The 143285-nt window shown below is 32.7% G+C and overlaps 16 protein-coding genes, 1 long non-coding RNA gene, 1 other non-coding gene and 1 pseudogene across 19 annotated transcripts; 9 read left to right on the top strand and 10 right to left on the bottom strand.

Annotated features, from left to right (window-relative positions):
• The first annotated feature begins 6240 nt into the window (after positions 1-6240).
• LOC130808752 (probable protein phosphatase 2C 14) lies at positions 6241-10427 on the top strand. Its single transcript, XM_057674234.1, has 5 exons — positions 6241-6854; positions 6954-7124; positions 8002-8172; positions 8269-8448; positions 9150-10427. The coding sequence occupies exons 1-5, from the start codon at positions 6513-6515 to the stop codon at positions 10044-10046; spliced, it is 1761 nt and encodes a 586-aa protein (XP_057530217.1). The 5' UTR covers positions 6241-6512; the 3' UTR covers positions 10047-10427.
• A 1227-nt stretch (positions 10428-11654) lies between these two features.
• On the top strand, positions 11655-13467 carry LOC130808753 (uncharacterized). The gene has a single exon (XM_057674235.1). The coding sequence runs from the start codon at positions 12061-12063 to the stop codon at positions 13015-13017; it is 957 nt and encodes a 318-aa protein (XP_057530218.1). The 5' UTR covers positions 11655-12060; the 3' UTR covers positions 13018-13467.
• A 2681-nt stretch (positions 13468-16148) lies between these two features.
• Positions 16149-20067, bottom strand: LOC130808900 (GDSL esterase/lipase At3g26430-like). Its single transcript, XM_057674446.1, has 5 exons — positions 19659-20067; positions 18289-18498; positions 17650-17819; positions 16621-16891; positions 16149-16495 (listed from the first exon to the last, which is right to left on the bottom strand). The coding sequence occupies exons 1-5, from the start codon at positions 19930-19932 to the stop codon at positions 16227-16229; spliced, it is 1194 nt and encodes a 397-aa protein (XP_057530429.1). The 5' UTR covers positions 19933-20067; the 3' UTR covers positions 16149-16226.
• A 2656-nt stretch (positions 20068-22723) lies between these two features.
• LOC130808795 (GDSL esterase/lipase At3g26430-like) lies at positions 22724-28434 on the bottom strand. The gene is made up of 5 exons (XM_057674300.1): positions 28027-28434; positions 25521-25730; positions 24745-24914; positions 23767-24037; positions 22724-23110 (listed from the first exon to the last, which is right to left on the bottom strand). Exons 1-5 carry the CDS (start codon positions 28271-28273, stop codon positions 22851-22853), a joined length of 1158 nt encoding a protein of 385 aa, XP_057530283.1. The 5' UTR covers positions 28274-28434; the 3' UTR covers positions 22724-22850.
• Positions 28435-29940: 1506 nt separating this feature from the next.
• LOC130807861 (glutathione S-transferase 2-like) lies at positions 29941-32841 on the top strand. The gene is made up of 2 exons (XM_057673234.1): positions 29941-30454; positions 31129-32841. The coding sequence occupies exons 1-2, from the start codon at positions 30131-30133 to the stop codon at positions 31474-31476; spliced, it is 672 nt and encodes a 223-aa protein (XP_057529217.1). The 5' UTR covers positions 29941-30130; the 3' UTR covers positions 31477-32841.
• TRNAR-ACG (transfer RNA arginine (anticodon ACG)) lies at positions 32360-32432 on the top strand. Its single transcript has one exon. It is a non-coding gene; the product is annotated as a tRNA-Arg (tRNA).
• On the bottom strand, positions 32513-37269 carry LOC130808589 (GDSL esterase/lipase At3g26430-like; annotated as a pseudogene).
• Positions 37270-50957: 13688 nt separating this feature from the next.
• Positions 50958-53471, top strand: LOC130808588 (putative disease resistance protein RGA3). The gene has a single exon (XM_057674043.1). The coding sequence runs from the start codon at positions 50958-50960 to the stop codon at positions 53469-53471; it is 2514 nt and encodes an 837-aa protein (XP_057530026.1).
• Positions 53472-56762: 3291 nt separating this feature from the next.
• LOC130808218 (uncharacterized) lies at positions 56763-58831 on the bottom strand. 2 transcript variants are annotated; one of them, XM_057673694.1, is made up of 4 exons: positions 58650-58831; positions 58263-58516; positions 57375-57593; positions 56763-57148 (listed from the first exon to the last, which is right to left on the bottom strand). In XM_057673694.1, the coding sequence occupies exons 2-4, from the start codon at positions 58329-58331 to the stop codon at positions 57137-57139; spliced, it is 300 nt and encodes a 99-aa protein (XP_057529677.1). In that variant the 5' UTR covers positions 58332-58516; positions 58650-58831; the 3' UTR covers positions 56763-57136. The 2 variants fall into 2 exon arrangements, with proteins under 2 accessions (XP_057529677.1, XP_057529676.1); XM_057673693.1 differs by having other exon boundaries at positions 58263-58831.
• A 988-nt stretch (positions 58832-59819) lies between these two features.
• Positions 59820-68956, bottom strand: LOC130808217 (probable tocopherol O-methyltransferase, chloroplastic). Its single transcript, XM_057673691.1, has 6 exons — positions 68500-68956; positions 67297-67469; positions 66103-66207; positions 63815-64018; positions 60388-60490; positions 59820-60161 (listed from the first exon to the last, which is right to left on the bottom strand). Exons 1-6 carry the CDS (start codon positions 68753-68755, stop codon positions 60058-60060), a joined length of 945 nt encoding a protein of 314 aa, XP_057529674.1. The 5' UTR covers positions 68756-68956; the 3' UTR covers positions 59820-60057.
• Positions 68957-83323: 14367 nt separating this feature from the next.
• On the bottom strand, positions 83324-86357 carry LOC130809006 (uncharacterized). The gene is made up of 4 exons (XR_009040760.1): positions 85464-86357; positions 85233-85382; positions 84377-84450; positions 83324-83955 (listed from the first exon to the last, which is right to left on the bottom strand). It is a non-coding gene; the product is annotated as an uncharacterized LOC130809006 (long non-coding RNA).
• Positions 86358-90761: 4404 nt separating this feature from the next.
• LOC130807899 (wall-associated receptor kinase-like 10) lies at positions 90762-95167 on the top strand. Its single transcript, XM_057673293.1, has 4 exons — positions 90762-91355; positions 92536-92727; positions 93096-93140; positions 93674-95167. Exons 1-4 carry the CDS (start codon positions 90830-90832, stop codon positions 94885-94887), a joined length of 1977 nt encoding a protein of 658 aa, XP_057529276.1. The 5' UTR covers positions 90762-90829; the 3' UTR covers positions 94888-95167.
• A 153-nt stretch (positions 95168-95320) lies between these two features.
• LOC130807900 (eukaryotic translation initiation factor 4B2-like) lies at positions 95321-101872 on the bottom strand. The gene is made up of 3 exons (XM_057673294.1): positions 100586-101872; positions 97871-98386; positions 95321-95663 (listed from the first exon to the last, which is right to left on the bottom strand). Exons 1-3 carry the CDS (start codon positions 101626-101628, stop codon positions 95645-95647), a joined length of 1578 nt encoding a protein of 525 aa, XP_057529277.1. The 5' UTR covers positions 101629-101872; the 3' UTR covers positions 95321-95644.
• A 4598-nt stretch (positions 101873-106470) lies between these two features.
• Positions 106471-109765, bottom strand: LOC130808845 (sufE-like protein 2, chloroplastic). The gene is made up of 3 exons (XM_057674363.1): positions 109042-109765; positions 107849-108047; positions 106471-106779 (listed from the first exon to the last, which is right to left on the bottom strand). Exons 1-3 carry the CDS (start codon positions 109588-109590, stop codon positions 106760-106762), a joined length of 768 nt encoding a protein of 255 aa, XP_057530346.1. The 5' UTR covers positions 109591-109765; the 3' UTR covers positions 106471-106759.
• A 918-nt stretch (positions 109766-110683) lies between these two features.
• LOC130808834 (uncharacterized) lies at positions 110684-113014 on the top strand. The gene has a single exon (XM_057674348.1). It carries the CDS (start codon positions 111178-111180, stop codon positions 112372-112374), a length of 1197 nt encoding a protein of 398 aa, XP_057530331.1. The 5' UTR covers positions 110684-111177; the 3' UTR covers positions 112375-113014.
• A 28-nt stretch (positions 113015-113042) lies between these two features.
• Positions 113043-118472, bottom strand: LOC130808586 (uncharacterized). Its single transcript, XM_057674042.1, has 8 exons — positions 118377-118472; positions 117993-118274; positions 117796-117948; positions 117190-117254; positions 116655-117048; positions 115330-115418; positions 114863-114951; positions 113043-114780 (listed from the first exon to the last, which is right to left on the bottom strand). Exons 1-8 carry the CDS (start codon positions 118470-118472, stop codon positions 114719-114721), a joined length of 1230 nt encoding a protein of 409 aa, XP_057530025.1. The 3' UTR covers positions 113043-114718.
• Positions 118473-121535: 3063 nt separating this feature from the next.
• Positions 121536-126819, top strand: LOC130808715 (uncharacterized). The gene is made up of 2 exons (XM_057674181.1): positions 121536-122471; positions 126544-126819. Exon 1 carries the CDS (start codon positions 121644-121646, stop codon positions 122451-122453), a length of 810 nt encoding a protein of 269 aa, XP_057530164.1. The 5' UTR covers positions 121536-121643; the 3' UTR covers positions 122454-122471; positions 126544-126819.
• Positions 126820-127818: 999 nt separating this feature from the next.
• On the top strand, positions 127819-137421 carry LOC130808684 (coilin-like). Its single transcript, XM_057674139.1, has 13 exons — positions 127819-128293; positions 129218-129282; positions 129397-129669; positions 130804-130965; positions 131830-131890; positions 132659-132730; positions 132831-133002; positions 134009-134262; positions 134675-134938; positions 135391-135462; positions 135547-135714; positions 136267-136432; positions 136569-137421. The coding sequence occupies exons 1-13, from the start codon at positions 128096-128098 to the stop codon at positions 136742-136744; spliced, it is 2103 nt and encodes a 700-aa protein (XP_057530122.1). The 5' UTR covers positions 127819-128095; the 3' UTR covers positions 136745-137421.
• Positions 137422-138291: 870 nt separating this feature from the next.
• On the bottom strand, positions 138292-142773 carry LOC130808136 (protein-tyrosine-phosphatase MKP1-like). The gene is made up of 2 exons (XM_057673594.1): positions 139902-142773; positions 138292-138566 (listed from the first exon to the last, which is right to left on the bottom strand). The coding sequence occupies exons 1-2, from the start codon at positions 142012-142014 to the stop codon at positions 138559-138561; spliced, it is 2121 nt and encodes a 706-aa protein (XP_057529577.1). The 5' UTR covers positions 142015-142773; the 3' UTR covers positions 138292-138558.
• Between the last annotated feature and the right edge of the window lie 512 nt (positions 142774-143285).

Raw genomic sequence — 143285 nt, 5'->3', positions numbered from 1 at the left:
ATGTATCTATCACTAAAAATTTACACTATTAAATCATTTTCATTATCATAAAGTAGCTTTATTAACCAAACAAACCATTAATTTGATGGTAAATTATTTATCATTAATAAATAAATAATTATATTTATTATTGATGAGTTGAATTACATTACTCCTCAATATCATGTAGTAATCCTCAATATCATGTAGTAATTGGTATTTTATATATACTTTCTTCTGTCTGAAATACTCGCTACATTACCATTTTTTACACTATTTATCGTTTAAGATAATTTTATATATTTCAACTAATGTGTAAGAAAAAAATAGTCAAGTATGATCTTGTTTGAACCGTCTATTCGCATACTTTCATAATATTAACTATTTATAATTTTTAAACTTGTATAGTTCAATATATAAATTATTAAAATAATGTATTAAATTGAATATAATGTCAAATATAACAAATAGAGTAGATAAGAGGAAATAGTTAAACTCGTGGTGCACGGAAATATATAGGGTTCTTTTAAGACTTGTTTAGGGCTCTTAACAAACAGCGATGCTAGTATGGTACACCTTTTTAATGTACTTAAGCTTTGAAAATTAAAGTCATTAAATATGTAGACCAATGTCTATGCCATTAGGGCTGCACACGGTCCGGTTTGGTCTGGTTTGACAGAAAAATTAGACCAGACCAGAAATTCCGGTCTGGAAATTTTTCAGACCAGACCAGACCAGTCAAAAGACCAGATCGGACCAGACCAGACCGTTCTAAAACGGTCCGGTCCGGTCTGGTCTACGATTTTTTTTTTTGTATTTTTTTAATTGAGTGAGGATAGTTTCTTGCATTTTAACATTCAGAAGTTCAACAACATATCAACAACATTCAACATTCAACATAATTAACAATTTAACATTCAGAATTTCATTTAACATTCAGAATTCCAAATTCCAATCAAACCCTAAAACTGATAAATTCCAATCAAACAATTTAACATTACGAGATTCATTCAACATTCAACTGAAAATTAAGCAATTACACATGTTTTTTTAAGAGATTCATTCAACATTACGAGATTCATTCACCAGATACTTGGCATTTTGACCAGTAAAACAGAAGGCTTTCCCCATGGCTTTCCCAGTAAAACAATCGGTTAAAGAGCTTAAAAAAACCATAAAAAATCAAAAAATCAACCAATATACTTACATTACGAGATTCTACACTTGATTCCGTGGTGAATGCTGAGATTGGAGAATGAAGATTGGAGAAAGAGCGTCGAAGCGTCGAAGAAGCACACAAGCACTGTCGATTGTCGATGGGTTGAAGGCGAGGAGGCGATTATCAAAGAAGAACAGGAGCACGGAAGCACAGAAGCCTCGAAGAAGGAATGAGAGAGGAGGCAAGGATTCAACTTACCGGAGAGAAGGCGAGGAAGAGAGGAGATTAGGAGAATGTCGCGATTTGAAATGGAAATGGAGATTAGAGGCAGCCAGCAGGAGTTCATGAGTAGTTGCCCTAATCCCCTAAAATTTGATTTTATTACGGGTTTTCGGTCCGGTTTGGTTTGAAAATTTTAAAACCGGGACCGGACCGTAAACCGTTTAAAAAAAACAAAACCGGACCAGACCATTTAGACCGTAGACCAAACCAAATATTTAAATTACGGTTTGGTTTACGGTTTAGACCAAACCGTGTTCAGCCCTATATGCCATTAGAATAATCGTCAAAAGTTAAAAAAAATTTTGTGATTAAAAAAATAATAATTAATTTAAAAGGTCTTTTGATTGACTGATTACTCCTATTAATTTTTGGCTTATTAGTTAATTTAATAGCAAAAAAATTATTTGATGAATGAATTTTAGCTTATTAGCTCATTTTTTCTAATAACATCAACAGTATTTTATATAGAGGCTCTAAAATTCGGTGAATCTGCCTAAATTTTGTGTAACTACACTATGTATCAATCTATTCCAAGTTAATCACAGGTTGACATCTCAACGATATTTACGCATGGGCCTTTATATGTTGTAGGCTCGTAGAGAAATAGAGAAATTCCAAGTCAAATCCCCACATATAAATAATTGAAAGTGTTGAACATTTAGAGTATATAAGCCTAGATTTGTATATACTACATACTTAATATAGTAGTGGGACTTAAATAAACATATTATAAGTCCAAATTAAATGCCTCAAAGAATTTGATGAATCATTACTTTGATTCATAAGTTTTGTTTGATGAATCATTACTTTGATTCATAATTTTTGTTTGATGAATCATTACTTTGATTCATAAGTTTTGTTTGATGAATCATTACTTTGATTCATAAGTTTTGTTTGGTGAAACATTACTTTGTTTCATAAGCTTTGCTTGGTGAAACATTACTTTGTTTCATAAGCTTTGCTTGGTGAAAAAGCTTTGTTTGGTCAAACACTTTTGTTTCAAAATGAGGTATTGTTTGATGCATAACTCTATAAATAGAGGTTGCATGCCAAGGGACATTCTATCCCAATTTCATATGATTTATGATTTCTCTCTTAAGAATACTCTTATTCTTGTTCTTCCTTTCATGAGATAATATTGAGAGAGTAATTAATTGTTAATATCATCAAAGTTCATAATTCACTACAACACTTGTATTTACTATTGCAATTTCCTTGTGCTAGGATTTTGTTGTATAGATTGTATCTCATTGTAAATTTCATTTATCATCCCAAGCACCTTTGTGGGAGAAATATCACAATAGGAAAGTGTATGAACGCCTTCTACTCATATCAAGTTTCCGAGCGACTTCTTTGATTGTCGCAACCTTATCTTCATGGTGTTCATTTGGTGATTTACAAAGCAAGGAGTTCCATTGCCATCCACACAAGGAAAATACAAATCGGTTTGTTTTATTTGTATTTGCATTATATTTCCAATAGAAAGACAATCTTATTAATGTTTAGAGTTTATGATTATATCTTAATCTAGCTCTCAATAAATGGATTCACTCACAATTAGATTTCTAAGAAAATTTAGAAAATCCTCAAATTTCTCTTTGTAAAACCTTCCAAGAGTGCATTACCTACAATCTCTATGATACAATGACTTATTATGAATATTTAAATTAGGAACAATATTATAACAATAATAGGTAGAATTTCATAGAAACTCAAAATTAGAATAGAGAATCCGTTTGACCTGATTGAGTCAACTTTAGTCAAGTTTTCTGACCTTTTTATCTTAAATTTTAATCTTAACATATCAATAAACACGGCTATACTACTCATCATTAAACATTACAAGACACATTTATATTGAGTTATGAATCATATCATACAATAATACATATATTTAAAATTGAAATATATGTCTTCAAAATAATTTAAACAAACTCTCCCTTGATTCAAACCATCGAATTTCTTGACTTCATCAATTAACTAATAAGATCAAAATCCTATAAATACAAATTAAATGAAGGATAATATATGTAATGCATCATTAAAATTGACTTTTATTAGCTAAATAATAATAATAATAATAATAATAATAATAATAATAATAATAATAATAATAATAATAATAATAATAATAATAATATAATAATAATAATAATAATAATAATATTATTATTATTATTATTATTATTATTATTATTATTATTATTATTATTATTATTAATATTAGGCAAGACAAAAAAACTCAAAAAGTTGTGTAAGCATGATTTTTTTGTTTGATTTATTTTGATTTATGTAGCTAATTTTATATCGTTAAGATTAAGATTAAGATTAAAGTTTTGACATCTTTATATAATAACAGCTAGTCTTTTGAGAGACGTATATTAAGCTCAGCCCATTAAAAATTAATGCCTACTTATCGTATTTTTAATGCCTACTTACATTATCCTTAATGCTTAATCACCATATCCCTAAAGCCTACTTTCAATATCTTAAATGTCTACTTACGTCATCTTTAATGCCTACTTATAATATTTTAAAAACTATATAATAGACCGACCTAATTAGAGATAACCTCTTGAAAAGACCGTCTCTTATAAGAATTTGAGATATAATTATTGTTAGTACTTAGTCGTATATGTTTATTGAGGGTTGGCAAAGGTTCCGAGCTAGGAAGGTATAAGTTTGGGACAAATGTTGAAAGATAAACAAAATTATACAAAACAATTGATTTGATCTAGAAATTAGGCATACTTCCAAATTTCAAAGCTATATATAAAAGCAATTATCCATCAACTAGTTAGGTAGTAAATTTGGTCACTATGTATAAATATTTGGTGGAAATGCATTAATTTATCACTTTGAGTTTGCTTTCTTTAATTATTTTTTAAGAGTATTTTTATGAAATAGGGTAAACTTTAAGGGATGAAAACTCTTAAGGGACAAATAAATTAAAGAGAAAATTATTAAAAACTATTTAATCTATAGCACTTTTTACAAAAAACTACCTAATTTAATATTTTTTTGTAAAAACTACCTTAAATGACATAAAAGTTTGCAAAAGACTACCAGATGACGGAAACCATTAGTTGACCGTCAAATAAGACGTTGACTTTGCATGTGATAGGCATGTGACAGAGATTAAACTCACTAAAGTAACAATTTCATTTGTTCTAACCTACAAAAAATTAAATTGACAAAAGGAGGGCATTATTTTCCTAAACTATAAATAAAATTATCCATGAACAAACCCAAAATTAAAATCTCGAATTCCTTCTATGATGAACTTAGCTTTGAAGGAGGAGCAAACATCACATTGTCGTCTATGATGAACTTTATCATCAGAACTACTAATACTTCTTCCATTAGCAGTAGAAGAAGAAGCAGCATCATGGCTAAATCACCTTAAACCTCCATAGTTCAAATCATAATAATTATTTATTGAATTTAAACTTAAAGAATTTTTCCAATCTCTCTCTTCCACTTCCACCATTTCCGTATAATTAGAATTACTTCTACGAAACACCACATTAGAATCAACTTCACCAGTAGAATCATTTCTTACTGAAGAGAAAATGAATTTATCAGTTGGGATTGGGATTTGATGATGATTTTGATCATTGTGTTCCAGATAGATTGTAATTTGATGAGATAATTTATAAAAATTAGGGTTGATTGCAATTGAGATTGTACCCCAATCTGTTTCTGTTAAGCCATTCAAGAATTTCACTCAGAAAAGAGTAGACAAATATCTTTGTCAATCAAACAAGAAAATATCTTAATTTAATTTGGGGAATAATTAGGGTTCTTAGGGATTGAAAGGGTAAAGGAAAAAAATTAGGGTTCTTGTGATTTCAAGGGGAAAGAGGAAATAATTGGAAAAAATCGTGTTTTCAAACAGAAGAAATCAATGTCTTAAGTAAATCACGTGAGACACGTGCTGATTAACTAACGGTTTCCGTCATCTGGTAGTTTTTTGCAAACGTTTGTGTCATTTAAGGTAGCTTTTTGCAAAAAAAATTAGATTAGGTAGATTTTTGCAGAAGGTACTATAGATTAGGTAGTTTTTAATAATTTTTCCTAAAATAAACGACACATAGACCATTCAAGTGTTATATAAAAGTGCAATTAACAAAACAAGGAGCCAATGCTTTAGTCTTATTTGTTACAATTTACATGACCCTTCTTAGATTAAGTTTCACTATATGGACTAGTCTAAGATTAAAATTTTTGTATTGTAAAACGATTTATACTCAATAAAAAAAAATAAATTTATACTTTATTATCATCATCGTGTAATCAGTGTATCTCGTTCATAGGAAACTATGATCAGTGTTTGGGGAAAAAAGGAAAGCGACAATCCATACTCAAAGAAAAACGCAGTCAAAGAGTCCTTCGACTCGAAAAATATCCTCAGAAAGAGGAGTTTCTGCAACGAAAAGAACTAATGAAATTAAATGATATCTTATACAGTTTTAGCAAAAAGTCTAAAACTAAAAAGAAGTTCTTAATTAAAGAGATATCAATCATACGTTACAAACAAATTTCATATTACTGATTAATCAAATATGTTCAATAAACCCGCCTACTATCACATGATTAACTAATCTCCTCCCAAATTACGAATCAAAAAAGCGAACTTGAACGAATCACAAATCCAAAAAACTTATTAACTGGCGAATCATATTGCGCTGAACCAGCCAATGACTAATCACCATGTTGGATTTGGAATGAGCCATGGATGTCTAAGTTTGATAATTTCCCTTCAACGAAAAAAAAAAGGTTTGATAAATTTCCAATTCCCACCATATAACATTCAAATCATTGACTATTTACTCCATTAATAGTAGTAATAACACACACATCCTTAGACCCTAATTTAGGCTCTCAACGGCTCGAGGCACAATAGTAGCCGTACGATCATCCTTTATTTCTGGTTTGACGTTCTCTTTTATTCCACAATCAAAATTCTAAACCCCTCCTTTGACCCATTATTATATTTTAACCCAATTTTCTTGTAGCCGTTAGAAATTTATGACTTGAGTCTTCTTCAATAAAATTCCCCTTACTTTTACAAGAACACCACCAAATCACCATGACTTGCAATAAAGAAATTTTTTCCACAAATTCTGATCATCCAATTGAATTGGGAATTTATAGTACGGTTTTAAAATCATGTAATTTACAATCTTTTGAAGAAAAACCTGGTCTCTCTTTGTCTTTGAAGCGTAAAAGACCCCCTAAAATTCAGATCCCAAATGTATTACAAGAAATTTCTATTGAAACCCAGTTGAAATTTGGGTGTTCTCCGGTTAAAAATGATAGCATTTGTTGTTTTGAAGATTTGGGTGTTGGGGTTTATTCAATCAAAGGCAAGAAAAAGTTTATGGAAGACACCCATAAGATTGTTTCTTCTGTAAATGGAAATTCCAAGAAGGTAGTAAAAAATGCACTCTAACTGTTTGTTAAAATACTTACCTTTTTTGCTTTCTGGTAGTGGTTTTTTTAAGTAGTTAACTTTGTTGAAATTTTTCAGGGTTTTTTTGGAGTTTATGATGGACATGGAGGAAGAAAAGCAGCAGCGTTTGTAGCAGATAATTTACATAAGAATGTACTGGATATGCTTGATAACTCAGTTGGGAAAATGGCTAAGGAGGAAGCAGTAAAAGCAGCTTATTTTAAAACAGATAAGGAATTCTTAGGACAGGTATTTTCTAAGCACAAATTTCTTGAATGAATGATTAATATGTCAGATGTTACTCAATATGTTTGGTGTCACGTGATTTGCTAAAATCCCAACGAGTGGTTGGTTTTGGGCTAATTTAAGGCTATTTTGTGTGACTTGCAATAATGAAATGTTGTTGGTAAATTGCGACTTCAAAAGGCTAATTAGCTAGCGATTTAGCTTAAATGCTTTGTATATAGTTCTATATCACTACCATCAGTTTAACTGTCAACCTGCTTATCAGATGTGGTAAACCATTTTAAGCGCCTTACATCTAAAATTTATTTATTTTCCCTATAGCAATGAGAAAGCAATGATATATGAAGTAATTAACAAAGCTGGAGTCTCGGGGATACATTTTCATTATCTAGTAAGGTTATGCTGTAGTTTTAGGTGTCATAGAAGTATAATATAGCTACAAGTTAAGCACCTGTATCATCCCTGATACAAGGACATATGGGATATGGAACGGGTATCAAGTGAAGTATTTGTGCCACATAGCCGCTAAAACATATTGGCGAAACACCTGTTTAATACCTGCACCTCAGCACCTGTAAGGCTGTAATATCTATAACCAATTACAACACACTATTAAGTTAAGTACCTGTATCATCCCTGATACGGGGACATATTGGATTTGGAATGGGTATCAAGTGAAGTATTTGTGCTGCATAGATGCTAAAACACATTGGTGAAATACCCATTTAATAACTGCACCTGTATTATCTATAATTAGTTGTACATAATTCTTATTGTAGGACAAAGGGACTAGTTTATTTCTTGAGAAACTTAGGTTGGCGTCTTCTTAACATTGCTACTTTACTCCTATGAAACAATTTTCTTCTGTTTGTCTTTTCAGGACGTAGGCAGTGGTGCCTGTTGTGTTACAGTTCTGATTGAAGGGACTGAAATGGTTGTTTCAAATTTGGGAGATTGTAGAGCTGTCCTTTGTAGAGGTGGAGTGGCAGAGCCTCTAACGAAGGACCACAGAGCCGAGATGGAGGAAGAGCGGAAAAGAATTGAGGATAAGGTATAAATATAAAACTGTCATTAGTAATGGCTGTATGTTATTTTCCGTTGAATGAAAGAGAAGAAGCATTAATGTCTTTATTTGTTTACTTTATAGGGAGGATATGTAGAGTTCCATAAGGGAGCTTGGAGAGTTCATGGGATACTATCAGTTTCGAGAAGTATTGGAGATTCTCATCTAAAAGAATGGATAGTATCAGAGCCCGATACAACAATCCTTGATTTGACTCCGGACATGGATTTTCTTATCTTGGCTTCTGATGGACTGTGGGACGAGGTAAGAAATTTGTAGCACATCTTCATTCATGTGATTGTTGATATTATGTATTTTCTTGAATAATTTGATTAAGTTCATGCTTTGATCTATGTGCAACACAATTTACTAGGGCCTTCTTTGGCCAACGGGTTTGCTGCATCATGCAGTTGCCCCGATTATGAAGTCCCTGAATCAGAATTGGCTCTGTACTTGGGCTTTGATAAGATTTTGATACACTTCTTACATTCGGTGTAAATACCTTAGTTTGATGACTTTAGTGATGAACATTTGCATCTGGAAGTAAGCCAACTAGAATCAACTTGACGTCGTTTGGTTGGGGTTGGTCGAAGTTAATTTTTGGGTACGAAATGTTCAGTTGTACAAATTTATAGCAGGGCTCAAAGTTTTTGCTTCTCTTTTAGTGGGTTGGTTTGAGTTTAGGCAAGTTTCAGTTATTTTTGAATGAATTCTTTACCCCTTAAATATTTACAATCAATCTAAGCGAACTCTTACTTCTATCAGTTTTTGTCATGTAAAGCTGAAAGATATCAACCTACTCCTTTCCAGTCCGACTGTGATTGTGCATTCATCCTCTAACTTCTGATGGATCAATATCCATTTATTGACTTGAGATCATGCCACTTTTGAACCTTAGAATGGGATCATATGTTGAGTGTTAGAAGTTAGAACAAGCATTAATTCAATTTTGCAATTATATATAGGTCGGAAACCAAGAGGCCATTGACATTGTTCGACAGTCCCGTATAATTGAGAAGAAACCTGAACTTCCATTGAGTGATTTAGAGAATAAAAACCAGAGGAGCCTAAAAGAGAATGATGAGGAATATGCTTGTGTGAGCACAAGCTCCTCTCCAAAGGTCAAAAGAGTTTGCCTTATGAAGCAGAAAAACATGAAGACAGATATTACTTGCACAGGGAAGGGCGGTTTTTCTGACATTGACAGCGAAAATGAGAGCCCTCCTGCAAAGTTACGAAGAACTTCATTGTTTGCGCACAAGAGCACGATAATACATTCTCCGAGGATAGTAAATGAGAGATTGATTTCAGAGGGCGTTGTAGATGCTTGTACAATGAAGGAAAGTGTTTCCGACTTTGAGAGCCCGCCTGCAAAGTTAAGAACTGCGTTTTTTGTGCATAAGAACTCGATTATACAGTCTCCGACATTAGTGAATAAGAAGCCAATTTCAGAGGGCCTTGTAGATGCTTGCTCAATGAAAGACAGTCTAGACTTTGAGAGCCCTCCTGCTAAGTTAAGAACAACGTTCTTGGTGCACAAGAACTCGATTATACAGTCTCCGAAAATAGTGAATAAGAGACCCTTTTCAGAGGGACTTGTAGATGCTTCCGCAGTAAAGGACAGTCTTTCGGACTTTGAGAGCCAAAATGAGAGTCCGGCTGCAAAGTTAAGAAGGACTTCATTGTTCGCGCACAAGAGCATGAATCTTCAGTCTCCTAGAACAGAGAATAAGAGACCGATTTCAGAGGGTCTTTTAGGTTCTTGCAGAAAGCTAGCTAATCTTGCTGTAAGTAGAGGCAGTATGGATGATATTACTGTCATGTTAGTTGATCTAAAGCATTTCAAGTCTGGGAAAACCTAAACATGTTTTATTTTGTACCATGTAAGATTGAATTGGAATCTAGAAGTTTCTATTTTGTGGATAGGTAAATCGAATCTAGAAGTTTCTATTTTGTAGATAAGTAAATCATACTTTAAGCAGGAAAGCTCTTGACTCAAGTTTTGTTATTGAAACCATCAGTCATATGATCTTTGCAGCAACATCTTGCCGCAGCTTTTAATTATGATCTTCATATAACCAACTTAGCACTTTGCCCTACTCGGACTTGCCTCGCTGAATGTATCTAGTAACGATTGGATCGGTAATGTTCGGGCGGGTGAATTGTGGGTTGGATCGCTTTCGGTTATGTGACTCTTGGATTGGGTCTTTTTTGATTGGATCTTTCAGGTTTGGGACGATTTTCTTAAACAAATGTGGACTCAAAATATAAAAATTAATCAGAAATATAGTAGGTCTAGTATGAAATTAATGATGTATAACTGAAAAGAATGACGTGAAACTAAAAACGAGTCAAAATGACCAAGTTTGAGTTTTGATCGGATATGAACTATGTTTTTCACGTATTTTTGGGTTGGGTTATTTTCTGATTACATGCCAAAAGTTTTGAGTTATGAGTTGCTAATTTTTGATCAGATCAAATTTTAACCGTTCTAATCATAATACTAAACTAATTACTCGACAAGTATCCCTCACATGTGTCAATCTCATAACCCTTTGATTTGAAACATTACAAGATGTATGAAAATATCAATTGATACTTTAATTCCACTTTTTTATACACCAAAAGTGACGCAAATAAAGCTATAATAACTCAAACACCATACTATATTTTTTCAATCCTATCTAATTTTTTTAATGAGACTACTTAAGCGTAACTTAAGAAATCTCTTTGAGATATAAACACTACGAACAAAATCATGAGTTAATTTAGTGGTTGAGAGTTTTCTTTTCTACCCTTTTACAAGAGGTTTAATTCTTTATTTTTCTCTTACTTGTAGCTGTAGTGGTTCTCTAATCTTAGTCTAAAATTGAAAAAAAAACAATACAACCTTACTCAAGGATCAAATTAGACAAATCTTTCACTAGTTTGATATCCAACCAACTCACAACTTTCTTGACATAAACTAGCTAGATGAGAAATTGAAAGTTACAAGATTAGATCAAGTTATGTTCATGATGTATGATCCCTATAAATATTTTGCTCCATTGTCAAAGAACTGTTTGCGTTCATCAAAAGTTAGACAAGATCCCTCATTTAGATAAACAAAACACCCTTTTACATAAATCTATTTTCCTAATAAAAGAATAAAAGAAAAATCAAGAAAGCTAAAGCCAACTTTGTTAAATCAAAGAAGGCCATATGATAACTATTGAATTATTAAAACTTGGTCTATTGCCCCCACATCACATGTTATTTTGCCTAAAACCTCTCCCACCTCTCCTTTCTTTTCCCCTGCTTTTTTGGGGTTTGTACATAGACATTGCAAACTTTACATCTCGGTTAAAAAGGAAATGTTTCCTTCTCTCCTTACATGAAAAGGGTTAATTATAAAGTTACTTTTAAAGGTTGATGAAACCATGAAATCCATTTATTTAAACCCAAAAAGAATATATGCTCTCATTCAATGGATTAGAGAGAATGGATTAGAGAGAAGTAAAAAAAAAATTAATTTCTTTTGTTATATTTACTATGAAATTAAATTTATAAATATAAGGTTCATCAGACTTTATCAATTAAGGTAGCTGATATTTACGTTAATTATTTATTATGTTTATAAGTTGGGCCAAAATCGGGTGGACTACTTAAAATCCTATTCATCTCATAACAATGAGGCCAAGATCATATCCTTTTGGCACCATTCAAGACAACATCTTGCTGGTAAGATTGATTAGCCTTACTATTTGTTCCCCCCTTATCTTCTACTTCTATATATAATCATCATAATTATATTCCTACTATATATTCAATTCATTCAAATTTTGTTTGTAAACCTAAATGATCACTTTGGTTATTTTTCTTGTATGACCAAAAATTATGCATGAGCCTATTAGTGTCCCAACATGCTTTTCCACCGGAGAAAAACTTCCAATTCCAACGGCTACCACAATCACTACTTTAACACGATCAGGCTCTGGTGCCAACTCACCCCAAAGCCTGATCATGTCAGTATACCGAACCAATATAGCTAGCCAACTTCGGCTAGTCACCATAGCATGGTGCAAAAACCTTCTCCTCCACGGACTATCCGTGTCCCTGGACGGATCAGAAGGTCAAGACCATTACCATTGCAAGGTTGAACTTAAACCATGGTACTTTTGGAGGAAGCAAGGGAGTAAACAATTTATGGTGGATGGAAAATACATAAATATTGTTTGGGATCTTAAAACAGCAAAATTTAATGGGGAAGTTGAACCACAATCAGATTATTATGTTGCAATTGTTTGTGATGATGAAGTTGTTCTTGTGATTGGTGATATGAAAAAAGATGCATTTAGAAGAACTGGGTGTAGACCTTCTCTTATGGATCCTGTTTTAGTTTCAAGAAAAGAACATGTTTTTGGTAAGAAAAAGTTTTCTACAAAGGTTAAATTTCATGAAAAAGGAAAATGTCATGAAATATCGGTTGAATGTAATAATAGTAATTATAAAGGTGATTATTTTGAAGGGATTAGTGATAAGAATAGTCCTGAAATGGAAATTAAGATTGATGGAGAATTGGGTACTCAAGTTAAGCATCTTCAATGGAAGTTTAGAGGTAATGGATTGATTGATGTTAAGGAGACTAAACTTGAAGTTTATTGGGATGTTCATGATTGGATATTCGGGTCGGGTCCAAGACATGCTATGTTCTTATTCAAGTTGTCATCGTCATCACCATCATCATCATATTCAGTATCACCATCATCATATTCATCACCATTGCATCGTGATGATTGGGGTGATGAATCACCAGAATTTAGCTTATTTTTGTATGCTTGGAAAGTTGAATGATGATTAGTATTTCAAGCATGTGTAAGGTGTAACTCAGTTAAGATGCCTTAAATATGAATTTACGTTGATTTATATCATTTCTAATTTATTTAATGACTATTTTTAAGGTCCCAAATTATAAAAAATGAAAAAAAAAATTAAAAAATTATATTATATAATTGCTCCTTTTGCTTGTTTATGATCATATGATGATCACATCATTATATCATTATATGATCTTATAAGAATTTGAATGGAAAGAAGAAGAGAGGAACAAGAGTTGGTCATATCACATGGGAAGAGAGGAGCCCACATTAAGGAAGCTTGCGTTTGGAACAGTTGGAAAATTATGGCATTGAATTAATGTAAGGAGTAAAGACAATACAGATTGATCATTGATGGGATGTACAGTTATTTGCATTGTGTCCTATATTATTCCATATCATAACAAGTTTTAATGCAAAAAACCATTACTTTTTTTCTGTATAAAATAAAAAAAAAAAAAATGAAAAACGAGATGCTAGAACAAAAACACTGAAAATTTTAAGTAAATTTGATAGAGCGTAACTCATCAATACTAAACTGATTTGGTAATCTAGAGCTTATAAATAGATGTCAATTAGTTTAGTCATATGATAGTAACGAAACTATAAGGTGTTTGTGAACTCGTTGATAATTATTTAAGATTAGCTAATTTTATCAGGTGGTTTGACTAGTTGATTTGAACACATATTGAAAATCCATCATCATCATACCTAGTGTATCTCGTCTATAGAAAATTGTGAGTAGGTCTGTGGAGGGAAGGAAGGCGGCAACTCATACCCATAAAGAAGAGTGCAACCAAAGAGTCCCTCAACTCTAAAAAGATCATAAGTAGATCCTGCAGCGAAAAAACTGTGTGGGGCTGATGCTAACTCCACAAACCTCTAACTTATCAGACAAGCGTAACTCTTAAACATTAAATAAAGATCAGATAAAATTACTTTATAATAATGAACTATTTTAACTGCTTATTTATTAGTTAAAAGAATAATAAGAAATTACAAACATGTGAAAGTTAATGGGGAAAGGGTACAACACTACATAATTCATGAGAGTAATGGGGGACAATATTCGAGAAAAGAGGTCAAATCTGGTCAATCAAACACGAGACTCCATTAACATAAAAATAAATTAAAGTTACCAACCTTTGTAAAGCTATGCTTATCGATATGTTATACTTGCATTTTCTATTTGATGATCTCCTAAAGAATGTTTTTGAAAATAAAAAAATAAACTTTTTAAATTATAAAAATATTATTTTATTAAATAATAATGTTAACATAGAAAAAATAAAAAATATAATTATTAAAAAATATATAAAATAAAATTAGTGAAAAATAAATATAAGAACCACAGATATTTAAAAATGTTCAAATAAAGTCTGTGAAAAGTATGTCAAAAACTACGATATAAATAAAAAATTCTTAAAAAGAACAATAAATAAAACTACTTAAAATGTAAAATAATATATTAAATGGGAACAAAGGGAGTAATAATTAATGGAAAAGATAACGATAAGACCTAAGGCTAAATAATTAGAATAATTAAGTTCCCATTATATTATATATATATTGATATTTGATAAGCTATTCTCATAAAAGTGGACCGTGGTTGGGACTTGGGACTTGGACTAAACAAAAGTTTGTTTTTTAAGATCGGCCATATCTTTTGAGGGTAATATCACAATTATCCTGTATGAATGTGATAATTACTTCTTTGTTGTTGGTCTTGATTATTTTTGATTATTTTGCTTGATTTAGCTGATTTCATATATTAGATTATAATTTACATAAATAATAAAAGTTTATTAAGTTGAAAATTTGTTTCAAAAATTTTTATTTAACTATTGCGTATCGATATCAGGTAAGGATATTATATTACAGGTTGTATTGGTTACAGAGAGAATCAATTAAGTAACTAGCTACTTAGTACTAGTTGATTCAAATGCAAATCTATGTTCATTTTAATTTGGAATATTAACAATGCATATTAGATCAGATCAGATCAGATTAATTTATAACGGATTTTATACAAATAATTGGGTTTTGGTTAACCCAATTTTAAGTTCAATCTCACATTGATTGCAATTTGGTTATGAACCCAAACAAATTCAAGCTACTAGAATTACGAGTTACATCAGTTTGAAGTTGTGTCAATTTCAAATTTTACACTATGATTTAATTTGTAAGTTGGATGCATGTTCACATAAAAAGTATTTTTTTTAAAGTCTAAACAATTTATAAATTTCTATATATATTAAACTGAGAAATAGAGTAATACAATTTCAATTATTTAAAAATTGACTATATAAGTCTCAATGGAAAAAAACAAGCAAGATTATCTAAGAGATTATTTTATACAATAGCATGAGCATGCTAAATGTTATAGTCACACAAGACCATGCATATGCATGCAAGTTGCACATATACATGGAAGATCATACCAAACTCTTGCCTTACATTTAATTTTACTTGATACATTGTATTTTGTTGGTACATTTAAAACTATATATAAAAAATTATTTGAAGGTATGATAAGGAAAACTAATTCATAATTATTGTTGATAAAAATCAACTGGAACTAGCTAAATGCAATATTAAATTCACAATCGGACACAATAAAAATTGTTTACAAATATACTACTCTCTCCGCTGCTTTTTGTTTGCCTATTCTAAATTTTTTCACTTTATGATAGAGAAATTTAAATTTAATTTTTAAAGTATATATTCAAGACAAATACATTTATGTGGGATCTTGTTAGATTCGTTTTGATAATATAATTTTTATAATTTTTTATTATGCATACTATGAGATACCGAGACTCAAAATTTACGTTGAAAAACGTGAAAAAATAAAGTGGACAAACAAAAAGGAACGGATAAAATATTATTTTAATAAAATAATTTTGGCGGTTTTACCCATTGAAATGAGGCTTAAAAATCAATTAAAAAGTCATTTGTTAAAAATCAATTTTATTTGATTATAAAAATCAGTTAATTACAATAAATCTAGCTTGTTGACAATTCATCAGTTGAGCAAGTTTATATAATATTTTTGGTACAAGATAAGTTGAGGGAATAAAAGGGTTAAGGATGAAGAGAACAATAAAGTTGAACACAAGTTTTTTTATTTCTAAAAAAAATAAGAGTAATAAATACTTTAATTGAAATAAGATGTAATTATCAAATTCATACATATTTATTGGGACAAGCCATTTCCAAAGAATTTGGTGGGTCTAAATAAGAAGAATTTTTAATAATTTGATGAAATATCCACTTATTAGCAGCTTCAGTATAATGAATGCCATCCCAAATTAGACGCAAGGATGGATTATTGCAGGATTTGGCAACCAAAATTTCTTTGCCATCCAAAATCTCAGTGCTTCCACATCTCATTGTGTTGTTGAAATTGTATTTTCCTCCAATTCCACAACATGCTACAAGACTTTCTTCAAAACCTGCATTTTTAATTTTATGTCAAAATTAATCCTAATTAAAACAAAAATATTGTAGGATTATTAATTTAATATCTTGTTTTATACGTGGTAGTAATTTAGTATAAGAATATGTATTGATGGCTTACCCAATTTTTTGGCTTGGGTAATTAGAGTGTACTTAAGAGTGTAAATGTCAACAAATGTAATTGTGGCCATAGGCAAATCCTTCCTCAATTGAAGTACAGCCTCTTTGAGCTTAATGTTGTAGTACTTAGAAACCTCATTTAATGGGCTTGCACATCCAAACTCATCAATTTGGGCCGCCGTAAGAACAAAGCGGTCTAGCATATACGGTAGGCAGCCCAGTGGACCGGTGTTATGGATCCAGAATGATCTTCCTCCTTGTGTATACACACCCTAGATAAACACCGAAGCCAAAGGCAAAAATAAATCACAAATTCTCATATAAAAGGGACTTACGGCGAGATAATTTCTATTGAGTTGATCCAATTTACACTTTTATCTTAAACTAATCACTTATAACTTAAAGTGATCACTTACGATCTTAAAGTGACTAATTATAACTGCAACACCCCGCCCCATCGGACTGCCGGTGACTACGCGTGGAGACTGAAGATTAGTCCCACAAACCAACACAAGTCTTTTCAGTGCACTTTGGCCTCACTCGTGCGCACCCAGGAAAATTTCCAGGAGGTCACCCATCCTAAGATTGTGGAGTTTTTATTGAATATGCTCCTTAGAAAAGAAGATGCACCTTGTTGATATGAGTAATCTATCAATCCTTCATGCACCTTGTTGATATGAGTAATCTATCAATCCTTTTTAAAGTTAAATCTGAGATATCACAATAACCTTAAAGTGATTAGTTAGAGAAATAAGTTAATTGAGAGTCTATCTTATGGTAAGACAGTTTTATACAATACGAGTAAGTTTTTCAAGTTTAAAAAATGTAGATTTATTAATAATCATTGAAGAATGAAAAATATATTTTTAAGATTTTGTGTGCTTTATAGGGTTATTGATGGAAAATTATTAAGCCATGCATGACTTATTGTATCATGTAAAAAATTTCTATGAAGTCAAGCGCAAGTAATTCCAATTGAGAATTGAGCTCTAATTATCACATTATATTTTAAATAATTTAATATTATTACCTTGACAACTTGGGAGAAGTGATGAATAACATCAGGGATGTATGCTTTGACTTGGTCAGAGGTCATGTTAAGTTTGTAGCCAGCAGTAAGATCATTTTGACCAATATCAAAGGTGTATATGGCGCGACCAAAGTATTCCTCTTTGGGTAATAGCCCCTCAAAGATACCACCTACATCATCATTTCATTTAAATAAATTATTTTCAATTTAATAATCAACAAATAAAGTGATAATATTTCATTTTTATGTACATAATAACATCTTTTGGGTGCAATGTACTAAAAATTGACATTTAAAAAAAAAAAAAGATAAAATCACTTTAAAATGTCCTTATTTTACATCTCCTAATTCTCTTGATTTAGTGCATGAAATAATAAAAAAGGAAATAATTTCATGAATTCTAGGATCTCAAATGGATCATATGTGTAATATATGTTAGGGGCATAATACGTATACGCACACAATTTCGTGTCTACAAGGTGTATATAAATCACGAGTCACGACTCTTAGTTCATAGATCTCATTATTCTAATTATATACCTAGCGACTATAAACATTAATTTTATGTACATGATACATATATCTGACCTCAAACTTTATAAATAAAAAATACGAAAGATGTAATTTGTTATTAAGTACCTCGTTTACGGACTACTTGGGATCTTTTGTGAAAGTCAGAGTATTCAGCAAATTGAACGTCCAAAGAGATAGGGCTATATCCACTTTGAGACTTTGTTGTGTTTTGAGGTCTCACCGTAGAACCTGCTGTTGCGAAATTGGCTCCATGACTATAATTTGACCCAACTGAATCCAGATACGCACTCAAATATTGTAATCCTAATTTTTCAGCTGAAAAAAAAAAAGATATGTAACAAATATTATTTTGATTGAAGTTTTATTTTTTTGAGGTCGATAGTAGAAATCTTGGTACAACTATAACATTTTGGTCGTTATGATATAGGCGAATCAATGTGTAATGTGGTTGCTTATTTATTATTCAAGCTTAGATCTTGTTTAAATCTCTTGATTGAAATTAATTTTTACTTATTATAACTAATTTATAAAAATTAAAACTGATTTATATATATTATAATTAATAATAATTAAATTTTACTAATAGAAATCAATTTTTACTAATTTAAATTGATTTTTAGTTATTAGATCAAACTAATTTTTATCAATTAAAACTGATTTTATTAATTGGAATTAATTCTTACTAACTAAAATGATGTTTACTTATGGTAAAATGAACTAAATCTAAAATTATTTTTGCAAAGAACCATGTTATATAGATAAAGTGGAGTATTTTATTAAGTCTTGTATGTTTAGTTCACCCGTGGAACTAGACATCAATTTTATGGATTAAATTGACATACACATTTTAGTCCCAATCCCCAAAGTTAGCTCTTACAATTTCAGCCAATGATACCAATCGTTTAGCTTTTTAAGTCAACAAACAACATAACTAGCTAGCACTTGTTGAAAAAAAAGTTCTAATTATTGTTCTTATAATTTTTTTTTTATTTATATAACAAATTTTGGTCAAAAATAACCTTTTTAATTCTCGTTTTAACATTTTGATAATACTTATTGTTCCCATGTCACTAACTTTATTTTTACATTGTTATATTGCTTACGGTCATTACATATTTCTCAATAACTAAATAAAACCATTTTTTAATTAGTAGTAGTCTATGTATTTTTCAATTATTTTCTTTTAATATTTTTTTAATATTTATGATTTAAATATTTTTTCATAAATTTATTATTTAATAAAATAATATATCAAATATTTAAAAAATTCTATTTTTCTTATTCTTAGTTACTGTGAACATCATTTCCATAACGAAGGAGTACAATTTCTTAATGTTACCAGTTACCACAAACAAGTGTAACAGTGCCTATATCAAAACCCAAACTCCACTTCGGTTGTGAGATTAATAGAAACATAGAAAACTTTAAATAGAAATAATCGCAATTTGATAAAGACTAATGAGACAAAAGTTTACCTAAGAAATCAATAATGAGACGGCCGTCACAGTAACGGCCAGCAGGAGCACCAAAGAAGGTAACACCATTAGGAGGTGGGGCCTGCCCATACACCGCTGATAGTCCGCCGGTGTCCGAATTGGAATCCCCGAAGTTGAAAATTGCTGGAAAATGGCATTGATTATGGTTTCTATTATTAGTGGGTCTGGGTGTTATTCCTACTGTAAACCCTAAATCAGCGGTTAATAATACCAAAATTACACAACTAACCAAATTAGTAAACCCAGATCTCATTTTCTGATTTCTCTGATCTCTTTTGAGTATTTGTTTTTACTAATTACTAAATTGTATGTTTTTCAATTGTGAATGAACTGTAGGTGAGGAAAGAAGGTGGATATTTGAATGAAATGAGTTCAGTGTGGGGTACAGCTTTTATCGTCATTTTATTGAATTTTTAAGAGAAATTTCAGGTGTAGTATATAGTTTTCATGAAATGTCAGTATCTTTATAAGATTTTCCACATGATAGCATCTAATTTATGCACTATTTAACTGCCGTAACATTTTTCGTTAAATTCTTGTTAATTTCTGTTTAATTTATTATTTTGCAAGATTTTTCTACATGGTAGCATCCAATTTTTGCTCTCAAATGTTTAATTTACAATTTTAACGTTTAATTCACCGATTAATTTATCACCCCTTAAATGTTATTTCAATTTTATTTTCATTCAAATTATTGGCATTATAAAATTCAAAAGGTGAATTACAAACACTAATAAATAATTCAAAAGGCGCATTTTATAAGCTCAAAAGATGCATTCCAAGCACTAATACATATCTACGTAATCGTTACAACATTTAAGGGCGCTGATAAATTAGTCGGTGAATTAAACATTAAAATGGTGAATTAAATATTTGAGAGCAAAAACTGCATGCTACCATGCGAAAAAATCTTACAAAATCATGAGTAAACGGAAATTAACAAGAATTTAACGGAAAATGCTACGGCAGTTAAATAGTGTATAAACTAGATGCTCCTATGTAGAAAAATCTTACAAACCGACGTTTTATAAAAACTGGATGCTACCATGTAGGATTTCTCAATTTTTAATTATGTTATGTAAAATGAATTGAAGCATATAGAATTAATTAATTCAAACCTACTTTTACCAAAATTTTAAAATTTTTTTAATACCTTCACATGATGCATACGAGAATTCAGCTGATCACCTTGCAAATCTCGCTGCTAAATGTTCTAAATACCTTTTAATATTGAGCTCTCTATGTTAAGAAATAACTTGTTGTAGATCGCCTAATTTTATAACCACAAATTGTTAAATTAAATGATTTTATCAACCTACCATTTATTTGTATATAAATAAATTAAAATGGTGGAATAAATTATATTGTTAAACACCACGTTAATATTAATTGATTATCTTTGAAGATTGCTTAAGGGTGTTAGAGTATGTAGCATTGGTCGAATGTTTTTGATCGAGGTTGAAGATTCACATTTGAACACAACACAGGCCCACTTAGATGCCTGTCATAGGTGGAAATTTAAAATGATTAAGACAAATTATCAACAAAATAAACCAAATAAGATAAGTTTTAACTTATTTTCAAAAGTAAGCGTGAAATTCCCAAATTTATGGTTTGGGGCTGTTCACCGTTAATAACTGCGAACAGCTTTGATTTTTTTTGACCTGTTCATGGTGGAAGCTGCTGTGCGTATTTGTAGAGCTAACTGTTCGCAGTTATTAACTGCGAACAAGTCAAAGTTGTTCGTAGTTACTATGTTGTGTTTTTTTTGATCTGTTCGTAGTTATTAACTGCGAATAACCCCAAACCAGAGCTTTAAAATTTCACGCTTACTTTTGAAAATAAGTTAAAATTTATCTTATATGATTCATTTTGTTGATAATTTGTCTTAATCATTTTAAATTTTCCCATACGTGCGTGCTGCTGATGGATAGTCTTACGCAGAATGCACTCAAGTGGACCATATTGGAAGTGTGATCCCATAAAATGAAATGGCCCAATATTTTAACTTTTGAGCTTTCGAAACTTGTGGTCAAGTTCATAGACTACTAAAGTGGATATCTCTAAGACTCTACTTAGACATACACAAATGACCTCATTAGCCATGCTAACATGTATGGTGAGGCCATAACACAAAGGTTAAAACATAATTCTATTTAGAAGTTCATTAATTCTTCACTACAACTGTCTAACCATGAGAAGACTAAATTGGATCAGTCTAAATTATTAAAAAAAAACTGCTTTTTGTACAAGTCTGAATTTAAATTTCATTGTTTTTTTTGTTTTTTACTAATAGGTGTTTTGTATAGACTTGTCTCACGGTGAGACAGTCTCATATAAGACTTGCCATTAAAAGTTTATTTCAGAATAGAATCAATTTTGTGTAATATTATGACTAAAAAATTATTATAATAACAATGTCAAAGTCTTAATTTTAAAATAGAAAAATTACCTAATATAATCCAACCTTCATGATTTTCCTACAATAATATCACCTATTGATTAAATATATATAATTCCAACTTCATTAGGTATTTTCCTAGAGCAAACTTGGGTAACCAAATAATCTATTATAGTAAGTTTTAATTTTTTTTTAAAAAAAGAGATAAATTAAAAGAAATGCCAAAAAAATGTTAAAAACTTTTTTAGAATTTTTTATGTAAATCTTCTAATTTTTCTAACTTTATAATAATTTTTAGTTTAGTTCATCCGGATACTTAAGTTTACTCTTGGAAAATATTCCATAAAATTGAGATTATTCATGGTTAATTAATAGTTGAGATTATTATAGGAAAATCATAAAAAAAGTTGGATTATTCTAGGTAATTTTTTCGTTAAAATATTAGATTCATCTGATTAGTCTTCGTGGCCAATTGGCTGATAATAAGAGATTATCTTTATGAAATGTTAAAAGTTCAGACGACACAGAGCATATAAATCGTTCATTTTTAACTGAAATAAACAAAGGGTATTTAACTCTAAGATCAAGCTAATTAAGCTACTTAATGGTAAAAGTCTGCCCTAAAAATAGTAATAATACCCAATAGAGAATAGAGAGTAACTTATTTGAAAGAGGTCTTTAAAGCCAAACACAAGTAACTGTTATTTCATTGAAGCTCACCATACATTAATTAACTGAGCTTGAGAAATAAAATGTAAAGATATGATAAATCAATGCTTATGACAAGCTAATTTCAAGGGAGTGGGAGGATCCGAATAAGAACCATCGACGATCCGATCAAAGACCCATTTGTTGGCAGCCTCAGTGTAATGAACGCCATCCCAGTTGATAACAATAGAAGGATCTTTACATGCTTTTGCCACTAATATTTGTTTGCCTTTCACTGTTTTCTTTCCTCCACACCCAACGTGCTCGTTATAATTGTACTTTCCTCCATGCCCACAACAAGCTCTTAATGGATACTCAAAACCTTTTGCAAATTACAATTTCAATATAAATTATATAAATGTACTCTTAATAAAATATAAATAGCCTTGAGGCAACATCACTTATGATGTAAATATTTAGTAAATCTTATTATTAGTGCGTAGGATAATATTGATTATCTTATTATTGTGATATATCTTCTATATTTATACTTTGTACTATAAAGATAGTGTATCCAAGTAATACAATTAAGCTTTTCAACCATTCAACTCTTCTAACTCTAATGTATTTATATATGATTGATGCGACAAGTCATGACGACTTAGTACATGATCTTATAATTGAAATATTAAGCATACTATTCATTTTGATATGAATAACTGTTATTTTATCTAGAACTCCTAATAAATCAAGAATAACAACAAGAATGACAATATCGCTTTGAATATTAACGTCTTATTCACAAGTTCTTGTATAAGATGGTTTTACAGTAAAATGTGTCTTATACATAGGTTAAATAGTCCAATAATATAAATTATATGAAGTCATCTCACTAAACGACAGTCTTTCACGAGGATAAACTCTATCTTATTTGTATTCAAATTGTAGTCCACCTCAAAACACAAGAAGTTAAAACAATACCAAAGTAAAAGATAAAGATAAAGGAAAAGAGATGAAAAAGAAAGGGAGTAGACGTACCGTATTTTGTTGCATGGTGAATAAGGTCGTACTTAACAGAATAGACATCCACATAAGTAAAGCTTGCATGGGGAAGCTTTTTTCTAAGGTGGCCTACAACATCCTTTAACTTTCGGTTGAAGTATTGGGCCACTTCGTTAATTGGGCTTGCACATCCTACATGGTCCACTTCGCTTGCCTTTACTGGCACACGCTCCAATACGTATGCCAAGCATCCTAATGGTCCTGTATTATGAATCCAAAAATACCTCCCTCCTTGATCATATATGCTCTGTACAATTTTAAACATTTCTTTTCATTCTCATGCTAATTAAAATGAGCTCCTCTGTATGAGTTCGTCTCGCTGTGAGACGAGTCTAACAAAAAGCCCATTATACTAAAAGTTTCAATCATTTGGCTACTTAACTCAAATATGAGGCAGAGGCACATTTCACTGTAAGACCCTCTCATACAAGAATTTGTGAATTAATATTTATAAAATTGAACAAATTGTCAATTAATGCTTAAAATAATATCTATGTACTTCTAAGAAGTATAAAAACAAGTAAAAAAAAATGGATAAAGTATATTAATACTATATACAAATATACAATATTAGAATAATTCAGCGGTGAAATAAGAAAAAAGTCAGTAAAAGTACAAAATTCTAATATAAAAATATAAACAAAATTGTTATAGACATATATCAACTTATATTTTAACTATTTGTCATTCTTTAACATGAAATTGAATTTATATTGATAATTATAGCTTTTTAATTTTATATGAACAATAAAAAAAAATATTTAAAAAAAATCGCAATAAATAAATAGATATAGCAATTACTATCCGTCTTATTAAAATTACTATAATAATTTTTGTACGTTAGATTTTTAGAGCCAATTGATCTTTTATAGATGTGAGAACTTTTGTTGTAAATAATTGCTATCTAATGGGAGGAATGATTATATAATTACAAAAGCATAATAATGAACTTACCATGATGACAGTAGAAAACTGATCAAGTACATCTGGAATGTAAGCTTTAACTTCATCACCAGATTTATTCAGAAAATATCCGGACGTTAGATCGTTTTGACCAATATCGAACGTATACAGAGCCTTGGAGAAATATTCTCCCTTTGGTAACAGTTGCTTGAACACATTCCCTATACCAAATTAAAATTACATTATAATTATAAATTAGTCTCATTATTGGAAATTTTTCATACATTGTACCATTCTAATTTATGACATTTATGGGTGTGACTCATAATTTTTAATTTGATCATCACATGACATCTTAAAATAAGTGTCAACTACTAACTATTTTCGTTTTACTTTATGAATTAATATACCTAAAATAAGTGGTAGACCTATCTTAGGAATTAGGATATGATAAATCTGCGGCCCTACCAATATTCTAAAAAATCCAATTGTAAAATTTATAAAAACGTTATTAATTTATAGGAGTATTACTATAAATACTAAAAAAAGTTATGGGTCTACCACTATTTGAAAGGCGATGCTTACTATGAAGTATAAGATAGCTTTTTTACAAAATTTTATTTTATGATTTTTTTGGAATAAATATTATAAAATATAAATACTTTGTGAAAATTTTCCTATGAAGTTTAAAATAAACATTTCGGTTATCATTATTGTGACTATATCTGGCCTACAAAAATCTCGTAAAATTTAATTAAGCGTTACACGTAAAAACAATGTGATTATACAAAAAAAACATAAAAATAAAGAAAGTGAATTTAATTAACCTTTTTGACGAAAGGTTTGGGTACGACGATGAAAATCATTGAATTGATACCATTGAACGTTCAAAGAAATAGGACTAAACCCACTTTGATGAAGTGTGGTGTTTTGAGGTCTAATGCACGACCCTGCGGTCGCGAAATTTGCACCATGGCTGAAGTTTGATCCCACGGCATCAAGGTATGCACTCAAATATGGAAGTCCCGAGCTTTGTGCTTCACAACATTGAAATTATAATTAGATTAAACATTTTTTATATTATATGCTAAATGATAGGTCGTGTACATGTATATATGAGTATACTACTACACAATTCTCGTGTACCTTTAAAAACTACTCTTCTATATGGTTTCCGTAAGATTGCTACTAGATTGCGCAACGCAAATAATAAATTGATAGTTTAGTTATTAAGAGAATAAGACAAAATTATAAATTGTGTGAATGATATAAAAACATAAAAAAGTATTATTAATTTGAAAAGTAATGGGATAATTATCATGAAAGAAAATATTAACAAATGTAGAATGAATAACAAACAAACTACGCAAGACTCTGCATGTCAGGAATATTCCGCTTGAACTACCAAAGGATGTGGAAGGAGAATAAAATATTGGAAAAATTATTCTGAATAATTTTATTTATTGTCCATCTGTTGTGAATAATTTTTATTATTAATTATTTTTAAATAATTTAATTTTTATATATTATTTGCTGACAGCACTATTTTTCACATTTTAACCGGCTATTGTAGCTACCTATTAACCGTAACGCTTACTTCTTCTTTCCCCTTATGCTTCTTCGTTGGTGTTACCCTACTCTTTTTTGGTGATAGATACCTATCATATCTAGTTAAAATGTGGAAAGGAATGCTGTCAGCAAATAATATTTAAAGGTTAAATTATTTAGAAATAATCAATAATAAAAATTATTCGCAACAGATTGACAATAAATAAAATTATTCTTAATAAATTTTCCTAAAATAAATGAGACTCTTTTCAAAAAGTGGAGTAAATAATTGTACGATAAAAATATGCTTCTTGAATCATGGTAAACGAGTTCAAGATGACAAGTAAAAGTGGGTCACACTCTACTAGGCTAAGTACATGCTTAGTATTATCTTTGGAAAGTACTCGTCCGCTCGTATGCTTTGAATTTCTATATGTACTATTAATATGATACTATCCACTTTGAATGGAGCATATTGTCCGTATGAATTTGTTTTTGCTACTTTTTCAAAATATCTTATATCAATTTGAAGTCTGAGTTGTTTAAAATAGACTTAAAATTTATCCGATTTTATAATTGAATTTAATTTGATTCGACTTCATAAATAATTTAAAATAATTATGAAAAAAATATGGATACAAAATTCAATTTCAAATCAACCCGAACACCTAACCCGAAATCAATCCATAACCCGTATAAATAACTCTAAAGTAGGTAGCAATTTATCCAACCATATTACAAATCAAGTATTGTAACTAAAAAATAGTTGATGAGTGTGAAATTTAATTTAAAAATAACTTTTGTTTAGAAACTAGCTTTAACTTGGTGAGATATACTTTTATTGAAAAAAATACAATTAAAACATGTAGTATATTCTTTTTAGAGAACGAAGTAAACATGTGAAAATTTAGTTGGACCGGAAAAATAATTAGTTATCAATCCTATATCAAGGATTTTTTTCAATGTGGAATAAGAAAGACAATTTTGTTTTGAAAGGGGGAAAAGACAAATAAAATAAGAAAGGTACAATAAAAATAATGAAAATATTTTTTAATTCTCATATAATATTCTAATCAGATTCATAGTCATTAATTTTATATTCCGCACAAGTTATAATTAGTCATTTACTCTACTGTTTTGGTTTAAAATGTATCCAAAATATTTTAGTTTTAAATAAAAAAATAATCTTTTTTGAAAATACAGATACTTGTTCGGTTGTTGTTCCATCAAGTTCACATTTACTATTCCATAGGATGGTTGCGACAATAATCAGTAATCAGTAGAATATTAAAAATATCATTTTTTTTTTGAGAGACGTCTACCACGTCATGTTCATTAAAGTCTAATATTTAATTTTACTCTATACTTTTCTTTATGGACTGACCAATTGTCAATTAGAGCTATTCCTCATAAGATTTGTGTAAAATTATAAAAGGTAAGAAAATAGTATCATTTAAATAAGGATAAAGATAATACTCCCTAGTGACTTCAATGACTCGACTCTATCTTGCTCAAATGTTATTTTCTGATATGATATACTAATTTTTCTTAATTTACTAATTTAAATATAATTAAAATATAAATTAAAATATAATTATAATTTTTTTAAATATAATTAAATAAAATTATATTTAAGTCGTTTTAATATATTTTTTAAATATCAACTTTAAAGTATATTTTTGAATAAAGCATCATTAAAATGTTTAATATTAAAATAATAAATTAATAAATATATAAAATTAAATGAGACATTTAATTAAAACAGAAAGAGAAAGAAAAAGTTACCAATAAAATCAATGACAAGGCGGCCATCACAGTATCTACCAGCAGGAGTATGGAAAAAGGTCATGCCACTAGGCGGGCCCGCTTGCCCAAACGCCGCAGACAAGCCGCCCGTATCGGAGTTTGAGTCACCAAAGTTAAATATGGCCGGAAAGTCACATTGTTGCTTGTTTTCCATTGTTATATCCTCACTGGAACTCGAAGATATCAATGTTAGGAATAGAAATACTATAAAGTTAGTAAACGCCATTGTTGTTTAGGATTTAGGAACCTAATTACAAAATATGGAAGAGAAAAAGAGTGAGAAATGGAGAGGGAAGAGAATGTGTGTTAGTGGGAGTGTGGGTGAGACTGAGAGTAGGTGATTTATAAGATTATATCATGATCTTGGGAGTGATATCTAATCACAAATTATGGTATGAGAAAATATCGCTGTATCGTATCATATCATATCATACATACATATTGATAAAAATGTTGAAAAATAACAAATGTCATTCTCAGGCATCCTTGACAAATGAGATTATTTTAATAGATAATAGTAGTTTATATTCTATGTGTCTAATCTAAAATTTAAAACATTTAATTAAATGAAAAAGTAATGTATTCGATAAATAATTTTTTAAAAAATCAATGTTATTTAATTTTTGCTTTAATAATTATGTATTCATAAATTTAATCATGATAATATATAATTGCATTAATTTTTTAAAATTATATATTTGTATATTACATACTAATAAATTTGTATATTGCACTAATTTTATACTAGTTGTGACTACATAATTAACTAATAAATGATCAAATTAAAGCAAAATAAATTTAAACTAAAATAAAATAATAATTCTAATCCTTTATTTATAACCTCTATGCAATCTGACACAATAAACATATCTGGAGCACTCTTAATTTTTTCTCCATAAGTGGCACCAAACACCTATTTATATCCCTATAAAGTTTTACTCATTTCCTTAAATTTTAGCATGGGTTTTATTTTACATCTGTTTTTTTATTGTCGTCTTTCATCCCAACTATTTTTTTCTTCCATTCACGTGTATTTTGTAGTATTTTCTAACTATAAAATTATTATTTTAACTGTAAAAAGGTGTAATTCTATTGGAGCAGAAGATAGTATAGTAATGGATACATAATACATCAATGTACTCCTATTAATGAACAATTGAAATCTGTAGGCTAAAAAAAAAATTAATTAAATAAACTAAGAATCAAACTTATTTCAAAAGTAAGCGTGAAATTCTCAAACCTGAGGTTTGGGGCTGTTCGCAGTTAGTAACTGCAAACAGGTCAAAATAGACAAAATAGTTGTTCGCATTTACTAACTGCGAACAGCAAAAAAAAAAAAAAATTTTTCTTTTAGGTCAAATAGTTGTTCGCAGTTAGTAAGTGCGAACAACTATTTTGTCTTTTTTGACCTGTTCGCAGTTACTAACTGCGAACAGCCCCAAACCTCAGGTTTGAAAATTTCACGCTTACTTTTAGAATAAATTTGATTCTTAATTTATTTTATTATTATTTTTTTTTTTCACTTATGTTTTTCAAATTTTCCCTATTAATCATAATGAGTTAACAACCAATATAGTTACACTTTAGAATTTAATTTTGGCCACATGATTGAGAAGATCAATATAAAACCCAAAGGTTTTACAAAGGCCCATTTGTAAATAAGTGTATGAAGAATAATTGTTCAAAGGCCCATTCTTGTTATTGCTATAGGCTATAGCCCATGTTAATATATATATATATATATATACATTGAATTAAGAAAAAATAGTATTACAACCTTCTAGAGTTATATTGACTTACTTTAAATCAAATCATGATCACATGGTGTATAAAGTCGGCCACATTCATCAACACATTCATAATACCAACTTATCAATTACCCCATGATAGTAATTGCTTACATCACTTATTTAGGAATTCATTGTGTGAACACCAAATACATTTGACTAGTCCAATATAACCATCAATAGAGTCAAACAAAGTTGGCTTAAACGAAAATAATATAAATAACACATCAACCCTTTTCATTTCTCATAAATTTGAACCCTTAATTACACTTTAACACACATAAACATACATAACAATGGCAAGCTTAACAGAAACACAAGAGAAGCCAAAGATAAAGATCTATTCATGGTGGAGGAGTTCGGCATCGGCTCGAGTTCTTATAACCCTCCATTTGAAAGGGCTTGATTATGAATACAAAGAGATTAATATACTTAAAGGTGATCAGTTTACACCTGAGTTCAAGAAGATTAGTCCAAGAAGCTTTGTGCCTGTTTTAGTTGATGGTGATGTTGTTATAACTGAATCAACTGCTATCATACAATATTTGGAAGAAAGGTATCCTCAACCTTCTATTTTGCCCCCACAAGGTGAATTTCAAAAGAGAGCACTCCATTATCAGGTCCATCATCTTACTCTCTACTCTTTATTTATATTATATACTCACTTTATTAGTAGTATCAAATTGCAGCTTCAATTTGTTTGTTCATATTTATATATTTGTCATTTTAACAAAATGTATTTTACAAACTAGTTGAGTGTTTTAAAGTAAAAAATGCCCTTAAAATTTAGATTTTTTAAATATTAATACAAAATTGAAATTTTCACAATAAAATCACGCAAACTTTGAATTTTTAATAGTAAATTTTCCAATTTATTATTAATTAATTAAATCTTATAAAAATTATGCTTTCTACTTGGTTTTGAGTTTATAAAATACCCGCATCCTCTTTATGAAAGTTTTTGAAACTTTCCTTTGTTTCGACTTTCCTATTTTTGTGCCCAATAAATATTAAGAGTGAATAGATGTAAGTCATTGTCTACTAGTCTTTCATAAAGAAATTTTTTTCATTTATTCTGTCTCAAAATTTTTATTTTTTCTGCCGCTTAATGTGTTGTTTTGATGATTGATAAATAGCCAAAGCTAGTTAAATATATGACTATTGAAAAAATTATATATACTATAAGAGATATGTAATTTTACGATTCAAAAAAATATAATTTTTTATTTTATAAGTATTAGTTTCTCGTATTTTTATGATCAACAAATTATTAATATTTAATAAAATTGAGCAGGTTGCAAGCATGATCAACGCAAGTATGCAACCATTCATAAACATACAAGTATTGAAATACATTGAAGAAAAAGTTGGGGCTGAAGAAAGAATACCGTGGGCTCATATCTATTTTAAGAAAGGTTTTTCAGCATTGGAAAATCTACTAAAAGAACATTCTGGAAAGTATGCAATTGGGGATGAAGTTGGCATGGCAGATGTTTTCTTAGCACCTGAAATTGATGGTGCTGTTAAATTATTTAATCTCGACATGAACGAATTTCCTTTATTGAAGAAATTGAGTGATGACACGTATCATCAGTCTAAGCCATTCCTGGATGCTGTCATTCAGTCACAGCCTGATGCTTGATAACAACATTATATGTAGTTATATACTTTCTCCGGTTTTAAATACTCCTAATATTTATTTCATCAATAATATTTTTGGGTTTTAATTTGTTGATTTTGTAATGTATGATGTGGTTTTCTTGATTAGTCAAGGGATTTCATCTTATTTTTGTTTGAAAGTGTGTACAAGTTTGTACTATTTGGATTTACTGAGTGTATTATTCCCTTTTTATTGAAATTTGTTATGGTAATAAAATGTATTAATAAATGATGTTTCTTGGTGATTAATCTAATATGTCCCTCAACTTTACCGGCAAACTGATGCAAATGGTGATCATATTAATACATCTTTCAATTCATAGAAAATGTTTTATTTTTTTAGGTCACTTTACTGTAATTATCTCAATTTTAATTTAAATAATAATTTTTGATAAATGAAATTTTTTTAAAAAAGTGATAACAAACGAAAAGAGAGAATGAATTGTATTGATGAAATTGAAAGAGATCTAAAATATATGAATGTAATTAAAAGAAAGTGGTGGACCATTATTCTAGTGCTAAATTAAGTGAGATAAACTAAAATAGAAAATAATGCAAATTCAATGGAACGAAGGAAATATATGTAAACTTAATAGGGCCGGCCCCAAACAAGTGCAAAATGTGCCTACGCCTAGGGCCTCCCAAAAAATATTAGTTTTCAACTAGTGCTAAGGTTTAAACTTTTCTATATATACAATAATTTAGGAGCCCACAAATAATCGGGTCAGCCCTATATAAACAATTTTTGCGGTGTCCCGTCTTAATTTGTAGATGTAGGCATTTGTTAGTCTTTTTTGAAATGAAATACACAAGAAACATTTATATATAAATTTTACCATAGGTAAATATCAACAAACAGTTAATGTGACTCCATGGCCCAATGGATAAGGCGCTGGTCTACGGAACCAGAGATTCTGGGTTCGATCCCCAGTGGAGTCGTTTATTTTTATAAACTCAGATTTTCATTATTTTAATCTCCGATTCAAGCTGACTAAATGACTTGGGCAAGGTAAAAAAAGTGAGCAAAGAATTCAGATAACATTTGTATTCTAATAGTGCAAAACCAAGTTCAGGTCATTTTTCAATACAAAATTGGAAAAAACTTGAGACTTTGTACATAATCTATCAAGGGGAATAGGAGGATCCGAGAAAGAACCATCCAAAACCTGGTTTGCAACCCAATGATTGGCAGCTTCTGTGTAACGTAGACTGTCCCAACTTATGTATTCCCTTGGATTACTGCATGGAGTTGCATAAACTGCAGTTTTGTTCACTCTCTCTATGTTCCAACAATGCAATCGAGAACAGTTAGCATGCTTACAGCAGTAACCTAGTGGATCAACAAAACCTGCAATAATCACCATTCCCAGGATGAAATTTGGTCACATGTAAATGTTTTGATAAATTTGGGCTTATAAGCAAGACTCACACAAAAAGAGAGTTGACTGCACACACAACCAATGAAGTTCCATCCTAAAACCAATTGCTTTGAGAGGAGTAGCCGATCAAGTATATATGTTAGTCCACCTCTCTCTAATTCTTCGAGGTGGGGTCACATAGGGGTTATTTTCCTGCATGTTTTATGGAAAGAGGTTTGGTTTTGTTAGTGGGAGTCTTACCATATTCCATTGATCTACTAATTAGAGAGTATTTTGGTTGAGTAATGTCGACATATACGAGGAGGGAAGAGTGGAGTTGAGTTCGCAGCTCAGAAATCTTATTCTTGAGCTGCTGCTTGAGCTCTTTAGCTACTTCGTTGTATAATTTCACGCAAGCAGCTTCATCCACATTTTCAGGCTTGGGTGGAAGTTTGATCAGTAAATAAGGCAAGCAACCGATAGGGCCGGTATTGTGTATCCAAAATGTCCTTGCTCCTTGGTCATGGAGTTTCTGAAAGAATGAAGAGCAAGCAAGAGTAAGTTTTACATCCTTAAGAACATACAAATGATAGAATTAAAGTGTACACTCCTTTAATCAGACAAATAAACAACCAAAAATTACAAAACATTTAAAAGATAGAGCCAAACTGCAAGAATTTATCCATTTTTGGGTATCAGATTGATGATATATAGTCAAATCTGAAACAGCCTCGTTGTTATAATAAAGGCACGGTTGCATACATTTGACCGCCTCATACCCTACCCAGGTGAGAGCCAATTGTAAGTCATACATGATATAAGAGGCAGGTGCCAAAGAGGTGGATCTGGAGCTTAGGATTTGGGTGAAGCATTGGGTATTGAACCTTGGGTGTATGAGCAAAACATGAATAAGCAAGTGCTCGAACGAGCAACTCACTCCCTTTTTCCTCCTTTTGCCCAAGTCCCTTGCCTATGTATATGGGCTTTGTATTTGATGTAAACTAAGCCTAAACACTTGGTGCTTCAATTGGCCTCCTAGCTTTGTATTCTCTCTCTTTTACCATTCTCTTCCATGCTATTTTGTAATCTCCATTGTAATCCCTTGACTCTTCATAAGTGAGTATCTAAGCTCTATCCTTAGAATTTTGATTTATACAAAACACTATTCCTAATGGAGATTGTAGCTAATCAGTGAATCTCAAACTACAATATTCGTCACTTCCGCTCCTTGGCTTCAATCATAAATTCATAACACATTAATATCGAGGTTTTGATTCTGATCACATCCAATTCCCAATGAGCTTAAAACGTTTTCCAAGCATCTCCTATTTTCGTCTTACTTTCTCCTCTCAACTGACTAATTTATTTTTGACTCATAGCAAACTATTATGATAATACTTTGATACCCTCCATATCATAACATTACAGAACCATTCACTAGAAGCTAAATATCTCATCTAAAATTGCTATCAGAGGTTCAAATTTGTCAATGCATGAGGGATACAACTTATCATAACCAATACCATCTCAGTTGCAAAAGGAATAAATTGATTCTGGATTGCTGTTCATTTAAGTCTTAATTTGGTTAACGAATATAACCAATTGATAACATTGTAAAATTCTTCATCTTTAAAATTTTGTACAGGCACCATATTCCCTTTGAAAAATATACAAGTGCACCATTTCTTTCTATGGACATCTCTTTGGTGCGTAGAACGACAATACAACCACATGAAAACCACACTCTCTGCTTGAGCAAAACAATAATTGGCCATAAAGTATATGATGAAAATTAATGAAATTATGCATTTCTAACTTGGAGATACCTAAATTGCCATAATTGCCAAAAAAATTACCTTGATTGCGAGTGCAAACTGATTCATAAGCTCAGGAATAGATTTACGGGCTTCAACTTCTCCCATACTTGTTAAAGCATGGTAAATGTCATTTTGCCCTATATCAAATGAATATAAGGCCTGTGAGAAGTCTTCACGTTGGGAACAGATCTTTAACATTATCTGCGAACCAAAAGACATAAAATTGATGCATGATCAGAGTCAGAGATTAAAGCTTTGATGAACTTCTTTTGTCTAGAAGACATCTTCATATATTTCAATACAACCTTGTGCATATAACCCACTAGTTCGCTCTTTCAAATCATCAAACTGCAAAAGCTGTACATCAAGGGAAAGAGGATTCAGATCACTTCCATACAGATTCCCATCAACATGCTGAATTGTCCCGCTAGCAGAAAAGTCTGCTCCATGCTGAAAGTTTGCTTCAATTGCATTCAAGTATGCACTCAAATATGGTAATCCTAGTCTTTCAGCTGCAAGAATTATTTTTAAGGCAACGTTAGGAGAAAGGATCGGATGGATCATCAATAAATGAACAGAAAAGACGGTCATTTAAGTGCAAGTGCTTTCAGTTTCGTTGACATGTGTATGAAGCAAGAGTAGCAAAGAAGTTAATTCTTTATTGTTGTGCATTTTCCTATTTCCTTCCCATTCTTTCATGTTGAATGTGACTCATAAACTCCATGGTTATGGTAGTAACGAAGTGCTAATGTAATGAGGTACAACAGTATTTCTACATTGCTATAACATCATCACTTCAACAAAAAAACAGAAATTTCTTGAACTCTGAATACTAGAAGATCAGTGCAAAAATTCCAAGCCTAATGCACGACAGTTTAAAGGAAAACATATTCTCAATGCTAAGAACAAGAACAAGTTAAGCACAAACTCACCAATAAAATCAATGATTAGCCAATCATCACAATATCTTCCATAAGGTTTACCAAAAAAGGTGATACCATTTGGATAAGGGACACGACCAATCACTGCACAGTATCAGAATTGGAGTCACCAAAGTTGAAAATGGCAGATATTTGACAATCTTTGGATAATTCACTAGCCCTTTTGCTTTGAGATCCAAGAGATGCAACTAATATAAAACCAATAATTAAGCCAGCCCCAATTGCAACTACTCAAAGACGGTTGTTAAATCCCAAAGAAGTGATAATATTTCTATTGATACTAATAGAGTTCAACCAAATCATGGTCACATCAACCTCTTACCTCTTTCAAGCATTCACCAAACAAGTAATACTCATTTAAGTCCTATTACAATCCCCCCAAAGAACAATTTTTTTCAGCTCATTCACAACAGCTGAACTACTAAACTTTCATCACAGCAAAGCCTTTCCTCTACCAGGCATTTCATTAAACATGTAATAGTGTAATACTCAATATAGTTTAGTAATCCTTGTGACAGGGCTCACTACAGAAAGCAATTATTCCCGTTCCTTTTTGCTTGTATGAATTCTCTAGTCTACTCCACATAAAAAATTCCCAATAATCAACACTTTTCTTCGGCTATTGCTACCAAGTGTCAATCGGAAACTTGAAAAGAACTTTTTTGTTATTGCTAACAAGGGTAACCTTGATACATTCGACCCCACCTAGGTGGAAGACACTAATGATATTGAAGTAATGCCTTAACGGAATGTTCTTGTATCTACAATGGTAAAAATAACAATAATCCCATCACATTAAGCTCTTTTGTCTTTCAGGCATTTCATCAAACATGTTCTGCTCAACGAAATTTTCATTATATAGGAGTAGCATTTTGTTTCGGTAGTTTCTACCATAAAACAGAATGAAATTAAATTAAGGATATGCCCAATTTTAGTAATTAAACCCTAAAAGCTGAGATCTTTTTGAATTATTTCTGCAATAGAAGTTAAAATATTGTAGCTATAATTTTACAGGTGCATATGTCCATTTCATTGATCAATTCCCAGAAGGCCAAAAGAAGAATAGATTTCAAAGAACATACCTTAGACCTAGAAATCACAAAGTGAAATCTATCAGAATTTACGGATGTTATAGCTGATGAAAGTGATCTTTATCGAGATTTAAGATGCGATCTGGGCTTCATATATTTTATGTTAGAAAGTAGAAATAAATGTAGTAGGCAAGATGTCAATTCCATCAGCAATTATTTCAACACCAGAATTAAACCTAAAGCAATCAATAATGCCATGGTTCACTCACTCTATGAAATAGAGTATTATAGTGATTAGAAATATCCAATCGGCTTGATCTGATCTAATAATTTGAAGCTTTAATAGGATAAGTTTGTATGAAACCGTCTCACTGTGACACGTGATCATATAAGCAGTATAAAATGTTAAACGATTGTAATTTTAGAGACAAAATTAATGAAATTAAAAAGATAACCAACAATACAAATTCCCGTCTCACAATAAAAGAATTTGATCAAATTTTGGTTAATATATAAATTTTTGGGTTGGGTACCCACCCCATCTAGACAGAATCTGATACCTCAAGTTCTAAACTAGTTTAAGCCGAGTCAGATTGTGGGTCATATATTATGTCTTATTAATTACCCATTTGATATAAATAAGTTTTTCTTAATAGTTATTTTGTTATAATGAAAGTTGTAAAAAAGTCTACATGGCAGAATAATACTTGATGTTGTTTTTATATTTTGTATTTTTAAGTATTTTATGCCTTAGATAAGTCTTATATGCCATTAACCCATTATGTATATATCTTATAAATTATAATTATAATAATGCAATTTATTGTCTTGTGAGTTTTAATTCTAATGCCATTATATGGTGAAGACCTATTATGTAATCACAATTTGGATAGGTCAGTTCTCTTAAAGACTCTTCTTCTGTTTGAAGTACTTGAATATGTGATGTTAAGATCGCATATGCAAGCTTTATTTTAATAATTTTTAATATTTATAATCTTCACTTTCCTTCTATCAAATTTATTATTTAATAAAATAATATATTTATTATTTAAAATATTTTATATTTTAAAATTTTTGAATATTTCTTGTAAGAATAACTTTAAAAAACAAAAAAAAAATATCTTTAAAGATTAATGCATAATATAATATAATTAATAACTTAGACTAAGTTTATGCAAGACTAACTCTATTATGATAGATGATTGCAAGAATATTAATGTCCCCTAATGCTTACCCCAATAACAAATGAGAAATTCATACCCTAATTTCTACATTCAATATTATAAATATAAAGTAAATCACGCATAACTACTTTTATTAATTATTGTGCTAAATATCAAACTTAATTAATATCGTAAAAAGGAAGGGAGGAGTACACTTCTAGTTATTAAACCACCATAAAATAAAAATAGGGTTTTGATAAGCAAATTATTATTCAGGCTTTCGACAAGTAATAATTGCAAATTTGATTAGATCCTGCTTGTATCCATTAATCATCAATGGCATTGCAAATGCTCCTTTAATTGTTTTCCATCCTGTAAAATCAACATATTCTCATTTAATAAATTTAGAATAAAGAACATGATTAAATAATGTGCACTACTAAGTGTCCTCTGTCTAAGTGTACTTCAGTTTTTTTTTTTTTTTTTTTTTTTTTTTTTTTGAGTTATATTTCAGTATTTATTTGTTTTGTAGAGGTATATTTGTGAATGTTTTCTAGTAGTAAATAGTAAATGTAGCTAATATCACCTCTCCCAATGATGATGCATTGGAATGAATTTTATGAAAAAAATGAAATAATTGAAGTTGCACAAGCATGACTGCATGGCCAATAAGGTAGCCAATTGATTTTTCAACCAAATTATACTAGTTTCTATTTCCATTACCACCATTTCTTACCAGCTACCAAATGGGTTGTTAAGGTTAAAATTAAATATTCATTCTTTAATTCATAGAAATTCGAAAATTTTTATTTTTCAATTTTTGGCTTTTTGGTCAATCTATATAAAAAGTATCAATATAAAATCATCTCTAACAAGTTTTTGTGAAAAAAAATAATTGCTAGGAAGACTTAATTTTTTAACCTTTCGTATGACCTCGCCGCTGATTAAACACAAAATAAAATAAATATAAATTTAAAGTTTACTCTTGACTTAAGGAAACGCTTTTGATATAAAGTAGTTATTATAAAATAGCAAGAAAAGACGGATAAATCACAGACGTATGCATTAGGTAATAGGCTAAAAAACAATTAAAAGAAATGTACTCTTATAAGAACTCCTTAAAATTGGTTCTTAATAATTCAAAAAGATCGAGGTAATAACAAAAATAATAAATGATGGATAAATTAATAGTGAGATAATATTTAGAATGAGAAATTTTAATCGAACTTTTTTCAAATATAAATTAATTTATAAAATTATAAGAGAAATAAATTTTAAAGCGAAGTAATTATAAAAATAAGTGTTTTCAAGCAAATTGTGTTACGTAACAATTTTTCTTTTAAGTGGAATAGTTGTCTGTTCATTTAAGTATTGAAATTGTAGTATTATGTTGAACCCAAGTCTAATTCGTTGTTTAATATAGTTACGATATCGCATAAGAAAAAATTATTGTGTTGAATAAAAATTTTATCAGGGTAAATAGAATTTAAAAATCCTATTCTCTTTGAAAAATTATATATGAACTGATACCAAATTAAAAGGAAACTATTTTGAAGGCTACCTAATTTTGGAATTTGTATTTTGTATGAGATTTATCACCCACAATGCGAATGAGTACGTAGTAGTACCTTTAAGAAACACAAAAAAAAAAAAAAAAAAAAAAGTTTTTGTTATGCAGTAACTAATAAAATATAACTGATGGATGCTTAGGCATTTGGTTATACGCAAAAGAAATTATTTTATCCAAGCAGGAAAAGTTACAAAAATTTGTATACAATAGACATAATGTATGAAGACTAAACAAAACACCACCACTAGCCAACCACCCATACCCTGATGTAATAAGTGGCTCTCTTTTAGACGGAGTTTGGAGGTTTAGATGTATAAAACTTTATCCTTGTTTGTATTTGTTGGACCTCTTGAGTTTTGATGATGACTACACTTTATTTAAACGAACATGTTTTTAGAGATTGTGTGCAGGTCGATATCCGGTCGTGATAATGATCGTTGATAGTACCTATGCCTTAGCTTATGGAAACGTACATGTCAAAAGGTTTCAATTGATGTTAGGAGAAGTATATCGCTTGGGATGTAAAATGGAGACAGCAGATCTACTGTTCCCAAGTTGGATGTTCTAGCTAAACTGAAGTCTGGAGACAGCACACTGTTCCTGAGCTGAAGGTTGACTACGTTGACTAAAAATTCTGGTTATCATATTTTAATTATTATTTTTAGTTAATGTATTTTAAATTAAATTGTTGCAGTAAAAATTTATTTAAGATAATTGGCAAATCGTTTTTATTGAATAAAATGGATTCACGTTTTAATTCTTTAAGATCCTTTATTTTAGGATCTATTTTTAATAAATCTTGGATTTGTTAAAAATAGAATTAACTAACTTTGAATTGGTCTTAGCAAATCTTTTCAGCCGGTCTTTATTCCTAAAAAATAGCAAGCAATCATTCCCACTAAGATTAACCGTTTTCTAAATATAGCATGAAGTTCCAGCCATTAATTTGGGGAACAGGAATTACTACTGAAGAAACTGCTACTTTAGGGAACAGCGGTTATTAAGGGAACAGCGGTTATTGTTTTTGTACACGTGTGATTTGACTTAATCAAATCTTATGGAAATAACCGTGTGTTTGCTTAATCCACATTACTCCCATGATCTCTTGATAGTGGGATGATGGATTGGATTATTCCACTTTCTTAGGAATATTATTTTCTATAAATTGCAAGATAATTCCGGTTTTTAAAGTGAAGAGATGTAATCCAACGTTTTGTGCTTAAGTATTTTTCATACGTTTTTGTTGGATTTTACAAGAAATATTTTGTTCTTAAAGTTGCCAATTAATTTATAATATTTTCTTGATGCAACTCTTTTAATTTATTTTAGAGAATTTATATCCTTTTTGTAAGGGTTTTTGAGAGTTTATGTAATTAGACTCGGGTGAGTCTAAGGGGGAAATTAGATAGCTTTGAGTGAAGCTAGAGAGGATTAGCTTGTAGAGAAGCTAAGGTTGTTGCTTGGAGTAAAGCAATTAGAGAGAAGAGGAGTCGGCCTAGGTGTTACGCTTCGAGTGAAGCAAGGTGTTTATTGTGATTGTAACTAATTGCCTTAAACATAGTGGAGTTTTTGAAAATCCCAAGTGGTCGTGGTTTTTCCTTTTGTTTAGGCCCAAAAGGTTTCCACGTAAAATCGTGTGTCTCTCTTATTATTTTGCTCTTAGTTTAAGCTTTATTTATTTTGAATAATTCCGCAAAAACAGGGCACAATCGCTTAAACTTGCAACAACAACAATTCACCCCCCCTCTTGTTGCTGTTCCCGTTCCTAATTGAATCAACAATTGGTATCAGAGCCCTGTTCCCAGAAGATCAGGAAACCCTGAGGGCAGATTCTGGTGTTCCCGAAAAATGTCAATTATGAACGAGCGAATGGAAGAAGGGTATTCAACTCAAAGACCGCCAATGTTCGATGGAAAATTCTATACATATTGGAAAAATAGGATGGAGATCTTTATCAAAGCGGAAAATTATCAAGTTTGGAGAGTCATAGAAATCGGAGATTTTGAGGTAACCACTACTAACTCCAACAATGAAATTGTCCCCAAACCTATAACCGAATATGAAAAAGAAGATTTTCAGAAAATGGAATTAAATGCTCTTGCTATAAAATTACTTCATTGTGGTCTTGGACCAAACGAGCATAATAGAATTATGGGGTGCAAATCCGCTAAGCAAATTTGGGACCTGCTTGCTGTTACCCATGAGGGAACAAGTGAAGTAAAACGGTCCAAAATTGATTTGTTAATGTCTAAATACGAGAGATTTGTTATGGAGCCCAGAGAAAGTATCCAAGAGATGTTCACTAGGTTCACCAACATAACAAACGAGCTTGTCTCTCTTGGAAGAATAATTCCCACTGATGAACAAGTAAGGAAGATTCTTAGGAGCCTTCCTCAAGATGAGCGCTGGAGGGCCAAGGTTACTGCTATACAAGAGTCCAAAGATTTTACAAAGTTTAATCTAGAGGAGCTGGCTGGTTCCCTAATGACGCATGAATTGCATTTGGGAACAGCAGACAGTTCCAGGAACAAGGAACTGGCTCTGGCAGCGGGGGAACAGGACGAATCAGAATGTGATGAGGAAGAGGCTGCTTTGTTGGTACGAAAATTCAAGAAGTTCTTCAGGAACAGCAGGTATGCAAATCAAAGAAACAACAAAGAAAGAAGAACAAAAAATCTTGAATGCCACAAATGTGGAAGTACCGAGCACTTCATCAAGGATTGCCCAACATGGAAAAATGAAAAGGGCAAGGGAAAGACAAGAGATTCAAGAAGACCGTTGAACAAAGAGAATTTTAACAAAACGGACTTTCGTAGGGCCATGATTGCTGCATGGGGAGAAACTGAAAGTGAGAATGAAACTATTGTTCCCGAAGAAGAGGAGACAGCTAACCTATGTCTCATGGCTACGCATAAAGGCAAGGAGAAGCAGGTAAATATTTCTAATCCATTTTCTGACCATTCATTTAATCTAAGTAAAAATGAATTAAAAGAGTTGTTAAAAGAGGCACAAGTTAAAATTGAAAATTGCAATGATAAGTGTCTCAAGTTAGAAAAGGAACTTAAAGTAAGCAAAGACCATGTCTCATACATAAACACCTTTAGACATGATGTCCAAAACAGATTTTTCGGTTTGTTGGACCAAAATATAATCCTAAAGGAAAATATGGAGAGACTTAAGAAGGAAAATGTTATTCTTAATATTGAGCTATCACAATACAAATTATTAGGCTTAAATAAAGAATTGATAAATGCATCTACTAAGGATTTGTGCAATGATTTTCAACATTTAGAGTTGAATCCGGAATCCAACCGTAACAACAATAATAATCTTGAATTAAATTCAAGAGAAAAAGGGAAAATCAAAATAACTCCCAAATGGATTCTAGATGCTAAAAGTAAGAGATCAAAAGGCCTAAATTATTTTAAGAATAACAAAAGTAAGAAAGCTTACGTTGATCTTCCTAGAGACAGGTACTGTACCTTCTGTGGTAAAGCTGGCCATCTGAAGGAACAGTGCACCAAAAGGGAACAGTATACTGTCTCTAACAGAAACTATGTCGATAACATTCAAATTGATAAATATGATTCATGTAAGATCGACAAGGAACCCAAGAAAGTCTGGGTTCCTATAATTAACAATTAATTATCTTACAGGTCCAAGTGAGGGGGAACAGCTCATGGTATCTCGACAGTGGGTGTTCCAAGCATATGACGGGTGACAAATCTAAATTTCTCTCACTTGAAGCCTATGATGGGGGAACAGTAACCTTCGGTGACAATATGAAGGGTGAGATAATCGCCAAAGGAAAGGTTGGAAGGTCATGTTCCCACGCCATTGATAATGTATTTTTAGTCGAGAATTTGAAACACAACTTACTCAGCATTTCTCAATTTTGTGATAAGGGTAACTCTGTAAACTTTACTTCTGAAAAGTGCATTATTTCTAGGAACGACACAGGAGACATCATTCTTGAGGGAAACAGAAAAGGGAACACTTATATAGTGGACCTGGACACTGTTCCCAGAAACAGTCTAACGTGTCTAAGTGTTATAGAAGACGACCCACTTCTTTGGCATAAGCGTCTAGGTCATGCTAGTTATTCATTGATTAATTCATTAAGATCTAAAGACCTAGTTAGAGGACTACCATCTATAAAATTCCTTAAAGAGGAAATATGTGATCCTTGTGCCAAAGGAAAACAAGTAAGGTCATCTTTTAAACCAAAGAATGTTGTGACCACCTCAAAAACGCTTGAATTATTACACATGGATTTGTGTGGACCTATGAGAATACAAAGCCGTAGTGGCAAGAGATATGTGTTTGTTATTATTGATGATTATAGTAGATTTACATGGACTTTATTTCTAGTTAGTAAAGATGAAGCCTTTAATGAGTTTGTTTCTTTTGCTAACAAAATACAAAAATCTACCAACAATCAAATTGTTCACATAAGGTCAGATCATGGTAAAGAATTTGAAAATTCAAGCTTTATGAGTTATTGCAATGAACATGGAATAAGTCACAATTTTTCCGCCCCTAGAACACCACAACAAAATGGTGTTGTAGAAAGGAAAAATAGAACTTTAGAAGAAATGGCTAGAACTATGTTAATTGCTAGTGGTTTACCTAGAAATTTTTGGGCCGAGGCTGTTAATACTGCATGTTATATTTTAAATAGAGTATTGATAAGACCAATCACTTCTAAGACACCCTATGAACTGTTTAAAGGTGTTAAACCAAATATTGCCTATTTTCGTGTGTTTGGATGCAAATGTTTTGTACATGTTAATGGAAAACGGAATATAGGTAAATTTGATGAAAGAAGTGATGAAGCAGTATTTCTTGGCTACTCATCTCAAAGTAAGGCATATAGAGTCTATAACAAAAGAACAATGAGTGTGGAAGAATCCGTTCACATAATTTTCGATGAAACTAACTTTTTGTCAAGTGAACAGGATACAAATAATTTTAAGATAGGTCTTGCAAATCTAGAAGAAGATGATGAAGAATTGAAAGTGCATGATCAAGAAACAGCTGGTGAACAGCCGGTTCCAGCAGAAGCAGAAAGTACTGATCAAGTTCAGGAACTGCCAGAACATCAGGAACAGCAGACTGTTCCCAATCCAGCTGTTCCCACAGATGAGCAGAACAATCCAGTAGCTGAACAGAATGTTAATCAAGCTGATGAACCAGAACATGCTACTGTTCCCACAAGAGATTTTATGCCAAAACCTTGGAGATATCAAAAATACCATCCTCTTGATTTGATTGTAAGTGACTTAAATAAAGGAACACAAACTAGATCTCAAATGAGAAACTTTTGTGCACATTTTGCGTTCCTATCATCACTTGAACCCAAAAATCACGAAGAAGCTCTAAAGGATTCCGAATGGGTTGTAGCCATGCAAGATGAATTGAACGAATTTGAAAGGAACAAGGTATGGCATTTAGAACCCAAACCGAAACACAAGAAGGTAATTGGTTTGAAATGGGTATTTCGGAACAAACTAGATGAGCATGGAATAATTGTAAGAAACAAAGCAAGGCTCGTGGTCAAAGGGTACAATCAACAAGAAGGTATTGATTATACTGAGACATTTGCTCCAGTAGCAAGGTTAGAAGCTATTAGAATTTTAATTTCTTTTGCTGCATTTATGAACTTTAAATTATATCAAATGGATGTGAAATGTGCTTTCTTGAATGGTTTTCTTGATGAAGAAGTTTTTGTTGAACAACCACCTGGCTTTGAGAATACCTCGTGTCTTGATCATGTTTATAAGCTTGATAAAGCTCTTTATGGGTTGAAACAAGCTCCTAGGCAATGGTATGAAAGACTATCAAAGTTTTTGATTCAAAATGACTTTATTAGAGGTAAAATTGATAAAACCTTATTCTTTAAGAATAAAGGTTCCAATATATTAGTTGTTCAAATATATGTTGATGATATTATTTTTGGTGCCACAAATGAATTGCTATGTAAAGAATTTGCTAACCTTATGAGCACTGAATTTGAAATGAGCATGATGGGAGAATTAAATTTCTTTCTTGGTTTGCAAATTAAACAAACTGCTAATGGTATCTTTATTCATCAACAAAAATATATAAAAGAACTTCTTAAGAAATATGGCATGAATAACGCTAAAACCAACCATACACCCATGGCTACTAATGTAAGATTAGATGAAGATACAAATGGAACAAATATTGACCAAACTATGTATAGAGGCATGATTGGATCTTTATTATATCTAACTGCTAGTAGACCCGATATTTCATTTAGTGTTGGTCTATGTGCGAGATTTCAATCTAACCCTAAAGAATCACATCTAACTGCAGTGAAACGTATTTTGAGATATCTAAAGGGAACAGATGATTTATCATTATTTTATCCTAAAAGTGATGTCTTTGATTTGAAAGGCTTTAGTGATGCAGATTATGCAGAAGATCTTGTTAATAGAAAAAGCACGTCAGGTATGGTACAATTTCTTGGCTCATGTTTAGTTTCATGGAGTTCCAAGAAACAAAACACTGTTGCATTATCAACCGCTGAAGCTGAGTACGTAGCAGCAGCAGCTTGCTGTTCCCAAATGATATGGATAAAGCAGCAGCTAAGAGACTTTGGTATTAAGTATGCATGTGTTCCTATTTATTGCGATAATACCAGTGCCATATGCATATCCAAAGATCCAGTGCATCACTCACGAGTAAAGCACATTCATATTAGGCATCATTTTCTTAAGGATAATGTTGAAAATAAAAATATTATTGTTAAGCATGTAAACACTAACGAGCAAATAGCAGATATCATGACCAAACCGCTTCCAAGGGAACAGCATGAGAAAATGAGATTGGAACTTGGCATGATCAAGCTGCATTAAAGGAAGTGTCATATATGATTCCTAGAGACAAAATGAAAATTGAAAATGATCAATCAACCACAATAATCTTGATTGAAAAATCAATTATCGAAAGGATCAGGTACGCATTTTTTAAAGGTATATACTTTGAATGTTCTTATGATTGCATGATTATTTTGATCAAACGGTAGTAGCATAATCATTTTCTTATTATAAATAATAAAAAACAAAAAATTATATATAAATTTTTTTTCCAGCAATTTTTTTTGGAAGTAGGAGTTGAATCTCAACATACTCCATTTTCACAATTCAAAATCAATTGTCTTGATTTGATAACTGCCTCTAGCACGTCACTTCATCAGGTATAATTACTCCCACTCGTCCCATCTTTCATTTCATCTTCACTAACCTTTCCCTTTCACTCAACCCTAAACCGTCATTCCTTCCACTTCCCTTTCACTCCGTCATTTTCCTTTGCTTTTCTCTCTAAAAACTTCAATGAAAACCAAGAATATGAAACCAAAAATGAAGCAACCTGTCCCTCTTCGAGTTATCTACCCACCTTCTCTCACTCACAAACCTAAGTCTTCATCAAAGGAACCAGAGGACACCCCTATGTCTCCGCAAACAAGTGGTAAAAGAACAAGAGAATCCAAGAAACCTTCAACCCACTCTACCAAGAAAATGAAGGTAACGCATTACTCAAATGCTGAAGAACTTTCTAAAGAAATGTCTGTAGGATTTGGTCTAGACAAAGAATGGTACGAATCTACAACCTTTCCTAAATTCCATGAAATTTTACAAACTCAAAAATGGGAATCACTTATGAGCGTATATAGCTGCAACCCCATTTACCCTGACATTATGCATGAGTTTATTTCTAATTTTGCTGTTCATGATGGAGTTTGTTCTAGTTCAATCAAAGATATTGATATTGAATTTGATAGTCTGACTTTAGGAGAGTGGTTAGGTGTCCCTGCTACTGGTTTTGATGTTTATCATGTTGGGTCTAAGATTGCGTTTTCTGGAAGAGATGAAAAAGATGTTTGGAGATGCTTGGGGGTTAGGCAAAAAAGGGGGAAAGTAAGTCACAATGTCCTGTCTCCTTTACATAAGTTGCTGTACAACATTGCTAGAAGGTTTATCTTGCCACGAAACTCAAAACGTAGTGAGGTAAGTCTTCGAGATGCAACCCTGATATACTGTATGGTGAACAACATAAAGATTAATTTTCCTTCCTTGATGATTTCTCATTTAAATGATTGTATAGCCAAACGTTGTATGGTTGGCTATGGTGGTTTGTTGTCATGGATTTTCTCAAAGTTTGGTGTTCCACTGGGTGATTATAGTTTTCCTATGGGTCCCAGCAATATGATAGGTGCAAAATGTTTGAGTAATTTGCGCCTTAAATTAAATGAGGAAGGGATTCTTGAAAATATTGTGGAACAGATTGAGATTGATTCTGATAATGAGGAACGGGAGGAAGAGGGGAAGGAAAAGGAGGAACAGGAGGAAGAGGAAGAGAAGGAAGAGAAGGAACAGGAGAAAAAGGAAGAAGAGGAGAAGGAGGAACAGGAGAAAGAAGGGGATGGAGTTAAGGAACAGGAGGTTGTTCCTTCTGAGGAAGAAGACCAGGGGTTGGAATCTAAGGTTTCTCTTGAAGAAGACTCTAGGGCTGAACCCAATAGTTTTCCCTCATCAAAGCCAACCACTCCACCAACTCATCATTTCACTCCACCACCACCTTCACCAACACCAAGATCACCATCACCATCATTTCACAAACACAGCTTTGATCAGGCAACCGTTCCTACTGCTCCCTTATATTCCATTCTTCTCAAGCTTGATGATTTGCAGGATCGCTTCTTCAAATTTCAAGATGAGATCCGTGTTTCCCTAGCCTCTTTAGCTGACCAGATGACTCAGATGGAGGCTCGTCTTGGCGCTAAATTGGATACAGTTGAGGTGCAAACGGAATATGTTGATGAAGATGCTCCTGCTTCATAGTTTCCCTTTTATTATTTTCATTACTGCTGTCTCTGTCTTTAAACAATTTCTTTCTTTTGGTACCAGCTGGGGTACACCTCTTAAACATTGTTAACTTTGTTAAACCTTTTTACATATGCTACTAACTGTTAGGTTTGGTTAATCTTTGCTTATCATGCTTGCATTCATTGTTATTGCTTTTTAATTTGTGCATCCTTATTCTCTCTTTGACTATAACTATATGTTTAGTGCTGTGGTTTGATTGCTTATCTTCTTTTTGAATGATGTCAAAAGGGGGAATATTTGGCACAAACTTAAATAATGCTTGAGTATGCTTAGTCTGATATACATTTATTCTGTTGAACATTAGGAACTGTGGCTATGCTCTGATATTCATGCTCTGATGCTCTGATGATTAATAAGTTTAGCTCAGTTTAGCTCTGATATACATACCGAGATACATACTTTGATTGTTATGATTTATATGCTCTGATGATTACTTGAATGCTATGATAAAAGTTCTCACAGTGCTTTAAGTTTTGTTTGGTAAGTTTTGTTTTGTTTTAGTTCTATTTGAAATCTTAAGTTATAAACTACTTCCGATGTTTTGATTATGCTTAAGTTATTTTAAATATTTCTAATTAATAGAGTAATTTGTTTTTAATGTATGCTTGGTAAATTATATTGTAACGATTTAATTTACTAAGTAATGTAGAGTTGTTTTAATCTCGAACATGCTCTTCAATATTGGTTTTACTCTATTTTGTTTTTAAGTTTGTTTGAAAAGTTTGTCATCATCAAAAAGGGGGAATTTGTTGGACCTCTTGAGTTTTGATGATGACTACACTTTATTTAAACGAACATGTTTTTAGAGATTGTGTGCAGGTCGATATCCGGTCGTGATAATGATCGTTGATAGTACCTATGCCTTAGCTTATGGAAACGTACATGTCAAAAGGTTTCAATTGATGTTAGGAGAAGTATATCGCTTGGGATGTAAAATGGAGACAGCAGATCTACTGTTCCCAAGTTGGATGTTCTAGCTAAACTGAAGTCTGGAGACAGCACACTGTTCCTGAGCTGAAGGTTGACTACGTTGACTAAAAATTCTGGTTATCATATTTTAATTATTATTTTTAGTTAATGTATTTTAAATTAAATTGTTGCAGTAAAAATTTATTTAAGATAATTGGCAAATCGTTTTTATTGAATAAAATGGATTCACGTTTTAATTCTTTAAGATCCTTTATTTTAGGATCTATTTTTAATAAATCTTGGATTTGTTAAAAATAGAATTAACTAACTTTGAATTGGTCTTAGCAAATCTTTTCAGCCGGTCTTTATTCCTAAAAAATAGCAAGCAATCATTCCCACTAAGATTAACCGTTTTCTAAATATAGCATGAAGTTCCAGCCATTAATTTGGGGAACAGGAATTACTACTGAAGAAACTGCTACTTTAGGGAACAGCGGTTATTAAGGGAACAGCGGTTATTGTTTTTGTACACGTGTGATTTGACTTAATCAAATCTTATGGAAATAACCGTGTGTTTGCTTAATCCACATTACTCCCATGATCTCTTGATAGTGGGATGATGGATTGGATTATTCCACTTTCTTAGGAATATTATTTTCTATAAATTGCAAGATAATTCCGGTTTTTAAAGTGAAGAGATGTAATCCAACGTTTTGTGCTTAAGTATTTTTCATACGTTTTTGTTGGATTTTACAAGAAATATTTTGTTCTTAAAGTTGCCAATTAATTTATAATATTTTCTTGATGCAACTCTTTTAATTTATTTTAGAGAATTTATATCCTTTTTGTAAGGGTTTTTGAGAGTTTATGTAATTAGACTCGGGTGAGTCTAAGGGGGAAATTAGATAGCTTTGAGTGAAGCTAGAGAGGATTAGCTTGTAGAGAAGCTAAGGTTGTTGCTTGGAGTAAAGCAATTAGAGAGAAGAGGAGTCGGCCTAGGTGTTACGCTTCGAGTGAAGCAAGGTGTTTATTGTGATTGTAACTAATTGCCTTAAACATAGTGGAGTTTTTGAAAATCCCAAGTGGTCGTGGTTTTTCCTTTTGTTTAGGCCCAAAAGGTTTCCACGTAAAATCGTGTGTCTCTCTTATTATTTTGCTCTTAGTTTAAGCTTTATTTATTTTGAATAATTCCGCAAAAACAGGGCACAATCGCTTAAACTTGCAACAACAACAATTCACCCCCCCTCTTGTTGCTGTTCCCGTTCCTAATTGAATCAACAGTATTTGATAAGAGTATATAATTTTAATATCATCTTAAACTTTTATTTTAGTTGGTTCTTTGACATAGTGTCATCTTTTCAAGGAAAACATATATATTTAGCGTCATATATGAGAAGGGTATGTGTTACCTCCACACTTCTAGCCTAAAGAGCTCTCGCCTAACGGGATGTGTTAGAGTCTATAACATACAAATTGAGGTTTCAAACATTAGCATACGGTTTTGGTTAAGATGGTTCCGTGACTGACCTTTGGCAACCTTCAAGAGTTCGATGGTTGTCTATAAATAGATTACTGCACCATTGAATGGCACCTCAGGCTAGTTATTCTACAGAAAATTCTCCCTAAACTGTTTCTGTTTTGGTACATGAGATGCATTAGCCACTCCATTCTAATGATATGTTAAAATCTATATGTTTATATAAACCTAAAAAGCCCTATTTTTGCTCACTGATTCTAGCCTTTGATCTTCTTGTTCCACAGAAATGGCTGAAGCAATCATAATGCCTGTAGCAAAAGTCATTCTAGGAAAGATTGTTTCCTTAATTGGTGATCATGTTCATGAAGAGATCAAAGCTGTTAAGTCGGCTAAGTCTGATCTTAGAGTCATGGTTGACAAAGTTGAAGCAATTTGTGCGGTGCTACAAGATGCAGAGGAGAGGCAATTTGGTAACCGGGCTATAAAACTTTGGCTTCGAGATCTCAAGAGAATCGTTTATGATATTGATGACCTCTTGGATGAAGTCACCTTTGATGCTTTGCAACGTCGTGTAAACAAAGGTCATTTAGGCCGTCAGCTCAGGTACTATCTTTCCTCGTCAAATCCCTTCATCTCTCGTTATCATTTAAGTAATAAAATTAGAGATCTTCGACATGATCTAGAGAACATCGTGGCTAAGAAAACCGAATTTGGTTTAACTGAGCGCCCAATCGAGTACCCAATTGATGAAAACAAGCATACTTTGGATGGAAGTTCCTTTGTGTATAAGCCTGATGTTATTGGAAGAGAAAAAGATAGGCAGGACGTATTGGACAGATTGATATCACTCAGTGATGCTAATAGACCTTATGTGCTGCCTATAGTTGGGATGGGAGGAATAGGGAAAACAGCATTGGCTAAAGTAGTGTATAAAGATGTCCATCATTTTGATCTTAAACTCTGGGCAAGAGTCTCGGACACATTTCTCATACCTAAGATCTTAAAGGACATATTACTTGATAGTGGTATTGACAATATACCCAATCATGATATGAATGTGTTGGTGAAAAAACTCCAAAGTTTGTTGGATGGAAAAAAATACTTTCTCGTGTTGGATGATGTTTGGGTAGAAGATATTGCGATTTGGATGGAGTTAAAGAACATTTTGGCAGTTGGGAAACCCGGGAGTGTAATTTTGATCACCACAAGAATCCCCAATGTCGCATTATGTATTGGAAATTTGGAGCCATATAACTTAAATAGGCTTTCAGACGAGGACTGTTGGTCCGTTTTCAAGCGATTGGCTTTCAAAGAAGGCGAGGAAGGAAAATATCCGGTTCTAGAGGATATTGGCTTGTCTATCGTTCAAAAATGTTGTGGCATCCCACTTGTTGTTAAGTGTTTGGCAAGTATTTTACGATGTGAGAGGAATGATCAACGATGGCTACAAATCAATAACATGGATAGTTTCACCGAGTTAGATCAGCAATATGATAAAGTGTTGCAACTTTTGAAGCTGAGCTATGATAAACTTCCTTCCCATCTAAAACCATGTTTTGCTTACATGTCCTTATTTGTGAAGAATATTATTCTTACTGATGATGCTGTATTTAACATGTGGACAGCACTTGGGCTATTGCCAGTTAGAAACAGAGAAGAAGATATTGATCATTGGAGATACTCTTTCATTCAAGAACTGGTGTCAAAGTCTGTTCTTCAAGAATCAATAGTTCATTTTAATGGAGTTTCTATCCAGTGTCAATTGCATGATCTTTTTCATGATGTAGCTAAGAAGATTTTGGGTGAAGAATTGGTTGTCGTTACTCATGAAAAGATGGAAGTTTCTGAATTCGGCAGGCATATAATTTGGGAATACGAGGGTGCAAGTGCTAGTGCTACTGGTAATGAATTAAAAGACATGGAATTTCCTAAGGAGCTCCTTAAACTCAAGCATGCAAGAACATTTCGATTTGGTTATGCAATGCGCGCCCATCTTAAACAGTCATTTGTTGAAGCGATAATCTCCAATTTCTGCTGCTTACGCATCTTAGATCTTGGTGACATTTGGTTTGAGGAGTTGCCTGAGACAATCGGAAACTTGAAGCATCTTAGATATCTTGATTTGTCAAATAATTGTATTATTAGATCGCTTCCAAATGCAATATGCAAGTTGTTAAACTTACAGACATTTTGTATTAGTGGATGCAGGCAATTAGAGGGGTTACCTAAAGACTTCCACCATTTACAAAGCTTAAAAAAGATCGAGTTGACAACATGCGAGCTGAGCTTAGTTCACAACAAGCTGATGGCATTGACTTCACTTCAACAATTGTGTCTCTTCGGGTGTCCAAAACTGGTATCTTTATGGGAAAATAGTGATGTCGGGAACCTCACTTCACTCCGACACTTATTTATCAAACACTGTCATAAATTGGCTCGTCTTCCAAACAATTTCAAGTTCTTAAATGGACTTCAGACACTAGGATTAGTTTATTGTGAAGAGTTGGATATGGAGGAGGAAGAGAGCTTAAAAGGCCTTCAAAACCTACAATTATTGATGATCCGAGGGATTCCCAAACTGAAAATTCTACCGCGTGGTTTACTGTCAGTTGCTGCTTCTCTTCAACATCTCGTAATAAGAGACTGTGAAGGGTTGGTGGATCTTCCAGATTGGTTGCATTGCATGACTTCACTACGTTCGATTACAATCGAAAGTTGTCGTAATCTCTCGGGTTTGCCCAACACATTTTGCCATCTCAAGTTACTACAAAAGCTTACTATCAACAACAGTCCACTCTGAAAACGATCGCCAAATACTTACGATGTTAAGAACAAACAACAATGAGCAAAATTAAGTTTGACAAAGTAACAAACAAGGACACAAAGATTTAAGGAGGTTCACCCAATGATGGCTACGTCCTCCGTGGTGTGTAGTTTATGTTTATATTATATCAAATGAATACAAACAACACTTCAATATGAAGAATTACAATTGAGATAGAGATAACAACAATAGGCTATGTGTTTGGCTTAAGGATTGTGTTTGATGTGTTTTGCATACTTGAAGTGTGGGTATGAGAGCCCTATTTATAGTGCTAGGTACTTGAAGATGAATGGCTCACATAAATACATAGTTAATTTAGGGTAATGAATACTATGAAATAACTCTAAGAACTTGAAAAGGCATTATCTCAAGAGTCACACACATGAGACTCTTCACCTTAATCTTCATTAACACCAATAATTCCCATGAATACTCTTCACCTTATTACACCCTTTTGGATTCCACAACTCAAGAGTCACACACATGAATGCAACCCTTTAATGTGCACTCAAGTCACACATTAGTATAGTATCATTTATAATCACATTAGTATACTACCATTCATAACACACTCCTATCAAAAACTTGTTCTCACACAACTGCCGAGAACTACTATTTGATAAAACATGTCCAAAAAATCCAGATCGATGGCATCTGCTTGGTTAAATAAGATGTAGTTTTGTCCAATGAATTGAAGGCTTAGGGTAGGATCCTTTCCTAGGAAGGTACTCTGTCTTAGCTCTGAGCTAGTCAGCTGCATTTATCATTCTTTTTTGTTATTATTATATAATGTACACCAAATAAAATTAAAGCATGTACAATACTCCTTCCAATTCAATATTATTTTCTCATTTGGATATTACACTATTCGTCAATCACTTTTAATTTATATTATATTCATCATCATTATCAACATCTCCATCATACCCAGTGTATTCCACTCATAGAAAACTATGGTCAGAGTCTAGGAAGGGAAGAAAGACGGCAGCTCATACCCATGGAAGAGAGTGCGGTCAAAGAGTTCTTCGGCTCGAGAAGGGTTTTCCAAGAGAGAGAAACCTGCAACATCAGTAATCTCCTATTACCAATTTTTTTTAGGATAAAACCTCACCAAACTTGTGTGCAATTAACTATCCTTTTTTGCAAGTCTAATAGTGCAGGTGCTTTCAGTTTCGTTGACATGTGTATGAAGCAAGAGTAGCAAAGAAGTTAATTCTTTATTGTTGTGCATTTTCCTATTTCCTTCCCATTCTTTCATGTTGAATGTGACTCATAAACTCCATGGTTATGGTAGTAACGAAGTGCTAATGTACTGAGGTACAACAGTATTTCTACATTGCTATAAGATCATCACTTCAACCAAAAAACAGAAATTTCTTGAACTCTGAATACTAGTAGATCAGTGCAAAAATTCCAAGCCTAATGCACGACAGTTTAAAGGAAAACATATTCTCAATGCTAAGAACAAGAACAAGTTAAGCACCAACTCACCAATAAAATCAATGATTAGTCGATCATCACAATATCTTCCATAAGGTTTACCAAAAAAGGTGATACCATTTGGATAAGGGACACGACCAATCACTGCACAGTATCAGAATTGGAGTCACCAAAGTTGAAAATGGCAGATATTTGACAATCTTTGGATAATTCACTAGCCCTTTTGCTTTGAGATCCAAGAGATGCAACTAATATAAAACCAATAATTAAGCCAGCCCCAATTGCAACTACTCAAAGACGGTTGTTAAATCCCAAAGAAGTGATGATATTTCTTATTGATACTAATTACTAATAGAGTTCAACCAAATCATGGTCACATCAACCTCTTTCCTCTTTCAAGCATTCACCCAACAAGTAATACTCATTTAAGTCCTATTACAAAACCCCCAAAGAACAATTTTCTTCAGCTCATTCACAACAGCTGAACTACTAAACTTTCATCACAGCAAAGCCTTTCCTCTACCAGGCATTTCATTAGACATGTAATAGTGTAATACTCAATATAGTTTAGTAATCCTTGTGACAGGGCTCAATTCTCACCACCTACCACCTACAGAAAGCAATTATTCCCATTCCTTTTTGCTTGTATGAATTCTCTAGTCTACTCCACATACAAAATTCCCAATAATCAACACTTTTCTTCGGCTATTGCTACCAAGTGTCAATCGGAAACTTGAAAAAAACTATTTTGTTATTACTAACAAAGGTAACGTTAGATATATTCGACCCCACCTAGGTGGAAGACACTAATGATATTGAAGTAATGCCTTAACGGAATGTTGTTGTATCTACAATGGTAAAAATAACTATAATCTCATCACATTAAGCTCTTTTGTCTTTCAGGCATTTCATCAAACATGTTCTGCTCAACGAAATTTTCATTATATAGGAGTAGCATTTTGTTTCAGTAGCTTCTACCATAAAACAGAATGAAATTAAATTAAGGATATGCCCAATTTAGTAATTAAACCCTAAAAGCTGAGATCTTTTTGAATTATTTCTCCATATTGCAGCTATAATCTCTTTTAAGAATGAAATTAAATTAAGGATATGCCCAATTTAGTGATTATTTCTCCTCAAGTCCATTTTAGTGATCTATACCCAAAAGGCCAAAAGAAGAATAGATTTCAAAGAACATACCTCAGACCTAGAAATCACAAAGTGAAATCTATCAGAATTGTACGGATGGTATAATTCAGGCTAATGTACAAAATTTTTATTTAGGTCTTTTTCATAGTAAATATATTTAATTTTATTAGTTAACTTAACATATTTTTTTTATTAATTTTTTCATATACAGGAGAGAGGAAAGGGAAGAATATGTATAGTCGATCACCCCACACAGCCTTAAAAATCTCCTGTCATATGAAATGATGTATTATAGTGATTAAAAATATCTAATCCGCTTGATCAGATTTGATAATTTGAAGCTTTAACATGTCAAATGTTGGTTAAAATATAAATTTTTGGGTTGCGTACCCAACCCCCATCTTAAATAGGATTTGGTACCTCAAGCTCTCAACCAACTTGATTCAGGTTATGGGTCATATAATAAATCTTAAGTAGGATTTGGTACCTATTTGATATGAAGTTTTTTTTTTTTTTTTTTTTTTGTGTTAAAATGAAAGTTGTAAAAAAATCTGTCACAAGAATACTTAATGTTGTTTTATTTTGTATTTTGAAGTATTTTATGCCATAGATAAGTCTTATATGCCAATATGTATGTAAATTATAATAATGCAATTTATTGTCTTGTGAATTTTAATTATAATGCCATTGTGTGGTTAAGACCTATTTTGTAATTACAATGCAATACATAGTCTTGTGAGTTTTAATTATTAGTACTAAAAAGTTTGGATAGATCGTTCTTTTAAAGACACAGCACGCAGCTCTTCAAGTTACACTATTGAATTTAATAGTGATATTTTAAACACTTATATTGTCTACAATACAAATATTATTATCAAAATTTCGCCTAGTCTTGGTCAATCCCTTTATTGTATGAGCAGACTATCGTTCTGAATAGTCATTCTGAGCAATGATACTAATTCTATCACATCGCTTCTTGCGAAATTCAAGAGCAGGAGGCACCTCATTTTTCATGATTATGTCATTTTGGATCCGAAAACTCTTCTATCTTTTCATATTTTAACCTGCAAAGCATAAATGACAACATATAAATAAATAATGAACAAATGGGACATGGATACATTCAAATTGATGATTAATTATACACAGTAAGTTAATTGCCCCAGAGTATAAACTATGAAATCCTGTATGGAAGGTAACTATAACTTTAAACTTGAAACTAAGGTTCAGTGGGAATTATCACGTGTTTATAGGAAATCAAAGGAAATGCCAAAGACACAAAAGGCATACCATTCTAGAGAAGACCTTCTTTCCTTGCTCATCACCCTTGTCATCCACGTCTTTGCTGAGAGCCGCAAGAAGCACCTTCCAGAACTCAACAAACTCATTTCCTTTCCTTTTATTGTTCTGCAGTATATCATTGGCAAGATACAAAAGTTGGATCTTTCGGGCCGTCTCAGAACTTTGGAACTGTTTATTCCATGTTGTGATGATCACTTCTGCTTCGCTCTGATGAAATATACACCAGTGTGACAAAGCTATGTAGGAGTTACGGTAATCCACATTCATAATGTCTAGCAAATGCAATAGAGAAATCTATTGATCCAGCAAAAAAACTTTCAATACCACTATGCGTATAAGGACGGCTTTCATAAAAATACGCTAGAAGATAAAATTAATAGCATACCTTAACTTAACAATCACGCATGTAAACTACAAAAGTGCATTCCCATAAAATTATCTTCGTGAAAAAAACTTGTAATACATGTTTCAGAAATTCAATAAATCAAAGAATTCATTCACTTCAGCACGAGTCACTTGGTTAACATAAAGCCATAGAAAGGAACCATGCACCCGAAAGACAAACAAAAATCTCAAGAACATAGCTCGAGATGAAGGGGAAGAAGATATAGCAGGGAGTTTCAAGGCATACAACTAAACAAATAAATACAACAAAAAAAAAAAGATAAGATAATGAAACAAAATTGCCAATTCCCAATTCAAATTCACCATTTCTGAGTTCCATGGAGTGGAGATGCTTAAACGAGAACAAAATAATTGAAAGAAAAACGTACCTAAAGGTAAGCGAAGAACAGTCGATGAACAACACATAATAAAGTTCAAATAAAGAGTCTAGTTCAAATGTATGAGAAAAATTGAAGATTGACGTCAACTTACATAAGTTGTCAATGAGAAAACGACTGACCCATCGTCCAAGAGAAACGTTGAATTCGTAGAAGGCGACATGAGCAGCAGTAAGAAGAAATCAGGCTTGTTCGTTGAATGGAAGGATCGAGTCGCTGAAGAACAGTGAGATTAAGGACTTTTGTGCTTTGTTGATCCAAACTGAGACATCTTTCGAAAAAACCCCTAGATTTAAGCTGTAATGGAGAAATCGGGTTTGTTCGCTCAACCCTAATTTTCATCTGAAACTATATTGAAAACGAAAACTGATGTAAATGAAAACTGAATCAGAAGTTGTAAATTCAGATGAAAACGAAAACTAATGTGGGTTCATAACCATCAAAAACAAGTTTTAAATACGGATGAAAACGAAAATAAAACCTGAAATAACAATTAGGATAAGTAACTTTAATTTGATCAGAATGAGAATAGAGGATTTCGCAAGGAAACATGCAGGTTATTTTGAAGCTTGAAGAACAGATTAGGTGAGGTTGGAAAGTTCAGTAATGAACTATAGAAAAAAAAAAAAAAAACAAAGAGGATATTCTAAAGCGTGAAGAAGCACAACGGGAAAAATAGAGTGAACAGTACTTTCACTGTTCATCATGAATAGGTACTCATTTTATAGTTAGAGGATATTGTGTTTAAATTACTTGAATATGTAATGTTAAGATCGTATATACTTTGTTTATTTCAATATTTTTTAATACTTTATTTATAATTTTTATTTTCTATCAAATTTATTATTTAATAAAATAATTTATCTATCATCTAAAATATTTTACTACCTCCTATTCAGCTGAATTGTCCCATTTTTTTTTTGGCACTATTCACTTATCACTCTTAATTTGTATTTTACTCTTAATCTATAAGTTAAAACATAGTCATATGGGATCTTGTTTGATTCGTCTCAATACAAGGATTATTAATATCAACTTTTTATAATTTTTAATTAAGCATAATTTGAGATATTAAGAGTTAAAATGTTGCCTCGACAAGTGTGAAAAGTCAAATGGGACAGTTCAGCTGAATAGGAGGGAGTATTTTTTTAAATTCCTTTCAACATTTCATATAAGAATAACTTTAAAAAAACAGAAAGAGTACTAATACACAATATAATAATTTAGAGGAAAATTTGCAAAGAAACACTTTATAAAATCAGTTTTTGTAAAAAAACACCTTTTAAAATTTTTTTTATAAAAAAACACCTTTTAAGAGACTTTTTATTAAAAAAACACCTTAAATTAATTTTCGGTGACTTTTGTCAACTTTCAGGCGTTGACTATGCCATTTGTCAACTTTCTGACGTTGACTTTTGAGCTCAAATGGCATAGTCAACGTCTGAAAGTTGACAAAAGTAACCAAAAACTGATTTAAGGTGTTTTTTTAATAAAAAGTCTCTTGTTTTTTTAAAAAAAAATTTTTAAAGGTGTTTTTTTTTTTTTAAAAAAATTGGTTTTATAAGATGTTTCTTTGCAAATTTTTCTAATTTAGACTAAGTTAATTTATACATGACTTACTCTATTATGATAGATGATTGCGAGAATATTAATAGTCCCCTAATGCTTAATCCAATAACAAATGAGAAATTAATACATCACATACCAAATTCATACCCTAATTTCTACATCCAATGTAAAATGTGAAGTAAAACACAGCATAAATACTTTTATTAATTATCTTGCTAAATATCAAACTTAATTAATATTGTAAAAAGGGAGGGATGGAGTAGTACACTACTAGTTATTAAACCGCCATAATATAATATAGGGTTCCGATAAGCTAATTATTATCCAGGCTTTCGACAACTAATAATTACAAATTTGATTAGATCCTGCTTGTACCCTTTAATCATCAATGGCATTGCAAATGCTCCTTTAATTGTTTTCCATCCTGTAAAATTAACATAATCCTATTTAATAAATTGAGAATAAAGAATTAAATAATGTGCACTATTCTAAGTGTATTTCTGTATTTATTTGTTTAGTAAAAGTATATTTGTGAATATTTTTAGTAGTAAATATAGCAAATTATATTTATTTGTTTAGCAAACGTATATTTGTGAATATTTTTAGTAGCAAATTAAAAAGTATAGGTGAAATAATTTTTTTCACCATACCGCTGCAAAGTAGTGAAGTCAGGCCCTTCCAAGTCAAGGCTGAGCGTATAACTGCTGGCCAAAATGGGGCAACATATTTGGTCCAATCTTCACACTTTATCTCCTGCAATTAAATGACTAAAGGGATTAAGGGATTAATTCTCATAAAAGATTAATTTTTCCTATTTTTTGTGCGCAAGAAATTCTCCAACCTTATCCAATATCAAAATAATAGTTTGATATAACTAATCCATTTGGCCCTAATGCTTATTGACTTTAAGACTGATTTTAAATCGATAGAATTCATTTCGGTTAAAAATTAACGATTTAGTACTTCCTCCTTTACTTCTTTATTTGCATCGAAACGCATTTTCGAGCAGTCTAATATGTTTGTCAGATTATTTGTATCTAGAATTATACATAATTAAAAATTATAAAAATTTTTGTTGTGTCAAGCTCCAAATCTCACCATGATGGAGGTGAGTTTAAGCACCTCGTAGCATACTCTTTGGCTTGCACGTTTGAGAATGAAGTTGTGAGTGCAAAGAAGTATGAGAGCATATGTTTTGGGTCAATCAATGAAGTAATGGATGAAGATGAATTGGAGTGCTTTAATGAAGGGAAGGCTCGAAGATCGGGAGGGTTTGAAGACCGCTCGACCAGTCGAGCCAAGATGCAGCACCAATCTAGTGAGCATTGGACAGCCGCTCTACCCGAGCGACATGCTGCACCCGAATTCGTCAGTTTTTGTTTTTGTGTCGATTTTGTTTGGGCTTTAAGCCCTTTTGTTCAATGTTTCTCTAATATGTTTTATGGCTATATAAGGAGTCTTAGATCATCTTTAGGGTATTGGAGAGGCACATACAAGAGTGAAAGCTAGGGTTTACACCATAAGAGTTCTTCCGCTTTGTATATTCATGTTTGTGTGAGATTAAGTTTAAAGGTTCAATCTTTACCTTGAGAGAGTGTTCTCAAGGGCTGTGTGTGGTGAGTCATTAATGTATTGTTGAGTATATTAATGATAAGATACTTGTTTTGAGGGGGAGGTATCCTTAGATACCTCATATATCTTGTGTTTTGTGTTCTCCATTGTTGTGCTATGTTTTTGTTGTTTTTTCTTTGCATTTGTTTTTGTGCTTGTTGTTCACCATTGCCATAGCCCATTCACAACAATTGGTATCAGAGCTTTAGGTTAGATTTGTGGGTTGTTTGGTGGGTGAAAATTAGGGTCCTTGGTAGAGAAACAAGATGGGTGATGGTGCAAAATTTCATATTCCATTGTGATGGAAAATCGAATTTTTCGGTATGGAGGAGAATTGTAGAAGACTTGTTGGTGCAACGGTGTTGATGATGCTCTTGAAAAAAGCAAGCCCACAACAATGGATGAAGGAAAGTGGGTGGCCATGAAGAAGAAGGCGATGATCACTATTAGGCTTGCCATAGCACCCGAAATCAAGTACAACTACTTGATGGAGATCGATCCCGGTGTGTTGTTGGAGAAACTTCAATTGGTGTATGCTTCGAAGTCTCTTACCAACAAGTTATGTTTGAGATGGGAGTTGTATCAACTCATAAAGGAGGATGATACAAGTATACAAGATCATATCAACACATTTAATCAATTAGCGTGCCAATTGTTGAATGTCGATGAGAAGCTTTTCGATGAGGAGAAAGCCCTACTATTCTTGGCTTCACTTCCTAAAAGCTATAAGAATATAGTTCAAACGTTGCTCCTTGGGAGGGAATCTATAACACTAGATCAAGCATTGGTGGTGTTGAGGGAGAATGATAGGTTTATGGAGAGACATAATGAGAAAGACAAGAAGGGGAGTAGTGAGGCACTATATGGTGAGGGTTCAAGAGAGAGAGTAAAAGATAAGGGTTATCAAGTAAGGGGGAAGTCTCAAGGGAGAAATGACTATAATAACAAGGAGATGAAGGAAGACCTCAAGAAGATGAAAGACTTGAGTGTTGGGAGAAGAGATGGTGAAAGTAGCGGAGATGCTGCTCTAGGCTTTGTTGATGATGACTATGATGGCGCGCTTTTAGGTGATAGGGGAGTGACTTGTAGTAAGGTATGGTGATCAACTCCGAATGCTCATTCCATATATGTTGTGAGAAAGAGAAATTTGCTAAGCTTAGTTATGTGGAAGGTGGAAGGTATTGGTGAGATTGTGATTGTGACACATGATGGTGTCAAGAGGAAGCTAGGTGATGTGAGGTATGTTCTTAAGCTTGAGAGGAACCTCATTTCACTTGGTAGATTGGAGTCTAAGGGATGCACCTTCAAAGCTAGTGATGGGTTGTTGAAGGTCATTAAGGGGAGCATGGTGCTCATGAGAGGTAGGAGGAGTCAAAGCAACTTGTATGTGTTGCAAGTTGATGGTGGTTTCCTAGGCCGCAATGATGGTTGCAAGTCACCCAAGAAGGTGACATTTGATAATGATGAGAGATTTGGGCTTGAGGGGGAGATTGTTGTGTCAAGCTCCAAATCTCACCATGATGGAGGTAAATTCGATCACCTCATAGCATACTCTTTAGCTTGCACGTTTGAGAATGAAGTAGTGAGTGCAAGGAAGTATGAAAGCATATGTTTTGGGTCAATCAATAAATTGATAGATGAAGATGAATTGGAGTGCTTTAATGAAGGGAAGGCTCGAAAATCGGAAGGGTTTGAAGACTGCTCGATCAGCCGAGCAAGAGTGGCTCGATCGAGCCAAGAAGCAGCACCAATCCAGTGAGCACTGGACAACCGCTCGACCAGGCGAGCAAAGCTTCTTGACTCGAGTGACATGTAGCACCCGAATTCGTCAGTTCTTGTTTTTGTCCCGGTTTTGTTTGCGCTTTAAGCCCTTTTGTCCTAGGTTTCTCTAATATGTTTTATGGCTATATAAGGAATCTTAGAGCATCTTTAGGGTATTGGAGAGGCACATACAAGAGTGAAAGCTAGGGTTTACATCATAAGAGTTCTTCCTCTTTGTATATGCATGTTTGTGTGAGATTGAGTTTACAGGTTCAATCTTTACCTTGAGAGAGTGTTTTCAAGAGCTGTGTGAGGTGAGTTATTAATGTATTGTTGAGTATATTAATGATAAAATACTTGTTTTGAGGGAGAGTTATCCTTAGATATCTCATATATCTTGTGTTTTGTGTTTTCCATTGTTGTGCTCTGTTTTTGTTGTTTTTTCTTTGCATTTATTTTTGTGCTTATTCTACACCATTGTCATAGCCCATTCACAACAATTTGATATTATGAAAATATACGACAAGACGAATAAAACAAGATTTCAAATGACTATATTTTTTCTCGTATAATAGCTAAAATATGTAAATTACCATAAAATGATGAATAGTAAAAAAGTTGGTTTTGGTGTGTGAAAAAAAAAGGAGGAATTAACATATTAACCCATTTAGAAAGTAGAAAATAGTAGTAGTATGAAGTACGTACGTGGAGTTGAAGGGATTGAAGCAAATTGACATAATCGTTAGCAGAACACCAAGCTGGAAGATAATAAGCATCACATATTTTATCCAACAATTTTATTTCATCAGCTTTCAACGACTTTTCTGATTCAGAAAGGTTTCGATGACACCATGTTACTATTATTATCGTTGCACCTGGAGCAGCTACTCGGGCTAATTCTCTGACAAACTGAAATATATATAAAACAAATGAATTAAATATATATAATTCAATCAATTAAAAAATGGAAATTTGTAAAGAAATAACTTTTAAAATTCTTTTTTGTAAAGAAACATCTTTTATAATTATTTTTGTAAAAAAACGCCTTTTAGAGATTTTTTTTTAAAAAAAACACTTTAAATCAGTTTCTGGTGACTTTGTCAACTTTCCGGCATTGACTATGCCATTTGTCAATTTTCCGGCGTTGACTTTTGTTTTTATTTTTATTTTTATTTTTATTATTAATATTATTTTTTAAAAATTTTTATTTTTATTATTATTTAAAAAAAATAAAAAATTAATAAATAATAATAATAATAATAATAATAATAATAATAATAATAATAAAAATAAAAACATAAATAAAAAAATAATTATTTTTTTATTTTTCCTTTTGTTTTTATTTTTATTTTATTTTTAATTTTTATTATTATTTTATTTTTGTTTTTATCATTATTATTATTATTATTATTATTATTATTATTATTATTATTATTATTAATTTTTTTAAAATTTTTTTTTAAAATAATAATAAAAATTAAAATAAAAAAAAATTTAATATTAATAATAAAAATAAATAAATAAAAACAAAATAAAAAAAAAATTTTAAAAAAATTAATAATAATAATAAAAATAAAAAGTATAAAAATATAAAATAACAATAATAATAATAATAATAATAATAAATAATAATAATAATAATAATAATAATAATAATAATAATAATAATAATAAAAAAATTAAAATTAAAATAATAATAATAATAATAATAATTAAAAATAAAATAAAAATTAAAACAAAAGGAAAAATAAAAAAATAATAATAATAATTTATTTTTTTTAAATTTTAAAAAAAATTATTATTTTTTTTATTTTTGTTTTTATTATTATTATTATTATTATTATTATTTTTTTTTTTTTTTTAAAATTTTGTTAAATAATAATAAAAATAAAAATTTTTAAAAAAATAAAATTAAAAATAAAAATAAAAATAAAAATAAAAGTCAACGCCGGAAAGTTGACAAATGGCATAGTCAACGCCGGAAAGTTGACAAAAGTCACCGGAAACTGATTTAAGGTGTTTTTTTTAAAAAAAGTCTCTTAAAAGGTGTTTTTTTACAAAAAAAAAAAAAATTATAAAAGGTGTTTCTTTACAAAAAAAAAAGGTTTTAAAAGGTGTTTCTTTACAAATTTCCCTTAAAAAAATGCCAAAAATTTATAGTCCCTATATTTTCATTTGTTTTTCATATTCACTTTTTTTTTTATCCCAATGCAAGTTTAAATTTCAAATAATTCTAAGAATAATGTACAAAGAAACATCTTATAAAATCAGTTTTTTTTTAAAAGAACACCTTTTAAAATTTTTTTTGGTAAAAAAAATCTTTTAAGAGACTTTTTATTAAAAAAACACCTTAAATCAGTTTTCGGTAACTTTTGTTAACTTTCAAGCGTTGACTATGCCATTTGTCAACTTTCAGACGTTGACTTTTGAGCTCAAATGGCATAGTCAACGCCTGAAAGTAGAAAAAAGTCACCGAAAACTGATTTAAGGTGTTTTTTTATAAAAAGTCTCTTAAAAGGTGTTTATTTACAAAAAAAATTTTAAAAGGTGTTTTTTTACAAAAGACTGATTTTATAAAGTGTTTCTTTGCAAATTTTTCTAATTCTAATTGTGAGTATCTAACAATTTTAAAAAGTTGATATTTAAGAATATATATATATATTAAGACAAATTTATCAAAATTACATATGGATATGTTTTTTCATATTGGTCAATGAAAATATAGTCAAAATTTAACAATGAAATTCGTAATAAATTTTATTTTACAAAAACATATAAAAATGGTTAAAGAGTGTTTGGCAAAACTGACGATTTGTTTTGGCGTAGGCTGATCCCATTGCATTAATTAAATCATTCAATAATTTTATTATCAAATTAATTATCCTACAAAAATTATTCAAAATTTACCATTGAAATCCTTAGGTTAATTAATTTTATTTTTTTGGGTAAGACTCTAATTAAGCTAATAATGACAAAGATAAGAAATGTTAAACCTTGCTTTTGTCAGGCATGTGTTCACCACTCTCCATTGACCAAACAAAATCAAATTGTCCGTCCTCAAATGGTTGCTCCAACGCATCTGCTACTTGAAAGAATGCCTGCCAGTTGTCATTCATATCTTCATATACATTTGATAATCTTAATAAACAAACTTAAAACAACAAATAATTGCTTAAAGACATAGCCTTATAATGACACTCTTGTCAATCTCATAATAATATTAATTAATGCTTTTGTGTTGCGTATAATCATTAGTTTTAAAATTAAAATTAAGGTCAAAATAATTATTATTTAAATTTGTTTTATTGGAATTACTACATTAAAACTCAAAATTATTTACTTGTATCAATTTACGAGAAAGTTAGAGATAAGAGTATATAATATGTGTGTCTTGAACCTTAGCCATCATTTTTAATTAACTTTTACTTGACTTAATCAATGATCTCTTCACATGATATTTAACCCAAAATGACAAAACATCACGAATTAATCCAAATCTCATTTATTCTTAATTAAATTCAAATTTATTCATAGATAAAAATTAAAAAGTCTATATTGCCTCCAACCATTAAACGTAGACTATAAATACATTTATATAACATATTATATGTTATAATCTCAGAATATAATCTTATAAAGCATTCTATTTGTAAGTTTATGTAGGTTGTTGAGATAGTATTTTGAATGGCCAAATAAAGTTTGGTTTAAACCGCAAATTAAATTGGACTAAATTATAATTTTAGTATTTGGTCTGGTCTACGGTCTAAACGGTCTGGTATGGTTTTTTTTCAAAAAATTTACGGGTTACAGTCTGGTCCCGGTTTTTTATTTTTCAGACTAGACCAGATCGCAAACCGTACTAAGACCAAAAATCATTATTGAAAAAAAAAAATAAGTTGCTACGCAAATATTTCGAGATGTAGTTATTTTGATATAGTAATATATACTTCAATAATGTTAATGCAATCAACTAATTACAAATTATATATTTGGTGATTTAGGTGCGAAATATTCGTACAAATACATATATAAATTTGGCCAAAAATATAAAAATAAAAAACCGTAAAACAAAGCGTACCAGACCGTTGTAGAACGATTTGGTCCGGTCCGGCTTGAAAATTTTCTTGACCGAAAAATTTAATTTGGTCTAATTTTAATATCACAACAGATCAAATCGGACCGTGTACCTTATCAGCTAATCCCTGAGCAGCAGCCAAAGCTTGAGCTCTTTGAGCCTGTATAGGACTTAAGGTGATACCTTGGCATGTAGCCCCATACTTCTTGGCTATATATCTAGAGCTTCCCCCTATTCCACAACCTACGTCTACCACCTTTTTTGGCTCTCTAATACTCGGATCATCTGCAACATCATTATTGACTTTGAGATAAGACTTTGAGATAAGATATTAAGAAGTCCGCATGTCAATAACTAATTGATTTCATGAATGAAGTACTCCAGTTTCAATGGAAAATTCGAGTTCTTCTATTTGTTAGTTCTACAAGGAACGATACTTTATATTATAAATTTTGAATAAAATTAATTTTGTTTATTTTCATTTTAATAATTTAATAATATTTATAGTATTCATATATTTTCTATTAATTCCATCTTAGTATTTTTATATTGCTTATTATATCTCTACAAGTTTTTCACTAATTTTATAAAAAAATATTTACATTTTATCCACTAGCATTCTTTTAATACTTAATTTTTAACATTTATGGTCCTTATTTTTCCTCCATCAAATTAATTACTTTCTTTGTTTACTAATGTTCATTCTATTTAGACTATTTTATTTTAGAGAGAGAAATTAAATTAAGATTTTTAAGACATATACAGATAATAAAATATATCCACGTGACATCTCGTTAGGTTCGTCTTAATATATACCTTTTTATTATATATTTTTTATAATTTTTTATAATGCGTATTTAGAGATATTAAGGTTTTACTTAAAAAATTTGTAAAAAGTAAACAAGAAGAAAAAAAAGAACCAAAAAGAACAAAAAGAGTATTTAATAAAATAATAAATTCATCATCTATAAAATTCTATTTTTCTTAATTTTGGGATCATATTTTTGTCAAACGACTTTAATATTAAGTTTGAAATTATTGACTTATACTTCAAAATATTTCACAATTTTTGTTGAGATGTGCTCTAAACTTTTAACAAATTATTTTCTATTTAATTTACTTTTTTCCATTTTAATTATTTTCAATTAGTACAAAATAACAGTTACTCAAATTTCATGAACAACAAATAACTTTTTATTCATCATACACCTGCATGCATGTATATAAACCATTTTTAAAAATCATTTTAATTATTTTATCATAGTATTAAAAAAAAAAATTAATGACGAGCACATGTGCATATGTAGTTATGTACCAGGAATGCCAGCGAAGCGGAGGGCTTCTTCAATCATGCGAATCTGGGCGGAGCGGTGATGGGTAAGAGAAGCAGATGAAGAAGGATCATAAAAGCCATGATGCATATGATCTCCCCATATATCTTCCCAAATCCCTGAAGATGTGTCGTAAAACTCAGCTATTCCTTGTTTCAATTCTTCCCTTGTTCTTTTTGTTCCTGCACGTGTCATTTTCGAGTTCTCTACTCCCCCAACTGATGCCAATGCCGTCGCCATTGATATTAAGAATTATGATGATGTGGAATTTATGTTTTTGATGAGAAAAGGAGGGCGATGTAATAAGTAATATAGTGTGAAGATAATAAGGTTATTCCCCCCTGGGCCATGCGGGCGGGCCTAGATGAAACTTATTAAGGCCGCCGGTGCCTTCTGGAATTTTATGGATCATAAATTAAGTTGAAAAGAAATAGATTCTCTATAGAGATATAAGTTAAACTTTTTTGAAATCAACAAGTCGAGACCATTTCATCGTGAGATGAGCCCATATAAGCAGTTTAAGTAATACTCCCTCCTATTCAGCTGAACTGTCCCATTTGACTTTTCACACTTGTCGAGGCAACATTTTAACTCTTAATATCTCAAATTATGCTTAATTAAAAATTATAAAAAGTTGATATTAATAATCCTTGTATTGAGACAAATCAAACAAGATCCCATATGACTATGTTTTAACTTATAGATTAAGAGTAAAATACAAATTAAGAGTGATAAGTGAATAGTGCCAAAAAAAAATGGGACAATTCAGCTGAATAGGAGGTAGTATTATTTAAAAAAAAGCCTAATTAAGTAAGTTAAAGACAATTTTTTTGTTCAGTTTTTTTAAAAATAAATATTGAGCTAGCTCATATTAAACCGTCTCACAATAAGACGGTATTAATAAATAAATTGTGTTTTGCAATAGTAAATAAGTTTTTAATTTTTATTTGGTAAATTGAGTAATGAATTTGATAAAATTTTATAGGTGTAGAGGACCCATGAGAAGGATGACCCCTAAAATTAAATTAACTATATTAGTTTTGCTTCAGTTAAATCCAACTAATAAATTAAGTTCTAAAGTTTAAATTTACATCTAAAAAATACATAATAAGTGAAGATATTAGGTTAAAATAAAAGTATAATTTTACAAAAGGTATTTTATAATCTATATAACAATATTATTGAATTGAAATATTAAGCGCTATTATAACTGATCTAACCCTACACAGATTAATGCCAACCATATTTGGGTATGAAAAAACCCTAATTATGACAAGGCCAATGGAGTTCACATATATAAGTCGTCCTTGCTTGTCTCTCCACTCCAAAAGACAAACGTACCGCGTAATAAATTAATAATACTATAATAAATAATACTACGAATATTATAAAAATACGACTAATGTTAAGCAAATAAACTAATTTTTAATGACTTGGACTTGAAATATATTTCTCAAAGAGATGATCTTTTCAGATGCGTATTTATATATATGGTTCACAAGAAAGGTTACTCTAATAATTTGGTGGTTAGACTGTTCTGTGTTTTCTTTCTTCCAAGTTCTGAGATTTATCTAAGTCTTGCATAACATGCAGAAAGTTTCATACCAACTTGATTATAATTTTTTTTTCGACCCGATAGGCGGTGGCATCTCGTCGCAATATGCTACCAAATACCAATCAGTTACCGCTTGCGTATTCGCAAATAGCGAACTGCTCTGTTCGGATGGTATACCTCATGTTAAGGCAAGGTGGTCATTTGTCTAGGGGTCTAAAGTTAGAAAGAGCCTAAAATTAGAAAATATTAGTTAATTAATAGAAATATACACTTAAAAATTTACAATTTATAAGTAGTTCTTTTATCATTAAAAATTATATGACACGTTTACATTTTTAATACTAATTATAATATATATATATATATATATATATATATATATATATATATATATATATATATATATATATAAAAGGTCTGTCTTTGTTATTTTTCCAATATCTGTTCAGTTCAGAATCGACTATTCATAGGGAGAGTACATTTTTTTCAGTTTTCCTAGGGCCCATACAATGTCAGGAATGACACTGATACCTCACATCGAACAATTAAACATAGTGTGAATACTTTATAAGTTATTAAAGTCCTTCTTCTCATAACCATATAATTTTGGAATGGTATATAAATTTTAGGTCTGTCAAACAGATCAGGTTGGGTCGGGTTCGGGTTCGAGTTATATATAAACAAGTCAGAAAACCTTTGACCCAAAACTAACCCATTTAGTTAATTGGGTTGAAAATCACAACCTTGACCCGACCTGCAACAGATCAGGTCGACCTGATTTCAACCCACTTAACCCGTTTATAATCTTTTTGTTTTGGTTTTCAGGTTTTTAATGTTGATTAAATCTAATTTTGTAGGCTTTAATTTTAACTTTATATTTTTTGTTGTTTATTTTGTATTTACAATGAAAATTAAGAAAATATTAAATGAAATAAGTTTAGCTTATAATTATTGATTTAACTCGAAATTAACACATTTAAAAAAATGGGTTATACAGGTGTTTTTCAGGTTTAAAATTTTGACCTGAACCTATCCATTTAATAAACAGATCAAGTCGGATAAACCCATTTAATTAATTGGATTAAAAGTCTCAACTAAAACACACTTATTTTGAGTTAGGATTCAAATTGAATTAGCAGGTCGGATTAACTTTTGACATTTATAATATAAATTTCATTGGTTTATAAAATGTATGCGTGTCATGTATCTTGCTACGGAGGCATTAACAGCTACCAAATATTGCGTGTATTCTATAATTTGTTTTATATTTATTGCAATTCCATTTATTATCACATGCAAACAGCCTTGGAAATTATAATATGCTCGCAGTACCATTTGGCACTACATATTAACAATACCAAATGATATTGGGACACTTTGTCCCCTTAAATGACACTTGACATTGAGAGCAGTAATAATGTCTCTGTAAACATGCACCGATGTAATATTATATTCATTATATATATATATATATATATATAAAAGAGAATTAAAACAATGTGAGAGACTTGAGAGTAATAATCTACTTCAATGCTTTTCTTTTTATTATATTTAACAACGTAAGAGCACTTTGACTAGTAGTGATTGTTGCCGTATGCTATAAATTGCTAATTCCAACCAATGTTATACTCCCTCCGATCTTTTAATTTAGTCCCATTTCCTTATTTGGCAAAACCTTTGAATTAGTCCCATTTCTATTTTTGGCAATCCTTTTTTACTTAAATACCCTTAGTTCACACAAGTAATTACGAATATACCCCCATATACCTTACTTACCCAACTACCCTTCACTACTTATCCTTCACTACTTACCCTTTACTATTTACCCTTTTTAATGGACCCCACACAACCCTTAATATCCGTGCCCAACCTATATGGGACTATATTGAAAGATCGGAGGGAGTATTATATCTCTTTCTTATAATAATTATTTTTTATATTCTTTATTTTTTATGTCCTAATTAATCAATTTTCTATAACTTATACTTGAATATGGTTTTTATTTTTTATTTTCGTTCGCACAATTTTCTTTTAATATTATTTATATAATTTACTATTTTATCTTTTTGTTCAACAAATCAACTATTCAGTATTCAAATACATAAGTAAAAAAAAAAGCAAATGTAATCAAACACAAAGACAAAATAATTATAATTGAAAGCCTCCATTAGAAAATAAAATATCTACCAAATGATCAAACATTATATCTCACAAGTCACATCACCATTAATCAGAGTTACTCAGAAGAAAAGTCTACCTTGTACTAAGTTTTAAATACAGTAAATTATAAAAAACTATCTCATTTTTATACTTCATTTTGTAAAAAACTACCTTATGTAAAAAATTTAAAAAAAATTACCTTATATAATACAATTCTTTGCAAAACACTACCTTATAACCTAGGTTACACTAAAACGGACACGGACACGGACACGACACGGGTACGGGAAAACGCCAACTTAAAAATGGCGGACACGGGGACACGAAAATGGTAATATAATAAATATATCAAATCAAAGATAATTTTACAATCTTTCATTTGATATTTTGTAAATAAACACTTTAAAAACATAAAAATCACATAAAATACAAATAAGTACCAAATAAACAACATGAGTATTTAAAATAAGTCATACAAATTCAAAAAAAATTTAAAAATTTAAAAATCAAATTACAAACACATTAAAAAACCACAATTAAGAATTGAACTCTTAAGAAAAAATCACATTAAATTTTTTTTTTTTTTAAAACGTGTCCTTCACTCTTGCCGTGTCCCTTACGTGTCCTAGTCGTGTCCGCGTGTTCGAAAAAATATTAAAATATTGGACACTTCATTTGGCGTGTCGGACACGGATTTTCGCGTATCCGTCGCGTGTCCGTGTCCGACACGTGACACGTCTGCCAATTGGTGTGTCCGTGTATCAGAGCTTATAACGATTTTTGGCCTTTGACCGTTAAGTATAACCGTTAAGTATAACCATTGACCCTCACGTGACAGTCTCGTGAGTTGCAGTACAAACCTTCCTTTCCTTGTTTCTCTAAGATTTGCGTACAACAATGGCGGCTCATCTCTCTGTTTGCCTCATGAATCGGATTCTTGAAGGCGAAACGATGCTCTCGGGTTTTGTGAAGCCTTGAAACTATCCCTTTCTTCTTCCTTTGTCATTTTCGGTCCAATACACAGCCACAAAATCCGACCGATACCACTAATAGTCCTGCCAATCCATGAAGACAAAATCTGGCATTTCTTCTTGATTCTAAACATTTCTTATGTAAGGTAGATGATGATCTGCAACAATCATCCCTTTTAAAGATGAACACACCCAAGGAAAAGAAAGAACAAAAACGACTGCCAAATTAAAACCAACAGAGTGAAATGAAAACTAAATTAAACCCAAATGAACCCCATTAAAATCAACAGAGTGAAATGAAACCCAAATAAATCAACGAAAACCATGAAATGCAATGGAAACCAGCAGAGTGCTAACTGCAAAATAGAAAATGAAAAAAAAATCACATTTGGAGCTAAGATCAAATTAAAATGAACCCCATTCAGTCATAAGTCACAAAGTTACATAATTAATCCCCTAAATCATAAACCCTAATTAGAATCGGATAGTTGAAAATTACTTTCTCAAATACAAAAAAAGGTGGTTTACTAGTAAATGAATTGGACCGAAAATGACAAAGGAAGAAGAAAGGGATAGTTTCAAGGCTTTACAAGACCCGAGAGCATCGTTTCGCCTTCAAGAATCCGATTCATGAGGCAAAGAGAGAGATGAGCTGCTTATTGTTGTACTGCAAATCTTAGAGAAACAAGGAAACGAAGGTTTGTACTGCAAATCACGTGACTGTCACGTGAGGGTCAACGGTTATACTTAACAGTCAAAGGCCAAAAATCGTTATAAGGTAGTGTTTTGCAAAGAATTGTACTCCCTCCGATCTTTCAATATAGTCCCATATAGGTTGGGCACGGATATTAAGGGTTGTGTGGGGTCCATTAAAAAGGGTAAATAGTAAAGGGTAAGTAGTGAAGGATAAGTAGTGAAGGGTAGTTGGGTAAGTAAGGTATATGGGGGTATATTCGTAATTACTTGTGTGAACTAAGGGTATTTAAGTAAAAAAGGATTGCCAAAAATAGAAATGGGACTAATTCAAAGGTTTTGCCAAATAAGGAAATGGGACTAAATTAAAAGATCGGAGGGAGTATTATATAAGGTAGTTTTTTGCAAAACTTTTTACATAAGGTAGTTTTTTACAAAATTAGATATAGATTAGTTAATTTTTTATAATTTACTCTTTAAATAATGTCTTTTTAAGTGCATGATGTTTATAAACCCTACTAATAAGAAAAAATTTAATAATATATAAAATGTAAATAAAGTAAGGTAAAATAAAAAATTATATAATTATTTTTCTCATATAAAGATAACAATACAAATATTGTGAAACATTATCATCACATTACAAATATTGTGAAGTATAATATAAAAATATTATAAATAATTTGAAATGGAAAAGTAAAAAAATCTGAGTTATCATCTTCTCGGACAACATTTAAAACATTGCATTGTGATTTGTGAATAAAGAACAAATTTCTATCATGGATGGTAGCGTAGGCCCTAGTCTACATGTGCAGTGTGCAGTGTGCAGTGTGCAGTGTGCGGTGTGCCGTATGCCGTGTGAAGTATGCTTTAATAATCCCAATTCTTATATATTGTCATCCCTTTCATTTTATCGCAACCTCCTGAATAAATTACCAATTTGCCTTTGAATTTTGAAAAAATTACGATTTTTCCATTGAACATAAAATTTTCTATATATATCACACTCCCACTAAAATTATTCTCACCAAAACTAAAAATCAACTTACAAAAGCTAATTTTTGGAGCAAAAATTAAGTTCAATCCGCAAATTATTAATCGAGTAAGTTATTTTTAATTTAATTAGTTACAAAAATAAAATTAAAAAAAAAACTATGAATCGTCCAGATCTGGGCGATTCATTATAATTTTTTTTTTCCGTATGTTTTGGAATAATTATTATAAATTTTGAAGTATGTTATTATTGTTATTGTTATAATTGTTGTTAATGTTATTATTATTAATTTTATTATTATTATTGTGATTGTTTTTTTTTTATTATTAAATATATGTTTATGTTTTGTTTTATAAATTATTAATGTAAATTTATATGTTGTAATCGCTATTTATTTTTTTTTAGTAAGTTTTATATACTGTTTTTTAATATAATAGTTATTAATAATTAATGATATTGAAAAATATATATATATATGAATCGCCCAGATTTGGGCGACTCGAGCCCGGTTCAGTCGCCTAATTTTAGGCGACTAAACCGGGATCCAGTCGCCCAGATTTGGGCGATTCATTATAATTTTTTTTTTCCGTATGTTTTGGAATAATTATTATAAATTTTGAAGTATGTTAATATTGTTATTGTGATAGTTAATAATAATTTAATTTATTGAAATTTAAAAAAAATAAAAAATAGGTGATTATTATTTTTTATTTTTTTTTTAATTTTGATTGTTAAATTTTTTGTTGTTAAATTATTATTTATGTTTGAATTATTAATTTATTATTTGGTTTTTTTTGTTTTTTTTTCCATTTTTAATTTTTGATTATTATTTTGTTTAGAAATATTATTATTTTTAATATTTAATAAAACTGTAAAAAATTGTAGAAAATGGCTGGTAATCAAGGAAAATGAAAGGGTTTTTTTTAGACAATTTGAAATATAAATAATATGAATTAAGTACATCAATGACTACAATAATAATAATAATAATAATAATGACAGCAACAATAACAACAACAACAACAACAACAACAACAATAATAATAATAATAATAATAATAATAATAATAATAATAATAATAATAATAATAATAAAATAAATAAATAACGAAAAGTCAAATTAAAACTAAAACAACAACAACAATAATAATAATAATAATTAAAAAAAGATGAATACGTAAATTAAAATTTAAAAAAAAAAATACATAACAATCGCACAAAATGGGGCGACTGAACCATGGTTCAGTCGCAGAAAATTGGGCGACTGGACCTAGGATCAGTCGCCCAGTTTTGTGCGACTGAACCATGGTCCAATCGCCCAGTTTTGTGCAATTGAACCATGGTTCAATCGCCCACTTTTGTGCGATTTATTTATTTTTTTAAAAAATTTCCAACGATTCCAATCGAAAATTTTACGTACCGCATCCGACTCATAGTCGCTTTCGTTAGCCATATTTAACCAATTACGGGTTACAACTTCTTTAACAGTTTTTAGAGAGATAGTACCAGTTTTTAGAGAGATAGTACCGTGTTTGAATTCGTACTTCATACGCATCTCAGAATTCGATATATATAGACAAATCTTCCGCATTAAATTCTTAATAGTGTTATTAAGCGTGATTTACATTTATTAATTAAGTTTTAAGTCCAGTGGCAAATTTGTAATTTTTTAAACTCCAGGGGCAAATACGTAATTTTGAGGAGGGGGGGGGGGGGGGGGGGGGAGGGGTGGCGATACAATGAAAAGGGGTGGCGAATTTTAGTAACACCCTTAATAATTTATTCGTAAATGTATTCTTTCTTATACTCTCTCCGAACCAATTTAGTTGTCCCATTTTCTTATTTGGCAAAGTCTTTTTAATTGTCCCATTTATATTTTTATCAATCTTTTTTACCTAAATATTTTTAGTTCACACAAGTAATTACGAATATACCCCCATATACCTTACTTACCCAACTACTCTTCACTACTTACCCTTCACTACTTATCCTTTACTACTTACCCTTTTTAATGGATCTCACACCATCCTTAATAACCGTGTCCACGCAAATGAAACATCTAAATTGGTTCGGAGGGAGTATTATCATATATATCATAATATAACTTATTAAGTTATTCTATTTATCTCTATTTTTTCATACACTTTATATATTATCAATTGTTGCACTTTGTCATTATTTAAGAAAAGTAATAGTATTTTACGATCAATCAATCAATTTCTTGATACTTATATCAAGCAAAAAACAATACTCCATAAATAGTAGTAAGTCTATAATATTCCACTAAAATCGAGTATAATTTATTTTTTCACATCAAAACATGTAATTATTCCACTAAAGCACACGGTCCGGCTAACTTACATTATTCCATTAAATTATTCACTCACCCACATTTCTTAATCCTTGTGTCAAATCCCCGGAGGAGTAATCTCAAAGGGTAAAGAAGTATACGCTTATTAAAGACCCATGTCAAAATAGTATGCATTTTATCGGGCAATTTCATAGTGATTGACTTTTAAAGTCAAACTATCACAATAATGAATCTCAACCGTTGATTTCTATAACATAAAATATAAGCTATTTGTTTCTTGTTACTAATTAAAAACTATTAATAGAATGCAATAAAATATTTAAAGATATTAGATAGCTTTTAAAAATAATTTTTTTCACATTAATTAATAATTATTTTATTTAATCGTCAATAATATCAAACTTAATAATTAAATTTCAATTTTATTATAGCTTAATTTGTTAAAGTAGTTGGTTTTAAAGCAGAATCACCCCATTCTTTAGTTCACGTATCACCACATATGTCACCATCAATCGCTACTAGAGATGTGTTGAAACTATCAGTGATCAATCAAGGATTCAATAGGATACAATCTTGAAACAATCTTCTTATATATAAAATCTCCTAATACCTGAGGAAAGGAAAGTATATATACAAGAAGGAAAACAAAATTAACAACTTCCTGTTAAGAGTTAGTTACATGTCTAACTAACTTTGTGCTTCTTATTGGTGTACATGGATTGATTAGACACCTAGTTTGGATATCAAATCTTGGAACTTGGATGAAGGAAGGGCTTTGGTAAGAATGTCTGGCAATTGTTGATGAGTAGGGAGATAAGACAGCTGAATGAGCCCTTCAAGGAACCTTGTCCCTAGTGATGAAATGGCAATCGATCTGTATATATTTTGTTTGTTCATGAAAAACGGGGTTTTTAATAACGTGGAGTATTGACTGATTATCACAAAATAATGTCACAGGTTGAAGATTAGTGAGGCCAAAATCATGAAGAAGCCTGATGAGCCAGGTCACTTCAGCAGAAGCAGAAGCCATAGCCCTGTACTCAGCTTCTGAGCTGGAACGAGAAATAGTTGATTGCTTCTTGGACTTCCAGCTAATAGGGGAATTACCTAACATAATAAGATAACCAGTAATAGACTTCCTGGTGTCCACACAAGAAGCCCAATCTGAGTCAGAAAAGGCCTGAAGATTGAGCTTAGTAGAACCCTGGAGAACAATGCCTTGGCTAGCAGTAGAAGACACATAAGAAAGAGTATGTTTGAGGGCAGTCAGGTGATGATCAGTAGGTCGCTGCATGAATTGGCTGAGGGTTTGCACAGAGTAAGACAAATCAGGCCTTGTATGTGTAAGGAAGTTGAGCTTGCCAACAAGACTTCTATACATTGTGGGATCAGGTAAAGGAACCCCTTGAAAAGCAGAAAGGTTGAGTTGAGAGGGCAAAGGAGTGAGCACAGGCTTAAGATCAGTGAAAGCACTATCATGGAGTAATTCTTTAGTAAATTTTTCTTAAGTGAGAATGATGCCTTTATCACTAAAACTGGCTTCCATGCCAAGAAAAAAATGTAGAGAACCAAGATCCTTGATGCTTAAAGTAGTGTGGAGATGAGTTTTGAGAGCCTCAATGATGGTAGGATTAGTGCCAGTAATCAAAATGTCATCAACATATACAACAAGAAGAATAATATTAGGACCAGATCTTTGTATGAAAAGAGAATAATCAGATTTAGACTGAGTAGAATTCTGTGCAATAAGGGTAGTAACCAACTTAGCAAACCATTGGTGTGATGCCTGTTTCAAACCATAAAGAGATTTTTGTAATTTACACACTTTGTTGGCTGGAACAGTAAGGCCCTTAGGGACTTTCATGTATGCCTCTTCATGTAAATCACCATGAAAAAAGGCATTGTTAACATCCAACTGATAAATGGGCCAATGATGATGTGCAGCCACAGCAAGTAAACATCTAATAGTGGTGATCTTTACAACAGGAGAAAAGGTCTCCTCAAAATCTATACCATACTTTTGAGTGAAACCCTTGGCAACAAGTCTAGCTTTATGTCTTTCTAAAGTGCCATCAGCTCTCAATTTAGCTTTAAAAACCCATTTACATCTAATAGGTTTTTTTTGGGGAGGAAGGTCCACAAGGGTCCAGGTGTGATTAGATGCAAAGGCTTGAAATTCCTTGTGCATAGCTGCAACCCAATGAGGAGAGGAGGCAGCTTTAGCATAAGATTTGGGTTCAACATATTGTTGATGTTGGTGAGATATGTTTTTGTGGATGCAGAAAGAGCAGGTGAAGAAACAATGTTACTCCAGTGGATGGAGGTAACATGATTGCAGTGATAAACTTGGAGGTGGGAAGGTGGTTTAATGGTTCTTTAGGACCTTCAAAGGGAAGGGACAACAGAAGGGGAAGGAGTAGGTGGTGCAAAATGGAGAGTAGGAAGATCAGAAGATAAGGGGGACATAAGAGAGTTAGGAGTAAAGGTGGTAGAAAAAGGGAGGTTAGGCTCAGGAATATCTATAAGGCAAGGATCAGAGGTGGAATGTGGAAGAAAAAATTGAAAAGGAGGGGTAGAAGAAGAGGAGGTAGAAAGATAATGATAAGGAAAATGTTTTTCAAAGAACACAACGCCCCTAGAGACAGTAACAGACTTGGTTTCAAGATTAAGAACTTTGTAACCCTTGTGTTGTGGAGAATAACCTATGAAAACATGAGGTGTAGCTCTTGGAGAAAATTTATGGCGCCCTTGTTTGAGGGTGGAAACATAAACTAAGCAACCATAAGTTTTAAGGATAGAGTAATCAGCGACTTTGTGATAGAGAAGTTCATAGGGAGTACAACCATTGAGAGTTGGAGTAGGAGTTCTATTGATAAGAAAAGTGGCACATTGCAAGCAGTCTCCCCAAAAGGATTTAGGTAGTTGAGATTGGAAGGATAGGGCTCTGGCTATTTCTAAAAGATGACGATGTTTGTGTTCCACAATCTCATTTTGTTAGGGGGTATCTCAACAACTAGTTTGAAGGAAAATCCCATGTTGTCTGTAGAAGAGGAGAGCATTGCCCTCAGTGAGCTCTTTGGCATTGTCACTCCTGATGGACTTAACTTTGCTATAAAACTGGTTTTCAACAAGAAAAACGAATTGTTTGAAGAGAGAAGGGAATTCACTCTTGTGTTTAATGAGGTATGTCCAAGTAAATCTGGTGTGATCATCAACTAGGGTCATAAAGCCAATGTGAGACTGTCTGGTGGGAAACTTGTAAGGCCCCCAAATATCAATGTGGATAAGGTCAAGAGGATGAGAATTGTGAGTAACACTATGTGAAAAGTGTAACCTAGTTTGCTTGGCCACAGGACAAATAGTGCAAAAATAATTAGAATCAATCAATAAAGAGGGAAACAATCTTTTCATTAAATGCATAGGCATATGCCCTAGGCGAAGATGCCACAATTTTGAAGTACAATCTTTCTTAATATGATGTGTGATATTACAGCTATCAATTTTGTGAGAAGGAGTACAATCTTGTGAAACAAGAGCAGGCACAATCTTTTTGCTCGAGAAATGCACTCTTGCATCAGTTTGATAAAGACCATGAGTGCTCCTACCAAGAAGCCATGGAGTTGTGGTCAAGTTGGCCTGAATAAAACAACCAGTAGAAGTAAATAAAATGTGACATGATAAATTTTGGCATAGCTTATTAACAGAAACCAAATTGAAGTGAAACTCAAGGACATATAGCACTTCTCTTAAGGTAATACCATTACTAAGGCAGACTGTGCCAATGCATTGAACATGAACCTTTCTCCCATCTGGTATGGTAATAATATGATCTTGAGCATGCATTGGAGTATAGGAATGAAAGAGATTGAGATCATAGGTGATGTGGTCTGAAGCATCACTATCAAGAATCCAAGAAGAAGTTTTGTTAGCAGCAAAAGAAGATGTACCTACAAAAAGGGCATTGGTAATAAGAGGATCAGAGGAACATGAGGCTTCTTTTCTGAAGAAGAGTCAGGAGATGTTTGTATTGACTGGTGGTGAGTTTGGTAGGAACAAGGGCATTAGTATCAGGGTCAGAATCACCGTTGCAACATAAGCTGAACCGGTATTAGGTCTTCTCCATGTATTAGGTTTGAATGAAGGTGGGTAGCCATGAATCTTCCAAAAACGTTTAACACTATGACCATAGGCCTTGCAGTGGTCACAAAAGTAGGAGCCAGAACGCTTGTTGCCAGACATTTTTGGTTTATCTGGTCTAGTACCAAGAACAGAAGGCTTAGGTCTTTCAAAGGAAGCTTTTCTATCAACATTGAATGCAAGAGACTCATGATGAGAGTCATTTAGTTTACTGAGATGTTGATGTATGTGCTCCTGATCAAGGATTTGGTATGCTTGAGCAATAGTGGGTAACTCAGGCATCATCAAAATACTGCTACGCACTTGGGTGTACTTTGAATCAAGTTTCATCAAGAATTGGGTTAAACGTTGGTTTTATTGAAGTTTATAAAACTTCTGAGTAAGGTTATAGGAGCATTCATCACAAGAACAAGAAGGAAGGGGATTGAGATGATCTAGTTCATCCCAAAGGGATTTGATCTTAGTGTAAAATTCAGCAATGGACATATCAGGATCATGGGTTAATTGACTAAGCTCCTCTTGCAAAGAATACAATTGAGCATTAGAGGAACGTCCATACCTTTCATGGAGTTCGTCCCAAATCTCTTTTGCAGTTTTATGCCATTGAACGCTCTTGGTTATGTTGGGTTCAAGAGAAGACAAAAACCAACCGATGATGACATTATTAACACGTTTCCATGCAGCCAAATCAGAGGAATCTTTGGCGGGTTTAGGAGTCCTGCCATCAACAAAGGTGATTTTAATCTTGGTAGATAAAGCAAGAATGATAGCACGTCGCCAATCACTGTAACCAGAGCCATTAAACACATAGGTAACAATCTTGTGACCAACATTTGAAGGGTGAAGGTAATAGATGCTTGCGGGATTACTGGTAGGTTCAAGGGTGAGAGAGGAAGTTACAATAGAAGATGGAGTAGAAGATTGCGCCATGGAAGAAGAGCAGCGGAGGCAGAAGGCAAGAAGGAAAAATCAATTATCTGATACCATGTTGAAACTATCAGTGATCAATCAAGAATTCAATAGGATACAATCTTGAAACAATCTTCTTATATATAAAATCTCCTAGTACCTGAGGAAAGGAGAGTACATTTACAAGAAGGAAAACAAAATTAACAACTTCCTGTTAAGAGTTAGTTACATGTCTAACTAACTTTGTCCTTCTTATTGGTGTACATGGATTGATTAGACACAAATTGATGACGTGGAGTAGTGAACCCTAAAGGTCTAAATCCGACCAACCCTAATTGAAAGGTCTGAATTCACCTATTTTTGAACCCTTAAGGTCTAGGTCGGATGGGTCCAGAGATGCACTTTTGAGATATAGATCCGACCCATAGACCATTTTATGTTTACTTTTAAAATAAATTATATAAAAACTACTATGTGTATTTGTTTGTTTAATTTGAAACTTTGTTGATTTATATAATTTGAAATGCGATTGTTGCATTTATGTTTTGAAAATCGAAAAATTTAGTAAATATTTCGTTTTACAAATATAAACATTGTAAAACTTCGTATATATGATCTCAGCAATTTAGCATAAAGTAACGTACCAATGACATGAGAATTATGATAGTTACCTCATTTCACAGTGACAATACTACTAAAGAAATTAATTAATGGACAGCAACATTTGATTGTAATTTACTGCTTTTTTTTAATTATGTGTTAAGGAATCAATTCAACTAAAAATTTAAGTTGATGGTTGAGGACCCAAGATATGTTATATACTCTAACACGCCCCCTCACACGAGAGCCCTTTGGGCTAGAAGTGTGGATGCAGCACAGGCTCTTCTCATACCTAGTGCTAAATATTCCACTTAAATGAAGGGTGGTTGAGATTCAAACCCGTTACCTCTTTTCACGTTGGCTCTAATACCATGTTAAGAAACCAATCATCAACTCAACCAAAAGCATAGTTTCTTAACATTATGATATGATAAATATGATTAAATATAAGCATTATATAGATCCCAAACAAATAAAACAAAACAATTAAATCTTCTTGGTCATATATATATTAAAGCCCACTTGCACACCGTATGTCTCTATCACTTAGTTAACCCCATAAAATTATATGGATAATATTAAAAATGACAGAAGATGAGAAAAAATAATAATTAAAAAACAGTGTGACGACTAAATAAAATTAAAATTATGATAATCTCTTAGATACTAATACTATCAGATACACACAAAACACCTACATATTTGCGACACTCATAGTGCATGTTGATGACGGTGGTAAGGGTATTGGAGTGTTTCAGATGGAGGTTTTTGTAACAACCCGATTTACCGTTGACTGAGAAAACAAGGTCATCACGGGGTTCATTTCCCAAAGAACTTAAATCGTACTTTCAAACTTGAGCAAATGAGTCACCGGCTCTTTAACATAACTAACTCAACTAAATCTCAAACCAAACATCTAACTAAAACACAAAGTAATCATATAATTCACTTTAAGTCCACTACAACTAACATAACCATGTCTAATATACATTTATCAAAAACCTAATACAATACTACACTTCTCACTTAATCAGCTCAATATAAGATCTCTGTAACTCTAATCATTACCGCTAACCCATCATTCCCGACCGATTTCGATCTGCAAACAAACTAAAAGATGAAAACAACAGGGGGTCAGGTTTAACTGAATGAGAAGTAACAATCCAAACAACAAACACAATAATTCAAAACATAGGTTTAAAAGCAACATCAGTTTCCTAGATCTATATGCGCACAGGGAGTCTAGTTTGAGAGGTGCCCCATAGCTATAAGGCTATGTCGCTCTCGGGTGAAGCTAGTCAATATCTAAATGACAACTCGCCTCAAAAACAGGGAGTAGGGAACAATGTTCCTCAACTCCGTCAATGACCAGCTTGCAAGCCCAATCCATTGACCATATCATAATATCAACATAAGCTGTCACAACAACATTTATCTCAAAAATTTTCAATTTCAAAAGGGCTTTTGTAAACAATTTATTTTCAAGAAATGTAATCTGGCCAGACCCCTTTAAGAAACTGTTAATACTCACCGATAACGTTGCTTCAAGAAGTTGAGACCGGTTCACTGCAGTCGACTAAAAGGGCTTATCGACGTAATCGTATCCTGAAGAATGACAAAATCGCAACATCACCAAAGAGCGTTTGAAACTTAGTACTAATATATAACTTATTACATCTCCTCCTAAGACTATAGATCAAACCAAAAGTCTACTCTAGCAAATCTATTAATGAATGATGCACGTTCTAACTCAAACCTCTAATATGTCATCAAGATATTATAATCGTGATCTAAGCTAGTTTATACTCTTTTAAAGATTACTCATCCCTATAATTCTCTTTGTATTACCAATTAAACACAATATGTATAATTAAACCCAAAATCAAGAATATCCGAAAGAATCTATTAATCTCATCAAGAATATCAAACCATCTAATCAATATAAATAAGTATTCTATGCCACAATCAATGATTTTCCAAAGTACCTCCCAATTCATACAAGACCTTTAAATCATCCATAATCCTACAAATGATAAACACTTTTTTTCAATTTTCTTAATTTCTAAGTTCATACTTTTCATACTAATCATCAAGATCCACCAACTCAATTCAACATCCATAATTTCTCTATATAAGGTCATCAAACATAAAAGTAGCCATTCAAACCCACAAGCATCCAATATTCCAATAAAAACTACTTGCTAAAAAAAACTTAATTTGGCCAAAGATAACTAAAACAAGCATAATACAAATCTTGGCTTAATACTTGCCCTTTGATTGAAATTTCCTGGAAGAGTAAGCAAATGAATAACATACTAAAGAAAGGAAGGATTATATGTATAAATAAATCTAGGTAATTACGTAGGGTTGACTGGCTAAGCCATTACCTCAATTAATCATCAAAGAAGTGTCGAGGCAGGGGCTGTGCTGAGCACTTTCTTGACAGCAACACCCAAATTAGAGAAGGAAGGGGAAAGAAAGACCACTACCAACTTGTTTCTTGAAAATCAAGTCATTGAGATGGTCATGGCTTGATTCTTGAAAGAGAAAAAAATCAGAACGAATAAGGAGGAGAACGGATCAAAACAATAACACATAGAAATTAAGAGGATTCGAACCTTGATTTTACACCATCAATCGAAAGGAAATCCATTGATTTGTTCTATGAAACGAAGGCAAGCAAGGAAGATTTGCGGTGTCTCTTGCGAAAACCAAATGTAAAAGATGACTAAGGCTTGCTTTGCCCTATTATGCGGAAAAAAAAAAAGAAAGGGTTTATGCCCTAAATTTTGAAATTTCTGGAGGAAGAAGAGATTAGTTATACTGATTCGTGATGATTGAAGTGTAGCTTTGCCCTCATTAGATGCAGCTGGTTCAAATGGATATAGGGAAGAAGATGAATGTCTGATTTTCTTTCTTGTGTTCCATCGAATGAGAGGGAAAGAAGAAGGGGTTTTGAGTATCTTTAATCAAATTAAAAGAAAAAAAAAGAAATGACGGAAGAAATTAGATTGAGAATGTTTATGTCATGAGTATTTAAGGTTATACTTGTACTAATAATTCTCTTAAACTCATTCGTCTTAAATTATTAATTTCTTGAGTGTTACAGTTTTGGTTCGCGACTAGGTTTTTTTGTTGTGTTTAGTGATGGAAAACAAAAGTAGTGGTGCTAGGATTCGCGGTGGTAGGAAGAAGGGAGTTTTACAAGAAAGGGGTCGCATGGTAGGGGGTTTTCAGGGGAGAGAGGGCGGCTAGAAAGGTGTGGTAGTGTTTGGTGGTCGGTAGTAGTCACTATGCTGGTAGAGGAGGGTGGGTGACTATGTTTGTGATGGTGCTGATAGGTTATTTTTTTAAGTTTTTATCTTTATTTTTTAATTAAAAATAAACTGATTAGAGTATGACATGTGGTAAATCTGAATTTTTTTTCTTGGAAACAACCTGAAATTGAAGGTGGAGAAATTTGAAAATGGGGAGCAAATGTTGTTTTCAAAAATAATCAATAGATTAGGTTTCCAAAAGGAATACTCCCCTAATAATAGGATTTTTAAAGTACTAAACAAGCTATTTTTGGCTTACAATTAGTGTGGCACTTTAATTATTTCTTGATTAATCTATTACGGTCTACATATATGTTATATTGATTACTAGCTTAAGCTAAAAAAATAAATTTAAACTAGAAAGAATAGGTCTTAAAATATATAAAACATATCTTTATAAATCACTAGTGTACAAAATTTATGACTTGAATAATCAACCACACAACTAGTCAACATGTATCTTTCTTAGTGGTCATGGTCAGATCCCGTAAAACACAATTAGATTACTACCAGATAAAAATATATATCTCATACTCCGATGTAATAAGGTCGTAAATCAACCCATTAATCACGTAATATCGAATTTTATTATCTTATTATTAAAGGTTGATTTAAGATGTATCTATTTATATTCAATTCATTTTTTTGAAATAAAGATTCATAATCAACTTGAATCAAGCTGATTTTAACTTACTAATTAGCATATAATTGACAATTTAAATATACGTAATAACTAACTTTAGTGATATAACCTAAAAGGATAAGTTTTATCAAACTATCAACCAGATATTAGATCACCGCTACGATATGGATCATATTATTGGACTTTTATAAGGGATCACAGTAAGTGAATAGGAGTAGCGAAAATGCGAATGCTTCGATGGATGAGCGACATGCCTTGATGAAAGATAGAATTCAAATCGATGATATAAGAAAGGATTAGGAGTCGCAAATGTTGAAGCAAAAAATAAAAGAGAATAATTTAATATAGTTTTGGATTGTGCAAAGACAGTGTATTAGCGAACTGATAATTAAGTAAGATCAAATTTGAAACTCGAGGGACTTATAAAGAGTATAAATAAGATCATAGATGACTTGGAGACTGGCTGGAGTGGAAAGGGATAAGAAGGATATATTTAGACTTACTCATTGAAATAGTTGAAAATCGAAATGAATTGAAAAGAAAAATCCATTCGGATGACCGCGGAAAAGGATTCTCCATATTAATTGATTCACGTAGCTAACCCAATATATTGGGATTAAGACTTTTGTATCATTTATATTGTAACAAAGTAAATAAGAAAAATTTTAAAAAAATCAATATAAAATCATGGGAATAATAATATATATAGAGTATAATGCAATAAACAAGTTGCAACGCTGCAAAAAGAACACTAGTTACGTAATGAAAGTTATAGTAGTCACTTGAGAAAGTTACAAATCCAAAGAAACGACTTCATGTTGTATAGGCTATCCATCATCACATAGAGGTTACAAGTGCTATGATATCGCGTCTCGTAAGATTCTTATTTATCATCATGTGGTTTTTGATGAAATGGTTTTTTCTTTTTCCAAAGACTCCAAATGTACTCCTCACGAGTATGATTTTTTGGACGATCCCAACCCTTATTTCTTTCTCCACCATTCTCGACCAAGTAGTAACATCAATCACCTAACCCAATCCTATCTCCCGTTGAGCCTCACCTCCCTAATGGCCCCACATCATCCCTCCATCAACAAACTCCTTCCTTCTCATCTCAAAACGCTGGGCTTAGCCCAGTTGACAGCCTGCCAGCCCTTATCCCCCTTCCTATTGGGCGTACATCACACAGTTGACTAGTTTTTTTTTTTTTGTGTTTAGTGATGGAAAACAAAAGTAGTGGTGCTAGGATTGGCGGTGGTAGGTAGGAGGGAGTTTTACAAGAAAGGGTTCGCGTGGGAGGGGGTTTTCAGGGGAGAGAGGGCGGTTAGAAAGATGTGGTAGTGTTTGGTGGCCGGTAGTAGTCACTGTGCTGGTAGAGAAGGGTGAGTGACTATGAGTGTGGTGGTACTGGTAGGTTATTTTTTTAAAGTTTTTATCTTTATTTCTAATTAAAAATAAACTGATTAGAGTATGACATGTGGTAAATCTGAATTTTTTTCTTGAAAACAACCGGAAATTGAAGATGGAGAAATCTGAAAATAGGGAGCAAAGATTGGATTTTTCAAAACTAATCAATAGATGAGGTTTCCAAAAGGAATACTCCCTAATAATAAGATTTTTAAAGTACTAAACAAGCTATTTTTGGCTTACGATTAGTGTGGCACTTTAATTATTTCTTGATTAATCTATTACGGTCTACATATATGTTATATTGATTACTAGCTTAAGCTAAAAAAATAAATTTAAACTAGAACGAATAGGTCTTAAAATATATAAAACATATCTTTATAAATCACTAGTGTACAAAATTTATGACTTGAATAATCCACCACACAACTAGTCAACATGTATCTTTCTTAGTGGTCATGGTCATATCCCGTAAAACACAATTAAATTACTACCAGATAAAAATATATATCTCATACTCCGATGTAATAAGGTCGTAAATCAACCCATAAATCACTTAATATCGAATTTTATTATCTTATTATTAAAGGTTGATTTAAGATGTAACTATTTATATTCAATTCATTTTTTTGAAATAATGATTCATAATCAATTTGAATCGAGCTGATTTTAACTTACTAATTAGCATATAATAGACTGTTTAAATATACATAATAATCAACTCTAGTGATATAACCTAAAAGGATAAGTTTTGTCAAACCATCAACGCACTAAACATATTGAGATGGACATACATTTTGTTCGTAAAAAAGTGCAACGTGGGGATGTTCGTGTACTTCATGTTCCATCTCGATATCAAATTGTCGATATTTTTACCAAGGGCCTTTCTCAGATTCTCTTTGATGATTTTCGATCTAGTCTCAGCGTCCGCAAATCTTCCGATTCGACTGCGGGGGTGTATTAGAATAGAATATCTTTGAATAAAATAATATCTTGTATATTTTATAAATCTTTTGATTTGATATTAATTTTGTAGTTATTTAGTTTCCTAAAACTAGAGGTTACCTTTTATATATATTCATCAATTTATGAAATGAATGAAAACGAAAATCATTTTCCAATATTAAGTTGGTTCCTTCACACAAATTAATGAAAGTGATACATTAAACACCGGCATATCAATTTTTGACCCAAACTTCAAAATTGGACTTAACACAACTCAATCAAGACTCGGTCAATTCAACTCGCTTTTATGAAATTTTGTAATTATATCAATATTTTCGAGTTAAGTTCTATATGTAATTTCTCCATCACTTTTTGGAATTAAAATTAATATTATAAGTGGCTCTTTTTTATATACCATTGCGAGAACAAAGTATCCTTCACATAAAATTTTAAAAATGTTTTATGGAGGCAAATTTAAAATATAAAAAACTCTTAAATTCTTGATTGAATTGGTACTTTGAGATGATATTAGTAACAAAAAAGTTATAAGTTCAAACTTCATTCTTTTTTATTTTAATTTTAAGTGAAATATTTAACACTATGTGTGAGGAGTGTATATGCTCCATTTATATTTATCTCTCAAAAGACTCTAGTGTGATAGGACGTCAAAAAGTATATAACATATTTTATGGCTTTTGATAGAGTATATAACATATATTAAGGTCTCAATCAATAACCATTAACTTAAACTTTTGATTGAGCTAATCCTTTGACATGTATCAGAAACCTAGATCACGAATCAAATCAATCCACCTTTCCTTAAAAATGAATTTATTATAGAGTCAAGTATGAGAGTTTGTGTTGCATCCACGCACGCATCCACACTTCTAACCCAAAGAGCTCTGAATGAAGGGGCTGATAGAGTACTATATAACATTATTAAGGCTTCATCCATTATCTTAAACTTTTAATTGAAGCTTTACATATAATATTTAATAAGAAAATTTAATATTAATAATCCAACCTTTTACACATCCGCTGTATTTAATTCTAATTTTCGATTATTTCTAGGGTTTTCTTATTATGTAACCTTTGTCATACATTTGCCTACAACATATCATATTACTAATAATAGGTAATAATAGTGTATATTGCCAGCAATCTAAGACAAAGGTTGAATTATTCACGGAGAACTAGAGACAAATATTAAATTATTAGAAAATAATTTAAAGGTGAAATTACTCACATCGAATGAACAAAAAGTTAAATTTCTCCCTCTAATTCTTAAGTTGATCCATCTAGTTTTTTGACACTATTCATTGATCACTTTTAATTTGTATTTTATTTTTAATCTAGATGTCAAAATATAGTCAAGTGAAATTTTATTTGATTCGGGTCAATGTATATTTTATTAATATTAAATTTTTATAATATTTAATTATTTATAATTAGAGATATTTATAATTAAATTAATGCATTAGATACTGTCTTAAAACTAAATGTTACAACTTAAAAGAATTGAATTGAAATATTAATTAATATCAAAAAATTTTCCTATTTAAAGGAGTATACTCTGAGATATAAAACCATCAACTTAAGTTCAACCATCGTACTTAAAACGTAGACAATTCTACAAAAAGTACGTACTATATACATTAAATACCCCAATACTATGCTGCAATACAAATCTTTGTTTTTGGCAATTCTAAGTACAATAATACTCTTACTAATACCTCCTGATAGCATTACTGGGCAGTCCATTGTAAAATGTGCGCAACAATGTGGTGACCAAAAAATTAGGTACCCTTTTGGAATAGGCAGTAACTGTTCTTACAACCTCTTTTTCCAAGTCACTTGTAAAAGATCAGCTTCAAATATGAAACCAAAACCGATTCTTACCAAATTTAATTTGGATTTGCTTAATCTTCAAGGGTATACCGTATCTAATGATAGATTCCACGGTCGATCATTTGGTCAAATAACGGTCAACACTAGATCTGTATTAAAAGCATGCAACAATGGAAGTAATACTAGGTGGAAATGGAATAGCTTAAACTTAAGTGGTTCACCATTCTTTTATGATGTTTTTCAGAATGTTTTTATTACTTCCTTTGATTGTCATGACATTGGGAATGCTTCACTCTACAATGACAAAGGAATGCTCATAGGGCGTTGCAATCATCATGCCAATACTACTGGTATAGTGGTTGACTTTTTAAATCATTTAGTATAATAATAAATTTATGTGAAATTTTACGTAGTAATTCTGAGGTTTTGAATTTTTTATGTGGTAATTAAAATTTTTAAAAAATTCACGCGGTGACTCTAAGGTTTATGTTTGAATTTGGAGGGAAATTATAATTTGGATAAAAGATTGTAAAGTTTGAGTTTTTGTTTTGGAGGAAAAGATTAAAACTAATAGGAATTAAAAAAAGTGAGTCGCATAAATAGGCATACAACAGCCTTAGCCCTTAAAGCTTCGAAATTAAAATTGAATAACGTTTTATATGCAAAAAGGTCACGGTAAATTAATTTAGTAAATCTTAAGGTTACTGCGTGAATTTTATAAATGTTTTAATTACCACATGGAATACCCAAAAGCTATCAGGATTATCACGTAAAATTTAATAAGATTTTAATTGAATTATATATTAAGGTTGAGAGGACGAGCATTTACTTATAAATTTTACATAATTTGTGTCAATATATTAAAATATTTAGAAGGTTTCTGTTGTTTTTCAAAAATTTATTTGCATTTGAACTTATCAGATTTTAATTATAACTCTCATCGTTTGATTTTAAATTAAGGTTAAACATTTGAAATATTTTATATAAAGAGATATTTAAACATAGATTTCAAGGATATATAAAAGCCAACCACCACAATATTTAATCTTAACTCTTTATTCTTTTAATATGAAATTTGAGCAATTTTTTTCTCTTACTAATGAAAATGAATAAATTACAAAAATAGAATATTTAAAATAACAAATGATATTTTTTAAAATTTATATTTTGACAAAATTACAAAATATTTTTATGTATTTTTTACTTTAAAAAATTCAGTTGGTTTTGAAAGTGGATCACCATAAAATTACCCGTTATGATACTATTAACTTAACGGCTAGTCTCTTGAGATACATATGTCAAGCCCAATCCATTAAAGATTAATGACTACTTACAGTATTTTTAATGTTTACTTACATTATTTTTAATGCTTACTTACCACATTTTTAATGCCGCACTTTTAATATCTTAAGTGTCTACTTACACCATTCTTAATGCCTACTTATAAGCCAAAATTAGAGATGGTCTTTCAAGGAGACCGTCTCTCACGAAAGTTTGTGTAATATTAATCGGTGCGCAACTGTGGTGCAGATTTGGTATCGAAAGATCCGTTTATGAGGGGATATAGTGTAGAAGTGAATGCGAGAGTGAAAGGAAAGTGTATGGACGCATTTCTGATAAGTAAAGATTATGCTGAGGCTGATCCAATAGATAGTGTTGATTTTGATGTCCCTCTTGTTCTTGGCTGGTATATTAATGACTACAATGACTTGGGGAACTCTGGTAATTAATTATCTCTTCATCTCCTAATACTCCCCTTTAATTTGTGCTCAACTTATACTAATTTCACTTTCAATTTTTACAATTTGATCACCTCTATGTTAAGTTATGAGTCCCCTAAATGAAATTATGAGTCATCATTTTCTGTATCTTAAATTAGGTTAGACTTATTGTGAATGATAGTATATTACGGAAAAATACAAGTACACACTTTATAAGCCAAGGACTTATATATTATCTCACATCAACAAACTAAAAATAGTGTACACACTTTATAAGTTATTGGAGCTTTCACAAATTATATATGTAGCTCATTCCAAATTGGATGAACAAACCTAATTATATATGATCTTGTTCATGTTTGATTACAGGGACCTTTACAGTTGCTGTTTTTCTTGCAATAATCGGAGCAATAGGTGACCTCTATCTCTTTAAATTATCACACTTTCTATATTCATAAATTGTGATATGAGACTATTTCATAAAAAAAAATCGTATTATTTGTTAAAAATACTTCACCTGTAAGGAAGATCTCAAATCACTAAAATAATGAATTGTAAACTTGTATATAATATTTGATAGGTAATCCTCTTGTACCATATAATTTGGAAAAATAGTGAACCTCATCAACTACACTAATTCTCTATTAAAGTTGTCTCACTGTGAAAAATATATGCAATTATATTTATTTGTTATTTTTTGAGAAACCACTTCCTATATATGGGAGTTCAATTTTCTTTTTTTTTTTTATGTTTTTTTATTAAAGGGCCGTTTGTTTGGACCCGTTTCACGTTAAGACAGTCTCATATAAGATAGGCTCTCTCAAGTATGTATGCAAATCAATGTTTATTACCCGTGAGTTTGTGGGCTCAATGAGTGTCCACACAATTGGGCTCATGGGGTGATTATATCATAGCTTTAACATTATCTATTGGAGTTTCATCTACAGTTACACTATCAGTCATTATACCATGTTGCTGGGCTTGGTCATTCATGCAGCTAAGTAGAACAACAAGAAGTATAGAAGCAAAACTTAGAGCCAAGTACTTCAAGAAAAGACAATTGGAAACCTCATCTGAAAGAGAAGTGATTAACAACACTAAACTCTTCACTATAAAAGAACTCAAGAAAGCAACTCACAATTTCAGTGATGATCGAATTTTGGGTCGAGGTGGTCAAGGAACTGTTTACAAAGGAATGTTGAGAAATGGGAAAATTATAGCTGTTAAAGTCTCAAAAACATTTGAAGAAAGACAATGGAAGGAATTCATAAATGAGTTAGTTGTTCTATCACAAGTTAATCATAGAAACATAGTTAAGATCCTTGGATGTTGCTTAGAATATGATGTTCCTCTCCTAGTTTATGAATTTATTTCTAATGGAAATTTATTCCATCATATACATAATTCTATCGGGGAGTTTGTTCTGACATGGGAAATGCGTCTAAGGATTGCTTCTGAAATTGCTAGTGCGGTTGCGTATCTACATTCTTCGTCTGCGTTCCCCATTTTTCATCGAGATATTAAGTCCACTAACATACTTTTAGACAATAAGTACCAAGCGAAAGTGTCTGATTTCGGGATCTCTAAGGCTATTTCAGTCGATCAATCACACCTTACAACTCGGGTTTTAGGTACATTTGGGTACCTAGATCCCGAGTATTTCAGGTCAGGACATTTTTCAGAAAAGAGCGATGTTTACAGTTTCGGAGTAATTCTTGTTGAGCTTTTGACAGGGCAACCACCAATACGTGTGACAAGGACCGAAGAAGCAGTGAGTTTGGTTGCGTATTTTACGTCATCGATGGAGGATTCTGCATTAGAAGAGATTTTGGATCCAAAAATATTATTAACAGAAACAACAAAAGAAGATATAATGTTGGTGGGTAATATTGCTAAACAATGCCTGCACAAAAGAGGAGTACAAAGACCTTCCATGAAAGATGTTGCCAGTGAATTGGAATGGTTAAGGAAGAAGTCCTTGAGTGTACCTAATTATTCAGGATATACAATTATTTCTTCACAGGTTGAGAGTGTTTTTACTGATACCCAAATCTTTGAGACAACTAACACTTGCTCATGTCCTGTGACTGTCAGATACAACCATGCTAATACTGTTTCTGAAAACTGTGATGATCAGAAATGTTTGATATTTACCATGTAAATTTAATGTATGAAAAGTGTTCATTGATGTTGAAATTAATCACTTGAACTTCAATATTTTAGTGGCTATATTAGCTCAAATTCCTAGCATTAATGTGTTTGAATCTCACACACTAAATAGTGAGACATAAATCCGTGTCTAAATACAAATGATAAACCTACCAAGTTTCAACCAATGTCACATATTTCGTTAATTGCCTCGTGATCACGAATCGAAAAGGCAAATTATGGTCGATTTTAGGTTATTTTTGAATCATTTTGAGCGAATTGAAAATTGAAAAGACAAACTAACTAGCGAATTATATTTCATTGATTTCAACATTATCAGCACATATGAAACAACCAAATCCATATAAATACTAAGAGACAGAATATTTTCAACAAATCCAAGTAGTAAAATATCATGTACGATGTACGATGTACGATGTTCACAATACAATGAAAAAATGAGCAATAAGGCCTTTGAGAAATTATATGTTTTTAAGATAAGAAGCAGAAGATTTATACGATAATGTTCCATTACATGTCAGTCCAAGAACACAAGATCCTTGCCTGAGTACAGACCAAAAAATGGCAATTTTACAAGGTATCAGAATTAACAGTTAATTTTTAACTAAAAAATGTCATCAGCGCCTACATTAAGCCGTAAAAATAATTTGACAGTAGAAATTGAACATTATTTTCCGTTGCTTGCAGGATGTCTAAAGGAGAGCTCCGACACTGATAGTTTCGAAACAAAAATAACTAAACAATTTGAATCACCATCTTGGCCTAGACCTGCCAAAACAAAATCGAAGAACCTATTAGTCAGCGAATTGCAACTAACACCCAGATCACAATCAATTCTGCGACAGATTGGTGACGAAAAGAGACAAAAGGAATAACAATCTACATCTCGTACAAACACAATGGGTGAACCCATATGTGATACAGAGTGAGCTGTGCAATTGAACGTTGAGTCGTGAAATAATCTAATGTAGCACTTCATATATTCGAGCAAAGCACAACTCTATGAGAACATAATCACATACCAAAGAATGGTGAATGTTATGGCTTTGTTAAGGAACAAACGATGGGCTATCAACACTGACAAACCAAGAGGAAAGTATCTAACCAACACATACAACACAAATACCTAAAGAAGTTTCTGGAACACCTAATAGATTCAGGAACATCTTCCAACGAGGGAATGAACATTCAGATTTAGCCTTTTAAAACTTTTACTAAAAAGTTTTTCTGGAGGGAAAAATCATGGTTTGGACTTTGGCACCATGGCGAGAGCTTTATCCAGAGTTTTAAAGACTTTTTTAACATAAGTTTTACATGGTTTTCTCTACCACTGATATCTGGAATAGGGGTGTTCAATGGGCCAGAAAAGGGCCGGGTCAGGCTTATGTAAATATGGGTTTGACCGGGCTTAAGTAAATATGGGCCAGGTCGGATAAGGGCCCTTTATGATTAAAATGGGCCGGACTTTCAAAGCTCAGCCCGGGCCAACCCATTTTTACTATCAAAAATTATTTTAATTCCTATTTATCAATTTATAATAAATAAATTGAAAAAATATTAACAATTCCATTGACATTGTCATTTATAAATTTAAATTATACATAAATTATGCTATTTACAAAGGCCTGTTTTTGGCCCTTATTGAGCCCTTTTATAGCCCACTTCATTTTAATTATAGTATAGCCCGTTTTTAGCCCGACCCTTACAAAGCCCTTCTAAAAACGGGCTGGATAAGAGCTCAAAATGGGGGCCCAGCCCATTAAACACCCCTAATCTGGAAGAAAAAAGCTTGTCCCCTTCTAAACACACGTTTAATTTGTATGAGTGACTAAAGAAATGAACCCCGCTGACATATAGGAAAGGAACATTTGAATTGCAACTTTGCAAGTCATTGCAGTTTAAGCCACAAGTCATATTCTCCTCTTTTACACTTCCTCGAGTTATTTCTCTTCGATACTTCTCTTTAGACTTGTTTGAGATGAGTTCAGCTTCAACCAAGTTCTGTTAAGATATGTTGTGGGCTTGTGGTTAGGAAGTTGAAAGAGAAGCCTGAAAAAAGCTTGGCTTGCTGAAGTGTAGAAGATATTTATAATGGCAAATTGGTGGTGCGTATCATAAAAGAGACCGACGTATTTTGGAGGATATAATATCCTCTCATTAAGTTTTTTCCATCCAATATTTTAGGGAGAGTTAACACAAATCTAAGGGAGGTCGGTACTCTGCAACAGCTCTATGATATGCAATGAATGGCATCATGGTGGGAGGAGAATCAAAAGGTGTTGGATGCCATAGTGTTGCTGGTGGGGCATTTTTAGTTATGGAGAGGATCAGAACACAGAGGAAAGTGAGTAAATGAATGAATGGCCAGGTGGAGAGAGATGTTTTCATTTACAAACCAAAACATGAAAGGAGAATTTAAGATTGTAGCCCCTCAGAAGCATTTCACATCCCTTAATTTTACTCAAAAAAAACTATTTCGTTACCTTGAGGAAATAAGCGTGTTTGTCCTAAGCCCTCCTTTTGTACATGAGCAAAACTAATTTGGTTTCTTACTAAAAAGATTATGTAAACCAGTTAAACTTTGGGTGTGTAAACAAAAGTCACACTCATTCAAGGTTAGTATGGTATACAGGCAGTGTACAGGATCACAATGTTGGAACCAGATACTTGAGCAAATACATACTAGTACAAAATATACTTACCCAACTTGTCCCTCCCTCCCTCTCTCTATTTGAACCTATCTCAATGTGTGGGCAAACCACCTCATGAAGAACAACATTGTCGATTCAAGTCATATCCAAGATGTAAACTTATTGGAAAGAAAACAAGACGTATCTAAGAAATTAACTAAATTGTTAAATTTCATTCCAATCATATCAACTAGTTAACCAGGTATAGACAGCCATAGATAGCAAACATGTCCCTTAAAAAGACATCACGTAGTACTATTATTGCCAATTCCAAAATAAAATTACCTGTCGAATTCTCGATTGCCCAGGAACCCTCCTCTATCTCCGCCACCTTGAAATCCCCCTCTATCTCTGTTACCTTGGAGACCCCCTCTATCTCTGCTACCTTGGAAATCCTCTCTATCTCTTCTACCTTGGTAGCCTCCTCTTCTGTCTTCACCAGGTCTTGTCCATATATCACCTGTTCCACGTGACCGGGGTCTGTCCATTACTTCTGGACCTCGGACATCATCAAAAGATCCAGATTGTGAAGGAGGCCTCTCTGTAAAGTTTGTAAACCTCCCAGCTCCAGAACCTGGCCTTGAGCTTGGCCTTTCTACAGCTTTCTGACCAAACCGGACCTTGTCATCAAGGTCCTGTATCAGAGCTTCCAATTCTCTCTCCTTGTTCTTTATTAGATCACTTAAATTGATTTTTTCGCCTTCAGACTCCTGTAAAACATCATTACCAGATTCTTTTGCAAGTTCTTTTTTAAGATTCTCAATTTCTTCCTTCAAAGCCTTTTCTTCCTCAGTCTCAGGCCTATAAAAATTTCAAAAAGCACAGCAAAGCGTTAGTGGATGAAACTTTTAGTATGCTATTATTAACAAAGTACATGTACAAGTCAAGATTCATGTAAGAACATGAAAGGGTCCAGAGGTTGTGTCGGTAACTCTTCAGTGATCGACATATTAGAAGGCTGAATCATTTCATGCAACAAAACAAAATCATTCTAATACTTCAACCTTCATCTCCTACAAACTCTCTCTAGTCTCTATTCTCTAATTTCCTCCAACAATAAGCAAAAAAGACAAGAACTGTTTAAAGTTCCAAGAGCAAGCCATAATACAGTACTAGTAGAAGCTATAAACGGCACAAGCTCAATTTAACACAATAAGCATAAAGCATTGCTATGAAGTATTTGCACATGATTACATATGCTGCCAATGAGTTTGTTGAAAAGAATACAATCAAGACTATTCACAATACTCCAAAACCTCAACAGCAAAAAACGCAACAGAATGAAACTCTACTCAGATCAGAAACATAAAAGTCCTAAATGAATTTATCAAGCAAAATAGATCACAGTAGTTGCACTTTAAACAAAAGAAAGATGGTTAGCTGCAAACCTTTTTCTTCACAAAAATCCCACAAAAAAATTTACAGTATTTCATCAATTGTCATCCACAATAATCAACTAAACAAACCCTCTGAGTTTCCTTTGCTGCCTTTGCCTTTCTAATTAAATATGAGTAATACATCAAACATATCACATATATTCACTTATCATTAGCTCTCTTTCTATTATGTTGAGCTCAACCTTGCACCAACTTCTCTCAGCAAAAGAATCAGTATCATCGGCCTTCACTCCTTCAGTCATCCATATGGCATAACCTTAGAAGCATAGCCTATACAAACAGCCATGCTATTTCTCAGTAGGACAACAGTTTGTGCTGCCACAATTAGGTTGGGAAGAAAAAAAAAAAGCTTTGAACCTAATTAACCCAAAAACCATAATACTTTCAGTAAATTGATTAGCTATAACCAGCAATATCAAATCAAAAACTGGCTAAACCAATTTGCAAACAACCTAAAAAATATTTTTAAATGTTAGCATCATTTCCTTCCCTCACCACCAGTCTATTTGAGTGAAGATGTTGACACACTCCTGGTTAATTGATGTTTTTCTTTAACTAGGTGAGTAATTGGTTGCAACAAATGAAGTGAACTAAGAGAGGTAGAGGGTGGCCATAAAATGGAAATTTTCAACTTTTAACCAAATTATCCGAATTCAAACCACCAGGGGGATGTCCAAGAGGTGCACCAATGAAGTCTCATCAGAAGTGAAAAAGCTTCTTAAGATATTGTAATCCTACATAGCTACCTACTACTACAGTCTAAAAGAGCTTAAATAAAACCAACAGTTGGCGCAAGAACGAGGCTAACACTGCTAGGGTAATTCTACAATGAGCTAATTAGCCAAGGGCCTCAAAGAACTAACAGTAAAAACTCACCCTTGCACGGATAGAACAGCAGGTTCTAAAAGCAGCACCATGGTTTAGCTCCAATTCAACAATATTACCCCTTCCATGTTTCAATCAATGACAAAATAATCAACACAAATGACAAAAGAGCATCAACATTTGAACAAATAATTTGAATAAATGGAAGTATGAAACTAATTTATATTTCTTCACAAGTAGTCTGTTCTGTTGAAGGAGACCTAATTACCTACTGTGGGTACAATGCTGCTCAAAACTTCACATAAGCAATGTAAAAATTCATACATTTATCAAAATAAAGACCACAAAACTTCCCTTTGATTAACCACTCAGGTTTTGGAGCTCACGCATTCACACAATGTTTGGATTACAATTTAAATCGGAAAGTAGGGGAGGAGAGGGGAGGGAAGATTGGTGTGTTTTCATTCTAAATTTTTCCAATTTCGGATTCATTTGTTTTGTACAAAATGTGAAGGAGTTCTACTCTCCAATTTTCTTCCCTCCATTTCCCTCCCCTCCTATTTTAACCGAATTAGAGAAGTACAATACCTCCATTTCCCTCCCTTTCCTTTACCCTCATTTCTTTCGTCCAAACATAGCATTAATCAGTAAAAACCAACAAAAAACTTGAGCAAAAGTGCAAAACTACCAAAAAGGAACTGCAAAAATATGATAATAACGCTTTCATTCATTCAGCACTAATAAATACACAACAAAATCAAGACCATAATTAATATACCTATCGATACGACGATGATCTAAATCAAGATCAATCTTCCTCCAATCCAAACCCTTTTCTTCCAACAAAACCTCCCTAGGCTTAGCATCTCCAAAAGGATTCACCTTTGGTCTACTTTTCACCTCCACAACACCACCAACACTCTCGGACCGATTACTCTGTGAGCTCGTGGGTCGACTCCCTTGTGAACTAGTGGGCCTGCTTCCACTACTACTCAAAACTTTCTTAGCCTCAATTTCCGAATCCAATTTCTTCCAATCCAACCCTTTCTCAGCCAATACTTCCTCTCTAGGCCTCGCTACCCCAAACGGATTCACCTTATACACCATCTTCACACCCTCTTCCCCAGTTGGAGGATCCAGCACCAATTTGGGCCGACCCAACCCAATTTCCCTTTCCCCGCCTCCCCCTCTCCTCCAATCCGAAACCGAATCACGAAACCCTGACCCAAAACTATTCAGTCTCCCACTACCTCCTTCACCCATAACCGGACCCGGATTCAATTTCTTCCCAAAACTCCAATTATCAACTTCATCAGCCCTAGACCCACCACCCAAGGCCCCATACCTACTTCCACCACTACTTGGTACCTCCATTGAAACATTTTTCTTCATTGAAGCCCAATTATCAACCTCATCAGCCCGAGAAGGCGGAGGAGGCATAGAATCAAAATCCCCTCGTCTCGGCTTTCGATCATCATCAAATCCGCGACGAGTAGGTCTACGATCATCACCGTAATTAGAAAACCCACCTCCTAAACGGGGCCCACCAGAATATTCATCAGGAGAACGGGGTTTAGGAGCAGTGGGTAACTGAAGCATTTCATTGGGAGTTAAACGGGTAGATCCGGATGAAGAAGGTATTGAAGCAAACTCATAAAGTGACATCTTTTTCTTCTTGGGTTTTGAAGAAACGGATTCTTTGAGAGATGGGAAGCTTTGAGGGTTTGCAGTGGTTGCATTACTTGCATATTGTTTCTCCTCGGCTTCTTCTCGCTCGGCTTCGGCTGCCCATGAGCCGATGCCACCCCAAGGTTTCGACATGGGAGATATCAGATAACAATGTCAATGGTGGGAAGCTGTTTGGAATTTTGAAAGATCTAAAAATATGTGTGTGAAGAAGATGAAGAAGAATGTGGGTTGGGAAAATAGATATATGAATAAGGGTAAAGTGGCAATTTTTTTAGAAAGAAAATTTGCAAAATACCTTTTCAATTCAAACTTCAAATATTTTATTCGTTAGGTTTATTAGTTATAGATTTTTTTTTTATATTACTCTAATTATAGAAGATTTTTTTAAATATTACTCTAATTAAAAATTTTATTAAGGATTAGATATTATGTCAATTGAAAAAAAGATAAGTTATTGGTTTTATTTTCCTTAATTTTCTCTTTTCTTTATCCTTTAAGAAAAAATCTTCTCCTATACCTTATAATAAAAAAATAGTTTGCAGACTTGCCACTCTTATTTTACTCTCTAGTGACTAGTGATTATAAAAGTATTGTCAAATAGAATTTTATTTGTGTCTTAATACACTTTTTTATAATTTTATTTCTTTTAATATCTAATTATATGTAATTAAAGACGATTACAATTCAAATAATATATTGAATTGCTTAAAAACAATAAGTTAATTATGAAAGTAGTCGGTGAAACAAAGATATTTCTACTAATATATCGCAATTTTAAGATTTTAAAATAATTCACGTATATAATAAATATTTTATTTTTTATATAATGGTTGGGTCTTTATTGGTTGATGTTGTATTGAATTGTTGGAAAAAATAAAATTTGGTTTTGTTTGAGCTAGGGATTCGAATAAAGAAAGTGAATAGGAGTAGAAAAGACTTTTAGTTTACTATCCGTTAGCGTGAAGAAAAGCGTTCACCTATAAATTTGATAATGAATTTTGCTGCTTTTTTGTAATACAAGTAAGTAAAAAGAAGTTGGGCTCAATTTGAGACTAGAGATGATTGAAATATTGGGAATTAATAGAATAATATATAAATTACAACCTTATATTTTAGGTTTTTTGCAAATTTGGTTTGATCTTATTTTTTAAAATTACAGCCATCACAGTATTGATCATTTTACTTAAAATTTCAACTACTAAAATGATCGAAATTTTATTATTTGGCTTGTACACTGAAGACACTAATATTGTGGTAGCTATAGAGAGTCAACAACTCATTATCCCTCACAACTTAGAGTTGCGATAAGGAGGATAGCGGATAAATCATACTCGTGCCCCCTCCATGGAGAGGATAAGAAGAAATACACGCACTGAATTTATCTCCAAAAGACCGATACTTTTTGGTAGCTATAATTCACTTAAAAACATTAAAGTTTTAATTTGAAAAAACTAAATTTTCAATCCTATAATTCACAAATAATTCAAAATGATATTAATAATCTGCAGTTTTATCTATCTCTTAAATATAATATTAGCTTTTAATTAATTTTTAATAATTTCAACTTTGGAAGTAAATAAGCTCACAACATACTTAGCTTAAGGTTACAATCCATTAAACAGGTCATCTCCTGTTAGAAACCATGCAAAAGATACAAAGGAATAGAAATTGTATTGATTGAATTGTAGAAGTACAAGTGAAAGCACACACATCCTTCTGTATATATACGATGTGTAATACAAGAAACAGAAGAAAAACAAGATTGTTATAACAACTTCTTGATACAGTTATAACTAACTAACTACCCTTAATCCTAATCTATTTAACTTGGACCATTAGATGAGAGCCAGCTGTACAACCTTGATTAAGGAAGACACGGACCAATGATGTTGTGCTAAAATCTTGTGGCTTACTGACTTCTCTGCTGCTTGCTAAACCTTTCTGCTCTTGTTGTGCACATCACTGTCAGGAATTTGCTTTGGACTGAGAGATCAACAACAACTAACTAGCACTTATATATTTAACATCTCCAGTTTTAAAAAATTGAAAAGATATGAAGTATTAAAACAAACTTAAACCTCCCCTATACGGCTTTCCTCCTTCCCCCACCTTAACCCCTGCCCTAACCCGTGCCCACTGCCCAGACCCCAACACATCCACTCCCTCAACCCTGCCATGATTATTACGAGTTGAATCAATGATCTAAAGGAGTAGTAAGATTCATCATAACTAGGGCTGTTCAATGAGTCAGATAAGAGTTGGGCCAAGTTTAAGTAAAAATGAATTAGGTTGGATAATGATCCTTTAAACTTAATATGGTCTTTAAATGGGAGCGCAGCCCGGCCAAATCCAACTCATTTTTATTACGAAAATTTATTTTAATCCTCAATTATCAATTTATAACATTTAAGTTATCATTTATATAAATTGAAAAAATATTAATAATCTCCATCGACATTGTCATTTATAATATTAAATTATCCATTAATTATACTATTTAAAAAGAATCGTTTATTAGCTCTTTTATTGTCCGTTTTATTTTAATTATAATAGAGCTTGTTTTTGACCAGACTTGTTTTTGGCCTGACCCTTACAAAGCCTTTCTAAAAACGACAAAATAAGGGCTCAAAATGGAGAACACCCTATTGATGACCCAATAAGACTCACCTTATAAGTTATACTCTAGCGGATGTTTGGTTGATGGAAATAGAATTATAGAAATTATGAGACTTATATATAAGACTTGAGATTAGACTTTAAGAAAAAACATCTTCTGCTTCTCCACCAGTTTATGAAAACTCAAAACTTTGGATTTAACACTAACATAAAGATCTTGTAAGTTGTAACCAATCTTAGGAGTTCCTACATTAGTCTTTCCTTTTTTTAAAAAGCATCAAATATGACAGAAAAAAGGATAGTTTAGATCACTAGGCTGAAGTGTTTTTGATCCCTTTTTCTCAGAAATTGCACATTATGACTTCATAGCTTCCATTGCAGAAGAAAATGGAATTATTACAACATACAAAATCAACCCAAAACTCCAAATCCCCTCCAATTAAAATACGATTTATTCAACACCAAAATACAATTTTCCCCATAACAGTCGGTAGCGTGAGCTGATCGGGACTTTACGTCCTTCAATAGTAATACCACAAGTGCACGGCGTAGCGTAGTACGTCGGCAAGTACGGGTCGAATCCACAGGGGGTGGGGTGTATATCAAGGGATTCTCAATCAATTAGTTGGTTCAACAATGTATATATAGATGATTGTTGGTGTAATTAACTAAAACAAGCAAATAAAGACTAAAGCTAAAACAAAGTATAAGACAAGTAAAGATGCTAATAACCAAGAATATAAGATCAAAGGCAATACAAACATATCAAAAGGTAATATGATGATGAAGAGGCAAATGCTAGACTTTCTCACCAAAGTAGTATTTACTAATCTTCAACCTAAGGTCATGAATATGGATTATGGGGAAGAACGCATCTTGGATACTAATGTTCTCTCTCGAGGAACAAAAGCTTCCTAAAACATACTCAACTACCTATTCTCATGGAGCTAAGCATATTTTAAGACATGGAGCACACATTCATCATTTCCAATCAAAAAATCTACCTATTCTCATGGAGATAATTCAATTTTCAAGCATAGACTATCATTAGAAATCGACTCTCTCCCTCAATCCAATGACACTACAATAATAGCAAAATTCATCTCAAACCATAAACAACATAACCAAGCCAAAGGTAAAGAAAGCAATTTAGACTACATACATGGTGGTAATACCTAACCTAAGCCAAATTGAACTACTCACTCATATTGAAATTGAACGTAACTAAAGACATTGAATTCATGATAAATAACAACAAAATCAAAAGCAATAAAGTGTAGAGAATAGGAAAAACTAGCTTGAAATTCAATCCAAGAAAGAAAATCAAATGAAGAATTAATGAATACCAATAATAAACTCCATAAAGCTTCAATTGCAATTCAAATGCTTAATGAAATGCTTCAATAGAATTAACTTAATCTCAATTACATTAATGTATCAAATGATCTTCAATGATAAATCAAAAGCTTGAGCTATCTAATAAGTGTTTGAGTAGAAAAATGCATTTAAAAATACATGACTAGAATCATGGAAAGTACATAAGAAAGTTTAAAACTAACAAATACCAAAGAAAGCTTGAAGTACAGAAAAATGAGTAGTAGAAGGATTGGATGATTTGCTTGAGCCTTCTTTTTCTCTATTTATAGGAGGGAGGACAAGTGGTGGGTGGTGGCTTCATGATTTCTCCACCACCCTATGTGTGAGATAGGTAGACTATAGATGAGTGGCAATTAGGGGTGATGGAGCAGTAGAGTATGAGAGGCATAAGAAATGGGTAGGGCATCTAATCAATAGCTTTTAAAAGAGTAATTATTTCTGACCGCCCAAATCACTCGACCTGTCGAGCAAGCATCAGGTGCACAGGTCAAAATCTTTAAAAACAGTGCAGTCACTAAAAAAGGCTCCGCTCGACTGAGCGAGCTTGCTCGACCCATTGAAAATGCTTTTGTCGACATTCTAAAGCTACTGGAAGTGAATAGTACTTTCGCTCGACCCGAGCCAATATCGCTTGATCGGGTATTGGCTCGGGTCGAGCGGCCTTCAGGATGGTCCTGCTAAGCTTCTATTTCTAATACAGGTCTTTTTTATGTTCAAGCAAGTTTGACTCAACCCAGTTTTGGCCGAGTGGGCTTAGAAATTTCTACTTGAGCTCCTTTTGGCCTTATTTTCTTGACTTGGGTCATCAAAGCTTTGATTACTTGAGCTTTTGAAGTTAAGTGAGTATTGTATGCGCCAAATGTACTTGGTTTGTGATCGATTTTGTTGAATATTACCTAAAATGCACAAAAACACCAAAATATCCATCCAAGTGTAAAATCCCAAATAAAACAAGCATAATTATGCAAAATCCCAATACAATAAAGCCAAATAACGGGGATAAAATATGAATAAGATGCAAAGACAAGTATGAAAACATCCTGTCAATTTACAATCTATGATCATAGTACAATGTATACATCTTCTAAACCTAAAATACATCAGAATCAGATCAAAACAACTTGCTTCTGATTAGATCTACACTAATCATGATTACTTACACAAACATCAGCTCCTCCCAGGATAATCGAACAGTTAACTAAGACTGCCTTTATAGTTTCACAAGGTTTATGTGTGAACAACCTTCTCTTCTTAGTCATTTTATCAATGATTACGGTACACAAACCTTCCCTGCAGTTAAGCGTTCAGGACAGATATGGGATGTCAGTCAAGAAAAATATGGATAACACTGTAAATTTTAAGAACTAAAAACTTTATAAGATACATTCAGTTTTCAATATTACACCCTCTCGTTTCATCGTCATCACCATCATAATCAGTAAATCTCGCTCATAAAAGCAATGATCAGGGTCTAGGGAGGGTTGGATGATGGAAGAATGTACCCTTATTTAAAGAGATAAGGAGGTCGTAGCTTGGAGACCCTCGGTTCCAGAATGACCCTCTTATTTCTAGGAGTACAATTTAATGGTGATAAATTGGATGTTGAGTGTGATACTTTTATATAATTATTAAACAATATATTTAAATAACTCATTACATATGTGCACTTTTCATTTAAGTGAAGTTGGCAAATGATGTTTGTTATCAAAGCCAATCAAAAACGATCTGTTTTTACATACATCCAACCTCTTCGACATCCACCAATGTGAAAGCCTAGGGGAAGCCATTTGATGGTATTGGGGCAATGGAATGTTGATTGAACAAATTACAATCAGATTTCAGAACATTTGATGGGAGTGGGGCAATAGAATCTTTGAAAAGTTTCCACTTGATTGGATTCGTGGTTCAAGTGTGGCGTTTAAAGTAAAGGGTCCAGGGCTAATACCAAGGTTAGGTATTTCTCCAAAGCAACTTTGAGCAAACTAGATAACCAAACAAAAATAAGCAGAGTCTGCTCAAAGTTGGGTATTGACCCGACCCGCTAAAATGGACCCAACCCTTGACCCATTGGGTCGACCCCCGTTGAACACCTCTAAAGCAGACCTATGTGTTGGTTGCTAGTATCAAGTACAAGCCAATACATCAAAGTCGTTTTGACTGCCAATCAATTCATTGGTGTTGCAACTTACAAGTAGCAACTTTGCATATACTTCTATACGGTTATTTTCAGCCTCGGAGGAGAACATTTAAGTCACACAACAACAAAATCGAATTTCACATCCATAAATTTAGCAAGATCGTGAAAGACAAACATAACAAAGGGCAGATTTTGGAACTTTAAAGTTACGAAAATGATTACCTTTAGCAACAACACTATCAGCAGGGACAACTATAGGAAGAAAAGTATTTAACGTATCCAATTGGCCAACTTCCTCGTCTTTCTCTACAAGGAAACTCTTAGTTCTCTCCTGCATACTTATCAACACATTATGCCAACTATTCACTCTTGAACGGACTGGAAGGCCAACGTTCATGTCAGCCAAGTCCTCTGCTTCCACCTTCGATGTTCAGACAGCAAACTTAGAAATTATATATGTAAGGCATGTTTCAAAGAAGTAATCAATTGTCCAAACATTCATTGCACATAACAATCTCAAGTTTCCTTCTTTTGGAATGCAAACCAAGAAACACTCTTTGTTTTCTTCTTTCCAAAGATGTAATTCTTTTAGGTTGTGTTTGAAAACGAGTAATTCATTTCAAATTATAGATTTCGATTATAAAATCATAAAAAGAAATTTGAGAATAACAAGGTTTGGGAAGTCATTATCAAATTCTCAATTTACAATGATGAAATTGGCTCAAATCCAAAATTAAATTTTATTGATGTGGCAAACATTAAATTTGACTCAATTCGAAATTTTTAAATGAAATCAAAACAAAGCATTAGGCTAATCTCAAGTCAGCTAGGATATTCTTCAAGCATCTTGAGATATTGTAGCTCAAAAGTACAATGACATACTCAACCAACCAAACCATTACACAGTTTTCTTATAGGATAGCTAAATGCATATGCAACCCAACATCCCACCTCCCCCTAAAAATATTCTTTTTCATGTTTGTGATTGCTGATTCAAGGGTCCATAATCAAAAGTTACAAAATCTACTTTTTTATTTTGGTTGAAAATTAGAATGAATGGAGAAAAAGAATCCATTTACAGAACCACTTGAAATGATCTATTGGAGCCAACCCTAATTTTTTTAGATTAACGATTTGGCATTATTGTGTGTGGCTAAGGAGAATCCTTGCAAGAGTTAAGAGGAAATTGAAATCCCTAATACAAAATATTAAGTAATAATTTGAAAAGGTTACAAAATCTTAATTCAACCAATAAAGCAAAAGATTTCCACATCAATATTAAATAGAGGTAATAATTGCTCCATCAAATAAATATGCACTAAAACATAAAAAATTGAACAAAACTATATTACCTTTAACAACGCCAAAAAAATTCAAAAAAGCAAGGAAGAAAAATAATTTAAAATTCATCATACCTTCAACACATCTTCTGGGAAAGCACCATCAAGCAAAAAGATCAAACAAGAACAAAATCCTTTGGTAATTTCGGAATCACTATCCGCCCCAAATCTCATTCTTCCCATTTCATCCATCCAAACATTCAACCACACCAGTGCAGCACAGCCCGGAACTCGGTTCTCCGGCAACCGCGTCGACTCACCAATTTGGGGAAGACCAGAGGCGTAATCTAGAAGCCTCTTAACCCTATCAATCGGTTCCGGAAGCGACCTAAACTCAGAAACCAGCTTCGATAGCCTAGTAGAAACAAGCCCAGATGAAGAAATGGATGGATTATCGAAATTTCCATCTGGGTTTGAATTTAATAGGCAAAATGATTTGAATTTTAAGGCAGAATTTTTATGGGGATTAGAGATTTTGATGGGGAAATATGAAAATTTTAAGGGTTTAAGGGAAAAAAGAGGGGATTTAAGAGGTGGGTCATTGAAATTATTAGGAGGGTTTGTGTAAGAAGAACAAGGGCAAACGAAAGATGGGAACGATGGAATTTTTGTTGTGAAAATCATTGGTAATGATGGGTTAGAATGAAGATGATGGTCGAGAGAGAAAGAAGGTGAGAGAAAGTTCTAAATCCTTTGAATTTGATGATGTTTTTGCAGAAAAGAAGGAAGGAGAGATGAAGAGTGAAAATGTTGGGTTTATTTTATTTTTTCTTTGGGCATTAAAACCATAATAAGTTAATATAATAACGATATGTCTCAGTAAATAGTGATGCAAAGTTTTTTTAAGGCGCCAAAACAACTGGGAATTACTCATTGAGTCATTGTCATATGGAATGGCCAAAATTGGTTCCTTTTTTGAGTTTCTTGCAACTATTGCCATTTTATTTTGTCTAATTATATGGATACCTTAATTTTAACGGGAAAATATGTTAATAGGTTTAATGATTATATTTGTTTTATTTTAGTTATTTTATTCTTTTATAAAATTGATTTCAGTGCATTAATTTGAAATGTGGTATTAAATAGTAAAGAAAAAATTTAAATAAAAAAAATTTTTATGATCTAAAGTTTTATCACCATGGGAATAACATGGTACTTTTACAAATCTTTCGCATTGCCAATATTTACTGTCAACAACCAAACAGGCTCTTAAAACCAAATAAGAAAGAATTTTTTTAAATATAATTTACATTTTATCCTATATATTTAGTATTAAATGAATAAATTATCTCAAAATTTTTTGATGAATAATAAAACATTAACTTTGAAAATTGACACTGGCAACTAGTGTATTGCATGTTTACCAAAATTTGAAGTTTCTTCATTTGGCTCTTCAACTCTTCTTTTCTTATTAATATCAGATGAATTTTGTCATAATTAAAATAAATATTTCTTTTTCTCATATTAGATTATGAGTTTGTTTTTCAACTAATCTTCTCATATCCTCAGCATTTATTCAACAATATAAAAGCAATTACTTTTAACATTTTATGATTTGAGCATTAAAGTGTTAAGTTTAACATTTAATAATTTGCTATTTAAGTGTTTGAAAGCTTTACTCAAAACTTTTTTGGAAAAAATAAATTGTCACTAATAATTAGAAGTCACAAATTCATATACACAACTTTTAGGAATGTAAATATCGCGATCAAAATAAAACTATTAGTTTTTGGTAAGATTTTTGTGTTGTCTGTAGGATGAATATGTATTTGAGACATGAGCAAAGGTATATGATGGGTCAAGGGAGGCCTACATTGGCCCTATGTAACTTGGATTTGAATCATTGAAGACTTCACCCATATCCAAATATAAATTTGTCCTTGATTAATTAGTCATACTCTTTCATATAACACGTGAAAATATCTTACCTTGAATGCCCTTTTTTAATAAACTTTGTGGATTACAGGTTGGCTTAAGAAAAGTATCAACTAAGTGTAATTCGATCTCAGAAACGTACTTGGAAATAACGATAAAAGAACAAACAAATAAATAAATTTTGTGTATATTTATTTCATTCATGTTATTTACTAAGAAAATATCCTATAACTAATCTAACAAACTACTGACGTCACTCACAATTTTCCCGCTATAAAGCCCCCTTTTCATCTCTTCAAATATTCATTTCATTCGTCCTCACCACCAAACTCTCCAATGGCGGCCCAACTCAAACACAACCAGCATTCTCTTATATTTTACATGACTTTCTCTCTCCTCATCTTTACTTCCATGGCAGCTCTATCTCTAAGTGAACTTGAAGCTGCCATTTTTGCTCTCCAATCTAATGGTTTCAATCTATTCGGTAACTCCATTGCTGTTTCTGAACTCTCTGTTCAACTTCTCTCTCATAAATTCCACTCGACTTCCATTAAAGGTCATGGATTCACCTTCCTTGCACCTCCGAACTCGGCACTTTTTTCGCTCGACATGTCAACTGACGCTTTCACGTATACTCACTCTCTTCGTTTCCATGTAATTCCTCGCCGTCTCTCGCTATCGCAGCTTCACAATATTTCTCTGTCGTCGAATCCTCACCTGCAGACGCTTGTACCAGGTCATTTTCTTTTCGTCACTTCTTATGGTCGTCGTTTTGTCGCTGTTGATGGAGTTCGCATCTCTTTCCCCGACCTTTATTTGAGGTCAGAGATAGCCGTTCATGGCCTCGATGGACTACTCGTCACTTCTACTGAAGAATACTTTCACCGTCTTGATTCATTCCATGCCAACCTTTCTCCTACTCCGACAATTTCTGCTGTAACCAGTGGTGAGATTTCTGCCTCTGATCCTGCAATCGAAGCTCAATCTCCTCATTTCGTGAGCTATCCTTCGCTTTCACCGGAGATTAACCAAATTTCTTCTCCGACCGAAGCTTCTACTCCAGAATTCGAAGGATTCAAGGCGCTTTCACCAGAATTTGACGGAATTTCAGAAATTAGGTCACCGGTTGGAACTTATTCACAAAATTTTGACTCAATTCCGACGTCGCATGACATAGCATTCACTGGAGGAACATATAATGTCATTTCAATTCCGCCAATAGATGCTTATTCGCCAGAAAATGACGGAATTATAGCTCCATCACCACCCCCAACATTTGAGTTTCTCTCTCCGGATGAATACTCGATTTCGCCAACGGTTGATGAGTTGTTTGATGCCGAGTTGTTCTCACCTAATGCTTTGTCGACAGTTTGGGATGTTCCGTCGCCATCCTTTTCGATTGGAGAGTGGCAAGACAAGAGTGAACATAAATATGGTGAAGATAACGCAAAGCTTGAGGACAGAAAAAGTCAAGCTCAAGATCAAAGCCAAGGCCAAAGTGATGAAAACGGCTGGAGAGATTGGGAGTTTTGACAATTTGGCGAAGATCAATATTCTTCAGTCTTACTATCTTTAAATTTGGTATTTTTCAAGCTTCATATTAGGCATTGAATTTGTTTCATAATCAGTGTTGCAATTGACACTTAGTGGATTACATGCATTTGTTTTAGAGGAGTTTAAAAGCTGAATTAGTCCCTTTTACACAAGTAAAAGTTTTATCTCTATCCAACTCGACACGTTAAGACAAACCATATCCGTTTAGTTTAGTCTTGGTTTTTTAAACTAAAAGCCAAATACATCGAGCATAATGCCCCTATGCCGATGATGAGTACCAGAATCATTGTATACGAGAATTGTGTAATAAACATCAATTCAACGATGACAATAGAAGATATAGTGCAGAGTTCATTGGAGGGACTAGGAGCAAGGAAGCATTCCTATCTACCACCTGCAGGCTGCAACCTGTGAATGCTAATCTTCAAGTGAATGGTTGGCACAAATTCCATAATAAACTGCTTGGAGCAAATCAAGTAATCGACATTTGGACGTGGAAATACACATAAAAAAGAACCATCAGCAGTAGGGCATCATAGTTTCTGAATTTTCTATTCAGTTAATTTAGAACTTAATTGCCTAACAGTTAGTACATGAACAATACGATGACATGCCGCCAAACCCCCCCCCCCCCCCCCCCTCTCCTCTCTCTCGAGTCACGTCCTCTGTATCAACCTTTATAAAATAGCGACAACAGACTCCAGTCTCCTTTTGAATACTACTCACAAACCTCCAGATTCTGTCCGACTTCTGCACGAAACTTTTAAACATAATCTCGAAAAAAAGAGCGTCACTGCGTCAATACAGCAATTCCCGCAAGATGATCCTTAAAACTCATCTGAAAATGGGAAGCATCTGCTATGAGCTAGGGACTCCGAAATTTTTTCGTTAGCGAAACCTGATTTCAAACTCTATTTATGTGCACTCTTCTTCATGCCCAATACATGCAAGGGGTTAAAGGGTTTTCCCATAGATCATAATTAGGAAAGGTTTCCTCTGGTAAACCCGTCCTTGTTTGGTGGGTCACAATAACATCCTCAACAAAGGTAGCCCAACCCATGTAAGGGTCCCCAAATGATTTGGACATGAGGCCCTTGTCTGGTTTTATGGACTTAACTTATGGCCCATGTATCGCCTATAGCCAATAATGAGCTTAGCGTTACCTCCATGGGTCATAACGAACTTCAAGCAAACCAAGAAGTCGAGCACTGCCAGGCTTGTGACATGCTTTCTGAACCCATCCAACTCCTCCTTACTTGCCCATTCTTCTTTTGTCACCTGTAAAAGAATTGGTACAATTTCAGCATGATTTTAGGTAAAGAATGAGTACAGCTGTATTCATTAATGATCAGAATGAAAATTTTCTTTCTAAATTATGAACAGACTTGTTTCTGGAATCATACTGAAGTGTAGTATGTAAAAATTCCTGAGAATGTTATCCAGACAAAGATACAATTGATGGGCATGGCCACATAAACAAATGTCTAAAATGCCAGGGCACAAACTATTGAAGGGTTGCTGTTTCATATAACATGTTCCTGATTTCAAAAGGATTACATGCCTATCAAATATTCACATTACAGAAAGTTAAATTACTTCAGAGGCTTACTACTTAGCTAGTTACATCCCTTATTGTAAGCCTACATGCAAGTATGCGTCATATAATTTTTTACTTCTCCCTCTATCTATATGTTTTTCCTTCCAATATGTTGTTCAAGATAATGTCTCTTATTTCGAAGGGTGGCCAAAAATAGTTCTTTGGCTTCAAATTATAATCAACTATATAAACATGACTCATTAAATCATGTGCACTTCTTATGTATGTGAAGATGCACGCGATATTTGCTACCAAGGATCAATTGGAAACAATAATCCTGAGTTAGCCTATTGGTTGAAGGCTTTTCCTTTCAATTTTGCGGCAAGGGATCGATTGTCACCACCTTCTACAGAAGGATTAATTCTCTCTTCCCCTTGCTTGTAGGAATTTAACTTACCACTGAATAAAAAAAGATCAACTGGAAACAACTTCTTTGTTATCACTGACAAGAGTAAGATTTCGTACCTCCAAGGCTCCAACCCCCAAACCCCCAGTAAAATGGGAGTGAACTTAATGACATTGGGATTAAGAAAAGTTGTTATGCTGTTCAAGACACTTGTAAAATCCGAGTTTACCTATATCAAACACGGTAGGGACTAGGGAGAGTCGAATTTGGACACAAGCACTAGATATTAAACGAAAAATAAGGTCAAGGCATCAAGCTTCTCTTACCCACCATACACAAAAGAAAAAATAAGGTCAAGCGTCACAGCCACTTCCCCAGGTTCAAGTGGGCACCGGCCTTCTTTCTGCTTCTGAAGAGCTAATTGCTATAAATGGGAACCATTCTGCAAATCCACACTCAAATAAGAAACTAAATGAATGTATTAAGCATTTATTTGTTTCCACCTATTGACAAGTTTACACAACCTTTAAGTAAAAGAATATCACGAACAATTGGCACATCATCCTTTAAGTAGTCGATGAAATGATCAACGTCAAATATGTCTTCAAATTTCCTACAGAATAAAAAAGGGATATTTTATACAAAGATTTCCCCTTGAGTAAAAGAATAACCTCTTTGCGAAAAATAATGGTAAAACTCTTATTCTCTAAATCCTACTGAACACAGACACGAGAACCTATTTAAAAGGTTAGTACAGAGTTTGAAGTGGATGAACGCTGATAGTAGACAAGGGAGCACTTAATCTCTTATTAAGTTAAACAGACGAAACTAATACCATTTGTACCAACTTGGAAAAATTAATAAATTACTAAGATTCGTGAACGGTAGAAAGGGCAAAAATCTAGGATAAAATGACAAATTCAGTCACTTAACAGGAGATGCTAGATTTACACAGCCTTAAAAAGTGAAAAATATAATTAAGGTGCCTCACGTCTGGTCTTTCCAAATCTGGTCTTGCTTCAACACCGGCAATATAAGTGTCGCATTCAATATTTTGGCCACAACCACTGCATTGCATATCTACACAGAAACCACATGAACTCAGGTAAAATTCTGTTCAACAAGTAGCTAGAGAAGTATAATACTGTGAGGAATTATAGACAAAACATAAAAATGAAAGTACAAGGTGAAGGTCCAATGTAACAGCTAAGCAAGCAGCAATGTTGAAGAGTTAATAACAACTATGTTCAACAATTTAGGTTGAAAAGGATCACAAAAGCAACATTGCCACACCATATCTAACAGAATTTTAAGCTATGCCGTAAAGCATGTTCTGAATTTCTTCATCACAATCAAAGTGCTTGTAAAATAGTAACATCGAGAAATCAGTTAAAACCCATAAAAACAAAAAAGAGACAGCAAACACCATTCTTACAACATTTCAAACTATAAATTAACAATGTTATGATTACAAGTTTACAACAATCAAGATTTCTAGTTCACCCAACTGCCAAAACTTGTAATGAAGTAATTAAAAGCATAAATCTTTTGCAAGTTACAAAGCATAACATTCCTGATTTCTGGTTTTTCACCAAGTTTTGGTGTATATTATTTCTGTGTTATGTTTTCATTCAATTGTAATGGTATTCATTTATACAAGGGTTCAAAGAAACTGCCAGAAGCTGCTTCTAATAAGTAATTGCTTCAGGTAACTGTTATAATACTTACTTCTGGTAACTGCTATAATACTTGCCTATACTAATAACTGTAATACATATAACTGCTATACACAATCTAACAATTCCGAATCTCAATCCCATAAAATTTATAAGAGAAAAAAAAAAGGCAGCATGATACTATATTGGGAAAAGAAATTACGACGTAAAAGAAACAAAGCATCAAAATTTAACCACAATCAAGATCTCTGTTATAACCAAAATCAAATAAAACCCGGAAAAAAGTGTGACTGAACAACATTTCTATCAAAAATTTAAGCTATACAATTGATAATTCTCTTTATCTTATGATTATTGATTACAACCATCAAGATTTCTAAGTTACCCCTTTTTCAGAACTTGTAAAACAATAATTGAAAGCAAAAATTTTTTACAAGTTAGTGAAGTTACAACCCATGAATAAATCAAAAATCTCAAATTCCCATCACATTGTTTAAAAAGAAAAAAAGACAGCATAATAACAAGTAAAAACAAATTATTAACAAAACACATCAAAATTTTAACAACCCAGAAACCAAATCTCAAAAAAATGACACTAAATCCAAAAGAAAGATAGTAGTAAATCTGAAAAGGAGCATACCAAGCGACGAATGATGGAAGAAACGCAGACGAATCCAGTAAGGACAAGAAAGATGATGAAGAAAAGGGAGAATTTAGAAGGAGAATTTCTAGAATCTTCGGAGAAAAACAGGGAGCAGATGAAACAGGGTGAGCGGTGATCACGTGAGCGGTCATCTGAGTCGGAGAGATGAGGCGAAACGGCGTCGTCTTGTTTAAGTATCTCCTGTGACTGTAGGGTTTTTACGAGAAGAAGAGGCTCGGCTACCGAGGGAGCTGGAATGGCAGAGCTTTCGGAGCTCAGCGGCCATGGGCTCAGTGTTGAGTGTGGGTATGAAGCAACTGTCGATTGTCGAGTTTCGAAATTTGAAGAACAATGGTCAAATAAAGCGGTAGAGGCGTTGGAAATACAATATCTCACGTCATTAAATTAGCGTATTATGTTTTAGAAAATACGAATATTTCATAATATACAACTGAATTTCTTCGAAATTCACCATATATCACATGAAATGTTTTAATTCACCATATACCATTGAGTTTACGTCCGTTAGCACAGAATACCATTAATGGCAACTGTCGTCAGTGTGTCGTCAACACTTGCCTCGTGGTTTACACGTGCCTATTAAAAATCAAAACAGAAATCAGAATACAGCAGCTCTTCTGTCAGTGTTCTTCTGCTGAATGCCCGAACTTCACCTCGATTTTTCATGCACTTCCAATTATTTTGAGGAGGGTTCTTGGGCCATGACAGCAAGGCCCATGTGGAGAGATTCCAATTCTACCCTCGATTTCCTCCCCTGACCTCCGGTGACTTCTGCACTACTCCGTCAAGGTGGCCTGGTCATCGATATTGAACAAGTTCTGTTGCATGGCTGATACAGAAGCTAGTATAAAGGTTGCTGACTACATGATCTAGCACACGGATTTCAGAGCGTTGTGTGAGTTATTAATAGGGTTCTTGGCCCTTAATGGCTAGGTCCATGTGCCAATATTTCATTTCTACTGTAGCTCAAGTTCTGGATGCACCGGTTTGGCCTCCACGTGTCGTGCAAGTTGGGTTGTTCGCTGGTTGTGCTATTGTGTTGTTCTGATGTCAGAATTTGTTCTGTATGTTGGTTTCTGTGGGGATGCTCTTGCTTGTGATGTTTATTATTTATTACATGGTTTACATCTTCATAGATATCTCCAAGTGTTGAATCATGGGCTGAATTGTGCTTAGAAGGTACACATGACTTGGAAGATGCATATGCACATGGTTCAAAATTACAATATGCTGCACGTTCATTCTTCCACTTACGCAAAGCTACCAAGATCTGAACCAATATGGTTCAATCACTAAACCCTTATCAACATTCACCAATATCTCACTCAAATTACCTCTTATATACCAAAGATATCCAGCAAAATTACTTCTAATTGTCGTAATAACAGTATGAGCATCTTTACCAAGGCGAAAAGCATGAGACTTTGAAGAAAATCTAGACTCAAAAATGGGTTCAAGAATCAACAATAATACCTCTTGAAAAACATGGTTTTGAAAAGGTGGCTTATTAGAATTCAAAATCTTCTTCAATCTATTCTTAGAGGTAAATTCATTGATGGGTTTTTCAGTAGGACTACGAATATACAAATCCAACACCTGAGAGTGAATGGCGTTACGAGAAGGGAAGAGCCATTAAAATTTGAAACTTGAATTTAATTTTCTTGATGATAAATTCAAAAATTAAAGAGAAATTAGTACCTTCTCGATGAGGAGAGAGAGAGGGAAATGGAGGAATTCAATGGAGAGAACCCTAGAGGAAGGAAGTGTTGACGGCACACTGACGGCAGTTGTCATTAATGGTATTCTGTGCTAACGGACGTAAACTCAATGGTATATGGTGAATTAAAACATTTCATGTGGTATATGGTGAATTTCGAAGAAACTCAATGGTATATCATGAAATATCCGTAGAAAATAATAAACGTAGAAAATAATAAACTCGATAAGTGTTATATGTAAGTCAAGGTTTATTAAATTTGATATATTTGATTTTTAGAATCGGATAATTTTTCGGATTTTCGCAAATGAGATTATCCGAATCAGATACCTGATTTTGAATTCAGATTCGGGTCACATTTTTTGGAAATCGGATGTTCGGTATCCGATTTTATTTATTTATTTTACTTTTTTTCGTAAATAAAATGATAATGGTATCTCTTAAGCTAACCTTGGGTTGAATATTTTGAGAGAGTTAGTATTTGAATTTTATGTTTGTTCTTATTTAAACTAATAAACATTAATATTATTCTTTAATTTTCTTAATTAATCTTTTATGACTAATTAAGTTAAATATTTGTAGAGAGTTTGTATTTAAATTTTATATAAAAAAATATTTTAAGTAAAAACGGGGATAAATAAAAGTATTGTTGAACGACAACAAAATAAAAAATAAAAAAACATTATAATAAAACCGGGTATTCGAATTTCGGATATCCGATTTAATCCCGTTCGGAACAGGATCGCATTTTTAGGTATCCGAAAAAATCGGATACCCGATATTTGATTTTTAACACCCCTATATGTGGGTCTATAGGTCACCACACAGTAAAATCATATGATGATTATGTGACAATTATCACGGCTTAACAAGAGGACATCACTATCCTTACACCTTTTTGGTACGTGAATTAAATTTGGGAATTAAAATGTGTGATTTGAATTGAAAATTAATTTTTGGGAATTTGTAAAATCACTGTTCATAAATCCTTTTGTGCAATCACATTTCTTATAAATAAATTAATGAAAACACTATACAATAGGACGGAGGAAGTAAATTGTTTTAAATTAATATTTGGATTACTTTATTCCAAATTAGAGTTAGGACAAATTTTACTTTAAGTTATATTTATATTTATATAAAATAAAATGTAACAAGTCAAAATTTTAAGGACTAAATACAAGCTTTAGTTTAATATTTGAATTTTATGACTAACTCGATCTTTGTTGACTAAGAATTGCAGATATATTGTATTTATTTTGAGTTTATGTGATTTATGTTCATTAATACCTAGCCTAATTAGTTAGATATTAAATATACACAATGTATCATTTAAGACAATTTTATGTCGAAATTATCTTTTTATTTGACTAATAAGTCCAATTAAATTAACTAATGCATTTATTTTTTACATAAAATACTAATTTTTAAAATGTTTAATGTTTAATGCTTAACACATTATTTTATACGTTAAAATTGACACTTTGAATTCAAAACACATCAAAATTTTGAATGTTAAAATTGACGCTTTGAATTCAAAACATTTTTTTTTTGGATTTGGACTCAATATGTCTCATTTTGAGACGATCTTATATAAAAGCTGTTTTTTCTCTAAACTCTCAAGCACATTAGAGTTTAAAATTACTTTTTGATGCGATTTGGTTTATTTGACGTTGTTTTTTTTCGAATATTGAAAAAGTGAGTTTAACAAGGTGAGAGGGAAATTAATGAGGGGAGGGGCATACTTAAAAAATGAAAAGAAAAAATATGACGATAAATAAGATGGATTGGAATTAGATTATTTATTCTTTCGAGTTATTTTTAGATCTCAAAATATTGTGCAACTTAACGTATAATCTAATATTTTTTTAGCATTAATATTACGTCAATTTAAATTAAAAAAATACAATGCTATTTTGTAAAATTTTTTAAAAAATTTACTATTTACTAGAGTTGTTCATTGGTGGGCTACCCGCCAGGCCCGGTCCGCCCGGCTCGAAAAACGGGCGGGCATGGACAACGTTTTTTAAAAAAAAATTAAGTTTGGACGGGTAATACCCGCCCGCCAAGATAAATGGGCGGGTAGCGACACAAAAAAATACCCGCGGTATACCCGCCCGCTCGCTTAGTTTAATATATATTAAATTTTTAATAATCAATTATATTAAGTTACCCAAAAGAAAAAATACTTTTTGTTATTCTTTATTATTAAAAGTTGAATATATTTTAAATATTATTAATTATTATTATTATATGGGTACTCTCTCAAGGTACATCGAATATGTTTAATTATGGTGAGCCATGTTTAGAAATATATTTACCTATTGATGAATGATTTCCCATTCATATTTTTTTCCATCTTTGTATTTGTATTTTTTTAGTGCTTTGAAGATAAAGCTTTATGATAATCATTTTATGACACTGTATTTTGCTATGTATCAGTTCACAATGTAGCATGCTGGTAATTCTTGGCTTTCTGCAACATATTAAGGTGTCGTAGGCTCAACCGAGCACAAAGTCATGTTTGCCCAAGTTTTTTCTCCGTGAATTTCCAAAAAAGTGCATAGATACTGGCTCGATCGAGCGATATAGTTTGACCACTCGATCGAGCGATATAGTTTGACCAATTCGAACGGACACTCTGAAAATTAGAAGAAGATGAAGAGGAGGATGAAGATGACGATTGTGTTACCATTGATTAAGTTTTTTGAAACTTTTTATGTATTTTTATATACATGTAATTCGAGTATTTTGAAACTTTTTACGTATTTGGAGTATTTTGGACGATGTATTGTATTTTAATTATTATCAAAACCCAACTTTATATTTTGTATTATATTTTTGATATTTATGTAATAAATACCCGCCTACCCGCGGGTCCCGCCCGCTTTAAAAATGGGCGGGTAGCGACAAAAAATTATGCCCTCAAATGCGGGCGCGGTTTTGTATATTTGTGCCCGCGGGTAGATTTTATAGCAAATATCCGGTCCGCTACCCGCCCAAACCCGCCCATGAACAGCTCTACTATTTACCATTAATCATTCGCAAAAGTTTATTGTTATAATGTAAAAATAAAAAAAAAATGTAAAAATTTACACGTGAGCTTTACGTGCATATTTCACTTCTTTGCCGGCCTTTTCCCTCTCCTTTCCTCGTCATTTTCCGTTTCTCTTTTGCAACAAACCCTCTCAAGTCTCAATATCTCAGCCATTCAAGCAAACAAAAAAAAAAGTAAAAATTATACAAAAATGAGCAGATTAATGGAGGTTTCTCGCATGGCTACTCCTTTGTATCTCAGATCTTTCTATCTTAATGCTGTTAACTTCTCCCCATTTTCCCGTGATAGCCATGAACCGCTAAACCCTAATTTTTCACTCCATAATATTCAATCGTATTCATCATCATCATCTCAAAATCCCAATTCCATCAACAGCACAAGTTATTATATGAATCGAATATTTCCAAAATCTAATACCAGTTTCCAATTAACTAATGGCATTTCCTTAAAAGCCGATGTCTTACGCTTAAATGAACGAATGTTCTTGGTTGATTCTGGAATTGGAACTCCCAGAACTTGTTTGGAAGACCAGCTTATTGGTGTGAAAAACAATCCAAAAACTCGATTTGAAAATAAGGTTGGGTTCATGGATTTAGTTGCTGGTGAAACAGTGGTTAGAAAGTTTATGTTAGAGAGGATTTTCATTGATTTAGTAGCTGGTGATTTGACTGCGAAAGAACGAGCTTATGGAAGGTTTAATGACTTGGTTGCAGAATCTGCAGATGCTGATAATGTGGTGGCTGGTGAACCTTTACTTGTTCTTCCGAGAAGATATAGACAAAAGAGAGTTTCCATGGAATTACGTAAGATTTGGAGGACAAATTCTCAGGTGAAAGGGTTTTATGTTAAACGAGTAAAAGGAGGTTATGCTGTAGCAGTTGCGGGTTATATTGCTTTCGCTCCTTTCCGAGGGCATTTTCAACTTGCAAGAGGGGGTTTCAAGGATCGTTTCACTATTGAGAGTCTTAATTTGAAAGATAAGGATATTGTCGTCGTTTAACCAACATCGTTTACATTAGTAATTCCTCTTCTCCTCTCTTATTACTCTTGATTTATCAATTGTTTTAATTTCAGATGTATAGTTGACACTTGAAATTGATCCTTGTTTGGATACTTTTGCAACTGAAAAAAGTTAATAGATGGGTGAAATTTGAGTGGTTTTTCCTTTATTGTCAGTATATTTCCTTTTTTTTTCCATCTGTTCGAATAGTTGATACTGATCCTTGTTTGTATACTTTCTCTGCTAGAGACATAAATCAAAGAATTGGGGGAAATTTGAGTGCAATTGCAACTCAAATGCAAGCATTTTTAGGTAGTTTTTGATTGATTAGTTTTCTTTATAAGGTGACAAAATCAAAAATTTTATAGGTGGTTTTGAGTTTTGACAATTTGTCCTACCAGTAAATTACTTTGGTATGACAATGGTAAGTCAGCTTACATCGACTTCCTTACCTGACCAACCACCAGTGCTATTAGGCAAGTTCATGTTGGTGCAATGTCAGTCAGGTACTAAGGTGGAATTTTTTTTCAATTCGTCTTGTATGAGACCATCTCACTATGAGACAAGACCATATAATTAATTCATTTATCTAATTGATCAGTTTGAAATCGTAAGTGGTTACTTTAATACACTAAATGTATATGTTTTCAGCCCAATAGAAACGTATCACCATGAGATCGTCTCATTTCATATTCTCTTGTTTATAGTAAGTTGGAAAATTGTTTGGATACTTGGATGCTTGGGCTTGATAGTTGAAGTGTATGTTGTTACTTGTCACTTGTCAGGGTGTATAACTTGTGTGAATTAATATCCTGGTTTCTTTATGGGTACGTGATGGAAGGCATTGAGGTGGTGCCTTTGTTATAACATGAGTCAAATCAATAGAATAGTAATGTACCATGCTAGAATTATTGTCTAAGATTAGCATTTTTGGTAATTTGAAAGATTTCCTTAGAAAAAGAGTAAAAAATCACAATGCCTTATGTTGCTATATGATTTGCAACAACTTAAACAACTTGTTTGAATTTAGGAAGGAAGGGAAAGGATCAAGGGGAGGAAATGAGAAAGATTAAGGAAAGAAAAGTAGAGGTGGAGGAATTCTTTCGTTTTCCATTGGTTATCCTTAAATTAAGCTAAATATTCCAAGGTCAAGTAAGTTTTAAAGGTAATTTACTTGTCAAAAGAAGTAATTCTGATACATCATCATCATACTCAGTATAGTCCCGCTCACGATCAAGGTCTGGGGTGGGATGAAAAAGGCAAATTATACCCATAAAGGAGGATGCAACGAAAGAGTCCTTCAACTCGAGAAAGACCTGCAAAGAAAAGCGAAGCAAGACAAAACAAGGCAAAAAAAATTCGACCCACAATTTAAGATAAAAATTAAGGCTAAAAGCATGACTAAAGAAATATGAAAACTATCATAAAGGTCGGAACAATAAACAAGCCTTAGGTTTTGGCGTGAGTGATTATCCAAGGTCTAGGACTCAAATATGTCGTCTTTAACTAGTTCTATCCCTTTTCAAGTCCCGAGAGAACTTGTTCATGTCATTCCTAATGTGTCCTCTCGTATTTTCTTAGGCCTACTGCAACTTCTATCTCCATCGGCTGTTTGGGAGTCATTCATTGCACATGTCTAAACCATCGCAATCTACATTCACACATCTTTGTAGAGATGAGAGCAACCCCTAGTCTTTCTTTCAAAATCTGGTTCCTAATTTTTTATCCATCCTCTGAAAAATAGTGGATGTTTGCTTGTCTATTGTTAGAACTTAGAAGAAGATCCAGGCAAACTGGTGTATCCGACTTTCAGGGTTAAGTTTCTCTCGGATGAAGATGCTAGAATGTGCTGATAAGCGACTCATCAAATTTCACATTCTCTTGTCAGGATAATCATATATCCAAATGGCTTATCAAAAGTTTTAAAAGCCATGTTAAAGGGGTCTCTTTAATTGTGTGTTTGCCATGACAGTTGTGGAATCCATCTGGTGAAAGTGAAATGAGGCACATTAACTGTTACTGTCAAATTATCAACACAAAAGAAAGCGAACACATTTATTTAAGTACTCTATACTATGAATATACGAGGATAGCACACCAGGACTCAAATTGTGATAGCAATGCCATAGTTCAGCAGTCAGCTTCCACTCTTTTTTAGCCTTATAATAAGGCTAGCTAGCCTGTCACCCCACATAAGTTTGTCGTTAGGGCTATTACATTCAGCTCAGTAAGCTTTTGAAAATAATAACGAAGTTATATCCTAGTAATATCTACGCCGTTTTTGGATTCCTGCATACTTTGCCATCATTTCTCACTAGCTGATTGCAAAAATCACTTGAGTAGGCTAAATGCCTTTTGGAAAAAATTAACTCGATCTGACCTTTTGGTACGTTATTGTTTGCGCGCCCCATGCATCTTTGGTTGGTGGGATGAGGAAAAGAGAGATTAGGGAAGGTTGACTTAGTGAATGCTTATTGTTATTATTATCAGGCTTTGAAGTTTTAGACATCCAAAGACTGAATGGATGATGCAATCATCCGACAAGAAAGAGTATACACATTTCTTTATTGCATCCTATTGCTTTTTCTACCAAGAGACTGAGGTGCAAATATAATATGCTATGAAATAAGACTAAAGTAAGATTATTGAAACAAAGTAGAAAGGAAAATGTTGAAAGAGCTGATCATTTAACGGGTTTTAGAGAAGTTCACAGGCGGTGTGGAGACGTTTGAAGGCTGCCGGACTAGGGTGCCAAATTGAAATTTTTTTTGAAGGTACATGGTTTGGCATGGACTTTTGCTTTCTAAAACTGTATCAAGGCATGTTAGAGACGTGTTGAGGTGATGCACAACCCCTTGTGCCTTAAGAGCACCTCACGCTTACTATAACTAAGGGTATAACGACCCAATCAGTAGTGGATAGATTGTAAAATGGTCAAATCAATCCTACTTTTTGAACATAAACTGTTGTGATGTTGGTAATGAAATACATGTGCCTCACAATTTTAATAACAGCACACTACTGTTTCGCACAAGTTGCAATGTTGATGTGCAATTAATACAGAGCATTAGAGTAACTTAATTTTGTTTGAAATTTTTTGATCCTGTCAAATGCATGGTTGACAATCTGTCTATAATAACAATAGTGAGTAATCTTCTTTCAAGAACGAGAACAACTTGACTGATCCTCAAGTAATCAAAACTGAATAATTCACCATCTCATGTTGCCAGAATTGAGAGGTAGAAGCTGGGTTGATTAGAGGGAGAGAGGGGGAGGGAGAAAGAGACACAAAGGGGTGTTTCAATTATTTCTTTTGACACATTTTTGAAACGCTGATGCCATGTTGAACGTAATTGATACAGCCCTTACACTATGGTAAGTGTACTTCCATTGCACTTGCTACGTTACTTGTGGTTTCAGAACCCCTTGTATTATATATGTGAATCATGAAATGTGTATTGTGTTTGCTTGGTTTTTTACCATTACACTTGCTCCTTAGTGTTGTAGTGAACATGCTTAATATATAAGCGTTGGGCACTTGCCGTCAAAAAGCTTGACCTCAGCTTGGACAGGATTTTTCACTTTCTTATTATAACATGTTGGATTGTCTTGCCTTCTCCTCTCTGTGGTATCGCTTAGGCTTTCACCTGCACCCTAGCTAACCTGCCTCAACCTCCACCATATAGATAGTGTGTGCTCAACTCTCAAGGTTGTATGAATATAGCGGATGGGGATGCCACATTGTCCTGCTATGTAGCAATGCAGTATCATTTTCCTGATATATGGCTTGACATATGAAGCAAATGTGGCTTATTCTAGTCACATTCAATCTTGTTGTGGTGGTGTTATGTGTAACGTGTTAATTCTTAGATTTGTGAATTTTTTCTCGTCACATTTAATATGGTGAGTTTGCTGAAAAAACGTTGACATTATAAAGGAACTAGGAACTGTTTCACAGTTAAGATTTAGAATTCCGGCCTTTTTTTAACCAGGAGTGTTTTTAGAAGTTCACAAGGTGCATACATGTGTAGTTTGAATGATTGAAAGATAGATTTGTTTATTTATAGCTGTTTGCTGGATCTTTTTGCAGGGGTCTATGAGAGTGGTCCGTAGGAGACGTCCATCGCTGCAATTCAAGGCTTATGTCGATGTTGGATCACCGAACAAAAATATGAATGCTGGCTTCATCGAAGCTGCAAACTAGTCGCAAAACACGGAAACATTCAGTTTGGAATTAGACTCTGCAATTTGCTTTTGATTTATTCTAGTCAAGTTTTTTACAAATGCCCTATTGCTATTGATTTGAGTATAGTAATATGTGATGATTCAATATAATCTTATATAATCAAGCTAGACTTCATTATCAGTCTCTTAGTGTCTAATTATACTGTTGAAATTCGTTTTCAAGAGTTGGATTTGAAGGTTTTGAGCATCAGATCTCCTTCCCATTGCTACCCTGTATGCTGTTGGACTGAAACTATGCATCTTGCGTACACTTGATCGTACGGTTCCAGCATTCCATATTATGAAAGACGATTTGGGCTTGAGACATGATACAATGGTTAAGTTGCTAAAACTATCAACTGAACCAAACTTATCATTATTGAGCTACTTATAAATGCTGATGGAGTTTGACTAATGGTTAGTTGGTTTATTTGATCAACGGAAGTAATGACTTTTTTATTGACGTTTAAGATAGTTGGATAAGTTGATTGTTTAAGAAAATGGTTTGTAAATTCATGTATTGGCTTTTATTTAGTTGTTTATCAGAGAAAAAGTGGACTATTAAGTTAAAAGTTAATTAAAAATTAAAACTCCAAAGTCGATTAAAATTTTTGTCAAACACTAGGTTTAAGTATCGAGAGCATCAATGTTGACACTCATGGTTCTATTAAAGTGGTGCCAAGGTAAAGAATGGATTAACACAAATTCTTGTGAGAGATCATTTCTAATTGGGCCGGTCTATTATATGTTTTGTAAAATATTGCAAGTAAACATTAAGAATGATGTAAGTAGATATTTAAGATAATGAAAGTAGGCTTTAAGGATATGAAAAGTAAACATTAAGGATAATCTAAGTAGGTATTAAGAATATGTTAAATAGACATTAATCTTTAATGGGTTGGATTTGAGGTACATCTCTTAAAGAGACGGTCTTTCAAGAGAATTCAAAATAAATTAAAGTATTTAAAGTATTTTGTTAGTTTGTTTTAAATTAAAGAGAATTCAAAATAAAGAAAATGAGAGATGTGAAGGACTACAATTTCGTTTAATTGGAATCTACAAATCCGGTGAAAATAAATTTGAAAAGGAAGAATTTAAAAGAGATTTAATTTCCTTAGCCTCCTTTCCTTTTGAGTCTAAAAAAAATTCTTATTTTCCTCTTATTTCGATTTTTATTTTGCTATAAATTTTTATCAAATGATAGTGTGTTATATTAATATTTTAACCAATATGTTGTAAAGAGCTCCACCTAGACGTTCACCTTCCCGTCAAAACGACATCCAACAATCCAAGGGTTTAAGCACACCTTTTTACACCTTTACAATAACCCAGAAAATCTCTACTTCTTACTTCACTCTTTTCTGCAAAAACCCTTCAAATCTTTTCCAAAATTTCTACCCTTGTTTCTCTCATCTGCAATGATGGAAGCTACTAATCGAAGATTACGATTAAAATTTCATGACCCTAATATTTTGAGTAAAACCCAGAAGAAAAATGGTCTCAAACATTCATGGTTTTTTCTCAAACCACACCATGAGACAATTTCTGATGTTGCTGCATACATCATTCACTCTTTTGATCTCCATGAATCTTGCCCGCATGGCCTGATTCTCTATGTACTTTCTCTTTGCCTTGCATGTCTTTTTTCTTGTACTTTTTGATGATTTTGTTGTTTAATTAAGTTTTTAGGGGCTGATCATAGTTGGGTATTTCTTATTTGATCATAAAGCCGATGAATTTCGTCTTTTATGTGTAATTTTTTCAATGTCATTTGATTCATTTTGACATTTATGTTTGTCAGGTCTAATTTTCTTATTTTAGCTAGAGAGGAGAAAAAGATTTTTACTGTTCTCAGTTTTATGTGTCTTTTATTTATTCTGTTCATTCTTGTTGGTTTCTCATTAAGTTTTTATGGTTTGTTAGGAGTATCTTTAACAAAGAAATTTCTATTGTATTGGAAGCTATAGAAGGGAGAAGATTAGACCACGTTACTTAGTGCTTATTTAGTTAAAATAACAAGTATTTTACTTGACAAGTACAAGTACAATCATTGAGTACAATCATTGAGAATAAATACTTGCGATTATTAGGTTGGTGCATACTAAAATATGTACAAGACTTTTATGTATTTAGTGGATGATTATCATTATTGAACGTTCATTTTGCTATCCTTTCTTTCTTATTTTTGAATTTCCCGTCTGAATGCTTATGTACTTTTTGTTAATTAATGTTCAATTAATTTTGTACTTGTAGATTCTTCTGCTTTGATTTTCTTGATCAATGTTCAAATGAACCTTGTCAAAAGACAAATTGTGTAAAATTACGAGCCTAAAATTTTCTCACTTGAATAAACTCAATCCATCACTCGCCCAATTGGAATACTCTCTTGTTTTACCACTACATGTGACATTGATACCTTGGGGAGTTATCATGGATTATGACTCTGTTGCTCTATCTTTATGATTTTGAATATTAGTGCGTCTGTTACGAGCTCTCTTGGAAATTGCACTGAACAAACTTTTTTGTTTTTGGTTTTGTAGATGGATGGATTTGTTCTTCCACCTTTTGAGTCAACTACCATTTTGAAGGATAAAGATCTAATAAGGCTAGTTTCTTTCTCAATACTTTTATTTCTTGGTTATTAGCAATTAGCATGAGAATATCTTTTTTGTTGTATACATTAGTCCTGAATGTACTTGAATGCTTGTTCTACTATCAGTGTGAAAAGAAAAGGGTTGGGCTCGTGTGAATCGATGAAGGCAATTGAAGAGGCAATGCCTAGTCTTAAGGACGAAACAGTAGACAAGCAACTATTACCTTCTGGTGTCAGGCTTTTGGGCATTTTGGCAAATGAGGAGTTTGACAAAGAGACTGTTGTTTACCAAAGTGTAACTGATAAGGATAATGAGGCAGAGGCATTTGTGGAATGTGCTCCTGATGGAGACGTTGCTTTCAAGAAGAGAAAAGAAACTAGCCCAATTGAGATGACTAAGTATGTCTTTGAAATTCTTCCTCATTCATGTCATGGTGTCCGTTTATGTTACCTATCACCCTTTATGCATTCTTTTTTATGAGATGTATTAGTCTTTTGGGATTTAGTGATATTAATTGCTTGATTTTCCGACTTTAAGTAGGTACCAACATCATTTAATAAAAATGAAGATTATATATGGTCCCCACTCCCCCAAGAAATTATGTTTCTGAACAGGCATGCTGTTTGGCAAATATATGTTTGACTAGTTTGAGGATGATCATAATTCTGAATGTTTGTCCAATGCCTTATAATCCATGTTTTGAGTACCATAAATCAAAGAGTAGATCTAAAAAGACAAGTTACATTTACTACATGAAAATGAAAATATTTGCAGTATTAGACTAGTAGTTGAATAACATGAATGAGAGAGCCAAGCAAACCTTATAAAAGGTACCAAAACCCTCATTTGCGAGCATATTCTTGGTGACTTGAGCGACCGGGAACGAGATTCACGATTCTGCAACAAAAAAAAATGAAAATCAGAAAAACCCTAACAAATTGAAACAATCAAAACTAATTTGAAACTTGAAAGCGAAAATCAGGACCAAATTGCTAGTAAATAAAGAAGTGAGTACTTTAGCTGAAACACTATTCATGTTTGTTGAATTGAATAGTGTCTATCTCTTTCATGGTTTTTAAATTAAAAGGAAGGATATACCATGCTAATGCCATCACATTTACTTTTCCACTAATATATCACCTATAAGTACAGAGTTCTCCTGCCTCGTAAATGTTAAATATACATGACCGGAGAAGTGCGAAAGAAAATTGTGATGGAGGGGGTATCCAAGTTGTATATGCTTTATAGACTGCCATTTACAGTGTTCCTAACTTCTAAACTGTTTTGTGCCTAAATGATCTTCTATGTATCCTTCTCTATTTTGGCAGTGTTTGTTCTCAGTTCTAGGCTTCTAGCATAATGCTGCACTGTTTAATTCTTGTTATTACATGAGCTTTATCTTTTTTTTTCCCTAGATCCTAGTATCTTTGCTTTTTTTTTTTTTTTTTTTTTTTTTTGTAAATCTTATTCGTACTGTTTAATCAAAATTTCAGGATATTTAATCATTGGTTATTGAATACTTTTTTGTATAGGAGAAAGAGACAGCGATGCTTGACGTCTAAAGATGTCCTAAAGAAGGACAATGATCATGAGCCTATAAAAACACTGCAGAAGAAAAGAAAGCTTGCAAATGGGAGTAAGCATGAAATCGCTTTAGATTGCACCAATGATTTGGAGCCAGGATCCAAGTTCAAGTAGGTTCTAGATTTTCTTGCAGCTTTTTTTTTTTTTTTTTTTCTATTTGTTTAGCGTTTTTTTAACATTGTTGTTAGAATCTATATAAAGGTTGTGCAGAATATTATTGCAGCTGTCTGTGCTGTTAATTTACTTTACATGTTAGCTGTTTATCGAATGTTCCTTATAGTTGGCAAGTTAGGGTCATTAGTTTCTTAACAGCTATCTCCATGTTAATTCACTAAGGCGAATAGGGACCATGATATCATAATCTGCTATTTTGTCGTTTCTGCCCATTGGTTGTTGGAGAAGGAATTATTTTGGGATTGTCATTCATGATTCCTTGGATGTTTTGAAACTGGAAGTTTATTTTCGTGATATTGGCGATATGTAAAACTTTGTGTAGGTTAGTATCAGTAGCTGATGACATTCCAAAGCTATGGATACTAGTTTTATGGGACTGAGTAAATGCTCTGTGTTGTTCTGCTTTCTTGCTGCTATAGATTCTAATTTGTTTGTATTTACTTTCTTGCTTTGGTAGCAGTTTTCTTGCTTGGTTTAGTTAGAGTCTAATAGTTACTTTCATGTTCTACTAATTATAGTACTCTCTTGATGTGGACACTGGACAGTGGATGTGCTTACTACCCTGGGAAACTCCTCTTGAGGCAGTTTGGTCTCAAATTTTTCTTGTTTTGACTTCTTTAAAGAGAATTAACTATTATGAATCTGAGAGGATGAAGAATTTTTCTTGCGTATTCACTGTATGTTGATTTTTGACATTATCAAATTTTAAAAGAAAACAAGATTTCTAATTATTTTGCTATCAGGTCCATCAGTTTGATGTTTGAACTGTCTTTCTCAAAGTCTTGTTTCTGTTGGTGCAGTGAACCTGAGGAGAAAAGGGATGAAACGCTAAATGGCTCTGGTGTGCCTAAATCTAAACAGGTAAGCAATAACAAAATGATTATGATTCAATTGCCTTTTCTGTTTTTGCATTGCAACTTTTCTGTTGCAACTTACAATTAACACATATTTTAAAAGATCATCTCAAATGCTTTGGGAACCCAAAAATTTCTTCTTTATAATATAGGATTTTCTTTCGAGATTTGATTTTGATACGCTTTGAGGCCATGTGGACAATTCTTTGTGGAATAATCAACTGAGTTTATGCGATACTTGCTGTCATGATTCTAGCAGGATTGACTTTTTTCTTGCAGTTTATTTCTGTTGTAGGCCTTCTTGTATGCTGCTTATCACGCTTTCTGATCCATTAAGTTTGCGTTCTTCAAATTTCAGTTTTCTAGAACTAACATCAAATACCTAGTGGTTTGTCATCATGTCATGTACTCATCTATGTTAGAGCATTGTTTGGATTGTCTGCTTTGCTAACGTGGTTTTTATAATGTGTCTATTAAAATATTGGAAGATGGATTAATATGATTAATGATATGATCCGTTGTATATATCTGTTGAAGTGACTATTGAGTGTGGTCAACTGATAACATGTTCATATGTCTCTATGTTATTTTTCATTATTATATTCTGGAAATTGTTGGCCCGCAATTGGTGCCGTCTCTTGCCTGTTGTTTAGCCTTTACATCCCTGGCAGTATTCAGAGTCTTATCATGAAGATCATTTTTTGTCATTAATGTTCTGTAATTGGTTTTTGTTTCGTATTGTTGGCATTAATATTAGTTTTTGTTCTTTCCCTAGGCTTGTAGAAGTTCTCGCCGTAAGAAGTTGCAAAGGCAGTGGCGGAAACTGCGTACTTCTAATTTGGATGAGGTACGAATTCAATATACAACTAGGGGTAATCTATTATTAACTCTGCTGCTTATATCTTGAGCTAGATGAACAGTCCCTTCAACCTTTTCTATTCTGTCAGGATGTTGATCAGCAACTCCCTGCAAATAGTCTCGGTAAAGATTCAGGATCTAGAAAAGATGTGAATACTAACATACAACAGTTAGTTGAGGAAGATGGTGATGCAGATGATGGTGATCTTGTCCCTGTAGAGATTTGTCCTGGACATGTACGCTTCATTTCTGCTACAAAAGGTCCTGTTGATCTGAACTTTTGTTTTAAAATATTTTCTTATACTCCAATACATCATTCCTTTTGTAAGTGATATGATTTAGAATACCAGTCAACTACATAAACCAATATATCTTTTTCAAATGTCGTCCGCATGGATTCTTCTTCTCCATTCATTCCGATTTCAATAGAATTTGCTATACCTCATACAAATAAGAGTACTCATCATTTCATTGGTTGAAGGCCTGGTTTTTTGGCCAATATATATGAAACTCAGCTACTTTGAATTTTCAAAAATATAATAGATTCCGTAATATTTATAAGATAAAAAAACAATACTGTGGGAACCATAATTGCAAAAGTTTAGGTTCACAATATACCCAATTTGTCATTCCTGTGAGTCAAGACACAAATTCTTGTTCTCCACTTCTGTGACTAGTTCCAATGCTTATGAACTTGGAGCAATGTTATGCGCCTAGCCATAAAAAGCGCATATGAAGTGCCCCAGTGCTTAAATATTAAATATGCTCAGGCAAGGCTTTTTGGACAAATGCACCCTGAGGTGTAAAGGAGCACAGAGGCACTAAAAAAGCTCAACATCAGAATTTAAGACTTTTTCTTTTTTGCATATTTTAATTATATTTTCACCATGCCACCTTCAATTCAGTGCATGGAATAACTTCCTTATTCCGTTACGTAACGCCCATTATGTAACTCGTTTGATATTTACCGCAACGTTAAATCCCGTTATACAACGATGCATGAATTTTCACGGTTAAAATGTTGCGTTGAACGTTATGTAACGAGTAACGACCGTTATTTCGCCGTTACAACGATATTTTACCGTTACAACGTTTTTTGTTTCCATTTAAAATTTCATTAATGCCCATCAACTATAATTATTACGATTGCATAAATTATAGTTACTCATAATTTTGGTAACAGTTCGGTATGGTAAGTTGCTTATGAAAATTTCCTATTTTGGGAATGTATGCCTTTCTAGCTCACAAAACAATATTTTGGTTACAGCAAAGGATTTGAATAAAAATGAAGAAGCAAGTGGTTGGGATCTTCAGAAGAGTCAAAAAGTAAGTGATTGGGATGTTCAAAAGAATAAAGAAGCAAATGGTTGGGGTGTTCAGAAGAATAAAAAAAGGAATGGTTATGTTCAAAAAAACCAAGGAGCAAATGGTTCGGATCTTCAGTCAATCGGAAAAAAGGCTTGGGAAGGTCACACAGCTAAGAAGAATGTTTGGGGTGTTGACAAGGATAAAATGACATGGGTATGGTGCAATTACCTGATATTCATTTACCTATTTTTCAGTCTCTTTCCATTGTCTGTTTCTTTTTCGTATTTATGTTTTAGAAGTGATACTTATTGTCCTGCATTTTTTTTACTCTGTCCCTCTCCCTTCATATTAAATAATTTTGCAATAGTTATATTTTTGAAGTTTTTTCTTATTATGCATAAAAAAGGAACCATTTTGATTAACCTTCAATATAAAAAGTCTGACGTTTGCATGCTTGAATTTAGAAGCTATATCTATTGTTCCTTCCTGATTTCTTTTGTGGTTTGGTTTAATAACTTTGTTTCAAGCTCTTGCAACTATCACCTTATTCTATGCTCTACCTGCTTTGATTATCACTAGCTGGGTTTGTTACTTATCTATATTTCAAAATATGGATATATTTCAGGAAACATCTTGCTGGAGCGAGATTACAAATAAAAGGAAAGCTAAGAACTGGGGTAAGGAGAACCAACCAGTCTCTTGGAAGGAATCACGAGATTATAATGGCCATGCTTCTAGTTCAAGAGCTATCACGGGGCAACCATCTTCCTCCTGGAAACAACCAAGGGATCGCAGCGCCTGCGCTTCTAGTACTGGAGCTTCTGGAAGAAAGCCTAATGATGTTTCTTTGGAATTTGAAAAGTTCATGCCTTTAACTGATTTGCCGAAGGTTTGTTTCTTTGATGTAGACTCCCTAACATTTGTTTGTTTTAACATTATTAATATCATGGGAGCTGTGATGCTCAATTCTAATTTCTAACATTACTATGCAAAGAGGTGAATTTGGCATCTCACTGAAGCAGCGTTGATGGATGGAATATGAAAGGTTTATAATTTATTGCTTGAGGTAGTAACTATTGTATGAAATTATTGGAAACGAAAATGATTCCACTTGTAGACCTTTTTTTAAAATTTATTTCTTCAGTTTCATTTATGTGTTCAAAAGAAAGTGTAAATCTTAATACTACAAAAATGACCGATTGGACAGGTTTAGTGAGTACTATCAAGATTTTGAGCATGTTTAACTGTTGAAGATTTTGATGCATGATTTGGGACTAAGCAATTAACAACCAGTCTGTCTTTTTAATTCGTATCTTGAGTTCTACTGCTTTCACATGGCAGGTGGGAGATGTCATTGCGTATCGTTTGTTGGAGCTGTCATCATCTTGGTGCCCAGAGCTAACTTCATTCCGGGTAGGATTCTTTTTTTTTTTTTTTTTTTTGCTATTGCCTTGTAATTATTCATGGTCTTTTTCTGATGAGAAGTTCTCCCTTCAGGTCGGAAAAATCACTTCGTTTGATCAAGAGTCGAATAAAACTATGCTGGTTCCAGAAGCACAATACCCACTTAACCTTCCAAAAAGGGCTGTCAAAGATCATGCTGATGATGATGACTGTGGACAACCTCCGCAACCTTCTTTCTACAATGAAGATGGGTCCTTAGAGGTACTAGCTTTTAGAAACAAACTAAATTGAATTCTGCCAAAGTTTAGGAGTCTTTCTTTCCTGAAGTTTTGTATGCATCTAAGTTGTGTCACACGCACTACTTTTGTTTACTTTAGATATTCGAATTCAAATTTTTCTGACCTAACTTTTTTGTTCACACTTTACAAAGAGAACCTTTCAAAATGTATGTTATACTTTATTGTGTATTTGTGTAATGAATGAAGTGAATACGTTTTGTCATTTACTTCAGCCAGATGGGTTTCTTGATCGCCCTTTTGAATTTTCAACCGCTTGCCTATCACAGTTTCAAGGACAAAGATTCATTCACCAGTTTTAATCCATTGTTTTTACGGAAGACCATATTCGGGAAAATTTTAACTTTTTTGTTTAGTCCGTGATTGGATATTTTGATGCATGATATATTGTGTTGCAACTGCTGGATGTTCTTGGCCTTAAGATCATCAGTATTCATGTTATATGAACTCAAGTGAACTCAAACTACAATCAGACAGTCTTTCTCACGGGTATGTCAACACTTGTCATATTTTGCAGATTGATTTCCCTTCTCTTGTAAATGTGCGTATTGTGAAGCGTAGTGATTCCATTCAATCAGAGGGAACTGTACTCCCTGCTGCAAATGGTACTTTTGTCCCTTCAGAAATGAGTAAAGGCGCATCAGAAACTGACAACCAACAGCTACAAACCCCTGCTACGCCTGGTATGCTTAGACCTGAAATAAACTGTTTCAAATTTAACTCATCCATCGTAATTTATTTTGGTGATCTTGTGATTTTGTTGAAGCATTAAATATCCATCGTAATTGACTGGCATATAATTGATTGACTCATTGACAGTAAATGGGAAGAAAGATGTATGGGAAGAGATAAGCGACGCATTGACTGCAAAGAAAGCACAGCTTACACAAGAGGATAACTGGAACAAGAAACAGAGTTCGGCCAAGCAATCGTGGTCGCACAGAACCTTGAAAAGCCGTTCACTTGGCTCTACAATGACCATGTTAAGAGCATAAAATGGTGTATGAACCAACAAAAGGTAGACCATGAAATTTTGGCAAAGCCTCTAATCTGGAACCGTGAGCCTCTGGTCTCCCTGCATGTCTATTTTCTTTGCGGTAATCTTTTGGGGGTTGGTTTTTGAATCTAAATGTCGATGTGCTTCCTGCGCCATTGGCTTTGTATCTTAATGTATCTATCGAACTTGCATCAATGATATGTACAGTCGACTTGATCCATGGGCCAAAAAAAACACTAGAACCGAATTTCGTCTAAATCTTTTTTGATTGGCCTTCATTGTATTTATCTCGGAATACAAGTTGAAATTGCAACTCAGATCAGGCGAAATTGAATTGTCACATTTATCTGTCCACAATGTAGATTTGGATATTTTGATTTTTCTTTTTCATGGGAAAATTGAAAACAAGCACTTCCTAACGTGAGAAATCAAAATAGTTTTTGTATCTATCAATTTCAAATTCGCTTGTAACTTGGTGCAACTTCTAGCCATATATCCTGATTAAACCTCGAGTACTCTTTAACCGTGCTCTCGTTTCTGTTTATGAGTTGTTGTCTTCCTTTTCTTTCTAGACTCTAATCATAGTTTTTAATGTGTGGGATACACTGGGTATAATCATGAGGATGATATTGTACCTCACAAGTCACATTAATTAATTAGTCGGCTTATTAGTATTTCGACTTTTAACTATTACTTCCTCCAATTCTTAAAAAAAAATTTGACAAAGAATGTTCACGAGAATTAAAAATAATAGAATCTTTTAGTTGATGAATATATTATTTTATTAAATAATAAATTTAATGGAGAAAAAGTAAGTACCATAAACTTTATAAACATATTAAAAGAGAGTTAGTGGAAAAAAAATAAGGATCACAACTATTTAAAAAAATATTTTTATAAAGTTAGTGGAAAACATGTGAAATCATATGCAATATAAAAATGTTAAAATGAAATTAGTGGAAGATATATGGAGATCATAAGCATTATTAAAATATTAAAATGGAGATGGACAATGTTAATTTTGTCCAAAATTTATAATATACAATAGAAAGGTTCTTTAAAAGAACATGAAATAAAACAACCCAAAATGAATTGAAACAACTTTAAAAAATGGAGGAAATCAATATTACGCATTTTCCTTGGAAGAAAACGCCGTTCATAATTTGAGCTGTATACATCTGAGATTACATAAGGAAAGCATACACCTCTAAAATGATAATCACAATTAGTACTCCCTCCTATTCACCATAAGTGTTCCATTTGCTTTATGTACTTTATCCAATGGATTTTTTTAATCCTTAATATCTCTAAATTATGAAAAGTTGATACGAATAATTCTAGATTAATAATAAAATACAAATTAAGAGTAAGAGATGAATAGTATCGTAAAAGTAAATAGAACATTTGTGTTGAATAAAAGGGAGTAGTATTTAGTAGTACAAAATAGAAGTACACAGCTACGATCTATTATACTACAAATACAACGGCTGTTCCTTAGAATTTGTAAAAGCAAGCACCTTGTGTGCTATCATTTACATCCCCTACAACAAAGCAAAAAGTGTTCTCTTATTGCACTGTGGCTTTGATTTGCCAATCGTTTCAGTATACAACAAGGAGCGTATCTCTTATATACATATACATATATAAATATATATATATATTCTACAGACGTACGAGAATTCAGATTTATCTTAACATCGTCTAAAAAGCAAGGATCGAGGTTATGGCATTGCAAGGGATGCCGAAACTTCTAACATTAGAGTAAGAGCTTCAAGTTAGGACCCATGTTCAGACGTTCTTCGCCTTTTATCTCTACTGATCTGCATGAATACGTAAACGATGTTTAGTAACCAACACGATGCAAGCTCTAATAACAAAATCAAAAACGAAAAACTTTGAATCAGCAACGCAGTAATTTCTACGAGTTTGTTAACAAAGACCAATATCCATAATAGTACCAAATTAGTAAACAGCTGCACCTTTCTCAACTACCCTCATTTAACTAGATTACAAACCCCAACTACTCCAATCAAGTAATCAAAGAACAATTCAAACACAAGATATCTAATGAGCATACTTGGCCTTTTGACTTGGTCCAATCCCTTAGGCAATAATTTTGATACTCTGGATATATGTAGGACCTAAGGTTATTCAAGAATTATTTTAAGGAAAAATTACCGTGAAAAATACAAATTTTTGTTAATTTCCCTACAATAATACCAACTTTTAATTAATCATGAATAACACCAACTTAACATATTTTTTTCCTAAAATAATACCAACTTTAATTTATTAGCAAATTTACCATTTTTTTGTCATATAATTTCTTATAGTTTAATTTTTGACAAGTTAGGGATATTCTAGGAAAAATCCCCGAAGTTGGTATTATTCGTGTTAATCAAAAGTTGGTATTATTGTAGGAAAATAAGCAAAAAGTTGTTTTATTCCGGGTAATTTTTCCTTATTTTAACAAGAGGATATTTCTGAAATTTGAAATATATCTTTTTGATTATAATGGATTATAAAAAAATAACTCCTTGAATCATGAGCACATCATATTTCTGTAAAATAGCATAAGATAATTTGCTGCTATTAAGGGTCAATGGAAAACAACCTTTTATTATCACAAGTAAGGTTGCGTACATCTGACCCCTAAACCCGCATAAGTGGGGTTCAAATGAGAGCCATATAATGGATTGGGATAATACAATGTTATCGAGATTGGAACATCTACTTCAATCAACATGGATGTTCAATAAAAAATGCATAATCCAAGAACTATGTCAATCATGCCAAAAATTCTCTAGGATCAACTTGGTTTAAAAAGTATTTTAAATACACCTTGATGCTTATAGTTGTTGGAAACATATACATGATGCATTATTAAACTAAAACAAGGTACATGTAATTAGTGATGAGATAACCAATACTTAATTATCAAAAGTCAAGATCATGAACGTCATGGAAGCAGTCAATCATAATTTTTGCAATCATCACTACCAATTGAATGTTTCTTCCTATCTTATTTCAATCTCAGAACTTCATAAATCTATTGCAATGGAATTTTACAAGTGGCTTGCACCGTTTCGCCAATTTTCTGAATAGCATATAATTACAATAAGGTGAAATAGTACACAGAAATCGAAATCAGTTACCTGCTTCTGACATTAGCTCATCAGTATTTGATTCAGCATTTGTCCCATGTTCTGGCTCCATGTTCTCGATTTCAGTACTGATCTCATCGCCCAAGCCTGGAAGAGAAAAGGACCATGATCTAACCAAGGTATTGGTAGCACGATTCGAATCAGTTGTAGGCCGTAACATCAACGTAGGTGGACTGCTTCCCCTGCGTTCCGCTATTGAAGGAGAATTTCCTCTACAAGAGGAACAGAAATTCATGGATTTCCAATCGGTTATAGCAGAAAATGCATCCATACATGATCCTGAAGTCCCTTTCTTAAGTAGACAATCAGTTTTGGGAGAGGTGGGATTTCTAGTACACATGTGATCAGAAAATTCCACCCCCGAGGGTGAAGGTTGAGAGGAGGCGTTGGTCGAATCAGACCAATTTGAAGAGGAAGGCGAAAAGGTAAAAGGGCTAGAATATTCTGAAGTTGAAGGGGAAAGAGAAGGGGATTTAGAATTGAATGCAGGACTGTTTTCTGGATAAGGAGATAAAGAGTCTGGTGAGCTACAAGGACTAGGTAATAAGAACGTCGAATCAGCTTGATACTTGGCACACTCTTCATTACTACCATCTTTAACGGGTAAGCTAGCTTTGGATAAGTTAGAATCAGGGGTACACTGCAGCAAGTGAGCAGTGGGAGAAATCGGTTCTTCTATAAGTCGAGTGTCGATTATCTGTTCACATTCGTGACTGAATCGAGTATTCGGAACAGTAATAGGTGACAAGAGAAATCCCTTCATAATACCATTCTCGAATTTCTTTCTTAATCTACTCCAACCGTTTTCTAGAGCAGGAAGACGGGTCTCGGATGCAGAACCCGACGATGTAAAAGGGGGAACGACCCCGCCAGTAAGTGCCTTGTGGAAGATCTCAAAATCCTGATCATATTCATCAACTTTCCTGGTCCCAAGATCAGTAATCCTTCCACTAGCAGAAGGCTTATCCTCTATAGTCTCTAACACTTCAGAAACCTCTTTTAGAATTTCTCCACTAGAAAGAGTATCCCAAAACTCAGGCGGCTCTTTACCCTCCTTTATTGTCAAAATAGGTCCTTGTGCCCTCTCATATTTAATAACTTGCTGAGCAGCCACACGGGCGTTGTTTGACATCACTGAACTGCAGTACTTTCCAATCCAGATATATATAGCTGATGGGATATGAATGACAAATGCCCCACGAGAGTCGAGCCCAAGTTTACTAGGATGGTGCACCATCTTGGGTACAAGATGAAGTGGATCGTATGGAGAGTGAGGAGCCATTCTGTACATCCTCAACATAGAATTAGGACTGACAGGCATGGCATGAACTCTCTTTTGACACTGAAGAAGCTGACAAGCAAACCCCATGTTGGGATTCGTCACTCCTCGAGCTGCCTTGACATACTGAAATGCATCGTCAAAGCTTTGTCGTCGCTTCCACATAAGGTATGCAATGACCAGGGAGGTTGATCGAGACACACCTTGGCAACAATGGACCAAAACTCGTCCGCCTTGTTCCCTAACATCCTCGAAATAATCAAATACATCATAGAGGATACTAGTTATGTCCTCCGACGGTCTATCCTGCAACCAAAGTGTCTTGTACACAAGATCACCTTTGAAGAACTCAGGGCAAACAAACCCAACACAATTGAGCACATGAGTTATCTCATGTTGCCTCAAAATCTCACGATTTTTCGCTACAGCTTCACTCCCCAAGTATATATGCTCCAATATCCTTGAGCATTCCTTCTCATAAAAGGCGAGCCTATCTTTATTAGACTCAAACTCTCTACCAGGCACATCTAATTTTGTGCTCCCACTCGGTTTTTCCCTCAACCAACCATCACTTCTTCCTCCAGGGGTTGTAGGCTGAGGCCAAACCCCTAGATCATCTGATCCTGCCTTAGGCCACTCCTCCACATTTCGCCTCGAAATCGAAAGAGGTTGAAGAGGCGGCAAGCAAGATCGAGCTTTCGAACTCGGTTGAGCTCTAGGGTAAGAAGGGTTAGGTTTATTAGGTGATCTATCAGTCCATGAAACTGATCTTAGATAAGTTCTCCGAGCATTGGCTTTCCTCTCTTCCTCCCCAGCACCTAACATCTCACTAACCCCCTTCCCCCTAAAAAAAACTACCAATTTTTTTGTCAAACTAATTCATCAAAGCCCATTATGGGAATCTTCCAGGAAAGCCATACTAAAGAAGAAAAATTCTGGGTACAAGCATAAATAGCTAAAAATTCAATCTTTTTGATTGAAAAATCTAAAAAATAGCCCACCTTTTTCTAACCCAAAACCCTAGACCAAGTATATATTCCTAGAAGAGGAAAAAATCTAAAGATAGATATGAAAATGACCCAGTAAAAGAAACATATAGAACATTGAACAAGTAAACCTGTTGAACATAAGATTATACTACAAGAATTGAAAAAGGAAGAAAATTGAATTGATTGTACAAACAAATATAATAAGAACACCAAACTGTAGACGAGAATGTTGAATGAAGACTAGCAAACAAGTCTAAATGAAGAAAAAGACTTATTATGAGGTAAGATGGGGAGAAATGGGTTACTCTTATTTATTTAATTATACACAAAAAACTAATAAAAATGTGCAAAAATTGAAGAAAATATAGTATTGTAAGAAGGAAGAAGAGCCATTCAAAGTTGAAAGCTTTATTATTTCCTTACCAAAAAAAAAAAGAAAGTAGAAAGCTTTATTAAGATGAGAATCTTAAGAGAGAGAAAGTGACGTGAAGAAGAGAAGCTGTATTCTGCTGACCAACAATCAATCTTCCCAGAAAGTGAGAGAATGAGTGCAACTGTCTCTGTATTTCATTTTAGGAGAAGTGAATGAAACGTTTTGAAAATTATTTCTACAAAATTTTGATTTAGATTTAGATTATGAAAATTAGAATTAATAAAATATGATGAAAATAGAAATTAATTTTTTTATCTCATATTTGATTTATGGGAAATTCCACGTCGTAATTATGAGGTTTTGATTTTTCCACGTGGTAACCAAAACTTTTAAAAAATTCACGTGGTAACTTTGAGCTTTACTAAAGTGTTCTACCGTAACCTTTTTGCACATAAAATGTTAGCAAACGTTAATTTCAAAGCTTTAAGGTTGTTGTACGCTATTTATGCAACTAGTTTTTTCAAATTCTATCAGTTTAACCTTTTCCCCCATAACATAAACTCTAACTCTACCATCTTTTATCCAAATCATATTGTTCCTCCAAATTCAAATATAGTACTTGAAATGGTGAGTTAGGGTTTATATTTTGAGGGGAAAGGTTAAAACTGATGAAATTTGAAATGGTGAGTCACATAATAGGCGTACAGCAGTTTTAAAACTTAGAAATTAACGTT

Source organism: Amaranthus tricolor, chromosome 3 (assembly GCF_026212465.1).
Source record: "Amaranthus tricolor cultivar Red isolate AtriRed21 chromosome 3, ASM2621246v1, whole genome shotgun sequence".
NCBI classification, from domain to species: domain Eukaryota; kingdom Viridiplantae; phylum Streptophyta; class Magnoliopsida; order Caryophyllales; family Amaranthaceae; genus Amaranthus; species Amaranthus tricolor.
This window is presented reverse-complemented; position numbering and strand designations above follow the sequence as displayed.

Coding starts and splice junctions, on each gene's coding strand:
- LOC130807861 (XM_057673234.1), top strand. CDS start 30,131: ATGGCAAGCTTAACAGAAACACAAGAGAAGCCAAAGATAAAGATCTAT. Junction 30,455..31,128: donor AGAGAGCACTCCATTATCAG/GTCCATCATCTT, acceptor AAAATTGAGCAG/GTTGCAAGCATGATCAACGC.
- LOC130807900 (XM_057673294.1), bottom strand. CDS start 101,628: ATGTCGAAACCTTGGGGTGGCATCGGCTCATGGGCAGCCGAAGCCGAG. Junction 98,387..100,585: donor GATCATCGTCGTATCGATAG/GTATATTAATTA, acceptor AAATTTTTATAG/GCCTGAGACTGAGGAAGAAA.
- LOC130808834 (XM_057674348.1), top strand. CDS start 111,178: ATGGCGGCCCAACTCAAACACAACCAGCATTCTCTTATATTTTACATG.
- LOC130808136 (XM_057673594.1), bottom strand. CDS start 142,014: ATGTTAGGTGCTGGGGAGGAAGAGAGGAAAGCCAATGCTCGGAGAACT.
- LOC130808715 (XM_057674181.1), top strand. CDS start 121,644: ATGAGCAGATTAATGGAGGTTTCTCGCATGGCTACTCCTTTGTATCTC.
- LOC130808218 (XM_057673693.1), bottom strand. CDS start 58,331: ATGTCGCCTTCTACGAATTCAACGTTTCTCTTGGACGATGGGTCAGTC. Junction 57,594..58,262: donor TTTTCTCATTGACAACTTAT/GTAAGTTGACGT, acceptor ATATTTCATCAG/AGCGAAGCAGAAGTGATCAT.
- LOC130808586 (XM_057674042.1), bottom strand. CDS start 118,472: ATGACAACTGCCGTCAGTGTGCCGTCAACACTTCCTTCCTCTAGGGTT. Junction 117,949..117,992: donor GTAATTTGAGTGAGATATTG/GTGAATGTTGAT, acceptor ATATTGGTTCAG/ATCTTGGTAGCTTTGCGTAA. Junction 114,781..114,862: donor TGATATTCTTTTACTTAAAG/GTTGTGTAAACT, acceptor GTGGATTTGCAG/AATGGTTCCCATTTATAGCA.
- LOC130808845 (XM_057674363.1), bottom strand. CDS start 109,590: ATGATTTTCACAACAAAAATTCCATCGTTCCCATCTTTCGTTTGCCCT. Junction 108,048..109,041: donor TCCCAGAAGATGTGTTGAAG/GTATGATGAATT, acceptor TGAACATCGAAG/GTGGAAGCAGAGGACTTGGC. Junction 106,780..107,848: donor TGATAGTGTTGTTGCTAAAG/GTAATCATTTTC, acceptor GCTTAACTGCAG/GGAAGGTTTGTGTACCGTAA.
- LOC130808795 (XM_057674300.1), bottom strand. CDS start 28,273: ATGGCGTTTACTAACTTTATAGTATTTCTATTCCTAACATTGATATCT. Junction 24,915..25,520: donor CCAAACCTTTCGTCAAAAAG/GTTAATTAAATT, acceptor AATTTGGTATAG/GGAATGTGTTCAAGCAACTG. Junction 23,111..23,766: donor TCACCATGCAACAAAATACG/GTACGTCTACTC, acceptor AATTTGCAAAAG/GTTTTGAGTATCCATTAAGA.
- LOC130808588 (XM_057674043.1), top strand. CDS start 50,958: ATGGCTGAAGCAATCATAATGCCTGTAGCAAAAGTCATTCTAGGAAAG.
- LOC130808217 (XM_057673691.1), bottom strand. CDS start 68,755: ATGGCGACGGCATTGGCATCAGTTGGGGGAGTAGAGAACTCGAAAATG. Junction 67,470..68,499: donor CCGCTTCGCTGGCATTCCTG/GTACATAACTAC, acceptor ATGATGTTGCAG/ATGATCCGAGTATTAGAGAG. Junction 60,162..60,387: donor GACTTCACTACTTTGCAGCG/GTATGGTGAAAA, acceptor TTAATTTTACAG/GATGGAAAACAATTAAAGGA.
- LOC130808752 (XM_057674234.1), top strand. CDS start 6,513: ATGACTTGCAATAAAGAAATTTTTTCCACAAATTCTGATCATCCAATT. Junction 8,173..8,268: donor GGAAAAGAATTGAGGATAAG/GTATAAATATAA, acceptor TTTACTTTATAG/GGAGGATATGTAGAGTTCCA. Junction 8,449..9,149: donor CTGATGGACTGTGGGACGAG/GTAAGAAATTTG, acceptor AATTATATATAG/GTCGGAAACCAAGAGGCCAT.
- LOC130808753 (XM_057674235.1), top strand. CDS start 12,061: ATGCATGAGCCTATTAGTGTCCCAACATGCTTTTCCACCGGAGAAAAA.
- LOC130808684 (XM_057674139.1), top strand. CDS start 128,096: ATGATGGAAGCTACTAATCGAAGATTACGATTAAAATTTCATGACCCT. Junction 128,294..129,217: donor CGCATGGCCTGATTCTCTAT/GTACTTTCTCTT, acceptor TTGGTTTTGTAG/ATGGATGGATTTGTTCTTCC. Junction 131,891..132,658: donor GTGTGCCTAAATCTAAACAG/GTAAGCAATAAC, acceptor TTCTTTCCCTAG/GCTTGTAGAAGTTCTCGCCG.
- LOC130807899 (XM_057673293.1), top strand. CDS start 90,830: ATGCTGCAATACAAATCTTTGTTTTTGGCAATTCTAAGTACAATAATA. Junction 91,356..92,535: donor TCATCATGCCAATACTACTG/GTATAGTGGTTG, acceptor ACTGTGGTGCAG/ATTTGGTATCGAAAGATCCG. Junction 93,141..93,673: donor TGCAATAATCGGAGCAATAG/GTGACCTCTATC, acceptor TTTCATCTACAG/TTACACTATCAGTCATTATA.
- LOC130808900 (XM_057674446.1), bottom strand. CDS start 19,932: ATGAGATCTGGGTTTACTAATTTGGTTAGTTGTGTAATTTTGGTATTA. Junction 18,499..19,658: donor TCTCATTATTGATTTCTTAG/GTAAACTTTTGT, acceptor TTTTTTTTTCAG/CTGAAAAATTAGGATTACAA. Junction 16,496..16,620: donor TACCCAAGCCAAAAAATTGG/GTAAGCCATCAA, acceptor TTAAAAATGCAG/GTTTTGAAGAAAGTCTTGTA.